At 34.5% G+C, this 143,155-nt stretch overlaps 5 protein-coding genes and 1 long non-coding RNA gene across 6 annotated transcripts; 1 reads left to right on the top strand and 5 right to left on the bottom strand.

The window, feature by feature from the left end:
- Positions 1 to 60,990: 60,990 nt before the first annotated feature.
- On the bottom strand, positions 60,991 to 62,467 carry LOC120256911. The gene is made up of 3 exons (XM_039264578.1): positions 62,394 to 62,467; positions 61,793 to 62,240; positions 60,991 to 61,383 (listed from the first exon to the last, which is right to left on the bottom strand). The coding sequence occupies exons 1-3, from the start codon at positions 62,465 to 62,467 to the stop codon at positions 60,991 to 60,993; spliced, it is 915 nt and encodes a 304-aa protein (XP_039120512.1).
- A 2,048-nt stretch (positions 62,468 to 64,515) lies between these two features.
- Positions 64,516 to 66,241, bottom strand: LOC120256907 (cytochrome P450 94B3-like). The gene has a single exon (XM_039264574.1). The coding sequence runs from the start codon at positions 66,175 to 66,177 to the stop codon at positions 64,645 to 64,647; it is 1,533 nt and encodes a 510-aa protein (XP_039120508.1). The 5' UTR covers positions 66,178 to 66,241; the 3' UTR covers positions 64,516 to 64,644.
- Positions 66,242 to 76,347: 10,106 nt separating this feature from the next.
- Positions 76,348 to 76,974, bottom strand: LOC120256910. The gene has a single exon (XM_039264577.1). It carries the CDS (start codon positions 76,972 to 76,974, stop codon positions 76,348 to 76,350), a length of 627 nt encoding a protein of 208 aa, XP_039120511.1.
- Positions 76,975 to 81,399: 4,425 nt separating this feature from the next.
- On the bottom strand, positions 81,400 to 83,096 carry LOC120256906. The gene is made up of 3 exons (XR_005535458.1): positions 82,966 to 83,096; positions 82,462 to 82,523; positions 81,400 to 81,487 (listed from the first exon to the last, which is right to left on the bottom strand). It is a non-coding gene; the product is annotated as an uncharacterized LOC120256906 (long non-coding RNA).
- Positions 83,097 to 84,988: 1,892 nt separating this feature from the next.
- Positions 84,989 to 121,499, top strand: LOC120256909. Its single transcript, XM_039264576.1, has 6 exons — positions 84,989 to 85,232; positions 102,372 to 102,887; positions 102,969 to 103,036; positions 103,079 to 103,789; positions 103,886 to 103,974; positions 121,409 to 121,499. The coding sequence occupies exons 1-6, from the start codon at positions 84,989 to 84,991 to the stop codon at positions 121,497 to 121,499; spliced, it is 1,719 nt and encodes a 572-aa protein (XP_039120510.1).
- A 242-nt stretch (positions 121,500 to 121,741) lies between these two features.
- Positions 121,742 to 123,083, bottom strand: LOC120256908. Its single transcript, XM_039264575.1, has 2 exons — positions 122,570 to 123,083; positions 121,742 to 122,469 (listed from the first exon to the last, which is right to left on the bottom strand). The coding sequence occupies exons 1-2, from the start codon at positions 123,081 to 123,083 to the stop codon at positions 121,742 to 121,744; spliced, it is 1,242 nt and encodes a 413-aa protein (XP_039120509.1).
- Positions 123,084 to 143,155: the final 20,072 nt, after the last annotated feature.

Raw genomic sequence — 143,155 nt, 5'->3', positions numbered from 1 at the left:
ACACAAAGAACACGATGAGATAATTTTGGCCGGTCGACCAAAAACTCCCCATCTTTTTATCTTTTATATTGATAATAATAAGCTGAATTCAAACTACATTTCTTCTCCACCAAGAAACTAAACAAATTTAAACTAAGAAGCTTATCTAAACATAATTCTAAATGCAAATGCAATTTTTTTGAAATACTAAGGGTTATAATCGCAAACATAAATGCATAAATGCAATAATATCTAAATATAAAAATATAAATAACATAGGGTCATATATACACTAACAAGATTAATTCTATCATTCACTCCCTTAATCTTGTTGATTTTTTTCTTCAGATCTCTGAACCCAATCTTACAGGCGCATCTCCAAGAATTTGACACTCCCTAGCGACTTGGTCGACATGTCGTGAGGTGGCCATCCGAATTCACATACTTTACTGCTATCTTGCTACTCTCGATACATTCCCGAATGAAATGGTATCGTGTGTCAATGTGCTTGCTCCTATCATGATGGACAGGATTCTTGCAAAGGGAAATTGCAGATTTGTTGTCCACCTTAAGAACCACTAAGCTCAACTTTTGCTTCATCAAATAAGCTAATAAACGATTTAGCCATATACCTTGACATGCAGCTGTTGTTGCAGCAATACACTCCGCCTCGCAAGATGATAGTGCCACTACTTTCTGCTTCTGTGACATCCAAGTGATTAGATTTGGACCAAGAAAGTAGACAACTCCAGTAGTACTCTTGCGATCATCAACATCGCCAGCTAAGTCACTATCACTATACCCAACTAGCTGCGGTTTCTCATCCTTTATCTTTCTATAGTGGCATCCAAAATTCAATGTACCACTCACATACCTGAGTATATGCTTTACAGTAGCCATATGTTGAGTGGTAGGACCTTCCATGAATCGACTTACAATCCTGACCGCATATGCTATGTCTGACCTTGTATTAACAAGATACCTCAAACTTCCAACAATGCTCCTATATAGAGTAGCATCAACTGGTGGATTTGTACTCAGTTTGCTCAGCTTCAACCTGGATTCCATGGGAGTTTGGGTCGGGTTACACCCACTCATGCCACACTTTTCTAGTATCTTGGCTGCATAGGCTGATTGACACAGTGTTATTCCTTGAGATGTTTGCTGAACTTCTATCCCCAAATAGTAACTCAATAGATGTAGGTCACTCATATTGAATAATTTCTTCATCTGTGTCTTGAATTTTGTGATGTCAGCAGTACTGGAACCTGTAATGATCAAGTCATCGACATACACTCTAACCAACAAACTTGACTCACTTAGGCTTCTTTTGTACACGGCATGCTCAAGTGGACATCTTTCAAACCCAAGTGACAAAAGACTCTTATCAAGCTTGGAATTCCATGCCCTAGGCGCCTGTCGAAGTCCATAAAGTGCCTTCCTTAATTTTAACACCTTATACTCATGGTTCCTCTTAACAAAACCAGGCGGTTGTAACACGTATACTTCCTCGCTAAGCTCCCCATTGAGGAATGCCGATTTAACATCCATGTGATGCACCTCCCAACAATCTTGAGCAGCCATGGCAATGAGCAATCTCACTGTCTCAAGCCTCGCAACAAGTGCAAAAACTTCATCAAAGTCCACTCCTTGTTTTTGCACATACCCCTTTGCTACAAGACGAGCTTTATGTTTCACTATTGCACCTTGTGAATCCTTCTTCACTTTGTACACCCACATCAATCCAATGGGTTTGTGCCCACTTGGCAAGTTTACTAGCTCCCATGTGTCATTATCTTCAATAGCTTTCAACTCCTCTTGCATTGCATATCTCCAACTTTCTTCTTTCTGGGCTTCTTCAAAGCTCATTGGATCTTCCTCACCTAGCAAGCATAGTCCAACATATTCTGGCGCCACCTCGGATGTGGCATCATACACCTCCTGGAGAGACCGAAAACAACTTGGCCCCTCCACAGAAGATGATGAAAGGGCACTCGATGAGATCGTTGTGGCCGAGGTGGATGTTGCGCCCATTGTGGGTGACACTGGAATATCCAGTCCATGGCTCTCATCTTCTCCTACAACATGGTCAGTTTCATGCATTACTGTAAATGTGTTACCTTGATTAGACAAAGTGGTGTCATGCCCAAGACATGACTCCCAATCCCATTGCTTCTCCTCATTGAAAAACACATCTCGGCTGATGTACAACTTTCTTGTCTTAGGATCATAAACTCGATAGGCCTTGGACCCATGTTCATAGCCAAGAAATACCATGGGAGTACTTTGATCTTCTAACTTCTTGAGGTGTGTGTTCACTTTGCTTTTTAACGTGTGCCACACAACCAAAAGGTGCGTAGACGTTGCACCTTTGGTTTCTCTCGATACCAAGCTTTCATATGGTGTCTTCCCGACTACACTCGTGTTGGGGGCACGATTAAGAAGGTACACGCTGTCGCCATCTGCTTCTCCCGAATGTTCCGGCACATTCTTGCTCTTCAGCAAACTCCTTGCCATTGCCATAATGGTTTGGTTTCTCCGCTCAACAACACCATTTTGCTGTGGAGAATATGGTGCAGTGAGAAACCGTTTTACCCCAAAGTCTTTGCAATATTGACTGAACTCCTTGGACATAAACTCTCCTCCTCTATCAGTTCACAAGGCCTTCATCTTGTGACCTACCTCCATCTCAGCACTCACTTTGATTTTCTTAAAAGCACTCAAAGCTTCATCTTTAGTCTTGAGTATCACTATCCACATGTATCTGCTAAAATCATCAACAACAAATAAAAAAAATTTATTACCTCCAGGGGTTGTCGGTGTAATTGGTCCACACAAATCACCATGAACAAGTTGCAGTGGTTTCTCTGCACGATAATTTGAGTCATGAGGGAATGGAGTATGCCGTTGTTTACCCACCATGCAACCATCACAAAGTTGGTCTACATGTTCCAGAACTGGCAGACCTTCCACCATCTTCTTGTGTGCCAGACTTCTCAATGCTTGGAAGTTTAGGTGCCCATATCGTGCATGCCAGACCCATGCATCTTCTTTGTAGCTTGCCAACATGCACATCGGCTGGGCTAGGTTGAGGTTAAGTATGTACAACCTATTTCTTGACCTCCTTACTTTTGCCAGTAACTTTCTTTGCATGTCATAAATACACATGTATCCATTTTCCATGATTGTTTTGCAGCCATGCTCATCCAGTTGTCCCAAGCTCACAATGTTACTATTAAGCCTTGGAATGTAGTACACATTAGTCAATACCCTATGCTCACCATTTTGGCATTTGAATAGAACTGATCCACGGCCACATATGTCAACAATCGTTCCATCTCCAAACTTCACTGTGCCTTTCACAGTTCCATCAAGCTCGTTAAATTTATCTATACACCCGATCATGTGATTGCTCGCCCCAGTGTCCAAATACCATACATCACTCTCATACTTCTCATCACTCCCCAAAGTTAGCTTCATCTTTTGTTCATTAAGCTTTACCTCTTCAGTTATCTCTTTAACAGATTGCAAGAGCTCACATGCCTCGACCTTAAGCAATGCTGGTTCATCATCTTCTTGCTCATCTGCAATAAGGGCCCTCTCATCTTCTTAGAATGACATTCATAGGCAAAGTGTCCAAAATAGTTACAATTGTAACACTTCACCTTTGACATGACAAACTTCTTCTCTTGATGATTGTTGTCAGTCCAGTGGCCTCCATCATTACGCCCACGTCCACGACCATGGCCATAGCCACGGCCACGCCAGTTGCTTCCTCCTCGTCCTTTCAACGAGTTCGACGTACCTTCACCTTCTTCTCTTGCCTTCCATTCGGCCTTTGTCAATAGGATGTGTTCTTCTTTCTCATCCTTGTAACCCCACAATCGCTCTTCATGAACTTTGAGTGACCCGATGACCTCCTCCACGGTCATTGTTTGGAGATTACCGAACTGCTCAATTGTCGATGCAATCTGAAAAACTTGGAAGGGACAGCACGAAGGAGCTTCTTGACGATGTAAGCCTCCTCCACCTTGTCTCCCAATGCACGAATTTTGTTGACTATTGTGGTCAACTTTGTGGCAAAGTCATCAACCATCTCTGCTTCACGCATGCGTAGACCTTCAAACTCGCTTCTCAGAGTCTGGATCTTTGCCTCCTTGACGCGCTCGGCGCCCATGTACATTGTCTTCAACATCTCCCATGCCTCCTTGGCCATCTCCTTCTCAGGCAATAGAAGGAGTGTCTCCTCGCTAATACCCTGATAGATGGCAGCAAGAGCCATCTGATCCTTCTGCGTCTCTATCTCTTCCTTCGGATCAATAGGCTCAATAGCATCCCACACGCCTTGCGCACGCATGTACACCTTCATCTTGAGTGCCCACGCCGAGTAATTGCTCTTCGTGAGCAACGGATACTGGAGTGTCACCGTCCCGTCTCTTGTTGGAGCCTTGAATGATGTCGTACCGACGGTTGTTTCACTCTTTGATGATGAACCTGACATGATCTTTGGTGTCTACTCCGAACCTTGCTCTGGTACCAAATGTTAGGAAAATCAGAGAAAAAACCACACAAAGAACACGATGAGATAATTTTGACGCGGTCAACCAAAACTCCCCATCTTTTATCTTTTATATTGATAATAATAACTGAATTCAAACTACATTTCTTCTCCACCAAGAAACTAAACAAATTTAAACTAAGAAGCTTATCTAAACATAATTCTAAATGCAAATGCAATTTTTGAAATACTAAGGGTTATAACTACAAACATAAATGCATAAATGCAATAATATCTAAATATAAAATATAAATAACATAGGGTCATATATGCACTAACAAGATTAATTCTATCAAAATGGATTCATGGACCTCGAAAGCAATCAAAATTCAACCCTTGCTGAGGAGGTTCCAAAACCAATTGAATGAAAAAGAAAAGGATCAGGAGGCTCTCGAGTCTCCGATGAAGGTTATGAATGGAAGGGTTTGATCGAATCTAAAGCCGGGGGATTTTACCTATATTCGTTGTTGGGTACGTTCTCATTAGATTTCTGAGCAAAAAGCTTAATCGTTTGTCTTCTTATCTCTTGCTGTGAAGTTTCCATCTTTGATGTTTTTTCCAACTGTAGGCTTGTCATTGATGGATTATATTTGTGGATGCTGATGATTATTTTTCTTAACCCAAAAAAAAAGTACGAATTTACCAAGTTGAAATTATTAGGGTTTTGTGACATTGGGACCATTTCGATCTTAAAAAGTTGTTCTTTTGATAAAGGTTTTGTTTTACTGGACTGATTCTCTATATTATCCCCATTTTTGTGTGGGTTTTTTCATGATTTTTGTTGCTAGTTCTTTTCTCAGTCATTAAATAAAAAAAGCTCCCTCCAATTTTTTTTTACATTGTCCACTTTAAGTAATTTATATAAATAAAAAAAAATCTATAATTTATAAAGAATTATATTAAATTTTCAAAATTTTTTTTTTTAAAACTCTATTAAAAATTCTTAAGTTTTCTTTTTTACTTTAATTATAATTTAATTATTATGTCTCCATTTGTCGTTTTTCAATTTAAAATTTTCCCAAATAAAATTTTAATATAAAAAATACCTGAAGGAGTATATATTTAGTACTCAAATTACTTAAAATATCTAAACAAGAGCAATCGCCCGGGTGCAGACATTTGTATCATACCGAGGAGATTCTGACATGGGATGTATCTCATCGACGACGTCCCCAATGCGGAGGACCTTAAACACCTTATCTTCAACGTCCTCTAAATTGACAACTTTACACACATCAATAGTCAATAGACCCCCACCAATGCTCGTTTGTCGCCGAGCCCATTAAACTCCGAATAACTTATGTTGATTTGGCGTGAAGCTTAAGGCCAAGCAATAAGTAATAGTTTAAGTAAACCAGAATAAGTTAGATCATGAGTTCCTGATCATTACTGAGAATGATAGGATTACTTGTTGTAGATCTTCATATTGTTGATCCCTGTAATTCTAATCACTTGTTGCTATTTTGCTATGTACATCTCTATATGAATTTCAAATAGAAATACTTTTCTAACATTGTTGTAAGTTTGATTGGATTGATCATTTCAAACGCCAACAGTCAAAATGAGATCCCACTGGATCACATCCTGCAGCTTAGATAAACTACCAAAATCCAAGCTCTAAACCTTCAATTTATTCCACAACAACACTCAGATAAACATTACTTGTTAAGCAAACAGCTAATAGACTAGAAAACATTATACAATGGAAGGAAACAAAAGAAGGGAATTCAATCCTGATAAACTTGAAAACATTTGACATGCTAAAATACAGAGAACAAATTCAAATTGGAGGTCAATGTATACATTCTACAATCATCCAAATTGTGGTATTATTAAATTCATTGGTTAGAAATAGGCCTGAAGCAACTCAAGTCATAATTTAGCTAGGGTTGAGCAAACAGCTGTGATGTGAGATTGTTTCTGTTTTTTTTATTCTTCATATTCTGCATTGATTAGCTTGTGCTAATTTCATAGCTTTTACCTCAATCCGGTTATTACCTTCAAGTCAATAGATTATTTGATCAAAGGCAGGTAAATTTAGTTTTAAGGACATGCAACAATCTTTCTTCTTTTCCTTTTGACAACATTTAGATGAAATTCAAACCAAAAACTTAAACTTTGGACAAGGTGTTGCTTATACTGCACTACCTATTGTTGACCCAAATGACTGATATATAATAGGCAAAATCAAGTAGCCAAGCGGGTAGGTGGTGAACTAAAGGAGGAAAACGATGTGTAAGGAAGGATATCCCCTAACCATTATGTCAACTTTTGCCCACAAATTGTAAGACAAAGTTATGCCATGGGCTGTGGTCTAATGCACTTCCATTTGTCTAATAGAAAAGAAAAAAAACCAATTTTATTACAATTAGCAAGAGAATTAAAATGAAACTTAGACTAAGAAGATGCTGACAAGAGTAAGAGGTGCTTGTCAGTGTCCAATCATTTTGAGGCTGATGACTGATGTTAATAATCTAACTAATTTAGAAATTGATGCTAGCTAGACCATCAAGTGTTATTTATGAATAGTTACCCAAAAAAGATAAGATTGACCTTCCGAGCTTTCAAACAAAAGTCAACAAAATAATAACATTGATAATAATAAATCCTAGATTAGTAAAGCACAATAACAAGAAAAATTATAAATAAAAGTTATAATTATTTATGGCTTAAAAAAAATAATATGGCCTAAGAGATTAATTGAAATCATCTCATGTTGCATTTTAATTTCAATGAATGATGTTATATGCACTGAAATATCTAATGGAAAAACCTGAAAACAAACAGAATTACAGTAAAAGTCTTAAAAAAATATATATAAAAATGACATTAATATTATTAGTAAATGCTAGAAGCTTGTGGATCTAATGAAAAAAATGGCAGATTACAATGTTAATACTGAAAAACAAAGAGAAATTAGCATCTCTAACTCTTTGTGGACTATATATGCCGCTAGCTCTTCCTGCAAATCAAATAGCAAGGAAGCACATCATCGCAACAGTCACATCAAAGAGAGCACTTGAGAAACAATTAATTTCAATCTAGCTAATGATCCATAGAACGATGATCAACATCCCCAGATGAGATGACAATGATATAAAGCTAGCTAGAATTACAGTAAAAATCACAAGAAATCATATTAGTAGAGCTCACGTGAATTGATATAGCAATCGATTCAACAAGCTCAAATTACTATAAAATATTTCAAGAAATCATAAGAAAAAATCAACAAAGCTCGAATTGATAATGATCTAAAGCAAGAAATGGCATGAAAATTAGCAAAACATCTATGGGAATTAAGATCACCTATAACCCATAGAAAGAGAGAGAGAGAGAGAGAGAGAGAGAGAGAGAGAGAAAAGATGGAGACATGGGGCGGGTAGTGAAGGTGAGTATAAATAGGGTGGATGAAGAGCTAGCACAACCACCGCGAAGGAAACTGCTTAGACAACGCTGTTATGCAAAATAACAAAACCAACTCGGTTATCAGCAGAGGCGATTGTTGGCACGGCGGTTAGAACTCACCGGCGGTGCGGTGCAGTGATCGTCAGTGTGGCGGTGTGGGGAGGCGAAGATCATGCGAGAGAGAGAGAGAATGTGTGTGTGTGTGAATGAGTGAATGGAGAGTGTGTGTGTGTGTGTGAATGAGTTTTAATTTGAGGGGGTGTGGTTTAAAAACCAGTGTAATTTATTTTAAAAAAATTATAACACATTATGGAGATGGTTTTTAATAACCACCTCTATAAAAGTGTTTCTAAAAATTAGAATTGGTGTAGTGGGCTATATTGGCTTACACACAATTAAATACAAATGCACAGTAAACACAGAAAACAAGATTGTACATAAAAGTACAAATATAAATTATATATAATATAAAAGTATTAAAAGTTATTATTCTATATATAATTGGTCCAGCGATGACAAAATTTCATTATAACAAAAAAAAAAGTACATTGAATAAATAGATAAAAAAAAACTACATCTCATTTATAAAAACTCTTGTGTAGGTTGTTTGTTTTTGCGAGGAGCCAAGATCCAAAAAATAAAAAATAAAAACTATAACTACACCTTAAATCTTCCAAAAACCTACATCCATCTATCTAACAACCTACCCAAAAAGCTAGTAAGCCGGACACTATACTTCAAAATATAATCTCTTTGATCTATCTATATACATCCTCTAAATACTACTGTAAATACAAAATATTCCTAACCCTCCAAATTATATATACAATTACAAATAAAGTTGTTCTTCTAATTCTTAATAGCAATGATTATCCACCGGCCTTCCTTTGAAACCAACTAATCTCTCTTCTATAATTCAAAGGCTCTCTATGCAAATGGATAGCATCCAACCGTTTCTTACACAATTCCATAGGAAAATTGAAGCTGAAAACAAATGATCACACTTGCATAGGATAAAAACATCAAGGGTAATCACATTCCATTTAAACATTGTATCTCTAGTTAGTGATCGATTATGAAATGGTAGCTTGAAAATAGAAGAAAGAAGAATGTCTAGAAATATGACCATGCTACCATACCAGATTAGCCAAACAAAATATTTTGCTTTTATTGCAACAAAGATCCCCAGGTGGTAGAAATACTAAATTTCTCCACTCATCCTAAGTTTCCAATGAATACTATCACCACTACTCTCATCTAGCACAAAATTGTTGGCGACATAATCCCACACCCTTCTCTAACCAAATCCCAAATATGTCTACTAAGGACAACTTAATCCCAAACTTGAATTGGGTTTACTCCCAAGTCTCCCCTAAATTTTCTTGGGCATATAGTTTCCCAATTGACTAATCCATCTCTGCATTTATCATGTGAACCATACCAGAGAAAAACTCTACATATTCTCTCAACTTTAGCAACTATAGCTTTTAGTGAGTAGGAAAAAAGATCTCCAATAAGTGTGCATGCTAAGGGGTATAGTATTGATAAGCTACAATTTCCGCTCATATGATAAAGTCTTTGTTGTCCAATACATGGTTCTAACCAAGTTAATGTTAATAAGATCTTACACTACAAGAAAATTACTGTTTAGAAACAAGTATTTTCCGTTTCTAATCAGTTGCTAAAGTGAATTAGCAACGGATTAGAAATGGAACTTATCTGTTCGAATACCCTTGTTTCTAATTTAAATAGAAACGGGAAAATATTTCGTTTCTAAATTTGGAAACGGATTGGAAACGGAAAGTATTATGTTTCTAATTTTTGAAAAATTAAAACGGAATAAGATGTGTTGCAAATCCATTTTTAAGTTACAAAAATAGAAATGGATTCCAAACGCAATATTTTCTGTTTTATTTTTTTCCCCTATTAGAAACAATTGCTTTTTTTGTTCCTGATCCGTTTCTAAAGTTTTTTTAAAATTAAAAACAATATTCAAACAAATAAATCCGTTTCTAATCATTTTCTAACATTTAAGTCAATAAAATAAAATAAAAATTATATCCCTAATTTTTTTGAAAAACCTGCTACATAAATTTTTAACCTAGAACACCAACAAATAAGATAAATTCATCAATTCATACAAAAAAAAATGTTTAAGTATATATGTTCAACACAAAATAATAAGTATACGACAAATTCAACTATAAGTCAACATCATGATCATTAGTAAATGGTTGTGAGTCTTGTGTGGTAAACTGCGACTACTGAAGAATCCTCCTCTCAAAACTCATCATCATGTCCTTCATTTGACGCATCATCTTCGCACGATATTGGTCCCTCTCCTCTTTCAATTCATGCAAACTTTGTTGAAGCTCCTTGTTATTATCTTATACTTGGCCAAGCGTCTGTTGAAGCACCTTGTTATTATCTTGTACTTGGTCAAGTGTCTGTTGAAGCCTCTCCTCACGATCTTGGACTTGACTAAGAATTTGACGCAAATATCTAACCTCAGCATATAGTGCCTTAGATGATGAACATGTGGACAAACTCGAAGATGAATGTGGATAAAAGATACACGCCTGGGACCCTATTCCATAAACCCGACTTTTCTCCAACCACTGATCTTAGCAATGCGGCTATTAATATCATGTGGATGAGAATCTACAATACTCCTTAGGCCCAAATATTACATTTCTTTCAAGATCTCATCACCAGATGGAATAGTAGGAGCTATCTTTGTTACTGTTCTATTTTTTCGAAAAGCTGTTTTGTTTCTTCTGAATGGATGATTGTGAGGTAAGAACTTATGATGATTATCAAACCAAGATTGTTTATCACCTTTTGTTAGAGTGAATGCATCTGAATCTTGTTTGCAACATGGACAAGCAGTCCTACCAGAAGTGCTCCACCCGGACAACATTGAATATGCTGGAAAATCACTTATGGTCTACATAAGAGCAGCATGCATTTGAAAATTATTTTTCTTTGATGTATCATATGTCTCAACACCAACTTCCCACAAATGCTTTAATTCTGCAATTAGGGGCTGCAAATACACATCCAACATATCCTTCGGATTTCTAGGACCATGAACTATTATAGTCAAAAACATATACTCCTCTTTCATGCATATAGAAGGGGGTAAATTGTACGGAGTGAGTATTACTGGCCAAGAAGAATATTATTGACCTGACTGCCCAAAAGGTTGAAATCCATCAGTACACAATCCTAATCTTACATTTCGACTCTCTGATGCAAATGAAGGATGGGTACTATTGAAATGCTTCCACGCAGTGCTATCAGAACAATGACGCATAACCCGTTCTTCCAACTCATGTTCTACATGCCATCTCATTTCCTTTGCTGTCACATTTGATGCATACAATCTTTGTAGCCTTGCAGTTAAAGGAAAGTAGTACATCTTCTTGTATGGGATATTTTTTTTACTTTTGGATGAACCAACTCTTCGTTGCTTATATCTAGGAAACTGACAAAGGTTGCAACTCATTAATTCACTATCTTCTCCCCAGTATATCATGCACCCATTAAAACAATAATGAAACTTCTCAACTGGTAGACCTTATCCTTGAACTAACTTCTTTGTGCTGTAGAAGTTATCTGGCATCACATTATTAGTTGGTAATAATTCTTTCAAAAACTGGCGAAAGTCATCAAAGCATCTCTCTGTCAAATGATGTTCTGCTTTCATGTTTAACATTCTTGCAACAACCTATAATTATGAATGATTTTCACAACCTAGCCACGCCTCCTGATTAGAAGCTCTTAGCATTTCAAACAATTTTTGATCCGCTGCATTTGGAGGTTCCTCTGTATTAGTATGAGAGAAATCAGGACCTACAACGTCCATGACCATTTGTTGGCATAGATTTTGCGAAAGTGGTTCAACGCCCAAAACTGATTCATTTCCCACATCTTGTCCACGAGTACTACTATCAGACATAGAAGGTTCTCCATGGAGAACCCACAAATAGTAGTACGGTACAAATCCATACTTCATAAGATGATATCTAATGGTGTCTTCCATGTGAAAAGCTCGATTTTGGCACTTGCGATGATTACATGGGCACTTAATTTTGATACCATCCATACACTCTGGATGCATTTTTCCAAAATCGATGAACTCATTTATTCCTCGCAAGAAATTGGGGGTTCAAAAGTCCATCCTTAAGCCTAGCATACATCCAACTCCTATTTGCAGCCATGTTACTAATAGTTCTGTGTTATAAAATGTAAAATCAGTCAACACACTCATTATATCATTAGCCCTTAACATTAACTAAAAACCAAACAAAAAATGAGAATAAAATGGTCATATAAAAGCTAAGTTGTTAGCTAATATCAACTAAAAATGTACAGTTGACCCATTAGAATAACTATTTCAAACATCAATAATTGGTACATTTATATAGATCACTTGTGCAATAGTTTGCTAACAAGATCCTTTTAAGAAATACATCATGCAATTTAGCAATGAAGAAAGCCAAAAACAAATAAAAGGCATTACTATGTTTGCATCAAAGCTATATGATCTAGGAAATTAAAAGATATTATGCCTTTTATTTGTTTGCATCCAATCCCCATGTCACATATTTTTAGTTAACTTCTTCTAGAAAAGTTATTCAAACAAATAAAGGGAAAAAAACTTAATAAAAGAGTGCTAATTAAACAACAACTTAGCATATTATTAGGTTTTTAGATGCTTTTTAAAAGAGGCATCCAATTGATTAATTAAGGCCAAATGATGGTTCAATAATGGAATTGTGATATTTCATAACTAAAAACAAAAGAGATGCTTCGTTGAGGAATTCCATGTTATTCAATATGATTTTCACAGGAAAAAAGTGATACCTTCTCTTTGAGGATTGGTATTGCAATAACCTCATCAAATCGCACGAAATGCAAATAAAACTGCAGCAACAAGTGAAATGGTTAGACTTTTATGTACAGCGAAAACAAGGCAGAATAGATTGAAAGCAATTGATAGAGAATTATGGCACAGCAGAAAAGGGTGGGTGGTAACAAAAAAGAGCATAATCACCAAAATAAATAAATAAATAAACTCTCCAGATAATAAGTAACTGTAACTGAGAATAGAATTATCATACTTTGCTGTTCAACATGAGAATGGGATATCATGAGCTCAAATTTATTTCAATAATTATTTATTTTGTAAAAAAAATATAGGAAAACTCTAAAAGTCCTTAACACTAGTTTTATCATTTAATGCTTTTTAAGTTGACTTTTTCTTGGGGCTGGTAAACAAATAAATGTACTTAATTTTTTGGTGATATAAATGTGATTGGCGTTCTATTTAGTAATTTTCATATAATTAATTTTTTTTTGTCAAAACATAGGGTTGTTTTGCACACACACCCCTAAAAATTTATTATCACATGCATAAAACTCTCCTAATTATGTTTGAATACACACCAGACTGAAAATTTAGTGACCAAATAGAATTAACAAATAAAAAAGAACATGAGAGAATCAAAGAATTATTTGTACTGGTTCCGTAAGTATTTCATATCTAAGATTCTTAAATGGCTTGAATTGAGTTTTTTGTTTTTTGAAATTATAAACCTAAACATCTTAAAACAAAACCTTTCCATGGCAAGCATTTAATAACCTAAATGATCACAAGCCTAGACCGATATGACTAGGAGAATTCAGTAAAGCAACTTTAATTACAGAGCTAGTTGAAATTATTTCATCTCTTCTTGTCAACCTTTGTAGCTTCTCCAGCCTTCCTCTGTGCCAAAAAAATGATCCAATTATTATAAGTTTTTAATGGGCTAGGAAATGCCAAATAGAATATTATATACACTAGAAACAAAATGCATATTGGTTACTCATGAAACATTACCTACAAGACAACTACTTCTTCAAAGATGAAAGCTAATCCAAAGATTTATTGTGTGATGTGAAACAACAAACATATGATAAAAAAAAACTATGCACTTAGTAAGGAACTCTTAAGAGAATAAAGTTGAATTGAAATTCTGATTGGCCTTCTTACCTCTGTAAAATTTTCTTACCCCTATTCTTCCATTCTTTCATTTGTTTGCTAACTTTCTTAAGCCTGGTAGCAAGTCCATTCTGCCAAAATAAAAGAACATTCAAATAGCTCAGGTTAAATATTTGCGCAAGATAAAAATATAGAAATCACCATAGGATTAGTATCATCGTGACAATGTCAGTGAATCGATTCATCGAGTCTAAACATCAAAGGTTAAATCATAAATGATGGAAAAAAAAATTATATTTGAAGCAACATGACAAATAAGATAGGACTTGACTACTTTATCTAACTATTGATATGGTTAAAAAGCAAATATCAAAACTACATGAACTAAAAAAACTTTACAGGTTGCCATTAACATATAGCAATAGACATGATTATTCAATATAACACTGATAGGTTAACCACAATGGCACAAATTTTGAATATTGTCATTTCCTTATTATTTAGTGGAAAATCAAGAGAAAGAAGTAGCAGAAAACTACAAGTAAAAACTCATCCCAGATAACAAGGATCAAATTAAAATAATACAAATGTTCATGGAATGCTCATTATTTGTGGCCACCTGCGAAACTAATTAATAATTTTGTAACAAGAAATATAATAACGCTCTTTTAGAGATGAAAACACTATTTGGCCTCTCGAAATAGAATAACTACTATTTTGCTATTAAAACATTGGTGTAAAATTTATTTGGCATAAAAAAGTAAAAATACTACAGTTATTCTTTAGTGATTGTTGTCAAGGTTTACTAGTACGCCACTAGAACTGCCAATGTTCTCCATTAACTTCATATAAAAATGAAGTACACGGATATAGGAAAAAAAATTATTAACAACTAATTGCAATGGCTACTTTAGATTACTCTTTCACAATGTGAGCCATGAGAGACTGGAAATTTCTTCTCATAAATACAAAAATATAGATTTTTTTCCCCATTACCAAAGCACAACAGTTCCAAATATAGCCAAAAGTAATGGATACCAAGCTATTATCTCAGTGTCATCCAATAATAAAAATCAGAATATGATTTGTTTCCACTCAACTATAGCACCTAGTTGGGCCTTAAGGCTAAGGGTAGAGTGGGACATGACTTACATTAGTAATGCCTATACTATTAAATTCACCAGACTGGAACCATATGAGGGAAGTTTGAAAAAAAAAATGAAAAGAAAAATGAAAACATATATAACCCAGAAGAAACTTCTAGGCAGAACAATTAGAGTGGCGAAACACAACATGCCTACTCACAGGTTATAATGGGACCATTATCACGTTTCTAATGTGAAAACCTTATTTCTAATCTATTGGCGAAAGCAAGTTACAAGATCCATTTAGAAGATAATATTCAACTGTATCACATCAATCACTGTAATATCCAATGTTCAAATAACATCAAGCATTTCTTCAGGCTAACATATTTTCTTCTGCGTGACTTGTCATGCCAAAGTTTTAATATCAAGGCGTATTTGTGATGCATTTGTTTTACCAAATGCTTAATCTTGAGTTTATAAATTAGACTTCAACCTGGATTCTAGTCTTTCTTTAAAGTAGTCAAGACTCTGAAAACTCGGATGATTGAAATATCTAACATATTTCTAGGAATGGTCTTACATCCCTGTTGGTGGATCACTACCAAACACAGAACTAAAGAACCTTGCATTTGGCGCTACAGCAAGCATGGTGCATCTAGCAACAGGTATGTCTACTCCATGTTTTAATCCATATCCTTCTGACTTACTGGCAACCATGATTGATCAGTGTCTGATAACAGGTTATTCAATTGTGCGATCCTTATCTGAAGCACTTGCTTATGCTTCCGCAATAGCAAATATATAAACTAGGAGGCTCTATTCCGAACAAAATAGTCTGATTAGAAGTACAATTAACCCTTCAACACTAGGTATGAAGCTCCAATAAATCTAGTGTTTATACGGTTTTCTTTGCCAGTATATTTCAAACAAAATCTCCTAGCCTTATGTATGAACTTGATGCCAAATAATGAATAAATAACAGAATCTTGCCATATTGAAGCTACTGAACACACTTTTATTTCATTCATACAATTTAAATCTTGTCATATTCAGTATCTAGGAATGCCATATAGAAATTCAATATACTTTCAATACATGGCTTGCACATACATTGTTATGATTTCATACTAATATACTTTGTTTGAAATTAGCCTGGAAAACTCTTTGGCCACAAGAACGGAAACGTCAGAGAGCATTCTTTCTTTTTGGTTTAGCATTGATCACATAATTGGACATAGAAGGCATCAGAATATTCTTTCAAAACTTTTTCCGCTTACCGAGTTGGTGAGTTAACATTAAAGTCAATTAGTCATTGTGTATTCATATTTATGGATGTATGAATCTTTATTTTTTTATTTTTCCAAAAGGCATACAAGCTTTCCTAGTATCTACACAGCTCATTAACTTCTAAACTAATTACTGTAAGATATATATCATATTCTTCAGATATATTGTAGTAGAATAGCAGAGAAATCATACTCAAATCAAACAAGGAGAAGCAAAAAAAGAAAAACAACAAAAACTTCAACACTGTCTCACGAGTATTACATAAAAATGTGACTGAAAAGTCCTAATACTGAAAAAGCTTAAACCCTAGGTCTAATTGCACTCAAAATTCAAGGGTTGGCCTGACAATTCAAGTCACACCAATGAATGATAACTAAGAACAAGTCCTTCCATAATAACCTTATCATTTCCATTTTTGATTTGCAAAAGAAAGCAAGATCTAAGCTAAAAAAAAATTAGCAACCAATGAATGGCTGGTGGACTGGATCTAAACTTTATTTTAATTGATTTTCTACAAACCTCATTTGTTTGTTCCAAAACCTAGAAACGAAATCAACCCCAAAATTCCAAATCAGCTCCTACAGCTTCCGCCAACCACCACACCTGCAAACAAGTGCATCAAAACCCAAACCCTAGGATCCCAATACACATACCAAAGAAAAAAGGGGACAAACAAGAGAAATACATACTGAAATGGAGCGAATTTCAGGAGGCTGGCTCTGGAGCGGTCCCAAACCCTAGAGAAAAACCTAGGTCGTTCTAAGATGGGTGAAGAAGGAGGAAATGTGAGATGGGTTAAGGAGGAGGAAAAGGTGAGATGGGTTAAGGAGACTGTGAATTTCTTTTTTATTTTAAGGGGAATGATCTCATGCTTTTTTTTATTATTAATTTTTTATATTTTTGTTTTTTTTAAGGTAAATCAAATCATGAAATTAACTAAAAATAAATAATAACAATATATTCATTTAAATTGCCAATTATCTAATGGTTATCATAATATTCATATATTTATTTTAATTTAATGATTATAAAAAAATAAATCTTTCATATAATAATTTTTAATATTTAATAATATTTAAATAAAATATTAATTTTTTAGTCCGTTTCTAGTCTTTTTCTATTACAAACGAATTAGGAACGGGTATTTACTAATATTTAATAATAAAATATTAAATTTTAAATCCGTTTCTAGTCCCTTTCTATTAGAAACGGATTAGAAACGGATATTTTCTAATATTTAATAGTATTTAAATAAATATTAATATTTAGAACCGCTTTCTAGTCCCTTTCTGTTAGAAACGGATATTTTCAAATATATAATAATATTTAAATAAATTATTAATTTTTAATTCCGTTTCTAGTCCCTTTTCTATTTGAAACGGATTAGAAATGGATATTTTTTAATATTTAATAATATTTAAATAAAATATTAATTGTTAAGTTCGTTTCTAGTCCCTTTCTATTAGAAACGGATTAGAAACGGATATTTTCTAATATTTAATAATATTTAAATAAAATATTAATTTTTTAAATCCGTTTCTAGTCCCTTTCTATTTGAAACGGATTAGAAACGGATATTTTGTAATATATAATAATATTTAAATAAAATATTAATTTTTAAATCCATTTCTAGTTCCTTTCTATTTGAAACGGATTAGTAACGGATTTTTTTTAATATTTAAATAAATGATATTTTAAATGGGTCGTTTGTAAGCCTTTGTTATTTAGATTATATTTGAAACGATTGCTTTTCCGTTGCTAATCAGTTGCAAGTAGAAACGAAATAAATTCCGTTTATAATATTCCGTTTTTAAACAATAACTTTCTTGTAGTGTTAGAAATGATTTTGGATAGTTTTTGTTAGTGCAAAAGCACTTTAATTTGCATGATTTGACACCAAGTTAAGGTGATGTGGCAACCATTGTGACATGGGAAGCATGGTGACGTGGCAAGGAGTCTTGATTGGAGGTAAATATCTTGGGAGAATTGGTGGAGCTATTTTCAGTAGGTGCTACTACTTTCAGACAAGATCATATCAAGACCATAATTAGAAAGATTTGATTAGAGACTAAATATGGATGGAGCTTAATTGAAGAAATACCTATCAATGGCATGATTGAAGGCTATTGAAGGTATGATTTGAAGAACCTTAATAAGTCTGATTGAAGATTATTAAATGTATGTTTAGGGACATGCCTATTGTTGGTATGATTGGTATGATTAATTGAAGACCTATTCTTGGGAAAATTTGAGAGGCAAACTTGGGTGAATTAAAGATCAAGTTTGGATAGTTTCATGAAAGCACAAAATCGTGCGCCCCTTGCGAGGGGACTATGTGGAAATGAACTGAGGAGGTAGGCTAGTTGCCGATAGTCGGGATCTGGAGATCTGGTTGCATCGACTCAGACTAAACATGAACGAAAGGTTGATCGGTTTTGAGGTCGCTAACAACGGAACCAAAACTCAGTGAAGTTAGCAGTCAGGGCCATGTTGCAAGTTCAGTTACAACAAGAGTTGCAATAGCTAATTTTGGAAGGTTTTAAAGTTAGTAGCCGCAGAGATTCTAAAAGGGGTATGGGCTATATTTGGGACCTTGAGGCATCTATATAAGCTACCTTTGCTATGAGATTGTGGTGCTGCAACTGGAGCTAGAGAGAGTGTGTGCACTAGACAATCTAGAGAGGATAGTTATCTTTATTTGTGAGGATGAGTGACAAAGTGTTTGTACTCATGTATTTTCACCTCTTTTAGTCGATTGTTTATTTCCGGGCTTGGCCCCCCAAATGTAGGCGAGTTGATATCGAATTGGGTTACCAATTTCGTGTGTCTCCTTTTTGCTTTGGTTTGTATGAGATTTCTATGAGTATTTGAGTGTTCTCTAAATGCACATACCACACCAACGGAACTAACAATTTTAGTAGAGATCAAAGGAAGCCCCAAGTGCTTAATAGGCCTAAAAAGTTTTAGTAAAAACTATATGAAATCATATGTCTAAGCTTAGCTTTTAGTTGCTATTTTAGTAGATGAGGATGAGATAGACTTAAAAAGTTTTTAGCAATATAGAAGAGAAGAATTCATTTAGTCGACCCAACTAGTTGGGACTATAGCTTGTTATTTTTTTGTAAGATTTTGATAATTGATAGATTTTATTGATGTAAAAAAAAAATGAGCTTTCAAAAATCCTTAATATTCTCTAATTTTATAATTTTATTATTTAAATTTTTTTATAAATTTATGTTCTATTAATTCAATGAGTTCTCCTATCATATACTCAAATCAGTTTTTTTTTTTTTTCAAAATACATGATTGTTTGGCGTTCTAATATTACAATATCTGATAATCTTTTGAGACATGTAATCCAGTGATTCTCATAATCACATTTCTGTAAATATCCATACTACAAACTAATTAAAAACCTAAAATTAAAGAGCATCAACTCTGATCTTTACAATATGAATATATTGGTTCATAGAGATTTGGCTATATATATTCCTAATTACGCCAGGGTATTGATTTATCATAATATGCTCTCATTTGAAGATTATATATTCTAATCATTTTCCTTATTAACAAGGTATAAATCATAAGTTAACTATTAATTATCTTAAATGATAGAGGTACAATAACTCAGATCTTTCTAATCATACAAAGGGTAAATGGTGTTTAATTGAAACGTTGAGGTAACCTTTGGTTAGAAGGATAAATCCTTGGTAACAAGGATAAAACCCCAAAAAATTTGATTAACCCACAGCCAAACGTGCCTTCCATTGATAAAATGAATAGTTTGTTTTAATACTACATATATATATATATATATAAAAATCATCTAACATAGCCTTTTGATTAGGTCAGGTTTAATTGACCATGGGATAATATTATTTTGCATATGCACCCTTTTTTGTCTTATTAATGAAGCTTATAAACAATTAAATAAAACCGGTTACTTCAAGAATTACGCAATCAAATAAACAAACAAAGCAAGACAAGCTATAGAGACTCAAATAAATAGATAGAGCAACTAGAAGAAATAAGAAAGTCATTCTAGGATCCCAAACTAGGACTCAAAGATGTAAACAAGATGTGTGCTATGATGATGAGTTCCATATCGGTGAGTTCATTATGGTTTTAAGTATTACATGTGCCATATTAGTAGTCTTCATGATGCCTAGCAAAAAGTTTAATATTTTATTAACAAGTGCCCAAAAAAACAGCTTTCGTTTGATCAAGCTACTATATATTGGAGATGCAAAATCTTTTCTTGCTCAAGGATCGATGAGAAATAGTAAGAATTTGACAAATTAAAAAAAAATAACCATAAATAAATTGGATCCCTTTGTCTAATCCCTCTTCGATGAAAACCAACTAGTTATTTTGCCCTTTAATCAAAAGAAAAAATTTGGTAAAAAGATATAAGCATTAACGGGGAATCTGAATGGAAAAATTTATTATACTCAAAACAACAAAAATTACATTTCTTTCAAAAATCCTATGTTTTTTTCTATATTTATTTTAATTAATATCTTAACGGAGCTGTTGGAACTTGGAATTCGATCACCTCAACCAATAATATCTTTGGTAACCATGATTATAATGATAAATTTTTAAGCATAAATTACATATGCACAACTTTATTACATGCAAATGTGTTATACTAACAATTAAAAGCTTACATATATTTGATCTTTTGAATTATTTATTAACATATATGTTATCATAAAATATATGCAAATTTATAAAAATAATATTTTATATTTTATATAAAAATTCTACCCTATGTAGTAGTGTAATTTGATTTATTAATATTAAAAATTAATACTATTTTTTATCTCTATATTTTACCTCAATGTTTTCCTTTTTGACATTATACTTTAAAAATATTTAATACAGTTCTTATAATTTTTTTATTTTTATTTTTATATTCATTGAGTTGCTTTCAAAATATTCAATATGGAAATAATTGTCGTATCATTCAATCTAAATTTTTTTTTTTTGCTGTAAAACAACTTATTAGATGCTCTTATGGAGAAATTTGATCAACTTGCTAGGTTGCATCCCCCTTCACTCTCATAGTCCATAGGTCCTAGTGATCCATATGCTGGTTGATGAGTGTATAATGTTCATGTATTTCATATCCTTTTGTACATTCATTTCGGTATGTATTAGAATCATATTGTGGAATCCGATGTTAAATATAGTGTGTTTCACACTCTCAAGCTTATGCATCATTTCAAGACTAGAGAGAGCTAAAAGAAGCATTTCAGACATTAAACGATAAAGTTGGAGTTCTCTCAGCATCATTTGAACAAAGACATGGAAAACCGGGTGGCTTACAGGTAGGTCATAGATTCCAGAGAACCTTGCGGGCATGGTTATTCCGGTAAGGGGGGATTTAGAGGCAAATCAGAGAACCTTACCAGGCTTACACCCGTAAGGACCATCTAGAGGAGTTTACAATCGTTGCATACGCCCATAAGGGCAGTTGCAAAAAACAGAGCAGTGAATCTTACGATCTTGCGCTTATAGTCTTAAGCTGGACTGTAACACAAATAGAAGACCTTATGGACATGACTTATGGTCGTAAGTGTTCCCATAAGGCTTGTGACCATCTTCTCCCACTCCCTTACGACCACGTCCTTACGCCCATAAGTAGCCCGTAAGAAATCGGTTATAAATAGGCATGCTGAGGATTTTTAGGGCATCCAATTCTTTTCTTTTGGGGTGATTCTTAAGGGTAAAGTTAGGGAAGATAAGAGACAAATCTCCAGTATTTAAGGGGAAATTTCAAGGGGAATTCAGATCTACATTTAAGGGGATTGAAGATCATAACTGTCAAGCTCACCTTTGAGGCGTGCGTGGAAGCTACTCTAGGGTTTTCTCAACGATCCTTCATCAACACAATTTGTAGATGTTTGGGCATAGTTGAACTCTAAAGTTTTTTTCTTTGACATTAGTTGTTGGATCTTTTATGCTTTAATTGCATACTTAATTGCAATCATTTCTATTTGAATCTAATTGTGTGTTGAATGCATGGTTGCTAACGAGGCAAACCCTAGCTATCATGTTTGATATGCTACGTGACGAGTAGAAGTACCCAACTAGCATAGACATGCCATGATTAGATGGAATTGTGAGTAAACCTGGGTATACTTTGGATACTCCATCTCCCTCAGTTCTCCCAAGTGAGTTATTGGCAATCTCTGTGCTCTTTTACAATCATGTTGAGTGGATTTTAGGAGAAATCGCATTCCTGCTCTGTATTCGGATTAGGGTAATCTTTCTCTTTCTTATCTATTTAAGAGATTGTCATTAGCTCACAATAAAATTTCATAGAGTGTCAATGCAATTGTGTGGATGTCTGTATCAGCTCTACACCTATTCAGTTACTCTTCGCCTGATAAATCGAGGTTTAAGGCATGTTTAGATGCATAGTAAATTTTTTCATAGGAATTACATAGGATTCGAAAATGATTTCTGTGGAATTTACTAGAGAAAAAATTCCTATGGAATGGTGTTTAGATGTGCACATGAATTTTTCCATAGGAATTTAGGTTTGAAAAGGAATTTAATTTGTGATAAGAAAAAAACCAATAAATAAAAAACTTCCATTTGCAAAGAAACACCCAAAAAGTGGAGAAATTAACTTTTCTTAACACTAGTCAACCCAAGCTCTTCATCCTTCAGCTCTAAAGCTCAGTTCACTTAGAGTATCCATAGGCGCTCTCATCCTCGTAGTGTTTCTCCCCTTTCTCCTCTACCTCCTACTCAAACACATCCACTCCTTCCTATGGCACCCTTTTCATCTCCACCTCCACTTCCAAGCCCAATGTGTCATGCCCTGACCTGTGGGCCCACGGGATGCGCCAACCGCCGCGATGATCTCGAGGAGAGACACTCCACCACTCAACCCTCAGGGCGCCATAAGGCTAACCAACAACCTAAAAACAACAATATTTACACTGATACACAGTGGAAGGAACAACAATAACAACCATAATAATAAACAAAATTAGAGGGGTTCAGCACAGGGAAGCAACAACAACAACAACAACAACATACAGCTGATACACCAAGGGTTTAATAGTTGCATACTACAAGCCAACAACAAGGTTTTCTACATACTAGTGGATCTCAAGTCTCAACAACATATGCATGAACAAAATGAACATACATGAACTAAAAGGAAACGCAACAGAGAAAACAATAGCAAATGCTCAGCACACTGTCACACCGTCGCATCTACTACCTGCAAATGGCTGGGAAGAGGAAAAGGGGGGTGAGCAACTAATGTTACTCAGTGAGAGGCGGTTAGCACAAATCTGAAAGAAATATACCACAATAATAACAGAAGCCTCCAAATATGATACTTTACAAATAAAATAACTAGTTTAGCGCATGAATACATATAATAGCAAACTTTAATACAAAAATAACAAGAAAGATAGAATAAGAAGTCATTCTACCTCAATTAGGGTTTTAGAAAATCAAAGTGTAAAAATACTGAATATAGGATTCCAATTTATGGAAAAGCCAATCATGAAGCAAAGCTTCCATAATAAACATGTAAATCAAAATAGTCCTCAACCCAGAATAAAGCCACACCCAATACTCATCCAGCATAAAGTGGTCTAAAAACCTCCCTAAGCCTTCACCGCGGCCGTAGCTAGGTTTAGAGCCATCAAAGTACTCATGCCCTTGACATTGATCCATCGGTTCACCGCATGGTGACAACGGCTACCCGATGAATATCCAGTCAGCACTCTACACTCCCACCTGAACTGGATCTCATAGTAATCAGCCGGTCTACCACGCCACCTCAAAAGACTGGCCGTGGAGACGGCCTACTTCAGTAGGTATCACCATACAAACTCAACAATAAGCACAACTCCACACGGAGTACAATAGCCAACACAATAATTAAGAACAACAATACCTCAGCCATTTCCATAAGAAAATGATAAAAGCACAAGAAAAACTCAAGCTTTTAACACAAATCAATTTACATAATCCAACACAAGAAACTACACGGAAATTCTTTCATTTCAACACAAATTGTATAAAAGAAGCACCAAGAAATAAATTCCTTCCAGGGTTAAAACTTCTCAAAAGCAATCATTAAGCATGATAGATTATATAAACATATAAATATGGGTAATCTTATAATAGAGTCATGCTTAATAGTCCCACTCACAAGATTGACGATTCCTCTTCCTCTCAAGCTAATCCTTGGCTAACTCTTTTCCTCGAGCTAACATCTCACCTCCTTGCCAATTACAACAAACAACATCAAAGATTAGTACAAAAATCCAAGCAAATAAACCCTAGGTTTCTTCAACCAAACAACCTTAAATCGATCCTAGGGTTGGCTCAAAACTAGGTCTAAAGGTTACCAATGGATTCCTAAGGGTTAGAGCTTCACTCTAATCCAAAGAAATCAAAGAAACAATAAAAGCTTACCGGTGATACAGTAAACTCGGGATTACTACAGTAACCAAGAAATTGTTACAGTGAAATCAGTCCTTAAACAATGGTTTTCTCCCGATTTACAACACCTAAACAAGAAATTTCTTTACAAACATTCATACACATGAATAACAAAGACCTTGCCTTTGATTTGAGCCTAAAATCAACCCAAACCGAGAGGTATTTCTAGTTTTTTAAAGGTTTTCAAAAACAATGAAATACAAGAAAAATACCAAAGAAAAACTTGGATTGAAGCTCCTACTGAGCTCATGAGGATGAGAGGAAGAGAGTGGATGCTTTGATTTGCTAGAAAAGCTCGCCGGAGAATTTTTTTGTCTAAATTGAGGAGCTCGGCCGAATGAGAAGGAAATGAGAAGAAGAAAGAAAGAAAGAAGAAGAAGAAGAATGAAGGTTATAGAAAATTATAGATGCTACAGTACCCGGGCTGGCACAATAACAAGCTGCTACAGCTACATACCGCTATAGTAAAAAGCTACTACAGTAAATGTCTTCTATAGCTACAGTTTACTGGTTCTAACACAACGCGTCCGGGCCCTCCTCGCCACCCTCTTTCCGGCAATGCAAGCAACATCGATGCTCTTATCGCCACTGCATAGTCCTCTCCTTCCCATCCTTTCACCATGACATCGTCTCCCGGGTTGCACCACACTATCACCCTTGGTCGACGGCGTACGACAATATCTTATTAGGACCACATAGGAGATCTTGAATAATGTTAGAGTGAATGGTCTTGTATGTGATCCCATGCCATGAAACAACGAGGTGGCTGATGTTACTAGCACAACCATGGAAAAGCCCAATGCTTTCGGTGTGAATAACATTGAAAGGTTTATCAGAGGAGTTTTGGGTTTGGAACTACTGCCAAGCCAGAGCTTGGTTTAGGTGGCCACCTGGTGATGATCGAGTGAAGTGGAATCTCATGGTAGTGATGTTCGGGTAGTTTGGGTTGGTGATGGAGTTGGATGAGCCGTGGTGGTGGTGGTGGTGGTGGTGAAGATGTGAACTTGATGCCCTCTACGTGTAAGAGTGAGATGGAGGGTGAGGGCATGGCGCTCGAGCCCTCCAGTAAGATTCTGTTGTGGTCATTGCTTGAAGAAGTGAAGTTCTTCGGGTCGCAGCCGAAGCTGGCCGATTGCAATGCCCACATGAAAAACAAAGGAAAAACATATTTTGGTTTCCACCACTTTGTTCTCATGGAATCATATGATTCCATAGTAATTTTAACCTATAAAAAGATTGTCCAAACACCAATTCCTATAATTTCCTATGTAATACTAAATTCCATAGGAATGACTACCATTCCTATGGAAATTTAGTAGTACCCAAACAGGGCCTTAGTATGATTCTGGAAACCTTTCGATTCAAATTGGATTGCATATCTAAGCAACCATTGTCCTGCACTTTATAACCCTAGAGGGATGCTATGCCCGGACACCGCTTTCTTCCTTAACTTCTATCCTATTATTTCCCTTATTTCCTTATTTTACTTGCTTTTGATCACACATACAACAGTCGATCATTTAGACTATTTTTTGGGTTTAGAGTTATTAGTAGTATTCACTTTCTTCCCCGTAGACCGACACTCTGCACTTACGCACACTTTATTACATGATTGACATGTACACTTGCATCCCTATCACTGGCTTAAGCCTAACCCAAAAAAACACAGGATTTGAGCTTAGAAAAATGGCCCAAAGAACTGGGTTGGGCTCAAATACTTAGGCCCGATTAAATTTTGGGCTGGGTTTGGGTTACACAAGTTTTTGCCCAACTTGACCTAGCACAGTCCAAATAAATAACACACACATATATATGTTATAATATAAATAAGCTAAAAGATGCCCGAAGGAGTACGTAGTTTTTTAGCTTTGCATTTGCATTAAATACATATGTATATATGTATAAGATGTGGATTTGTGCCTTCTTTTTTTTGTTGGTTTGTCTTTTTTTTTCATTTTTCCCACCTGCCAGTTAAGCAAATTACTGAAGCAGTATCTAGCCATCTCTATCATCATCAAGCTCATCTTGTTTCTCCTCCTACTTCTACTAGCCGAGCTTATTTAATTTTTTTTTTTTAGGTTCATTTGTTGTATTTCTCCTCCTAGTGAAGGTAACATAATTACTTCTAGTACAGCTTTATAATTTCTATTTATACAATTGATTTTCTTTTTACTAAACTATTGAAAATTTTATTTTATTTCAATTGATTTTATTTTATTTTTATTTTGAATTTTTTCATTAAATAGCTATGGAAAGTCAATTGAGCACACCAATAACTTTGGAAGAAGATAATGATGAGTTGGAATCAAAGTGCACTAAATATGATATGTGGGAGCATTTTGACAAGTTACCACCTATTGAAGTAAATTCACAGAGAGCTCAATGAAAATATTCTAAGAAGACATATTCTTGCAAAAGCACATGAGGAACATCTCATTTGAGGAGGCACTTGGCTAAATGTCCGAAAAGTGTTTGTCACGATATTAGACAATGCACAATTTCTCATCAAACAACGCCAAGTGGTATGTCACTGTCAAATTATAAAATTAATCTTGAGATTATTCGTAGAGAAATTGTTGTAATAATTGTTGTTGATGAACGACGTTTCATGATGATTGAGAATATTGAATATAGGCATGTTATGGTAGCTGTATGTCTTGAATTTAAAATAATGGGTAGAAAATAATCAAAAAAGATATTATGTTGCTATATAAGCAGGAAAGATAGAACTTGAAAGACATTTTGGTAGTCCCTCTATTAGGATTTGCTTAACATCTGACATATTGAATTCTATTATTGAGGTTTACGTCACTGCTCATTTTTCTAATCACGAATGATTGTTGCATAAGAGGGTTATCCATTTTAAACTCATTCCATCTCCTTATGATAGCATTTCTATTGAAGATGAGATTAATTCTTGTGCTGCTCTTTGGAACATTCAACATAAATTATTTAGTATCACTTTGGATAATTTGAGCACAAATGATTATGTTGTTTCATTGCTCAAGAGTCGGCCTAACCAGTAGGGTTTTCTTCCTTGTGATGGTGAATTTTTTCATGTTCATATTGTGCTCACATATTAAATTTTTTGTGCAGTCAGCATTTGATCTTATTATGTTGACTATTGGTAAATTGCGCCTTGGTTTTGAAAAATATGAAGCAATCTACTCATAGAAGAAAGAAATTTTATGACATTGAAAAGAAGTTAAATTTGGATATTAGAAAGAAATTGTGTCTTGATTGTCCAACCAGATGGAACTCTGTCTATGGCATATTTGTTGTGGCACTTCGTTACAAGGCAACCTTCTTATATTTGGGTGAAAAGGATAGTAATTTTATGTATTGTTTGATTGATCAATAATAGAATGATGTTGTTTCTGAAGTCTTTTCATAAGGTGACTTGTGCATTTTTTGGTGTCAAATATCCAAATTATAATTTATATTTCAAGGGTGTGTTGCAAATTCCTCGTAAATAGCTAAATGTGATTAATGAACTGGAATTCTTTTTGACACCTATGGTTAAAAAATTACAGAAGAAGTTTGACAAATATTGGTCTAAGTATAGCTTGATTTTATCTTATAATGTGATTTTGGATCCTCGCTATAAAGTCAAAATTTGTTGAATTTTGTTGTACTAAGGTGTATGGAATGGAAGTAGGAAAATATATTTCATGTTTAATACTCTTTATAAGTGCTTTGAAGTTTATAAAAAGAATCGAGCAACTTCTTCCAAATATATTATAAGCACCAAAAACAATGTGATTATGAATGATGATGGCATTCATAATGATGATTATGATGAAATGCAAGAGTTAGACATATTTGAAGGTTGTGTTAGTAGAACTCAAATGCAAAAGTCAAAGTTAGATCTTTATTTGGAAGAAATATGTTTGGATTGAAATGTGGAGTTCGGTGTTTTGGATTTTTAGAAGTCTTGTTCAATGAGATTTCCATACCTCTTATGCATGGCATGTGATATTTTAACTATTACAATATCCACTGTTGCCTCAAAAGGCATATTTAGCATAGGTCATCTAGTAATTAGTCTTTATCAAGCTTTATTAAGCTCAAAGACTATACAAGCTATAATGTGTCTTCAAGGTTAGTTGTGAGCATCCTTTAAACCAAGTAAGTTCATTATGTTTTAAAAATTTATGTTAATATTTTTTAACTAATTACTTTTAAATATTGATCTATAGTTTCAATTATTAATTTAAAGGAAAATCCGATATGGTGGTTGATGTTGAACAAGATGATTCTTCTTCAAGCATAGATCCTGCGAATGATTTTCTACCATAGGTACTTTTTAGGTACATTCCTAAATTTTTAGGCTAGTTTTTAATATTTTTATATTAACATTTTGCGTGATAATATTTTGTATAGGTTATTGGCTTCCTTAAACTATTATGATGAGATTCAAGAATCATTTCTCTTTGTGATTTAACGTAATATTTGTTTCTTAGGAATATTGTACTTTTTTTTAAAGAAACTTAAGCATTCATTTAACTAACTTCAGCAAGGAGTACATGCATGAGAAAATGAGGGGGAGTGGAAAACCACTCCACTAAATCTGTGGTGCCATCTACTGCCTTTGCTAATGCATGAGTAGAGATATTAGCAGACCTTCTTACAAACTGGATGTTGATGTTTTTAAATGAAGAGAGGAGGGCTTTGCAGTCGGTCGAGATGATAGCAAGAATGAAGCCTGGTGGAAAAGCATTATTGGACATCCTCTTGACTAAGTTCAACGAGTCTGATTCCGTCACAAGATCATCAAAACCATGGCTTGAGTAACCATTGGAGAGTTGCTCTACAGGCCAAGGCTTCTGCTAGGTTTGAGACTGGAACGAATGGGAGAGATCCATGAGTTGTTGCTATGAAACAACCAGTCTCATCGCTGATAATAGCACCAAATGAGGCATGGGAGTCTCTTCCATCAATCACTGCATCGATACTGTATTTTAGATGACCATTCTGTGGTTTGGACCAGCTACGTACTTCAAGAACTAGAGTAGATGGAAGGGAGGAAGAAGGGTTATGAATGTGTTGCCACTGATCTAGAAACATTGTCGAATTACGGATGAGAGAAGAAGGTGAAGTATAATATTTATTTGTAAGGTACTTATTTGAACTATTTTTACTACTTATGTTGTATTTATTTAATTGTTTAACAAAATATTAAGAGTTGTACTAGTGGTTTTATTTATTTATTTGTATTATTTTTGTTAAAAGTAACATTTTGTTTATTTTTGGGTTGGATAGCTTGGGCTTGTGCTTAATGAAATTTAGATGGGTTCGGCTTGGGCTAAAATAATTTGGCCCTAATGTGGCCTAGCCCAACCCAACCCAAATATGTGGACAACTGTTTTAAATCTAGGCCTCACCAAACACAGCCCAGCCTAGCCCATGTCTAGCCCTATCTCACACTGGATTCCACATCATTATGAAATGTATTTAATTAAATAAAAGCATATGAAACACATTACATTTTAAAAAGTACATGATAAAAAAAGGACAATAATGGAAAATGATACATCAGATTAAATAAAACAATAAATAAATAAATATTATGATAAAAATATGACTTACACCATATTAAACTTTTGAATTCATGAAAACAAAAAAATAAATAAGTTAATAACTGTGATAAGATATGATTTTAATCCTTTAAAACATTAAAAAATACAAACATTTTTATGTGTGGACCTGGCTATATATTTGCTGATAGGCAAGGATAAGACATTATTATTATTATTATTATTATTTTTATTTTCTTTTTTAGGTAAGGATAAGACATTATGCCACAAGTTAAAATGTTGTTAAATTCTACTCACATCCACTAACTTGCTTTTCTTAAATAACATAATGATTATAATCTATAAAAAAATTTTAAAACAATTCTAAAATCAAATAAATAATAATTGATTAAAATATGAGAATTATTAAAACAATAGTGATAATTAAAGGCTTGTTTGATTACTGATAACTATTTTCTTTCTTTGAAAAAAACAATTTTAAAAACTTCTTTGAGTATGTGTTTTCCCTAAATTATTTTAAAAATAAAAAATAAAAGGTGTTTTTAAAAATAAAAATTCAAAAATAACCTTTTACATGTTTTCTAATTTTTTTTGTTTTTAAAAGCAAAGAAAAAGTGGAGCACAAATATTAAAATTTTGAATTTTTAAAATTTTTAAATCTATAAAAATATGAACAATTAAAGATAAATAAATAACTCCAATTCCAATTCGGTCTAGGATTTTCTTTTTATGTCTCTTTAATGTAGGTTTTCTACATCTCACCTATTACGGTCTTTTACGAATTATTGTATGATTTTAACCATGGAGATGTTTTCTAAAACATTGAGATGTTGCACTATTCATAATTACATACGAAAGTGGAGGTCGACGTGACATGTTGTTTAGAGAATGGGAGAATATAAATGTTGAAGAAGCAGATGATCTAAATAAGCACACAAATTCAAAAGTGAAGGGCTTTAGGAGTTCAAGTTATGATGTGGACAACTTCTGAATGTTTGTGGACTACACATTATTATGTAAGGATTTAATAAACATATGCATTAAGTCATGTATACGTACATGGATCACATTAATAGTTGTGTTTATATATTACTATCTTTAATTTAAAGGATCTAATTGTAGTGATCTAAATAAACTTTGGATAGGGTCCTAATTGTCTAAATTAGATGTGCGGATTTACATAATAATATGTACAATTTATGGGGGCAAAAATCATCAAGTCTATTATGGGCAGACTTGTAATTAGCCCCATAAATTTTTTTATAAATAGGGTGTGGTCCCTAACTAAGCATGCTAACAATCAAGATTCAGAATTAGGGTTTTCTCTAAATTAGAATTCCCATCTCTTTTTCTGGGTACGATCAGTTAGAAAATCCACAAGACCCAATCATCTGCATCAATGGATTAATGTACAAATACATTTCCACTAATTTTTCTTGTTTCCCAAGTAATTTCAACAAAAAGATCCAAGTCTTTATAGGGATTATTCCCATCAACTTTCATTAGTCAAGACCTAAGACTATTGAATGAAAGTGCAGCTGAAAATGATATATTCACTAAATTTTCTAAGTTTGTTGTGTTATGGGAAACCATCGGATCAATTTCATCAATTGTATTCCCCGAAGGTATATTCACTAAATTTTGTTGTCTACTTTATCTCATTTTTTATGCAGTCCGAACATGTTGCCCATTCGACCTATTTTGTCCATAAAGCTGAACCAACTTCTCATAATTTCTAACACTCTTATTCATCCATTCAACACCTTCTGGTTTGTTCTATACATTAAGAATGGGCAAGAATGGACAACTAATAATATGAACATTAACTTGCATTACTAGTAGTAGTAGTAGTAGTAATAATAATAATAATAATAATAATAATAATAATAACTAAACTCAATTAGGTGTTTCCGTACTTCAGGTTCAGTATGCCACATTTCTTTTATTGGATTCCAAGAAAATCCACTCATCCCATTATTGATAATCTTAGCATGTGATAAATGCCCCTTTCATGTTTTTTTCATGTGGTTTTGAACCTTTTCCTTGTCTATTGGCTTATCCGAAAAATTTGACTTTCAACTCATTGATGATGTTTTCTAATGCGTGCATAGTAAAAATTCTCCAAATTCTATTGTCTATTGTTTGTTCATACAAGTATGCATCAATTAAAGCATCATCCATGCTAAAGTTCCATACACACATGGCATTTCCATCATGAAAATTTTTACTTTTCCTTTTCTTTGGCATACTTTAAACTACAACCACAACAAAAAAAAAATTAGATTAGCAATGACAATGATCACAAAAAAATAAAGCACAATCTGTTGCTAAAAAAGTAATTAAGCCACATTTCAAATTAAAGATACAACAAGATGAACATCAAAACCCTTGATGATATATTGAATGAAAAAGTATCCATTGGATGGTACATTAAAAAAAGAAAACATACAATAAGACGGTCATCCAAATACTTTGACTATTTAAATTACTCAGTATAATTACACATTTCGGTTGCTATGGAATCTCTAACAATCTCCCCTTCGATAGTATCTTCATTATTTTTGTGACTAATATGATGTTCATCTTGTGCTTCGTCTACAATTACATTAGTATTATATCATTAGGATCCACACGCATTAAATAATTGTGTAAGCTACAACATGCAGAAATAATTTTCTTTTGTGTTTCCAAACCTATAATGAGACTCCGTAGAGTTCCCAATTATAGGGAAACTCTTTTTAAAACCATGAAACGTTCGTTCAATAGCATTCGGAAAAGATGCATGTCCAAGATTAAATAATTCATGTGCATTTTCATGCTGAATTTCTTCAATACTCCTTCAAGTGATATCTCTACCCCATTATATGGTGAAATAAGTCCACGTCTCAACATGAAGCCGGTATCAAATAGATAATATTTCCCTAAGGATAAATTAAACTTTGTTATAACACCATATATATGTAGTGTTTTATGTAATATTATATCATGTTCACAAGTACCTTATGGAATTTTAAAAGGGCACGTTCTAGATAAGGCATTCTTTATAATTCTCAAATAAGATGCCCTACCTTCCCACCAAAGTAACATATAAGTGAATTTCAAATCAATTGTGCAAGCAGCCAACACATTTTATGTTGGGTATTCTTTTCATGATATTTGAGAGCTTCTGCACTAGAAACCTTTACACGAATATTTGTTCCATCTATAGCACTAACACAACCTTGTGACATAATTTATATTTTCATTCTCAATATATACACATATGTGCTAAAACTATAATTCAATAGATATTTGGTTACCTTGAAGTATGGATAAAATTTATTGTTGTTGAATATTTCTAAAGGAATTTGTAAGCCATTGGGTTATTTTAGGAATTTATCCTCTAGTTCTACTATAACTTGTAGTACATTGCAAAAATGATGAAAAATCATCTCACAAGAACACTAGAAAAAAAGGATAATTCACAATGTGAAACATTATGACCTAATAGGTATAGCATTCTTGCATCTTGTTCCTTAATGGTAACTTGCGATGTTGATCTAAGACCTTCTTCTCTAACTAGCATATAACACAATTTTTGAAAAGCTATCAGACTCTTTTATGTATCATATTATGATATAAATCACTTGAAACGAAATATGCCATTAATCCACCTCATGCTCGGTCTGTTTCAAGCCTTATTTCACATGGGATTTGGTCTCTAGTAAGTTCATTTCAACGTCTCGCATACCAACAAGTTAAGGTAACAACAACTTGAGCTGGTACTAAATGATGTCGATGTTGCAATTTTATAGAATGGTTGTCCAACATAATAAGGGAAATTAAATTTTAGCCGACATATTTTTTTGTCATCCATCTAAATACAACGAATTCATTGATCAAAATTCAAATGAAACATAGATAAAGAAAAGATAACACTAATAGCATGGAATCAATAATACAAGGCAAGGCATCACAGAATATCAATGTATTTTTAAATCATCAATTAAATTAATCAACCATATATATATATATATATATATATATACATACATATTAAAGATAATACTAATGACATGTGAAATAGGTCAATAATTCTAATGTTGTGATCAAATATGTGGGTCAAAACAGTAAATTTTCATATGATTACAACTAACTAATATTTTAAAGCTTCATTGCCCCACTCCAAATATTAGCATCAATATTTAAATAATATCTGACAAAAGTCTCATAAGTTCCTGCAGCATTAGGTCAAGAAAGATGGATTAATATAACTTATCTGAACTTATGGAAACATGACATGTGTATCTGATAGAGACGCAAGTGTACATGTCGATCATCTAATAAAGTATGCTAAGAAGAAAAGTTGAATCCACAAGGACTAGATACTACTAGAACTAGCTCTAACCTCATTATCTAGCTAACAACCAACTGATCAAGAGTACAAGCTTAATTAACGATCAAGGATGGAAATAACTAAGGTCAAGAGTAATAAGAAGCAAAAGACAATAGAAGAAGACGGTGTCCTGACATGATTTCACTTGGGAATTAAAAATTAAGGTAATAGCATTTAAAATAGATTAAATCCTATAGTTTTTGGACCGACGGGTTTAAAAAATATACCAAGTGTTCTCTAGAGTTGGCTCAATACCTAATCCTATGCTATGGTAAGATTGAATCTTTTCTAGTCCTACTTTCACATAATTGCAAAGAGATCAAGGAAACCCCTAATTAGAGGCTGGAGCTCTCACTACACATCCCTAGTAGGGAGAATCACAAGTGGCCTATCTCTGACGCGCACTCTTGTTCTCTTCATATATGGGTGATCTCACAAGATAAATCTCTCGATCTTAATAAAGCAATCAAAATGAAATAGGCACTCTCATTACACTAAATCAACAATATAGAGATATAGATTAACCCAACAACCTGAAAGATATCTATATTAAAACCAATAATAAAATGTATAAATCCCGAGCTACATCAATCCGGACACCAAAGGAAGTTAGCTTTCCATAGGGTCAATGTTGAAATCTAAGCTAAAGAAATTAAGCCCTAGAACACTAAACATGGAAGAAGAAACCCTGTCTCAATATTTTCAATGTAGGAATAGATGTGAGCCGATATCGTCGCCTTGGATTGTCACTCCAACTACTCCTTCAATCTTCCTCTTATTTCCTTGATTCACCTCCAGACCATAGCCGACGGCCCAAAAGTCGCTTTCCCAAAACCACGATGCTAGATAACTTTTCAACTTTCTTTTTATACCCCCAGGAATCGAGTAAGTACAAGGATAAGTACATAGCCATGTACTTTACCTATGTAGATCTCCAAATGAATTAAAACCCCGATCCCTGGGATACATGCCTTGGTGTACACAGCTATGTATCTCTTCATCTGGGCATGTATATCTCTGGATGATCTTCTCTTCAGCTCTTAAGATGCACGGGTGTGTGCTTCGCTTCAACCCCTGTTCTTCTCTAGACCATGCTCTTTGGCTTCTTAGATATACATAGACGTGCACATCATATACACAGCCTTGTTCTTCTCGGCAAGACTTTGAGCTGGGGAGTGCACTGTCATGTATGATACCATGTGCATAGTCTATGTATTTTTCTAGATACTCAGCTTGCCGATACTCGAAGGATACACATGCAGGTACACGGGTGTGTACCTTGCCCTTGTATTTCTCTATTTATTATTATCGGACCTGTTTTGCTCTTGATATCATTCCTTTTGGCTTCCATTGCGCTTCTTTTGTCCTGAAAGTATAAATGAAACAAACTAAGTATCAAATCATCCATAAAAACACTCTTGAGGACCACTTTAGTGCAAAAGATAATCAATATATATATATATAATATAGCACTTATCAGTATCCAACAAGTTTTTAACAATAATTAGGATGGTGCATTCAATAAGAATTATTAATGCTTGGATGTAGATAGAATTGTGTTGTAAATCTATACAAATAGTTGATCCCATGATCATAGTTCTATAATTGATTGAATTATATATCCCCACATTTCATATCACCACTAGGAAACCAGCACAATTAAATTATGATTATGATAAAATCAAAACCATCATTCTTTTAATCAAAACCATTAGAAACAAATAATACATAGCTGGCATCCATTGTGATAAAATGCAAAAACTATTATTTTCTTAATCAAGGTTGATGTTTGTTGTGCGAAACAAACTATAAATTCCACATGTTTCAGATGGACATTACATAGTTGGTATCCAATTGGTTTATCATTAATTTTATAAAAAAAAAGTCACAATATATCTTCTACTCATTTCGAAGCACACCACCATCATTTTACCACAAGATTTCCATGCATTTGAGGGTACCACATGCACATATACACATGGGTGAGTAGAGCAAGAGTAATACTTGAGATGTTTAAGTGTGAAGTAATTGGCAAGCAAGCGTCCGGTGTTTCGACATGAGGAAACCGGCACGTGTTTGGCCTGAGGAAACCGGTAAGAAGATAAATGTTTATTGTAATGAAGTTAAGAAGATAAATCGATAATCTCCACAATACCTACACCATTTGGCTATGGAAAAATCAGTTTTGCTGAGCCATCGGCTATGGGGAAACAAGCTTCATCTTGTGTTCGGCCTAAGAAATAGTGTGGTATTTGGTGATAGGAAGAAAGGGGGTGGCATTCGATGTTGTGATAACTTGGAGGAACCAAAAACTAGAAGTAATAGAATTTTTTTAAAGTAACAAGGATATTTTGGTCAAGAAAGTTTTATAAAAACCCAAAACCTCCCCAATCCTCCAGTTTAGAGGGTTGAGAAATGAGGGTTAAATAGAGGTTTTGAAACCTCCATCTAACCCTCCAAACCCTTACCTCCAACTTTAGTCCCTCCCCCAAGCATGGTTATCCTTAAATCTTTCTTTACCTTACCCTAAAAAACCCTATGCCAAGCAGTCCTTTAGTTTCTTTACATAACAACTAGTTTTTCCTTTCTAAGAATTCCAACTTTTTTCTAGCTTCAATCCTATGGGATATGTGAGTTCTTTGCAAAATAAAATAGTTAGATCGGACCTAGAGGGTTATTGGCATTCAAGATTAGACTACTAGTGAACAAGATAGGGGTGAAGTAGAGGGTACACATACTTCAGTTTAATGTTAGACAAGAGCCAAGTACTTACTTATACTTGAATGTAATTGTATGCTTAATGGTTTGAGTAATTGTTTTGTACGTATGGTTAATCATACTTGTTTGTAAATCTATGTTTGACTGTGTGAATTATATATTTATGTGTGATTGAGTTTTATTGGTTTGAGTGATTTCTTATGGATATATTTTATGAAAATATTGAGTATGATGCTATTGTTTTGGATTGATGGCATACTAAAATTTACATTGCAATATGAAAATAATATAATATTTTTGTTTGAAATATAAATGTGAGTGAAAGAAAATAATGGGAATATGTGCTAGAAAGAAATTGGATTGATATTGAGATATGGGTTATGAAAAAATTTAAAAGGATAAATGACTATTGCTTGAGTAGATTAGATATGTCCTTTGGCCAAAGATTGATATTGTGATGTTGTAATCATTATAGCACCTCTCCATATAGGCAACAATAGGGTGTTAAAATATTGTGTCCATATATGTGACGACAGTAGTACATCGTGAAATTGGTATGTGTGTCCATATAGGCGACGATAGCGCATGCCCTAAGTAATAAATGACCATTAGGCCATGGGACATAAATAGCTAGGTTAAGCAAGGCCAAAATAAATAAAATGGAATAATAAGCTATGGTAGAGAATAAATAATAATTTGAGAATTTTAAATTGGTAGGATTGATTTTGTGTATTATTTGATTCTTTTTATTTCTTAATGCGATAATTGGATTGACATGTTGAATTTCATGATATTGATTTACGTTTATATTTCTTATTATGAAAATTTTATTGATTTAATTAATTGAATGTTATTAATTATATTTCATTATATGATTACCTACATAATTGCATAAGTATAGTACTTACTGAGCAGACGACTGACCCCTTGCCGCCTATTTTTTTAGGAGTAGACGATTAAAGTTTCTTTTGGATAATACTAGCAGTTTGCTCTATTGTTTACGTCTGACAACACATGTAGACTCATTACATATTTAATTATGATAATTTTGTTTCATTGAATTAAAAATTTGCATTAGGATGAATGTTAGAATTCATAAAACATGGAAATTTTTATAGTTGGAGCTAGATTATATTTATTATGGTGAATAATTATTAATATGTTGTGCACTGGGTTTTTGTGAGATATTATTATAGCTTATTTATTTATTTTATCAATAAATGATATTTGAGAAAAAGGGTTTTACATTTAGGCCCTATTTGGATGCATAGTAAATTTTTATGTAGGAATTTTATTCCATAGAATTCACAAATGATTCCTATGGAATTTACTACAGAAAAATTCCTACGGAATCAGTGTTTGGAAGTGTACAGGAATTTTTCCATAGGAATTTTCAATTTTGAAAATGAAACTAGCTGTTAGAGTTTTTTAAAAAAACTAGCCGTTGGAGGTTTTTAAAAAAAACTAGCCGTTGGAGTTTTTTTAAACTAACTGTTAACAATTTCTCTCTATTTAAAGCCAACACTCTTATGCCATTTGTAAACTTATCTCTCTTCAACTTAAATTTTTACATCTCAAAGTTTTTTGTTTCAATATGGATTTGGATCAATGGGGAAAGATTAATGAAGATGACGATGAATTCATGTTCACTATTTTACCAAGTTTATTTTCTTTAAGTTCAGAAACTAGGGCTTGTCATACATCAATATTAACAGGCGATGCATATGTACAAGAAATTCTTCAAAGTCATGAGGTACATTTTAAGCGTGAATTTCATATGGAGCCTCATATATTTCAAGTCTTGCTAATTATTTAAGAGAACGATCACTTCTTCAAAGCTTGAAAAGGGTTACAATCGAGGAACAACTAGCAATGTTTATATACACTCTTGTGCACAGCGCTAGTAATCGTGACGTGCAAGAACATTTTCAACATTCAGCAGAAACGGTTAGCCGTTATTTTAAAAAAGTGCTTGAAGCTATTACTACTCTTGTGACTACATATATAGAATTGCCACCAACAACTACATCACCAGTTATCCAGAATAATAGACATTTTTCCATATTTCAAGGTTAGAAATCTTTATAATGTCTTTTTTTATTTATTATTTATTTTTATATATTCTCTTAACAAATATTATGGGTTTTTTTATTTTAGGATTGTATTGGTGCTATTGATGGAACACATGTTCCAATCACTATTTCTTTGGCCTTGCAAGATCCTTATAGAAATAGAAAACAAACATTATCGCAGAATGTCATGGTCGCATGTGATTTTAACCTACGTTTTGTATATGTTCAAGCTGGTTGGGAAGGTTCTACTTCTGATGCCAGAGTACTTCAGCATTCAATCGACCAAGGCTTCAATATTAACAGGCGATGCATATGTACAAGAAATACTTCAAGGTCATGAGGTACATTTTAAGCGTGAATTTCATATGGAGCCTCATATATTTCAAGTCTTGCTAATTATTTAAGAGAAAGATCACTTCTTCAAAGCTTGAAAAGGGTTACAATCGAGGAACAACTAGCAATGTTTATATACACTCTTGCGCACAGCGCTAGTAATCGTGACGTGCAAGAACATTTTCAACATTCAGCAGAAACGGTTAGCCGTTATTTTAAAAAAGTGCTTGAAGCTATTACTACTCTTGTGACTACATATATAGAATTGCCACCAACAACTACATCACCAGTTATCCAGAATAATAGACATTTTTTTCCATATTTCAAGGTTAGAAATCTTTATAATGTCTTTTTATTTATTATTTATTTTTTTATATATTCTCTTAACAAATATTATGGGTTTTTTTATTTTAGGATTGTATTGGTGCTATTGATGGAACACATGTTCCAATCACTATTTCTTTGGCCTTGCAAGATCCTTATAGAAATAGAAAACAAACATTATCGCAGAATGTCATGGTCGCATGTGATTTTAACCTACGTTTTGTATATGTTCAAGTCTGGTTGGGAAGGTTCTACTTCGATGCCGAGTACTTTCAGACATTCAATCGACTCAAGGCTTCCATGTCCCTCTCCCAATAAATATTACCTAGTGGATGTAGGATATGCAAATACTCTAAGTTTTATTGCTCCATACCGGGGTATGCGTTATCACTTACAAGAGCAAGGACGGGGAGAATGTAGACCAAGTAATTACAAAGAATTCTTTAATTTACGACATGCTTCATTGAGAAATCATGTTGAACGCATTATTGGTGTCTTGAAAATGAGATTTTCTATACTTAAAGTTGCAACCTTTCATCCAATAGATTCCCAAACTGATATAGTAGTTGCCACATGTGTCTTGCATAATTTTATACGTATACACAATGGCACGGATGAAATCGAAGAAATCAGCAATGGAGCTGACGAATTTACCGTCCCAAATGGAGATGATACATATCAAAATGATGTCACCGTACTGAACTCTGATCGTATTGCAGGTGCTCGCAAAAGAGATGAAATAGCAATGCAAATGTAGAATGATTACTTTAACTATCGTAGAAATGTAATTTAATTCATGTGAAAGTTTATCGATGTTGTTTTATTTTGAGGCTACAACTATCAATATATAACTTTATCAATGTTGCCTTATTTATAAAACCCTCTTTCTTGTTATTAACCAATAGAATATCCACAAATAATTTAAAAACTGTCAGTAAATAAACAAGTATATCTCAAACAAATCAATACATCTCATAAACATAATGTCTTACATAAAAGATTCAAGTACTTTAAACATAACGTCTTACATAAAACATAACGTCTCACATGTAACTAAACATAAAAAACATAGAACATAACATTGTTTTTAATTAATCATTTGCCGAAGCCACAACACTTTCCAATCTTCATTGATGAGACTCAAGAAAATTTCACGATTATCCTTATCTTTAAACAATGTCATAATTTTAACAAAATCTTCATTTGGAAAGTAATCACACAACACATTAAATGGCGCCATGCATTCTCCTATGGTGTACTTCTCCTCTACCCGGTTCATTTTCATAGCATCAATATATCTATCTGTCTCAGCTCGACGCATATCTATATAATGTTCTAAGAATGACTCTTGAACATTTTTTCACTTTCGGTTATTTTTCCTTCTTTGCACTTCATCTCCTAATCTTTGCCGGCTTGCACTACATGAGTTTTGGGGTTGTGAAATATTTGGTTGACTGCATGGAGGCTCCACTTGTGTAAAATCACGATTCTCTGTCTCTATTTTTGGTGTAGACAATGATTAGATGGGATCATTTAGAGCCAGAATGCTTGGAGATGGAGTGTCTATTGGCACATTTGCATAATAATCTACATCATGAGAGCGTCTTTTTTCTGCATATCTCCCTGTGTAATAAATGTACAAATTATTAGAAAATATATGAACAAATATTTAAAGCAAACATTAGTAAACAACACTTTTTTACCTTCATAAACCTCCTGCAGAACCGTGAAATATGGAAAGGGTTTTTTATGCCATCTTCTAGCTTCTTTATTTCTCTGCATATTTTGATGAAAATGATTAAGATAAATGATTGCATAAAGTTTGTAAATTATGTGATAGGAAGATATACCTCAAGTAGTGGTGCCCAAACTTCTTCTGTGGTTTCGACCATATTTTTTTCATAATCCCATCCAAAGCCACTCAATTCGGTAAACCCCTTCAAAAGCTTGTAAATTTTTTTCATCTCTTGCTCTAATGCTTTAACTTGCACAGCAGTGCAGTTTAAATTAGGGAATTTCGTTATCATGTCACGCAATATTCTATTCCATGCCTCTTTAGTCCATCCATTTTGTGAGCGGTATGCGGGAACATTATAATCACCTAATAATTTCATTAGATGAGCCCTATGACTTTCATTCCATTTGGCCCTTGTTTCGGTCTTCTCTTGGTTTGCCATCTATACAAAGCAATACAAATGATAAGAATTTGATTACCAAAATAATTCATAGGATAGGTAATTTAATAATATACGTAAACATATTTATTAGAATATAATAATAAACTAAATTTATAAGTCATAGGTTAGGAATTTTCCGAGATTAAGAATCCAAGAGGAAAACTATGCTTTGCAGGATAATACACAAGTAGCAATGTATTATAATCAATTAAATACCAAATAAATAACAAGTAGAAAGCAATATCCTTACATACAAGAATAAATGCTCTAAGAACTAAAATTACTTTATATAAAGGTCCAATTCACCAAATAAATGCTCCAAGTGGCTGCAAAACAAAAACAAAAACAAAAGTTGAGTCTGCAAAGGAAAAGCAAACATTTGATTATATATTTAAGAGAAGGGAAGAATAATCATCAAAAGTTAGATATTAATGAAGTTGCAAATTGCTCATAAATTTTTAAGAAAGCATGGCTAGAGTCATAGTCAAATTCTGGGAAATAGCATAACAATAGCATAGAAATAACCATAATCATTTAAATATCCTCCATATGACATTTGGCATTAAAAAAAAATCCATCAGAAAACTGAAAAAGCATGGGCGGCTACATACCATGAAATCATAAAATGCTCAAACTTTCAAATATTTCTGTGATATTTGAGAAATTAAAAAAGATTCTTTAGGCTAAAATACCTAACAAAAATCAAGCAGGAATAAATTCCAAAAAATTCACAGTCGAGGGCTTAGAACTTGCCCCAAAGCCAGACAAAGCATGGCAGGAAGCAATGAAACCACGAAAACTGAAGACCTTAATATTTCCGACAACAACAACAGAGATTACTTATAAGTCAGTCATTTATCAAAAGTGATACCTTGTTTTTCAGTTTTTAATATTCTTTAGTGAGACCACAACACACTCATCTCTATCAACCATTGTTTCATACAAGCATTAGTATTATACATCCAAATTCTGAGGACATGCAAGGACTCCCTCTTCATGCATCATACAAAAATACAACCCTCTTAAAACCCTACGCCAGCTATGGAATTATTCACCCTACTTGCATTTCGTGGTATATCTTCTCTTATCCACATTGATTAAAAAAAAACTCACATTCATGAAGTACCATAAACATACTAAGAGCATTTCAAATTTAATTTCTATCAGACTATTTCCAACATTATTTGTGCAAATGGAGAATACATTTCCAATCACACTTGATAATTAAAAACATAACCAAAAGCAGTCTACCTCAATATGCAAAACAACAAAACATATCAAATGTTTCTGAAAAATCTAGAATCTCTTTCTGAAACCAAACTTCATATCATCTTGAAAAAGAAAAAAAAAACTAATTAATAGTAAAAAAAACTACACAATTCTTAGATCCAGATCTCCATGAAGCAGATCTTCATGCTAATGCTAACTCATACATATGAATTCAAGTTCACTCATGAAATTCTCCAATTAACATTGAGGGAATTTGGAGATCTAAACATAGATATTCCAAAAACATAGAAGTGCCCATGAATTGCGAGAACTAAACAAAAGTTCTGATTTTTACCTCACAAAACCACTTCATAAACAAAATTTTAAAAAAAAAAGTCTAAAAAGTGGGACAAAACCTACTGATCCAAACCTCTTAACACCATAAAAACATAGAATTTCCCAAAAATACTCAAAATAAAGCAAAGAAACAACAATACACTACCTCAACCTTCACAACAGAAATGGAAACAGAAAGATATGACACAGAACAGAGGCATGGTGACTAGACCGGAGGCGTGGTCACCGTAATGGAGGCATCATCACCGGAATGGAGGCGTCGTCACCGGAACGAAGGTGTGCCGACCAGCCCAAATGCCCTACCTTCTTCTTTCTCCAATAGTTGGCGCAAGGTCGCATCCCCCAACCAAGCCCGAAAAACAAAGGAACACCAAAATATTTTGGTCTCACCACTTTAAAAAATTACTATGGAATCCTTTGTTTACATAGTAATTTCACCCTATGAAAACAATGTCCAAACACCCATTACTACGAATTCCTATGTAATACTAAATTACATAGGAATGAACACTATTCCTATAGAATTTAGGGCTATCCAAACAGGCCCTTAACGTAGATAGATCCTTCAACATGAATCTATATCAAGAAAAAGGGGAATAGTTGGGTCTCCAAACCCAAGAGTCACCTGTTTTAGCATTCTTGATGTCACTTTAGGACTTATGCAGTTATTGTATTGCTTTTAGTAATTATTCTTTCTATTTTGCTAATTGATTTTATTTCTCATATTTTAGGTAGTTGAGCAATAGATTGGTTCTTATTGATCTATCAAGTAGCAAAAAAAGGCAAAGGAAGATCCAAGAATTTTGCATAGTTACCTTATTGCAAACATTATCAAATTCTAGTAGTGCTATAGGTCTAAATTATGAATACATGTAAATAAATTTTTAACAATACAATACTAAAATAACAAAATGATATTCTGTTGTAACTGTCCTCGGTGAGTTTTCATATCATTAAAATAATGCATAATTACCTTATTGTAAACAATATCAAATATATTATTTTCAATTTATGTTATTGATAAGCGCTAGAAATTTCATATTTTCTATATCATTTACACTATATTCGCCCTGGAATTTGACATGTTTAGCAACTAACTAGAACAAAATACCATTCTTTTGTTCACCATGGTCTTTATTTCTATTTTAGGGAAAAAGAAACGAATTCTGGGATGTTTTGAAGCAAAATATGCGAAGTTACTGAATCAGAGCTTCACCACGGCTTACAACGATTGTGGTGACATCTCACCACGGCCGTTGTCTACACTCACCGGTGTCGTTATCAAGCCGTGGCAGCATGGAACTACTAGAAGCAACACATAAGCCTCAACGACCTCACAACAGCCATTGTGAAAACCCATCACTCCTGTGATCTCGCCACACAACGCCCAAAGAGCTGTGCCAGGATGCGACTTAGAGCCCAAGTAATAACTTACTCATCATGGGCATCACCATGCCCGTTGTGAGGCCGTGGTAGACTCAATTCTATAAATACCCTAGTTTCCTCTTAATTCTGGGAGATTCTTTTCTTGAATAAGGTAGGGCGGCCTGAATTCTGGAGATCTGAGTGGTTGGAGATGACTTTCAAGCATATATCAGCAGATCCTGATGAGTTTATCAAGGGTAATTCAATGATCATCATTAGAGGAGGGCGCACGAAGAGATTCGCGCCATCTTGTCAATCTTGGGATCCTCCCAATCTCAAACTTAGGAGATCCATTAGAGGGATTTAGTCTAGGATTTCTTTCTGATATATTTTCCTATGGACGATTGCTATTAATTGCTTTATATTCTTTTACATCCATTAGAGGACCCCAATTTGAGGGGAGTTGTATGTCTAAATATTCTACTTATTGCTTATGAACCTTGATTAATATATTCAATAAATCTTTCTAGGTTTTGTGAATCATTGCATGCTTACTTAGTGATACTTTGTTCATGTGGATGAGGAAGATATGTCCCAAGTTAGAAGTCCTATGCCATGTTAGATCTATGCATACTATAAGAGGTTAGGTTTTACTACATCTCTTGATTAGGGTTTGATTAAATTTTTGAGTTAGGATTTGATTGGCCCTTCTAGTTGAGTTCTTGAACTTAAGACAGACATAGGAGGCTTGGGGTGGAAGAGATTCCATCTTAGGTTCTTGGTGTTTAGACCTGGTTGCCAAGAGATTGGGACAAGTAGGCCCTTGAATTCCCCTGATCCAATACTAGATTGAATCGTCACACCTTAACGCTATTTCACAAGTAATCATTAAGGGAATCTTTATATGATCTCCCACACTTCTTCCAATTGCACTTAACGATCCTTTATTGTATTGTTCAATAAATTGTAGAAATAAACCTAAAACCAATGTAAATGTTTAGCCTATTGATTAAATGAAAAGGAAGTAATAGGAGCATCTCGCCATTTTTGGGGAAATACGACCCTCGTGCTCACCCACGAGGTATTACTTGACGACCCATACACTAGCGGTATTCACAGATTTACTTTGATATTATTTGCATATTCAACTCATAGACATCACATGTCCGTCAGTTATCAAACAATTATTCAACTACTAATTTCTAATTTTATTTCGCAAATCTCTTTTTATTAATTTCACTACAGAAAAACTTGCTCCATAGCTGCTGAAGCTATAGGTAAAATTAATGCCAACTTCAATAGCAAATATACTAGTGGATAAATGCCATATTTCGTGGTCTCTACCATCCTATGTGAAAACTCCCTATTTTATTCACACTATCAAACCTTTTATCCCTATGTATATTCACAATATACTTTCCAAGTTAATTTTTGGAGCTATAAGGCTCAACAACAGAGAACTCACATGGATAAAATTCAACCATGTTTAGTGATTTTCCTTATCAACTACACTAATTGAGTTTCTTGGACTCAAGGAAGCAGTATAAAGAACAATTATGTATTTACCTCACTAAAACGATTATTTAGCTCTTGGAGTTGCATATCAATCATCGAATAAAATAGATTAATTTGGTAATGGTGTAAATTGTTAACATATGATGTTTTATAATGCTTTCCTTTAACATATGAATCTTGAATGTATTGCAATTGAATTTTGGTCATGTTGCAAAATGAAGAAATATCGTTCATTAAATCTCCATGTCCATCATTTCTCACTCTTGTAAGTTTTTTCTAAGAGGTTTTAGTGAATGATATAGAATTTACAATATTTTTGGTCCTTTTCTATAAAGTGAAATTCAATTTATTCACAATTCCCAAGATGGCCACCATCAAATGTATGAATAATCAAATGACTCCAATAGTTCCAAGAGATGATGTGCATCTACAATATTGATCCTATTAAGTGGCATCCTTTTCAATATCTTCAAGTACAACCATCATTGAAGAAAATGTAGCCATTATATCAAAGAGTGAAGTATAATGAGATTTCCAATTAATATCACCAGGCCTTGTAATGCTCGTTTCTCGGTTCAAGCATTGACTAGTTTGTAGCAATACAAATAATCAATGAGTTACATTACTTTGTTTATTTGTTACTTAATAAGCATGTCTTGACATCTACAAGAAGATCAAATCACATTTAAAAAAAGCAATTAAATGAAAGAAATCATTAATAAGAAAATGATCCTTTGCAATAAATGCAAGAGCAATTTTAATTGATGAAAAAAATGAATACAATAGACAGATTAGCCGTTGAACTTCATCTTGCATGATACTAGCACACTCATAATTTTACCCTAAAATTCTCGAGAAACTTTATTGATGCTCTGAAAGCATAGAACTAAAAGCATTTTAAGTAATGTAGCTAAAATATTAGAAACATGAGTAAGGCTGATAAATCTCTCCACAACAAATCGTCTTCTATGAACATAATGCTAAGTCAAAGACATCTACAAATTTTTAAAAAAGTTGGGTCAGAAGAACTCCACCTCATTTCAATGCACATCTACCTCTAAATGAAGAAGAGTATCTGCTTATATGCCTCTTTAGCTTTCCAACTATCCAAGTGTCAATTGGGATACATGAGTTGAAAGCAAGTGAATGATTAACATGAGGTTTAGTTGCCCTTGAGATAAAGGTCCCTTTGAGAAGGGGGTCATAGAAGGGTGATCTCTCTTCACTACTCAAGTGGTGATGGGCATGTTGTAAAGGGTTTTGCGCTACATCGGACCATTCTGCCATAGAAGCTAAATCTATTGTGAATGAGCCTCATCACCAGTCCTAGATCAATATTAAGGTATGCGCTTGGTGGTTTGTGTTTTGGTTTCAATTTTTTTCTTGATTCTTTAATATCCTTGTTCCCTAGCAAGTTGTTATCTTTATGGCCAGTGCTACTTCATGATTGAGAGAATGGATTAATTTGTTAGGGCACCATTAGAAAGAACTGAGGCCAGGCTGATGGAGGAAAAGGCCAATGTCACCAACCTTGAAGACACAACTAAAACTCTAGAAAAGTAGATCAAGGTGGAGAAAGATTAGGTGTAGTACGCCTTGACAGACCAGAAGTGCTTCCAAGAGCTGATGATAGACTAGTAGGCATACACTTGCTCCTTTGAGTAGTAAATAAATGGAGCTAAGCTACGGGCTATTGAAGAGGTAATAGATGTTGTTGTGGCCAACTTTTAGTAGTCCGATAAATTCAAGAATAAAATAGAAACCTCTATATCCAAGGAGCTGGAGGTATTCAAAGGGTCTGAGTTTTGGAAAGAGATGGCGGCCTTTAATATCAAAATCTTCTTCCCAGTGTAAACTTTGTCTATGAGCATAACCTTTTTAATATTTTTCCTTGATATTGTCTTTATAATGGGTTTTGATGTTCTACCTTTTATGTTTCCCCTCCTTACATCAATTGTCCCTAGGCTTAATGACTCATTTCTTATAACATTCTTTAGGATGAAGATAAGTAGCCTTTGGCTTTGGTGGGAGTCATCTTTAGATGAGGTGACTATGCAAGCTCTAGAGACTCATCTCCTTAGAATCTAACTACATTAGAGATGAGGTGCCCCTTAGCTCTATAAACTCATTACTAAAGGCTTAAGTAAGCACCTTAATCTAATCCTCACTACTACATAACTGCACTTATGCAGCGGTTATAGAACCACTACAATAGTATATCTATTGCAATGGTTTTGCAATGATCTTCATATTATTGTAGCAAAGTTTCCAAGTATTACACTTGACTCAATCCGTTGCAAAATCCGCTGCATATTAAGATAAATATGCAGCAGTTCATACAATCACTGCAAAATGTTAAAAAGGGCAAAAATTCATAACCGTTGCATATGCATTGTATTGCAGAGGTGCGTAATAAATGCTACATACTTATCAAGATATGCAACAGTTTACATAACTACTACATATATTAAAATAAAGTAATGCCTCTGAAATGTTGCATATTCATTGTAATGCAGCGGTTCTCAATAAACGTTACATATATGTCATGATATGCAATTATCTTTTAAAACCGCTGCATATGTGAAAATAATGCAGTGGTTCATAACTGTTTCATAATATTTATACCTTCAAATGACAAAATCAACAAATCTAATAAATAAGAAAAAATTATCATTCATTTAAAATAAATGATATATTAATAAATAAATTAGAAAGAGTATTTTTACTTATGCGCATATACTCTTGAAAGTAAATTTGTTTTTTTGTGTATAGTGCACGTCTCCTCAATCAACAATTAATTAATAAAAAAATCAAAAAATAAAAAAAGTAAAATAATACACATCTCTCCTCCTCGGTCCATCTTGCTCAAGATCCATATTTTTTTTATGTATTTTATCATGAAATAATGAATTTAATTTTTAATTCCTGGTCAACCTAGTTGTTGGGTAAAGGTGTTGGTATATATACACGCACACACTAGAAGGAAAATATTTATAAAATTTACATGTGATTTCAAATTTTATAACCACATCAAAAAAATATCTCATGTTATCAGATGATATTAAAAAAACATAAATAAATAAATACCTTTAATAATAAAAAATAATAAAATATCATAATTTTAAAAATTATAATTTTATCACAAAACACTGTTTATTTTAACAAACAATGCCTTAAATATGGTCTTTTTATGGAAATATGAGCAACAAGAAATGAGTATGCAATAGTAGATTGGGGTTGAGCAACAAGATCTAGACTATATAGATTATGAAATACCAACAAGAAATAAATCAAAATTCAACCATGCAAATCGGGGTAGCTCCACCGACAGTGGCAAGAGTAGCAAATAAGGATGAAATTACAAGCACATAAGGTTCAATTACTATATTCAATATATAATTATATTTTATGAATATATAATGTAGTTATAGTAATTTTACATATAATGTAAGTCCTTCTGCAAGGAAAAAGAGAGGTCAAACAACAATGACAATAGTTCATGCACGGTCTAAGGAAAACCAAAAGCCAATATTATTAAATAAATTAAATCAGTCAATAGGACCACATGATAAGACTTTGACTAAGTTAGAAGTTTCTTAGGAACATTGGCTCGAAATTCAACACTTGCACCTCTTCAGCCACTAATTAGTGCAAAATGCCTACAAAAGAATTATTATGGGAATATGTTTAGGTTTATAAGATTCTTACTTGTTTGTTATTTGATTATTTCTTTTCATATTAAACACTAGCATATTGTTTTATAATTTGATTAAACGTAATTCTTCGTGCGAAAAAAATACATAGTTTCTCAAGAAGGTAAAAGGTGGGTTCTGGATAATAGACCCACTTTTGCTCAAGTAAGAGTTTCAACAATTTAAAAGCCAAGGATTTGGATAAAACAAGCTTTAATAACCCTAACAAGTAAAATTCGTCATCAAAACAATATTCCAAAGATATACTAGAAAGTACATCTCAAAGGTTCATGTGCATCTAAGCAAGACTCTGCGTGCCACCTAAAGTGGATAATAAATCTGGATCTTCACACCACCTCTACTGGGTGGCCATAAAGACAACCCACTACAGCAGGGAAGGGCTCCACCTGGTTACCATCAAAACTTGTGGAAGCTCATTGATACAAAATATGCATATCACATCTAAATTCCAGATCCAGGACAACATCCATATACTGGGAAAGAAAACTATTTTCACAAGTGTCAATGGCAAAAGCACATTAATATGCAAACACGGTTTCATAAATCATTTCAATCTCAAAATATAAATATGGTCATTGAAATTTTTGAATGTTGAGAATTTTATAAATACATGAATAACATGGAAAATCTTTCCAAATCGATCAAAGCCATAGTTAAATAAGAATAAACCATGAATAATTTTCATTCATACGATTAAGATATTTAAATAATATATTCTAATAGAATTACGCAATCATGTAAACCACTCACAACTTAGGCAAGTAAACCACTGTTGCACTACTTCTCCGCCACCTCCTTGCCTCGAGCGGAGCTCTCACCACCTAACCAAACACAACCGCCCCCACATACACAAAACCTACAAGAATTATGCAAAGGAAAACACAAATGAAGCCCTAAGCCTAGGAATACAATGCAACCCTAAACAGGCCCTAGGATTGGCTTACAATTGGTTTCCAAGGTTCTCAAAGAGTTATTGAGAGTTCTTGGCTTCAATCCAAAACAAGAAAGCGAGGAAACAAGCAATCCTTACTAGAGCTACAATGACCACAAACTCTAGTAAGCAAATGTTTTTAATGCTAAAGTTGATCTTGGAAGAACAACAATACAAATCAGATTCTAGGGTTCTAACAACACCAATTAGATGGAACAACATGAATCAAACCCATTTCAACTTCACAACTCCAACCCTAACTCCAACACCCAACTAAGTACAAGTAAAATAAACAGGAGAAAGAAACAAACCTCTAAACTCAAGGAGATGGAGAAATTTAAAGCTTTAATCTAGCAATAACAAGGCCAGCCATGATTCCTTTTTGCTCCCATGTAGCTCAAGGAAAAAGAGGAAGAGAGTAAAAGAGAAAGAGAAAAAGAAAAAAAGAGCAGAAAACTCGATAAGAAAGAACTCAAAAAAGCTTAAAAACAAGCAAGGGTGTGTCGTACGGCATCCCTGGGGGCGCACGGTGCCTGCATGGGGCAGCCAGGGCACTTCCTGCAGGCGCTCGTCGCCCATAGGCGTGTGTCTAGTGGTGCCTTACGCCTGACATGCGAGCGCAAGCAACCCGCTGGCATGCGCCTGGGTGCACCCTACGCCATGATGAGAGCGCAAAGGGCCGGTCGAGCTGTTCGGCAACCCCGACGCCTACCCAAGGGGCATGGGCATGTGACCTGGCTTTTGATCCAAGACAAGAAAGTGAGTGCGCAAGTGCACGCTCAACTGCGTGAGTCAAAATAACTCAAACACCTCCAATGAACTCTATCAAAACTACCGAAGCAAGAGCAAACAAGGTCGAATGAGACTTCGAGTCGACACACACGAAAAAGCCAAAACACTATAACTATCAGAGATGATTGGAGGGCATATAAGTGTAAGGTGAAAAGCAAAGATTATTATAAGAACAAAACTGATAAGCTTAGAATATTGAATCGCCCACAACATATCGGAGAAGATAAATTTAAAGAAGTGTCGAACCATTGGAATTTAACTAAAGCAAAGGTATAACAATTTTTAGTTTTTAGTCACTTTTATAATTTCAAAATTACTTTCTCCAAGCTATACTAAATACTATTGGAATTATGTAGAGAATCACTAAAATAAATGCAAATAATCAAAAGGAGACAGATTAATATGCACATGGTAAGTAAAAAGAGTTATACTATGATAATAAAACAAATGGTAAGAGTATGTATGTTTGATTTTAGTATTTTAAATTGATATTCTAAAAATGTTTTTGGTTAAATTGATTATAATTATTATGATTAATATTGTTTTGTTACCTTGACTATACCTATTACGATTAGTATGATCAATGAATTTAATTTTGTGGTCTTTTGAAAATATTTCTAATTGTATTTTGTCAATTTTGTTGGTATGATAATTGCTATGTGTGGTGCTACATTTGATTCTTTTTAGATCATATACAATTCCTTGCTAATGAAAATTATGTTTTGTTTTTTAGAATTAAACAATCAAAATGCAAATGAAAACAATGAAATGTCAACTAATTCTTCTCTTTTTATTGAAACTCGAAAAAAGACAACTAAACAAGATCTACAAGGAGTATTTTGATGATACTAGAAACAAGATTGCAAGGGTTTTATTTTATTTATGTGCCTTTAGAATATGATTTTTGGCACTTGATATTTTATCTTACATATGATTGATATAGCATCAAAAATAAATTTTTAATAGATTTCTTATTCTATTATAGTCTTGAATGCAAAGCTATCTAGTCACAACAAAATAGTGAAAACCAATCTATTAATGCATTTTCTATAGTGATGAGAGGGGCACGACCAGGTGGTGCTATGTTGTATGGAGAAGTGTTGCACCAACATATTTGAATGGTAAAGGAGTTAGTGATGAATCTTCTGTAAAAGTTACTCAAAGTTTTTATTGAAGGAATGAAGGAGAAAATGAGAGAAGAAATGAGAAAAGAAATGGAAGAACAACTAGCCCCTTACAAATCATCTACGCAGGAACAATTTCTTTTTGTGATGTCACAGCTCCAAGGCTTGGTTCCAAGAATGAATATCAACCAAGTTCCTGAATTTAATTTAAATTTTGGTTCTCCAAGAGATGCTAATAGTGCACCAACTAAAGCAATACGTGCACGTAATATATTCTCTATTAGTAGCCATGAACCTTAGGTATTTTTTTATAATAATTTTCATTTTAGTTTGATGTCATTATATCGGAATATAGTTTATAGTATCTTTTTATTTTAACAAATTTTATTTATGTTAAGTAATATAAATTGTATATATCATACCAATTTTCTTCTTATTATTTTTACTAACTAATTTCTTATAATTATAGGGACAATGATGTTATACTTTCAGTTGGTTTCATCCCAAAACATTGAAGATGACTTGCTTCATATTAACTTCAAATTTTTTTTGTATTAACTAGTTTTCTCCTTGAATTTTTACATTAATGAATATTTTTGCAAAATTTACCTCCATTTTACTCTAAATGTTTATTACATTTTAGGATGATGTTTGCTAATGTTATAATTTTTATTGAATTGAATTATTATAAATATTATTTGTAAAATAGTACAGGATTACAAAACCACTACAATAGATTTTATTAACTATTGTATATTCTAAACCATTGCAATAGATATTATAAACAACAATAGATTCGATGAAACCATTGCAATAGTTTTTACACAACCGATCACATAGCTATTATACAACTGTTGCAATATATTACCAAATTGTTACACTATATATTATCAAACCGCTGTAAAATATATTATAAAAGTGCTACAATAGATATTACAAAACCGATGCACTAGCTAATGACATTGCAATAGATATAACAAAACCAATGCAATAGGTTTTGGAAAACCGCTGCGCTAAGTATTATGAAACTACTGCATATATTATATAAAATAGCCATTATAAAATAAACCACTATAGGATATTAAGAAACTACTACAAAATTAAAAACCACTACAAAAGCTAATGCCAATTGGAATTGTTTAGGTAACGGTGTAAAACCACTGCAATAGCATGCATAGAACTATTGTAATAATCTATTGCAGTGGAAGCAAATGCAGCGGCTGCCAAACCACTACAATAGATCCTATGTAGCGGTTGTAAGGCCTTTTTGCAATGGTTTATAATTGCTACAAATAATCATTTATGTAGTAGTGCCTACTCTTATCTTTCTAAAAGCAAAGCAACAATACGTTTTCTATGGGAGGGGGTAGTGTGTGATTCTCCTCATGCTCCCGGATGATATGGTGACCTGAGATGTTCTCCTTTAACTAAGAAGCATAGTGGCTATAGAGATTTATTCTTAATTAAAGGAAAAATTAAGATCATGATTTTTTCTATCCTTACCTAGATGCAAGTCCTTTTACTGCTTTCTAATATAGCTTTAATTGATTGTGGAAATTTATTTCCACGTAAGCACATATGTGTGTGTGTGTGTGTGTGTGTGTCCTTTATTTAGATTTGCACTTTTTTTATAGGTTGATATTTTAGGGATGTAATTATTAATTCCTAGAAAGTTTACGTATCTCTAATAAATCGCTTATAATTTCCCAATTCCCTAACAGTCCCTCCTTTTAAACTAAATTTTTTTAGCCCTAATGACAGTGATGAAGAAGAAGATGCTGTTATGGGGCATAGGAAATTACCATTCTGCCCTTATTCTTATCTCTTATTCAAATCATCACAGGAATTTACAGAAAAGCCCTCCACTCCTCGGGAATTGCTCATGGAGAAATCAGACGGTTAGCATGTTGAAGCATTGGGATTTACGAATGGAAAGCTCACCTCATTCAATCCGCACCACTTCATGTTCTTCTTGTTGCGCTGAAACCGGTGGAGAGTACCTTTCCTGCAATCGTCTTCCTTGTGAAAGTCTGCCTTTTTAGTTGTTCGTGGAATAATTTTCTAATTCAAAGTTTTCTAGATCTAGGTATAACGGTTGGCATCCTTTCTCTGAAGAAGTCCGTCAAAAGGTGAGATTGCATGCTTAGATGGTGATTCTCTATTGCTTGAATTGTTTCTTATTCTTGAATGTTTGGAAGCTCTAGTCTTTGCAGGGTTGTTTATTTCCGGTGAAATATTAGGCAGTTTCTATGTAAATTCATTTTTGTCTACTGTGTATTTGATAAAGTTTGTTATTGTTGTTTCTCATTCTATGTATTGTTTGTTTGTTTGTGTATATAATATGGTTTTGATTGTTTCACCGATGACTGAGTATGTACTCTTTTTTATAACAATAACAGATGGCCACCACGCTAGTTAATGCAAGGTGTTACCTGGCCCCAGTTGTGGAAGCGCTGACAGAGTTGAAGAAGGAGATGAACATGCACCATTGGGAGATCCTCCACGGAACCCGTGATGCAAGAGAGAGAGGTGCTTGACGTGCTACTTGTAGGTCTATGATGATAGCACCCAACGGTTTAGGATAGGGGAAACCATGCTACTATTCAAGGCAAAAGACGTCGCACTCGTTTTAGGTGTCTGCTGTGATAAAGACATTGTATCTTTCAAGCACAAGAGAGACCAATATGTGTTTGAATAAACATTCTTAAATAAAATGCATACCCGACACCGTGATGCGACCAAGGCAAACTTATTCAATCTTGTTCGCAGCAAAGACGGTGAGGAGGAGACATTCGTAAAGTTCCTCATCATCTACTTCATGACAACCATGGTCTTCCCAAATACATCACTAAATATACCAACATTTACAGTGAGGTACGCTAACAATCTGGCCTTGCTTGGCCATTACACTTGGGTAAATGCCATTCACAAATAGCTGATGGCCAATGTACCATTAACGGCCACCCGGCAGTGTGAAGAAACAATGCCTTGGACGGCCACCCCATATAATGTGTTACGGGGAAAACAGATTCATCAAGGCGGCGTCTATCGACCCTTTACTAAAATCACTTAAAGGAAAACATGTAAGTTTTCTTTTATTTAACCTTCTTGTGTATTATGAAGCATTAATGTGTATTATACATCTTTCGTGTGTATTATTTTCTAGTTCCTGTGTAATATTGTGCGTTCCTGTATATCTTATACATTTCATGTGTAGAAATAATGTTTCATATGTATGGTTTAGATTAGCTGCGTAGGTTATCCTAACGTCCTACAAATTTATTTATGTTTAGTTTGCAGTTCTTCAGACTTGCCCCAAGCAATGATGAAGAGAATGTACTCCTTGGCTGTGTCAAGCATGAGACCCAAAAACAATCTTCTGGGAGGTCATCCGAAGGGGCCAAACACTAAAAAAGGCCGCGTGAGAGTCCACCACCTACCAGGCCAATTAAAAAAATTCTTCTAAGAAAAGATGCTATCAAACCATCTGATGAGTGCATTTCATATCATATTTATTTACCCTTAATTCATTATTTTACTCGTCCTTTAGCATAATTTTGTGTATATTCGGTGCTATTCTGGGTATAGTTGCTCCTTGTGCAGGATTTTGGGGTTTGAAACAATTTGGAGTAAAATCGGGAATGAAATGAACGGAGAATGAAGATTTTTTACTAAGTGCTCAAGTTGAACACGGGCAGAGCATGATCGTGCTCTGTCCCATTGATTATCTTTGCCTGAAGGATCTCCTAGTGAAAATTCAAACAGGGGGTGCTTTTAGGCTGAACACGATCGGAGCACGAGCGTGCTTCTCCCCCTGATTATCTCAGGCTTGAGGTATTTTTTGCTCAACAGTAGAAGCACGCTTTGCTTGCTCCTCGCACTGTCGTGCTCAAGTGAAACACGGGCGTAGCACGACCGTGCTCTCTCCCACTAGAAAATCCAGGAGAGCACTTCGCCGATTTACTTAAAACCCTAACAGAGTAAACATGGTCTAAGCACGACAGTGCTTAGCCCTTGTCGAGCTTGAAATCACCCCTTTTTAACTCCAGATTCTAAGGTTTCATTCTCATCTTTTTTCAGGGATTCTTCTCTCCACCGGGAAGACTTGGAGGAGAGCGAAGATCATGCTTCACCACACCTTCTAAGGGGATCAAGGATGAGTTGGAGGCACAAGAGAAATGTGGTTAGCATATCAGAGCTCGACTACAAAGATCATCTTGAGAAAGAGGGAGTCATGTCTTCTTCCTTTAGCTCTTTCTCTTTCTCTTCCTTGTTGTACCCGTCCATGAGGGACTAACCGTCCATTGTGCCCCGGAACGTGACCTATGATGCTTTGTATGCTTTGACTACTTGATTTTAATGTCTACAGAGTTCTTTTAGATTCATGTGTTTAATCTTGTGTTGCATAACTTGATATGTTGGATTTACACAGTTGCTTTGGTAAAACTCGGTGTATGGATTACTATAGTTGTGATTGCTTATGTAATTGCAAAACTTGATGTGTTTGAAATGCACAGTTATCTTGGCAAAACTTGGTGTACTTGAGAACCATAAATGCAACATTGCTTGTGAGCACACACTTGAACTTTAGAATGTACCTGGTAGGCTTTAGGAATCATCCCAGGCATTGCTTTCTTGTTGTTGAAAACCTCGTTCCTAATCCATCTTTTATCTCCACCTATTTTTTTTCCTTTGTTTTTTTGTTTTTATTCTTAAAACCAACACAATTCTTGCTCAACTAGACATCAAGAGAAGAGTGAGTACTTTAAGTCCAGTCCCTTTTGTTTGATAGCCCTACCCCTCACAGGTACCACTGTATTACTTGTGTGCGACCAGTACACTTGCGGAGAGTGCATCAAATTTTTGGCGCCATTGTCAGGGACTGGCAACTTTTAGAAAAATTTGGATTATGGTGATTTAGTTTGTTAATATTGTTCATATTTATGAATACTTGTTTTCTTTTCATTCTATTTATTATTTCAGCTTTATTTTCAGTTTCAGTAATTCTACTTTCTTAAGTTTATACTGACTTATTTTTAACTTGTCATCATGAAGGAACTCTTGGGTACATTGAGAAGTCACCCTTGTGCACTCAATTACCACAATGAGGATACTAGCTATCCTAATGATATGCGAGGTTTGGCGGAGCTTATTTCAAAACTTCCGTGAGCAAACATCTCAATGGAGTCAGCTCATGAGCATGGAGATGGATACTTCCTGTGATGACCAAGAACTAGAGTTGAGTGTGAGCCAGGTATTGTCCTTTTTAGGGGATCTCACCAAGGATACACAATGAGGAGGAATTATAGATTGTGAGTTTATTGAGGATGGACTGGCCCACATTGCCATACTTGAAGAGGATATTTCATCTGGAGCCATCGATATAGAAACTGAGGATATGATTGACACAGTTACATAATTAATATCTTCCAACCCTCCAATATTGGAGCTCAAAGAGCTGCCTACACATTTGGAGTATGCATTTTTGGATGGAAATCCTCAAATGCCAATCATTATTTCATTATCGCTTGATGCAGATCAAAAGGAGAAATTGGTAGAGATGCTATTGATACATAAAAAGGACATAGCATGGAGCATTTCCGACATCAAGGGGATTAATCCATCTTTATGCAAGCATAAAATTCTAATGGAAGATAACATTCGACCCAAGGTTCAACCACAACGAAGATTGAACCCCCAACATGATCGAGGTGGTAAAGAAGGAGGTGAAGAAACTTTTGGATGCTAGAATAATTTACCCAATTTCTGACAGCCCTTGGGTTAGCCCAGTCCAGGTTGTACCGAAGAAAGGGGGGATGACAGTGATTACAAATGAGCAAAATGAATTGATCCCCACTCGTACAGTAACCGGATGGCGCGTGTGCATAGATTACAAGAAATTGAATGATGCTACTTGCAAGGACCATTTCCCTCTGCCATTCATTGATCAAATGCTGGAATGTCTGTCCGGGCACAAGTATTATTGTTTCCTCGATGGAATATCTGGATATCTTCAGATCCCTGTCACCCCGAAGATCAAGAAAATACCACTTTCACATGCCCGTATGGGACTTTCGCTTACAGGAGAATGCCTTTCAGCCAATATAATGGCCTAGTAACTTTTCAAAGGTGTATGATGTCAATCTTCGATGAATTTATTGAAGATTTTATGGAAGTGTTCATGGATGACTTCTCAATTTTTGGGGATTCATTTGACGAGTGCTCGAAAAATCTAAAACGAGTTCTTTCGAGGTGCGAAGATATGAATTTAGTTCAAAACTGGGAGAAGTGTCATTTCATGGTAACTGAAGGGATTGTTCTAGGCCACAAAATCTCCAGTGATGGGATTGAAATTGACAAGGCCAAGCTAGACATAATTGAGAAACTTCCTTCATCCACTTCTATAATAGATGTTTGAAGTTTCCGAGGGTATGTCGGTTTCTACAGAAGATTTATTCAAGAAATCTCAAAAATTTCTAAGCCCATGACAATGTTACTAGAAAAAGGACACACCCTTTGAATTCGATCAGGATTGTCTCAAGGCTTTCCAGACATTAAAGGAGAAGTTAGTCCAAGCACCGATTGTGAAAGCCCCCGAGTGGGATCGCCTTTTTGAACTCATGTGCGATGGAAGAGATTGGGCAATTGGGGCAATGACATAATAAACAATCCCACCTAATCTATTATGCAAATAAAACTTTAACTCCGGCTCAAGGGAATTACACCACCATAGAAAAAGAGTTATGACTTTAGATCTTACTTGGTTCTATCTAAAGTTATAGTGTACACTGATCACATAGCAATCAGGTACCTATTCTCAAAGACTGATGCAAAGCCACGACTGATCAGATGGGTCCTTCTCCTACAAGAGTTCAATCTTGAAATTCGGGACAAGAAGAAATAAAAAATCTTGTGGCAGATCACTTGTTTCATCTGGTACACACTGAAGAAAACAGTAGTAGACCCCAACATTATTAATCTTTTTCCCCTCCGCTAGGTTGAAGGACGCGGCCGGGCAAAAGGATGCCGCCACGGAGGACATACCAACCAGGGACATAGAGGATGTCAAGGAAGAGGATGCCACCAAGGAGGATGTATCAACAAGGGATGTAGAGGATACCGCCAAGGAGGCCGTACTAACCAAGGATGTAGAGGATCCTCAGGAAAAGGATGTCGCCCAAGAGGATGTACCAACGAGGGATGTAGAGGATGCCGGGGAAGAGGATGCCGCCAATGAGAATGCCGCTAAGGAGGATGCTGACATTGCGTTGTTTATTTAGAAGAAAGACAACATTTCAATGTGATTTACTTAAAAATTGTATGTGAACAAGCAACACCAAACACTGAACACCAAACTCGAAAATATTACGAACTTTCTTTGTTGCAAATTCTATATAAAAAAATATGAATAAACAGGAACTGCAAAATCATAAACATACATTACCGATAATACACAATAATATCACATAATACACAGCTCCCTCAAGTTATACATAAAAAAGATCAAATAATAAACATGAAACACTTATAATACACAAAAACCAACTGTGTCAAATAAACACCAACCAACTCGTCTTGACTATGCATTTAATGTTTAGTCCACTATTATTACATTACATAATCTTCGATTATGGGCAGGTTGGTGGCACCGACTGCAATTCAAATCATGGACATCGAAAGCTTGTGACTCTATTCTTTGATACTGGTGGACGCATTCGGAGTTCACGGTGGTCGTCAGATGGCTTGTCATTCCCATGGATTGGGTATATTAGTTTGATATACGCATGACGATAACAATCGGCTGTGAAATAATCATCTATGTAACAGTGCACACCAGTGTCTATTTGCATAATCGCTGCACATGCATACTTGCAAGGAAGCCCATGCACATCCCATCTTCTGCATGAGCCCTTTTGTACCTGCAGGATGACAGCACTGTTGTGTTCGCCAATGACTTCATACGTGTCAAGGTCCGATCGGCCCACTCTTAGAAAGCGGCTATCTTCGACAATTTGTTCAACCTTCTTGCGAATCTTAGGCAAAGGTATGTATCCCACCTGTTTGATACATCACGTAGCTCTGACTACATATTCATAAGTTTAAATCTGTTGATGAACATAAGATATTCACAATAAGTAAAAATAATACACACAAAATGGAAACAATAAACTTAAATATGATTTAGAAAATGCGAATGTCGCATAATACACAACAAAGAAACAGATTATATAGAAATAAGAATAAGTACACATCAATGTGTCATAATACACAGGTAGTGAAGCTAATACACAGGAAAGTCTATTTTTGTGCAAACCTGATTGCTTCAACCATGCTCGTAATAGGTAGATGGCGGACTTTTTTAATATAGGTGTTGAAAGACTATGCGATATTAGAGTACATCTCGCACCATCCCACACCCTTAAACAAAAAAATTGACCAATGGTCAACGTCGGACTTGTGTAGTACCGAATCATGCTCAACGGCCGATAGTGACGTAAATTCACTAACTGCATCATCAAACTTTTTCGTGATGTAAGCGTATGCAATTTTCACAACTACTGCCCAACACTGATCTTTAAGTGCTTTCCCGAGTCTAGCATTGGTTTTCATGAAGTTACCCTCCAAATATCGCAAACAATTCCCATTCGGCGATAAGGGGAACACTCTGGCAATGGCGTTGACAAGACCCTTGCGCCGGTCGGAGATGAATGTGATAATTTTGTCATAGTCCTGTTGACCATAAAACATATCCCCAAGATTAGCGAGAAACCAAGTCCAATTTTTGTCAGTTTCGTTATCAACAATAACGAATGCTACATGGAAAAGACCTTCATAGCCATCTTTGCCTGTTGCTCCCAACAAAACCCCATCGTACTTTCCCAGGAAGTGAGTTCCATCAAGAAAAAGTAATAGCCTGCAGAATTGCTTGAACCCCAATAGATAGGCTAGAAAAGAGAAGAAAACTGCTTTTAAACCGCTCAACGTGATTCTTAATTGCAACTATACTACTGGGATTCGTCTCCACCACTTTATCTGCATACCATAGAAGCAAATCATAGCTACTTACCTCACTACCATGGATGGCAACCCTGGCAACCTCCTTCCCCATCCAAGCACGTTTATATGGAAAACGAACACCATGTTCCCGCAATATGTAATTCTATATATCGACTGCTCTATACAGTGCCCGCTCCTTCAATTTTTGAATGCACGGTCACAGACCCACTTTTAACTAGCTTTCGGATGCGTTGTCATACCAATTCCCCCACCACAATTGTGTATTGCTTGAATTGTCTTCACCCAAAATGTGTCTATGTTCCCTTCCATTGATGCGTGCACACACCACGGGCAATCTGAAATAGCACACCTGACCGTTACCAGTATTTATTGTTTTTTACGAAGATAAAGTCAAAGTTTTGTTTTATGGCGTTGCTATGCAGGGCATCCTTAAACTGGTCTGCATTCTGAAAATGTTGGCCCAATTTTAATGTTGATTCATCTAATGATTGAGAACATCCTGTAATAATGAGCACTCCCATGGGAGGATGGCGAGACAGAAAAGTCCCAACCTCAGCCTTCATGCTTTATGAGAAGGATTCCCTGTGTGATAATGCATGACACAAACAGAAGAACAAGTTACAAACAACGTACAGTACACAGGAAAGTTTGAAGTCTGCAGGTAAACAAGTTATACTACACATAAAACTTTGATAATAGACAAGAACCTAAAATAATACACATGAACGTATAATAATACACATGAACCTAAAATAATACACAATAACGAAATGTAATACACATAAACACAAAAATAACAAGTCCAGCATTGTTGGTGAATTACAGAGGCAATAAGGAGGTCGCGTTTCCATCTGCTGACCAGTTCACTTCCTCGACAATGATGTCCACTATAGGCTTCTTGAAGGTATGATATATATGGCATATTCGCTGAAAGTCAGTGTCTGTCTCAATTGGACAGACTGTGTCGTCTGGGTCAGGTGTCACGAACTTTACTCTTACCTAAGCCGCGTCGAGTGCCCAACGCTTACATATCTCACCCATGATGGTCTCCCATGAACTCAGCATAGTAAACTCAAGCAGTCATCTTTTACCTTTGAAACGTGCCACGACACATAATGTATCCATTTATGATGAGCACCTGCATGACATTTGGGGACCCGATAAGATTCTCGAATAAGACAGAGACTTTAAGCACCGTTGAGGGCCCACGAAAGTTGAAATCTAGAATAATATGGAGGGGAAACAAAAGAGAACAAAAAGATTTGGTGAGAGTTTCATCTAAATAGAAGAGTAAAAGGAGAAAAACAATCCTTCCATTGAAACTCCTGTAAGGAGAAGAAGACGAAGTTGAAGAAGATGAACAAGATGAAGAAATGATGGGGAAAAAGCAAAAAGCTCTAAGCAAAAAAGCTTCTTCGGATTTGGCCATACACATCCCATAAAGCTGATGTGATTTGGCAGGAAAACCCCCAATTTTTTCTCCCTTGTGTCACAAGGCTATTTGTGGAAATTTCATATAAAAAAATATGGTGAAAGTAACGGCAAGGAATAAAAAGTAAATCATAAGAAGAGGAACTAAATGGTATGTTGAAAAGTCAGAATAGCTGTAGTGAAAGTTGGAAACTTTTTAGGAACTTATAAATAATTTTTCCTAAGTAAATCACTGATAACTGGAGTGCATAGCGTAGATTATGTCCAACAAAATATTTTTCAATATATCAATTTCCATATATATACAATGATCAATAAGCTACATATATAAAATAATTTTAATCTCATCCATTTTTATTTCCTTTCCGAACACCACTATAATTAAGTACAATATGATTATATATAATTAACAACATAAATAATCAAAAAATTTACTTACTAACCATTTTAATTAACTAATTAAGCTAGTTAGCAAACTCGACCATCTTGTCCAATTGATTAGCAGGAGATTTCTTTTAGACTTCTGTAAAAATTGAATTTTTTAGTAAGGTGTCTAATTAGGCGCACATTCATTGACTTATTCAAATATAATTATACTTACAATAATTATTTTTCTAAAAATTATACACAAACTAACTATTATATTTATGATTTATATATATATATATATATATATTGTTGTCTTTGGTAATTAAAAGTCAAAAGAAATAAATGAAAAAGACAATTTCGGCACACTCCCATCCATATTTACTCTTTTCCATTATTCAAACAGGGTAGAGAAGTACAATAGGAGTACTTACAATTAACAACATTGATCATCATAATAATTAACCGCACATAATTAGCAACGTAATTAACCTAATTAAAAATTAAAGCTCCACCACCCTCTCCTCCACCATCATGTTAAGTCCTCCGGCCATATGAGAGGTCAGAAGAGGCACCAAGACTGGAGGCTGGTCATCGACTCGCCGGAGCTTAAACCGACGGAGCACGGTGGCCGCCACATACTTCATCTGAACAAAAGCCATTTCCTTTCCAAGACAAACTCTAGGCCCAGCTTGAAACACCGAAAACTTATATGGTGACACTGGCACCACCTCCTTCCTGTTATCTCCGGCCATCCACCTCCAAGGCCTAAACTCCTCCCAATCCTTTCCCCACAACCTCTCCATCCTTCCCATTCCATAAGGAAAATATGTAACCCTATCGCCTTTCCTCACCGGAGTTCCATCCGGCAACTTGTCGTCTCTTGCAGCATGTTTTGAGTCCCACACCACCGGAGGATATAATCTCATGCTCTCACAAAGACTAGCTTCCAAGAACTTCATCTCCTTCAATTCTTGATACCCAATCTGCTCTCCTTTTCCATGCATGGTCACTTCTTTTACTATTTCTTGTTCCACATTAGGGTTACAAGATAATAACCAAAAGAACCAAGTTAAAGCTGAAGAAGTTGTGTCCTTCCCTGCCATGATGAAGCTAATAACCATATCTCTGATCACCTCATTGCTATGCCCTCCTTGTATCAATCTTGATAAGAGATCATTCTGGTCTATTTTCATCATCTCCATTTGTTTATCATGAATCTTCTTCTTCCTCTCCTTGATAATTTCCATTATTGAGCCATGTATAAGCTCCACTGCCACCTTGAGATGCTTCTCTGATCCAACTCCCAGGGCTCTCTTCAACTTCCACACCGCAGAGACCGGAGCCATTCCCCTCCTTGCACTTATCTCTGCGGCGATATCGAAAGCTGAAGCGAGCTCTGCTGAGGGCATTTCTTCATTGAGCAAGCAGGGATCTGTGCCGAGGGAAATCTTGCAGATGTTGTCGAATGTTAATCGACTGAGTAAGTCTTGCATGTCAAACACCTTCTTCTTCTTATTCGACGATGATAATATCGGTATTAGTCGGTCATGTACCTCTGTGTTTAGTGCTTTTACAATGAATTCTCGGAGGGATTTGGTTGTGAATTCATGGCTTGCTAGCTTTCTCCTGGCATGCCACACTTCGCCATCGACATTGAAGATACCACAACCTAAGAGATCTCCGAGGATGTCGGTGAAGGGCTTACCCTTAGGGTAATTGTTGAAGTTTGTCTTCAGTATGTACTCGACATTCTGCGGGTTTGCTGTGACGATAGTCCGGCGAGCCCCTAATCTCTCCACAACGATCGTATTGATTGGAGAATTCGCCAAGAGCTCAGTATACCAACTGAGTAGCCGGCAACGATTCTTGTAGAAAGAGATCAAGCTTCCAATGAGTGGATACTTTTTAGGGCCATAGCATGAAGAAACTTGCTCAATTCCTTTGAAAGTAATGTAAATGAAGATGAAGCCAAAGAATAAAAGAGTTCTAGCAATGGATGATGAAGCAAGGAAGGAGAAGAGAAAGGGCGACATGTTTATGATGTTGTTTGATTTTCTTGATATAATGAAAGGGCTTATATGGTTATTTGAGTTTTGATGGTTGTGTTGAGGTCTGAAGAGGTTTATATAGAGGTGGCATATATAATTAATAATATGTCACATGTGTTGTTAAGCGTCAAACAATTGGCACAGATTTGACAAAGGAAAAAGAAGGCATCCAAGAGTCTCTCGCTCAGTATTTTGTCTCATTTGTTTCAGTCGGCAATGCTGGTGGGGGCGCCACTACTTTTTCAAATTTACACCATCGATATTTATGATAAAAGTTCTTTTATACCATCTACTGATTTTTGCATATATAAATATATATATATATATATATTATACGCACACCCCTAAAAACCTTATCGATGAATACTCCTTAAAAATAATATTTATCCTTATACTCATAAAGCACTAATATTTATACATATGCTCCTTTCTATTATTAGAAGTTGAGACCCATATTCAAATCTCTCTCTTTTATATATATATATATATATGGCGACAAGTGTCTTTAACATAAGAAGTGTGAAAGAAACAAACATATACAAAAATATACCAATATATAACAGAGACTTAACAATCACCTAAAAATTCATCATATGGAGCAGACTACCGAAGTAATAATTAAAAACAAGTCACTTACACCAATATGATATATTAGAAATATGACCCTATTATGGTAAATACCCTCTGTTATGCAAGTTTAGAATAGTGGAGAATACGATTTCAACCCTAGGAGGCTCATACTAGCTTTCATTGTATAGTGAACAAATAATATACAAGTTTTCCCTATCATTTTATAGTTGTTTTTGTGTGAATGGGGTGTGCAAAGTGTATGGTTAAGCAAATAACTGCTCTAATTTATTTTTAAAAAAATTTTAATTAAAAATTATAAAATTAGATAAATTAATCATTCTAAACTTCTATTATGATAGTGCTGGTCGAGCAGACTAGAATTGAGTTTATGGTAGATTTATTATTTTACTGCAGTGATTTCTGGCCATGTACCACTAAATTTAGTGAAAATTAAAATAACATGCAAAATCAATTACAATGTGTAAAAGTTTTTAGAAAACAAGTGGTTTTCTGGATTATTATCTCTTTTGTCTTGGTTGAGATAATTATACACTGAGTTTTATATTTTATTTTATTTTATTTTATTTTATTTTATTTTATTTTTGATAAAGACTACAAGCACCATCAAAAAAATTTTAATATGAAGATACACCAATTACGATAGCTTAACAATATTTTAAGAATTTACCATGTGGGGCAGATTAATATGTGAAATAATGACGATCTACCGCATGCACCCAAAATGATATAATCATAAATTTTAACCCCACAATGGTAAATCTCTTTACCATGCAATTCTGAAGGGTTGAGATTACAACTCCTTTCACTATGGTAAAATCAAGTCATGAATACATAATGTATACTTTGAGCCAACCATTTTTTGATTTACTCGCACGGAACCATTTGCATAAGATGTTCGTATTATAGTGAGAGAATAAGTTTGAATCTCAGCTCATACAGTTATCGTATTCTTTCAGTTTTGTTCAGTTTTTTTATTTTTGATGCCCATTTTTTACTCTAGGCATAATCCAACGCACACTAAGTAAACTGGATGAAAAGTAAAATTAGGGTTTGGCAATGAGTTGAAAATAGGGAGGAGGGGGTTGACAAACATCTTGATGATATTAAATAATATTAATTATATATTATTGCCTCTCAAGAAGGAGCAACGCATGAGAGAATGAAGAGACTAGGAAGGTTACTAATTCTTGTTTGTTTTGATTTTTGTTTTTTTCTTTAATGTATATGTCGGCACGCTATGTATTGTCCACATCATATCATTTGTTAGTGACTCACTAGCAAAAGAGAAAATATAGTTTGAGTTTTCCTTCTTTGATAATAATAATAATAATAATAATATGATTGTGATTATTATTATTATTATTATTATTATTATTATTATTATTATTAGTGCTTTTTAGAGTGAAAATAGTTTTAATGAGTATAATTGACTTTCATACTCATTTTCTTGTTATTTTAGAATCTCATAATGTATAATTGTATGATAAGGATCTTAAGCAAATTAAATAGATAACTAACGTAAGTGTGAAATTATATATATGGATCCAAAATTAATATGAGAACCTTTTATTTTCAGATTAGTTATATCTTATAAAGTATTAAGCAACACTTAATTTGAGGTTTATTTAGAGTATTATCTCTTCAAAAAAAATATTTATTTGTGAAATGTTAACCATCATGTCAACGAATCTAGTGCCAAAAAATCAAGAGATTTTTGACTAGATATTTTATTTTAGAAATAATTGTGATGTTAGAAAACCATATATTAAAAAATTATTTAATAATTTTGACCCCTCGGAAACTTTGGGCATTTTATTTCTTTGTGAGTTTTTCTTTTCTTTTTTTGTTTGTAAGTGTAATAATGTATGGCATGAAATGATGAAGATTTCATAAATTGTAAGCACAATAATACTAAATAATGAAGAATTATTTGTTTTCCTAATTATGCATACATATGGTACATCATTAAATTAAACAATAAACATAGGATCTTGCCTATAAATTTAGCATTCATTTTAAGATACAAATAAAAAATTATAGCCATTATCAAGATTTAATTACAAATTAAAAAAAAAATCAACAAATTTGAATGTGTTTGTTCATTATTAATTTATTAAACTATAAAAGTGTAATTAAGTGAAATAGTCGGCATGCCTGTGTGCAATATAATAGCCACAAGACAAAAAGAAATAAGGGCAAATTTCAACAAGACCATGTGAATCACATGTTCAAATATATATATATATATATATATATATATATGTTGTCAAAGCAAGCTTGGTCGTTGTCCATTACTCAAATCGTCTGGATAAACCTGGACTTTAGATAAGTTTGTACTTGTTGGAGATATTTATAAATTGTTGGAGATATTTATAAATTTTTTACAATCCCTTGATATTTTGTTAAAGTTTATTATGAATTAATGAAAAAAAAGTAAGATTTAAAAAAAATTGTCACTAGCCAACCACCGTCTAATGCAGTATAGTGTTTGGATGTCAAAGATTGAAGTAGGAGTGAGGGGGGATTGGATGTAACCTCTTGGTTGGGTATACATCAATAGGAGTGAGGAGAATTATGGAGGGAGTGAAACTCACCCATTCACTCACCACACAATTGGAGGGATTATGAGGGGATTGGGCAACTTCAATATGAAAATGACTAATATGCCCTATATATATATATTATATTTAGTTAAATATTTATTTTTATAATTAATTAATTACATTTTTCAATATTTTCAAAAATATAATTAAAACTCATTATTATATATACAATAGTATTTGTTTTGCATAAAAGGCATAAGTGTCATTTTATCATATTTACTTTCTTTATTTTTCCCATTCCTAATAAATTACATTCTCTAAACCTTATCAACCAAACACATTCTTTATTCTCACTCCTACTCCATCCCCCTCATGTCACTCCTATCCCATTCTTCCCTAAATCCACTCCTGATAACCAAGCGCCTAATAAACTTTTAAAATATCATACACTAATGTTCACTTAATCTTTTATGTGAGAAATCCTATTTTCATCTTTTTATAATTTTATCTTTTATATAAAAAGTTTAATTTTCCATCCCTCTAAAATTGTAAGATATGAGAAATTTATTTTTATGGGGTTATAATCCATGATATATCACATTGATCGCATGTGACAGTCCGTCATTGACCATGTATTAGGTGACCCCACATAATAAATCTTTTAAGGGGATCGTTAAACTTTAAGCCATCGAAACTTATATTTGTCTTTTTGACAACTTTTTGTGGGGCAGTGTCGGTTGTCTTTAGAAAAAATTCTTATTGACAAAAAAATTAGTAAAATTGACTTTTTAAAAAAAAAAAAAATCTTGGTAGATTTTTAATTATTAGGGACTAGAGTTTGAAAAATAAAGTTATATAAAAGTGTCTGTGTGTTTTTTAATCCTAGATCTCGCTGACATCAATAGTAATGGAGTGACAATAAAACAAAATATGAAAGTTTCATGGATCCTAACCGTAAGAAGGATTTTAGGCCACTGGTGGTTATTCATTTTTTTTTCTTTCTATAAATTGATATCTTCTATATATATTTTTTTAAAGAGATAGAGATAATAACAATATTTTTAAAAAAATCAAGAATTTTACCATCCGCACATGTTTGGTGTGAAGTAAACAAAAGATGAATAAGAAATGAAATACAACAATTCATTTGTCCTTTTTCTCATTATTTTTTATTATTTTATTTTATTTTATTTTAATAATTTAGACAAATCACACCATGTACACACACCCTATACTGTATAGTAAAAGAGAATCGAACCCTCAATCTACTCACATGAAAAACAATGAAAACTATCATCTAGAAGTGTTTTCTCTATTTTGTCACAACTTTTATAATCATGTCTATTTAATTGGTCAAATTTTTTATCTTATTTTTACTTCAAAGTTGTTATTAAAATTTTTTTTTTTCACTTAATCCAATCACCATCCTTCAAAAATAAATACTAACTTTTTATTAGGTTGGCTTCGTTCAATTTTGGTATAATGTTAACCTTAATCAAACTAATCCGATTAAATAATTTCTGATCCCAAATAAATTAGATTTGTTATTAAACCCAACAAAAATAATTTGGTTTGGTTCAAGTCTTTAACAGTTTGATAGGAGGTAGATTTGTTATAATAAAAAAAACTCCACTGTTACCAATAAAAAGTTTGATGAAAGTTAGCCAGCACTTTATATATATTTTCAGATTAATTATAAAAACTTAAATACTTTTAAACAAAGTTCAAAAATCTGCTAAAAATTATAAATTTTAAATCATTAAATAGAATAAATATGATTAATTATTTCTTAAATTGTTAAATAGTTATTTTTTTATTTTATTTTATTACATGCTTTGATTTGGTTCAATTTTATTAAGCTTTTCAATAACCTAATCTAAAAGAGCCGAACTTCATTTGGGTTAAAAGAAAGCCCAACTCAAAGGAAAATGGCTTAGAGTAAAAAAAAAAATCATATAGAACTGTAAAAAAATTTTTTGGTTCGATTCATTTTGTTTTATGTGGTTTGTTAAACAGCCTTAAATTAAAAGCAAATTTCATTATTGTTTTTAATTATTATTATTATCATCATCATCGTCATCATCATTTTTCCCAATAGAGCACACCATAACAATCCTAATTGTGCACGCCATAAACAATTTCTAAAAGTAGATTGATGATTGAGAATCCATGTCAAACAAGAAAGATCAAAATCCTTGATATATCATATCATTGTGTACCAAGAAAATGAAAAAGACAAAAATTGACATGAGGGAAGGACCAAATCTTCTTTATTTTCCACAAATTTTGGTGGCTGTTTATTTGGTTCACGAGGGAACTAACAAGACAATGATCACTCATGACACACGATCAAATCACCATTTACATTCCATCTTATAGATATGAGCACAAGTCCAATCCACTTTTGAGGACATGCTCTCTTGTATTGATTGGAAAAGTTAATTTCACAATTCAAATGTGCTTATTTCTTTCTTTTTCTTTTATTTTTCTCTAATGTGTGGATTTTCATAATTTTAGAGTTTATAATGATTTTTGAGTTTTGGTTAAAATATCAAATCAAAGATAATTGATAATGACATTGATTTATTTTCTCATTATAATAATGATTCTTGAGTTTGAGTTGAATAACGAAGATGATTGACAATGGCAATGATATAGTTCACATAATATACAAATATTATTCAAATAGTGTGAGTGTGAGTGGCATATGTTTATACACACCTTTTGAATAGGGTAGCTCAATATCTGTGAGGTTTGTACACTTGTTTATAATAATAATAATAATAATAATAATAATAATAATAATATAATTATCTAACATATCATGCAATAATAAATAATAACACAATATTTGCCCTCTTTTGGCTTATTAACAATAGTACGTAGTTGGTAAATATAATTACTTACTTTTAGATTGAAAATGAATTGCTTGATAGCACCAAATAAAAAAAAAATCTTATATTTTTTTTCAAAAATATTCTCTTTTCATATATAAATATTGCAAAAATCCTAATTTAGTTGGTCCTCACACACTGTCTTTTTTTGTGGTCACCAGTCAATCAATTTTTTTAAAGGTTTTTTCGTAACCACAAACATATTCCCCAAAAATTAGATGAGCCGCAATTGTTAGTTCATGTTCATTTTTAACTTTTCAACACAATATACTTTGGTGCTAAGAAAACCCAATATAGAAAACCCTATATTCTAAATAATAATAATAATAATAATAATAATAATAATAAGATTGGCTTATGCCATTAGAAAATTGCATATGAAAGACTTTTTATTTTGGGATAAGCATGGAAATATATATATATATATATATATATATATATATATATATATATATACATATGAAAATAAGCATTGAAAAACTGTTAATATTAGATTTTTTAAATTAATATTTTTACTTTTATATACTAGAATTTCTAATTAGTAATCTATGTTTCTTTTCGTATGGATGTGCCTAGTCATATTTCAAGAAAAAATTATTTGTGTATTTAAAAATTTAATTTGTAAAAGTATTATAGTGACTCCCAAAAACGGAGAGCTTGAGAATTTAACTTTCCCTTACAATTATTTTTTGAAATAAATCCCTTACAATTATCGTTGAGTGTGACTTGTTCATAATTTTTCTTTTAAAAAAAATAATGGCATTTTTTTTAGTGTAATTAGTTTCATAGAAGTGAAACTAGAAAAAAAAAATTTTTTTTTTATGTATTTAACATATTTATTTTATCAAAGTGGCTTATATATGTTAGTACAAAATCATCTGGGAAAAACGATAAGTCAAATGACAACATAAAAAGAAAAACAAACAAAAGTAAAAAAACTAACAAATTGACATGAATCACCCAATTTGTATGTTAGAGAGGAAAAGTCAAAAAAATACTTGTGAGGTTTGTACATTGTTGATAATAATAATAATAATAATAATAATAATAATAATAATAAGTGAAAATTACTAAAAAAAACCCCATAAATTTGCAATATTACCAAAAACACCCCGTTAATTTAGAAATCCCTAAAAACACATTCCTTTTTAAACTCAATGTTTTTCAAACCCCCAACCCATGTAACGGTGGTTAACGGAGTTATTTTTAAATTTTATGAACGAAATTGCCTTTGCATGGGAAGTCGTGGCACTGCAACCATTTCGGCGGTTTGAGAGGAAGTGGGGGATTTTTCTTAAGGTAACCCCAAGAGACGACTTTACTGGAGTCGTATACTTGTTTTTTCTTAACTCAGCTTTTCCCTTAGCAAAGTTGTCTCTAACGGCACATCCTCTGTAATTTCAGCTTTTTCCTTTCCACCGGTGTCTCGAAGGAGAAGTCCCGCGCAAGTATTTGGCATTTCATTAGTTTGCAATCTAAGGTATTAATTATAGTTTTATGTTAACTATTCTGTTACAAAGAAAGATTTTTCGGTTTTGTTTTGTGGTTCCGTTTTCATTGAAAGATATTGAAGTCTGCAAGGGGATTTCTCAGTTGGGGTTTTGTTAGTCTGTAGGGAGATTTCTCGGCTAGGGTTTTGTTTTGTTTTACATTTTCGTCTGTGTACACGATCGAAATAGTTTTTCGATTGTTATGATTTGTGTAATGTTTATAATGTATGTTTCCTCTTTCATTTGATATGGTTGCAGTTTTCCAAATGAGGTTTACGTTTAATAAATGAGAGGTTACCATTTAAATTTTGTTGTCTCTGTTTAAGTATTGTTGTCTTTGTTTAAAAAAATAGGTCTCTATTTAATAAGTGATATCTCTGTTTAAATATTGAGAGGTTACCGTTTAAAACATTATATTTCCGCTTAAAATTTTGTGAATACTGCTGAATGTGTTTTTATTGTCGCAGACTTGTGATTATGGCGGTTAACCTAGTTAATGGGGTCATCGCGCCCGAACTCCGCTCCCCAGGGCCCGGTGCATGTCGGCAAACGGCCACACACCCACCAAGCTGAGGCCCAGTAGGCATGTAAGGCCTCAAAACCTATTCTCAACAAATCACAAAAAATCTAACAGAGAGCAAAGACTAGAAACAAGAATGGAGTTCAGCACTAAAAGAAATAACTAAGTGTCTTTCTGCAGATGCTACAAATTTAATCAAATAAAAAAACTATGCCCACAACAAACGGGACTTATTACATGCTAAGAAGATTGGCGGTGGCCCAACGATCCTCGCTTAAGCTATCCAGTCAGCGACCTCTACCCCCGATCCGAAAGAAAAAAATAACAACCAAAATTTATGAGCTTGATGATCCAAAGAAGCACCCACTAAAAAGTATAGGGATCACTTATCAAAAAAATCATAATTTAATAATTTGCAAAAACCAACCATAAGTTTAATTCACTTAACATAGATGTCAAAAATTAAGCATATAGGTCCCCCAGACAACTATTGCCCAAAACAAATCACAAAATTCATATATTTACCCTCAGTGACCCGAGACAAAACAAAAGTCATATTTTTACCCTCGGTGACCTGAGCCAAAAATTAACAAAGGCCGATATTCCGCACCGACGGCGGTGGGAAACTATAGTTTCTAGAACAAAAATACGTGTCGACACTGGCGATGTTTAACCCCAGATGATGAGGGGTTATTGCAAAAGTTAGTTGGGGACTAATTTCTATATCAAAGTACCTTGTTCACAAAACGATGAACTAACAAAATTCAAGACAAGCAAAGTACAAGAATATAGTAACATGATCCCATTTTTGTCATATCAAAATACACCAGTTAATGGAATACAAATATGAACAAATAATAAAAATAATAATATTCTTTAATAAAAAAATTTAAATAATACCCTAAATTCAAAATAAATAAATATATATATAATCTGAACTTTAAACACATGAATTCAAAAATTTAAATAATTATCCGAAATTCAGAAATTTTGAACAGTCATAAATCATATGAAATTTCAAAAGTACAAAGAATCAGGATTTAAAAGAATTATTTGAAAATTCGGAATTTAACTAAACCAACACGTGGGAATTCTAAAGAATCTCATTAATTTGAATATTAAATAATTTAAAATAATTCAGAAATTAGTATTAATTATATAAATATAATTTGAATAATATACGTAAATCTAATTATCCAAAAATAAATAAATAAAAAAATACATATTTTCACAAATTTAACAACTTTCAAAAAAGTCTATATACATAGTATAATTTATATGTGGGATACTTACCTGATATTCGCTAAACCCACAAAAAAATCCAAGTTGACTCCCACTTAACTCTCCACAAAAGAACCTATAGACATAAAAATCAATTCAATAACCCTAACTTTACAAATTAACTAGGAGTCTTGGATTCCGAGTATAACACTTAATCTTATAAAGGATCAGAAAATAAATATCATTGGATACTATAAGACCTCAATCAAAAACACTCGCACATCCCTAACCCAAACGATGACAGATGCATCAAGAAGAAAAATTAAAACGCTAAAGAATTACTAATTAACCTTTGAAGGATAATATATATATTCACACAATGGCATCCATAAATAATCGGGGATAAAACATGGAGAAGTAAAAGCTTGCCTCGAATTCACCGAACCACTAGCGTAACTATAAAGAGAGAAACTTAAAAAGAACATGAAGAACCTACAAGCGGAGAACATCTAACATACAACACCAAACAAACACCCAACACTCGCTAAACAAGACCACCACAAGGATGTAAATCGGATGATCGCCTAACCTTGTATTTGAAGTCGCTTAGATCCTCGTTTGACAATCGGGACTAGGAGAACCTCTCGATTCTGCCACCACAACGCTAAAGAGACGATAGGGAGAAGATGCTGAGTTATCCCTTTTATTGAGATTTAAAATCGCGCAGGTGGGAGGTTGCCTAAAATATGGGTAGAAGGTTATGAAAGGATAAGATAAAACTTTTAAATGAAACTAATTAAATTAAATAAATAAAAAAACAAAAAGATAATTTTAAAGAGAGTGGGGTCCACAAACTCCTCCCTCCTTAGAAGGAGTTTAGTCCTCTAAACTCGTACCTAAGGTATCAAAAAAAGATACGGATATCTCCCTTTTATCTCAGACTCCAACTCCCAAGTTGCTTCACGCTCTGAATGATTGCTCCATTGAACCTTGACATAAGAAATGACCCGGCTTCTCAATGTTTGCTCCTTAAAATCCACAATCTTTATAGGTTGCTCCTCATACGTCAAATCATTGCTAAGCTCAAAGTCAGAAAATTGTATCACATGGTCAGGATTCGGAATGAACTTCTTCAGCATAGAAACATGGAACACATCATGTACCCGAGACAGTGAAGGTGGTAATGCAAGTCGATATGCCACCTCACCAATGCGTTCCAAAATCTCAAACGGACCGATAAACCGAGGGCTGAGCTTCCCTCTCACACCAAAACGAATAACTCCTTTAGTGGGAGCTACTCTTAAGAACACATGATCACCCACCTGGAACTCCAAGCTTCTTCTCCTATTATCTGCATAACTTTTCTGCCTGCTCTGAGCTGCTCGCAGACGATCTCTGATAAGACGAACTTTCTCCACTGTCAACTGCACAATCTCTGGCCCTAACAATTTACGTTCTCCCACATCATCCCAACAAATAGGTGACCTACATCTCCTGCCATACAGTGCCTCATAAGGAGCCATTTGAATACTTGATCGATAATCATTATTATAAGAAAAACTCTATCAATGGCAAATGTCGATCCCAAGAAGGCCCAAAAATCAAGCATACAAGCCCCGAAGCATATCCTCCAAAAATCGAATTGTTCTCTCGATCGCCCATCGGTTTACGGATGAAAAAGCTGTCTTTCGACGTCAATTTGGTTCCCTAAGGCCTTATGTAGACTCCTCCGTAGTGTGCCACGAACCGCGTATCCCGATCAGACACAATAGTAACAGGAACACCATAAAGTCTCACCACCTGATCAATGTACAACTCACTAACTTCTCTAAAGTCATGCCGATCCCATGCCGAAGAAGTGGCGGACTTGGTCACCTGTCCACCACCACCCACACTCGTCAAGCCTTTTTACCTGGTTCGAGGAAACCCGAACACAAAATCCATAGCAATGTTCTCCCACTTCCACTCGGGGAATGGGAAGAGGGTGTAGAAGTCACTGCGCCTCGATGCTCTCACCTTGACCTGCCGACGAGTCAAGCAGCGTCTCCTGAATGCGACATCTCTCTTCATGTTGTTCCACCAAAAGATATCCTTCAAATCCTTGTACATTTTGGTGCTTCCAGGATGCACTGAGTAGCTGGTATAATGAGCTTCCTCCATGATTTCCTTTTTCAATTCTGAATTATTTGGAACACAAATCCGATCACCGAATCTTACTGAGCCATCTTCATGAATTCTAAACTGAACTTGGGTGCCCCTTTCCACTTCTTGCCGAATCTTCTGCAGATAACCATCCACTTCTTGTGCTGCTTTAATCCTCTCAGATAGAGTAGGTCTCACCACTAAACCTGCCAAATACACGCCGGTGTCCTTTAACACCACTTGTAGGTCCATTCGTCTCAAATCCTCCAAGATAGGCTTCTGGGAGGTGATTAATGTAGCAACGCTACTGAAAGATTTCCTACTAAGGGCATCAGCTACCACATTTGCCTTTCCAGGATGATAGCTGATGGTCAAATCATAGTCTTTCAATAACTCCAACCATCTCCTCTGTCTCATATTCAGCTCCTTCTGTGTGAAAATGTATTTAAGGCTCTTGTGATCTGTAAACACCTCACAAGTCTCCCCATACAAGTAATGCCTCCATATCTTCAGGGCAAAAATCACCGCAGCTAACTCCAGATCATGAGTGGGATAGTTCACCTCAAATGGTTTCAACTGTCTAGAAGCATAAGCCACCACATGACCATTCTGCATCAATACACACCCAAGACCAGTTTTACAAGCATCACTATAAATGGTAAACCCTTCACCAGGAGATGGAAGTGTGAGAATAGGTGCAGACACCAACCGGTGTTTCAACTCTTGGAAACTTTGTTCACACTGATCTGACCACTGAAAACTTGCTCCTTTCCTGGTGAGTTTGGTCAATGGTGCCGCCAACACTGAAAACCCTTCCACAAACCGTCTATAATAACCGGCTAGCCCCAGGAAACTGCGAATCTCTGCCACATTCGTAGGTCTCTTCCACTCAACAACAGCTTCTATCTTCTTGGGATCAACAGAAATCCCATCCTTAGTTATCACATGACCAAGGAAAGCTACCCTGTCCAACCAGAACTCACACTTAGAGAATTTCGCAAACAGTTTCTTCTCTCTCAAGATGCCTAGCACAATCCTCAAGTGCTCTTCATGCTCTTCCCACTCTTCGAATATACCAGAATATCATCAATAAAAACCACTACGAACCTATCCAAGAAAGGTTTAAATGTTCTATTCATCAAATCCATAAACAGCAGTGGGCATTCGTCGACCCGAAAGGCATTACAAGAAACTCATAATGCCCATAACGAGTCCGAAAATCGCAGACTTTTGACACATCCCCGCCTTGATCTTCAGCTGGTGATATCCTGACCTGAGATCAATTTTTGAAAACACCTGAGAACCCTGCAATTGATCAAAAAGGTCATCGATCCGAGGCAATGGATATCGATTCTTTACTGTCACCTTGTTCAACTCTCGGTAGTCGATGCATAATCGCATACTGCCATCCTTCTTCTTCACGAACAAAACTGGAGCGCCCCACGGAGAAACACTGGGGCGAATAAAACCTTTCTCAAGTAGTTCCTCAAGTTGCTTCTTTAACTCCTTAAGTTCTGCAGGTGCCATCCTGTAAGGAGCCTTAGATATGTGGCTCGCTCCCGGAATCAAATCAATACCAAAATCCACTTCTCTGTCTGGTGGCAAGCCAGGAAGATCCTCAGGAAAAACATCAGAAAACTCTCTGACCACCTGAATATCCTCTAACACTGGCCCTTCTGATTCAACTTCCACCAATGTTGCAAGAAACCCCGAGCACCCACCCAAGAGTAATTTCCGAGCTTGTAAAGCGGAAATCACACGAGGCGGTGACACAGACTCATTTCCCTGAAAGGTGAACTCAGCTTCACCAGGGATTTTAAACACTACCCTTTTTGCATAACAATCAACGACAGCATGAAATCTAGACAGAAAATCCATTCCCAAAATGATATCATAGTCAGTCATACCCATAACATGAAGACGAGCTAGCAACTCATGACCGGCAACAATAATGGGACAGTTCTCACATGCTCTACTAAGAACAATATCAACTCCCACTGGGGTAGCAACACACAAATCATACTCAAAAGTAGTAACAGGCAAAACATGCTTCCGAATAAAAGCAGACGAGATAAACGAATGTGTAGCTCCAGAATCAAATAAGACACAGGCATATGTGGAATAAACTGATAATATACCTGACACCACTGCATTTGAGGCATGAGCATCCTCCTGAGTCAATGCATAAACTCGTCCTTGTGTCTTCGGCCTTCCAACTTTATGCTGAGTTGAGGATGAGGGTTGCTCACTGACCATCTCCTTTCCTGCACGCTGACCCACAGAACCCTGAGGTTTAGGTGTTGGTTCATGCCTAGAATTTTGAACTGTAGAGGATCTTTGTGCTCCAGAAGACTGCATCTGTGGACACTCAGCAATATGGTGCTCCAGACTGCCACACCTGTAACATGCCCCTGTAACCCGCCTGCAATCCTTAGAGTCATGCGCACCACCACAAGTAGAGCATTTCTTCTGGCCAGAACGAGAAGAAGCAGGTGGCAATCCTCGAGATCTCTGAGCTGGCGGCTCACCCATTGTTTGAGACTTATTCTGACCCACATCAGACTTGGATCTTCCTTCATTCCCAGTATTACGGTCTCCCTTGTTGTCAAAACTTCTATCTCTCTTCTTACAAATCTTACGCTTTGATCCTCGGTGTCACCCCCAAAGCGAGTGTCCAATGACTTAGCGCCCTACCACCTCTGCATAGTCGGTCGGTGTAAAGCGGCTAAACCCCTCCGAATATGTGCTCAGAAACCTCCCTCAAAGCGTCGAGCCCTGCTTTGATCATCATCAACCAACTTCGAAGCATACCTAGAAAGCCTGTCGAATTCCATCTCATACTCATCAACAGACATACTTCCCTGCGTCAAGTTAATGAATTTTCTCTCAAACTGCACCATCTTGTCTCTGGTGAAGTATTTACAGAAAAGGGCTTTCCTCAGCTGCTCCCAAGATTCAAACTCCTTTCCCTGACGAATGCGAAGTTCTCCTCGTACTGGTGGTTTTGCCGGTCCCTTGAGCATGTACACTCCAACCTAAGCTTTTTCTTCTTCATTACACTTCATCACCGCAAAAGCTTTCTCCATTTCTTCTACCCAAACCTCCACATCATCGAGGTTGGTAGTGCCCTCAAACGGTAACGGACCAGATCTTTTGAATTCCATAATAGTCTTCTCCTTAAGCTCCTTGGAAGTAGGCGGAGCAGGAGGAGGCGGCGGTGGTGGGGGTGGTGCTGCTTGTTGCTGTCTCTGGTCACGCACCATGCCTACCACCTCTCGAACCAACTCCATCATAGCTTCATCTCTATCCACCCTTCCGCCCCCTACTTCGAGTGGGGGACATCCGCAGTCGATGCCCGCCCAAACAACTCTCCAACACTCCCATCGGCAGACTCTCACGGGGTGCCATTCATGAGGCAAACCCAATCAAAATTAGACAAAACTCTAAAAAGTTTAACTAGCTCTTGAGAATGTAAAGCTAACACATAAGTCATCCTAGCGATCTAAATCGGAAGGTCTATCGAAATACTAGGATCAAGATTAACCGAGAACGCCTCGATACCACTAAATTTGTCACGCCCGAACCCCGGCTCCCTGTGCCCATGCAGATCGACAAACGGCCACACACCCACCAAGCCGAGGCCCAGAGGCATGTAAGGCCTCAAAACCCGTTTCTCAACAAATCACAAAAAAATCTAACGAGAGCAAAGACTAGAAACAAGAATGGAGTTCAAAGACTAAAAAGAAATAACTAAGTGTCTTTGCACGTTGCTTTACAAATTTAATCAAATAAAAAAACTATGCCCACAACAAACGGGACTTATTACATGCTAAGAAGATTGACGGTGCCCCAACGATCCTGCTAAGCTATCCGTCACTGACCTCTACTCCTGATCTGAAAGAAAAATAACAACAAAATTTATGAGCTTGACAGCCCAGTAAGCACCCACTAAAAGTATAGGGATCACTTATCAAAAATCATAATTTAATAATTTGCAAAAACCAACCATAAGTTTAATTCACTTAACATAGATGTCAAAAATTAAGCATATAGGTCCCCCAAACAACTATTGCCCAAAACAAATCACAAAATTCATATATTTACCCTCGGTGACCCGAGACAAAACAAAAGTCATATTTTTACCCTCGGTGACCCGAGCCAAAAATTAACAAAGGCCGATATTCTGCACCGACGGCAAGCAGTGGGAAACTATAGTTTCTAGAACAAAATACGTGTCGACACGGTCAGTGTTTAACCCCCAGTGACAGGGTTATTGCAAAGTTAGTTGGGGACTAATTTCTATATCAAAGTACCTTGTTCACAAAACGATGAACTAACAAAATTCAAGACAAGCAAAGTACAAGAATACAGTAACATGATCCCATTTTTGTCATATCAAAATACACCAGTTAATGGAATACAAATATGAACAAATAATAAAAATAATAATATTCTTTAATAAAAAAATTTAAATAATACCCTAAATTCAAAATAAATAAATATATATATAATCTGAACTTTAAACACATGAATTCAAAAATTTAAATAATTATCCGAAATTCAGAAATTTTGAACAGTCATAAATCATATGAAATTTCAAAAGTACAAAGAATCAGGATTTAAAAGAATTATTTGAAAATTCGGAATTTAACTAAACCAACACGTGGAATTCTAAAGAATCTCATTAATTTGAATATTAAATAATTTAAAATAATTCGAAATTAGTATTAATTATATAAATATAATTTGAATAATATACGTAAATCTAATTATCCAAAAATAAATAAATAAAAAATACATATTTTCACAAATTTAACAAGTTTCAAAAAGTCTATATACATAGTATAATTTATATGTGGGATACTTACCTGATATTCGCTAAACCCACAAAAATCCAAGTTGACTCCCACTTAACTCTCCACAAAAGAACCTATAGACATAAAATCAATTCAATAACCCTAACTTTACAAATTAACTAGGAGTCTTGGATTCCGAGTATAACACTTAATCTTATAAAGGATCAGAAAATAAATATCATTGGATACTATAAGACCTCAATCAAAACACTGCACATCCTAACCCAAACAGTACAGTGCATCAAGAAGAAAATTAAACTGCTAAAGAATTACTAATTAACCTTTGAAGGATAATATATATATTCACACAATGGCATCCATAAATAACCAGGATAAAACATGGAGAAGTAAAGCTTGCCTGAATTCACTGAACCACTAGCAGAACTATAAAGAGAGAAACTTAAAAGAACATGAAGAACCTACAAGCAGAGAACATCTAACATACAACACCAAACAAACACCCAACACTGCCAAACAAGACCACCACAAGGTACAGAAATCAGATGACTGCCTAACCTTGTATTTGGAAGTCGCTTAGATCCTCGTTTGACAATCGGGACTAGGAGAACCTCTCGATTCTGCCACCACAACGCTAAAGAGACGATAGGGAGAAGACTGCGAAGTTATCCCTTTTTATTGAGATTTAAAAAAAAAATCGCGCAGGTGGGAGGTTGCCTAAAATATGGGTAGAAGGTTATGAAAGGATAAGATAAAACTTTTAAATGAAACTAATTAAATTAAATAAATAAAAAAACAAAAAGATAATTTTAAAGAGAGTGGGGTCCACATGGGCGATGCTACTTGACGCCGGTAGTGGAGACCTTGGTTGAATTGAAAGTTCACATGACCCCTCGACACTGGGAGATCATCGGAAGGACACCGTTTGCAACATTTACTGAGCTGGAAGCTGTGTTCAAAGAGAAGGCCCTTCTTGATTCTCTATTGCAAAGGTACGCTGGCCGCACCAATAAATTCAGGATCGGGGAAAGCCTGCTGAGTTTCAGGCCTGAAGATGTTGTCCTCGTTCTTGGTCTGCGTTGCAATGGAGACGCAGTCGTGTTTCAGAAAAAGAAAACAAGCTCAGTTTTCGAAGAGAGGTATTTAACAAAAACCTACGAGAGACACTATCAAGAGCACTCTTGAGCAACTTGTTGGACAGAGGGGAGAAGAAGAAAATTTTGCCAAACTCCTGATGGTGTACCTCATGGGTACAATCCTCTTCCCAAATACCTCATGCTCGGTTCCGAACTGGATTGTTGATTATGTCGATGATCTACCTGGCATGGGGCGATACGCATGAGCGCAGGCGACACACAAGTGGCTTATGGAGGACATTTCACAAGCGACCGCTCGAGTGCAAGCTAGATGTGCGGGGAAGAAGACCAATATAGGGTATATTAAGGGTTGCTCGGTCGCGCTGAACATCTGGTTTTACGAGCTGACCGGGATCGGAAAGAAAGTTCGTTTCAGCAAGACCCCAAGGATGTTGTGCTACGGTGAAAATAGTTACCGGAAGCAAGCGACGATAGAAACTAGTTTGTCATCTCTTGAAGGAAAAGAGGTAATAAATCGTCAACAATGTGTTTAACAGCAGCAGTTAATGTTTACATATAGTATTTAGCATTTAACAATGTTTATTTTCCATTTAAAAGTATTCTTGGAAGTTTAAACATTTTGTTATCAGTTTAAAAATATACGATAAAGTTCAAATATATAAGTTAAATGTTTAAATATATTTGTTATTGTTTAAACTGAATGATTTCTCTGAGATTGTTTGGTTCACATATGTTAGTTTCCTGAGCTGGTCTCGGCGAATGCTGGTGAAGTTATATTTATTCGGGGCAACCGCCGGGTGGATGCTATTGCTCTGGAACCACTTGCTCGAAGGCAAGATGAGAGGTCAACATCTTCCGTGCACGCTCGACGTCGTTTTCTTACTTCGAGCCCAACGTGCGCACGCATTCCTCGATGCCGGAGAAGCCCTCCCCTACCCAGCTTGATTGTAACACCCCCCCCCGACGACGACGACAACGACAGTCCCCTAGATCGCCTCAGCCCTGACCGTGGCAGCCCCCTATGGCACTAGGCGACAATGTCACTGCAAGTCTTCTACAGGCGTGCGCAAATATTGATGACCGAGTTCCCTCGGCTTATCGCTCGGGTTGAGGCATTAGAAAGACGCTCACAATCGACTGCACCGTCTCTCCAAACAAATAAAGAACCCGGGATGGACGATGTGTCGGAATTTGACGACGATGACTTCATCGGGATGGTCATTCTAAGACGGCCACATTCAAAAAGACTTACAAAAAAGAGAAAAACAATAATGGCTCTATCTCCACCACCAACTAACGATGAAACAACAGCAGCACCATCCGCGGCTGATGTAGTTATTGAGTCAGTCGCCGTTGATGACATGGCCGTCACGGTGGAGAAGATCGTAGATGATGTTGCCATTGTCGCGGTTGATAAGATCGTTGACTCTGTTGTCAATGAAATCCCCATCACAGTAGAACCGACGGCCGACAGTGCGGCATCGATGGTGGACACTATCCCCGTCACGGTGGAACCAGCTACAAGTGTGTCTCCCGTTGATGTTATTGCCATGGGCGCAGCTGAGAAGATCATTGACTCTGTTGTCAACGAAATCATGGCGACGGTGGAACCAGCGGCCGACAGTGCCGTATCGAAGACAGATACAATCCCACAACAACAAGAAGCATGTAAGGATATGTCTCCGGCTGATGCTGTCATCGTGCCCGCATCGAAAGATGATGCTGCTGGTGCTGAACACCGACAACCGTCAACAACAGTGCCGCATGATGATCCCAAAACAGCTGATGATGAGGGGCAAGGGAACGCCACCGAACAAGCAATGAGAGATATAATCCTTGCTAACCAACAATATGAAAATGTTCCGAAAGACTTTGTTTCGAAGAAGAAAAAATACGTTGGATAATTGCGCCTCAACAAATTCGAGCAGGAGTTGATAAGGATCTTCCTCAATTGTTCTATAGACAAGTAAGTTTGAAGTTTTTATGTTATTGTTTAAATTTGTATGTTAACATTTAATTTATATACTTACCGTTTAAATATGTATAATATCGTTTAAATATTTGCTATATAGTTTAAATATTTACAATGTCGTTTAATAATATTAGTTACCGTTTAAACGCAGGGTTGTCGTGTGGATGAATGATTTTCTCAGCACCACACGGGCCAGACTATTCACGCTGCTTGAGGGGAAGGAGATGGTCTCAGATGATGTGATGAACGCTTTCGTATGCATAATACAAAAGTCACTGAGTAGAGTACCATATCCTTATAAGAAGCGCGCCTTCAACACAGGACCACTGGCTCTGTTTATGTTAAAGTAGGATGACTCGTTAGACATGACTTTCGCTATGATCTGATCCTTGACAATAATAAATAAGAATACATGCATTATTCTTCAAGCGAAAGTGTGGAGTACGACAAAGACGCATTAGAAATGTTAAGTTCTTTGCTAATAGAGTTTGACTAATAGTGTTTGGTAAATAATCGGTGTTCTGAGCTCAAATTGTATACCTCGGCAGCATAATCTATTCGACACGTGTATCGATATGGAGTTCACCGAGACGGTGACCACAAAGTACCCACTAGTCCACGACATGGAAACCCCATGACAAAAAAGAGGAAGTGTCGACTACGCCGTTTATGTCATGAGGTTTATCGCGCAATTACTCAATGATGAAAAGCTATGGCTACCGCAAACGGACGTCCCTTATCTGAAATTAAAGTATATTGCCCGCATACTTAAGGAAGGGAGGGCAGCCGGCATCACTGAGAAAGGGGGTCTTCGACTGCGGGGAAATAGAATTGCCATGATCTTGTTTGTTTTCAAATGTAATTCGATGATGTCGTTATAAATTTAAATTCAATTCAATGTTTTCGAAGAACATGGCAAATTATTTTTCAATGTAAATTTACTAGTCTGTATACTTATGTAATTGACTTTCTTTGTTTAACTTTCAATTTTATTGTTTAAATATCAGTGTTTAAGTTTAAAATAAAGTAGTCTCTGTTTAAGTAAACACTATCTCTATTTAAATATATGTGTTACCTATTAAAATAAGAGTTTCTCTGTTTAAATATCAAAAGTTGGGACACAATTAAGTTTGTTTTTTTTTTAAAATTGTTTATTTACTATGCCTAGTCGGTGACAGTTTCATTGCAAGATCTGCGATTATGACCGGAGCTGTGGCATCGGCTACAATGTAACTCGCGGACCTTAAACACTTGCGACTCGATCCTCTTTCATCTAGGACGCCCAGGTTGCTTTCTCGTCACAGGTGGTCGCAGACGGACTTCACGATTTCCGTCCTTAGGCTTGTCATCGTTGGGTATGGGGAATATAGCTTCCTTATATGCAAGTTTGTAATTGTCGACGGTGAAGTAGCCGCTAATAAATCGATGAACGTTGGTGTCTGTCTGCATTATTACAGTGCAAGCGTGTTTGCACGGGATACCATAAACTTGCCATCTGCGAAATGAGCATGTTTATTCACAGTATCATCGAATTCTTTAGCTGTGGATGCCCACACAATACAAAAGTATATAAACCAGCACTCCTCCTTCAATGCCTTCCCAAGTATGACGTTGGCTTTCATAAAATTGGCCTCCAAGTGTCGAAGATAGTATGCATATGGGGAAGAAGGGAAGACTCTGGCAATAGCGTTCACAAGGCCCTTGGACCTGTCCGACACGAATGTAATTATCTCATGATAATCTCCTTCCTCGTATAAAGCATCACCTAACTTGGCTATGAACCAAGTCTAATTGGCATCAGTCTCGTTGTCGACAATACTGAAGGCGACGTGGAAAAAACCATTGTTTCCATCTTTGCCTGTGACACCCAGTAGAGTACCACGATACTTTCCAAGAAGGTGGGTACCACGAGAAACAGCAGCGGCCTGCAAGCCCTCTTGAATCCCACAATACACGCTTTGAAAGAAAAGAATGCACGTTTAAAATGCTCACCGTCTCTTTCCACAATCGTAATGCTTTCAGGGTTTGTCTCAACCACCTTATCAACGTAGCTGGAGATGTCGCTGCCGTCGAGGACCACCCGGACATGCTCTTTTCCCAACCAAGCCTGCTTTTATGGAATATGGATACCATGTTCCCGCAACATGTCCTTCTAAATTTCGATGGCTTTGTACAAGAGCTGGTCCTTGAGCTTCTGAATCACTTGTGCGCTTCCCCATTTTATGGACGCTTTCGGATGTGAGGCCGATCCTTTTTTTGATTCTGAAAGTATTTTAATTATATTCTTTTGATGCATGAAGATGCCATTGACAACCAACGACAGCGAATTCCACAGTCACTCGGTGTTTTTCGTTCTTTATGAATTTGAAGTCAAAATTCTGTTTGATTGTAAAATTTCGAAGTGTGTCTCTGAAATGGTCAATGCCTTCAAAACGTTGTCCGATATCCAACGACAATACTTCAGAATGATCCGACGAGGAAGGAAGGCATCTCACACCGTCGGGGTCGGCATGGGGTTGACCGAGAGCGCTCGTAGAATCCGAATTCATGCCAACACTTCAGTTTAAAAGAAAAAGATGAATATTTTAAGCAGAGATATAATGTGTTTAAATGATAACTTCAAAATTTAAACGTTAATTCAAATATTTAAATACTGACAAATAAATTAAACGAAGTAGATAAAGTTTAAATGTAAACGCAATATATTTACACAGAGACTGTCAAAGTTAAACGCTAATGAACTTATACAACTAGATAAACATAAAAGAGAAGAATCATACAACGAGAAAAACTCGTTTTTAGTAGGATTTGACAGTGTGACATCGTCTGTCTCGATAACAAGATCGATGACAGAGCATTTGAAGATAGTGTGCATGTGACACATCCGCTGGAAGTCAACATCGTTTTCTATTGGACAAACCATTTTATATCCATTCGGTGTGATAAACTTCACCCTAACACAGGAAACATCGAGACCCCATCGCTCACATATCTCAGTAAACACCAACTCCCAAGAAGTCAGCGCCGTGAACATTAGCACTCTTCCCTCCCCGTTGTATCTAGCAATATCACAAAAACTCTCCATAATATAACGACAGAACTTGAATCGAACAAACCAAATGAGGAAAAGAAGAAGAAGAAAAAGAAGAAGAAGATGTAAAGAGCCTTCTAAACTTTGTTTCATAAAAAGCATGCAGAAAGACAAACAAAAAAAGTGCACAATTGTATGCATAAAGGTTAGACATGATGTGATTGGGCGGTATTTTTCCCTTCATCGCAAGAGAAAAAAAAAGGAATTTCATAACATGGACCCACTTGAAGTGACCGACAAAGGGATAATCCCGAGAGACAATCATTACTGGCGCCGATTATATTTTTCTCTTTCCGCCTCTTCGGGTTTTTTTTTCGGCTGGGCATCCTTGTCTCGAAGTTCTTCTTCACTTTCCAAAATTGTCTTGAAGAAGTATTCTGCATTTCATCAGTTTGCAGTGTGTTTATGGTTTTTTTTTCAAAATGGTGGAACGATATGCGGCCGCTTGACTGCAAGCGACACACAAGTCGTTGATAGAGGGCGTCCCACAAGCGATCGCTCGACTGCAGGCAAATGTGCCGAGAAGAATGCAAGCGACGATAGAAGCCATATTGTCATCGCTTGAAGGAAAAGAGACAATAAATTATGAGCCTCTATTTAAACTTCAAGCTTTTATGTTTAAAACATGTGATTTAGTGTTTAAACTATCGGTTCACTATTTAAATATTTTGTCTATCGTTTAAAAACATATGTAAATCATTTAAATATTTTGATTTAATTGTTTAAAAATATATGTTATTGCTTAAATTTGAATACGCCCTCGACACCTAATGACACCCCTTCCCCGACGGCAACATCCCCTTTATTCATGACACTGATACCGTGTAAATAACATTGTATCTCATTTAATTATAACTGATGTTGTTTAAATATCATTTTCATTGTTTGATTTATAAGTTTACCTGTTCAAACAAAATTGTCTTACTGTTTAAATATTATTGTTTTTGGTTTAAACACCGTTGTCATTGTGTAAATAATAAGCGTTTTTGTTTAACTTTTTGTTTATTTACAATACCATTTTTGTTTCTCAAAATGTTTAAGTACAACGTTAAGAGAGAATGTCTCTGTTTAAATATCAAAAGTACTCAAATAAGTTTGTTTCATTTAAAATATTTAAACATTTACAATGCCTACTCGGAAGTCGGACACTTGCGACTCGATCCTCTTTCGTCTATTAAAACCGACAAACATGAAGATTTCGGCTTTCTTCAACAAGTATCTCTACCTTCGAATGTATGTCTGGGCATGAGTAGGTCTTCCATTTGTTTGCTTGCTCACGGTGGTCGCATAACATGCGCATCACCTTGAACATGCACAACATTGAACACGAATAATTAAACAAGGTTAAACAAAGAAAATGATATTTAAATAGAAGAAATTATATTTAAACTATAATATTAGAAGTTAAACGAAGAGTGAGACAGATTAAACGTAGAAAATGATGTTTGGACAGTAAAGAAAAAGCTTTTAAATGATAAGAATAATTCTCAAGTGATCAACATCAACTTCGTCTTAAAGGATAACTCATGGTTATCCTCCTCTGGAGAATCCTCTGCAATTAAGCAATAAGTGAAAACTTTCTTTTCTTGCTCAAGTTGAAATGCCCGCTTAATTGCTTGCTCGTCATCCTCCGCTGGATAATCCTCCCCTATTCAGGCAATTACACGGGCATTCCGACTTGGACAAGAAAAGATAGTTTAACTTGTTGCGTGATTGCGGCTGATTGATTCTCCAGAAGAGGATGATCATGAGACATCCTTTATGGTGTGAAGTGAATATCTTGGATACATGAAGAAGAAACTCATCCAAAAAGAAGCACCGAAGGAGGAGGACGAGGATAAGGAGGAGGGGGTGTTCAAGGGAAGGGGTCTTCTTTCTCATTTATGGTGTGAAGTCCACAAGCCGATTGACGCTTCAGATCTGAGAAAAAAAAAGGGAAACACACTGGCTTGACTGATAACGAGGAAGGGGTCTTCCGATATTTATGTTAAATTTTAGAAAATTTAATGGCGTCATTAATTCTTGTGCACGGGATACCATAAACGCATCATCTGCCACCTGCCAACACTTCCGTTTAAACGAAAAAGATTAATATTTTAAGCAGATACGCAAAGTGTTTAAATGATAAAGTAAAAAGTTAAACGTTAACACAAATATTTAAACATAGACAAAAGAAATTAAACGGAGGAAACAATGTTTAAATTTAAACATATACTTGGACAGTTAAATAATAATTAACTTATACAACCAGATAAACATAAAAGAGAAGAACTTTACAACGAAAAGAACTCATTTTTAGTAGGATTCGACAATGGCACATCGTCTGTCTCGACAATAAGATCGAGTACAGCGCATTTGAAGATGAAGTACACGTGACATATCCGCTGGAAGTCAACCTCGTTTTCTATTGGACAAACCGTTTTATAACCATCGGGTGTGATAAACTTCACCCCTGACAAGGGAAACATCAAGACCCATCGCTCACATGTCTCAGTTAACACCGACCCCCAAGAAGCAACGCCGTGAACATTAGCACTCGAATCGAAGAAATTCTCACATTATCAGGAAACCGGCAGAATTCAAATCGAACAAACCAAATGAGGAGAAGAAGAAGAAGAAGAAAAGAAGAAGATGTGATGAGCCTTCTAAACTTTGTTTGACAAAAAGCAAACAAAAAGGCAAAAAAAAATATATACAAAATTGTATGTATAAAGGTCGGACATGATGTGATTGGGTGGTTTTTTTCCCCCGCCATTTTCAAGGGCAAAAATGAAATTTCATAACATGGACCCATTTGAAGTGAACGGTAGGGGTAAAAGGGAACTTAAATAATAACGGATGGGTTGTCCGGGGTTTGTCAAAGTTGGAGGGGCTGTTTAGGAATATTTTAAATTCACGAGGAGTAAATAGTAATTTAATAATAATAATAATAACAATAATAATAATAATATAACTATCTAACATATCATGCAATAATAAATCGGGAAAAAAATTATTAATTAGTCCTTGTAATTTTTCAAATATCGCATGTAGTCCCTATGATATTTTAATTTCCCATGCAGTTTTATTTTTTTCAGTTTACTTATTTTTTAGTTACTGTGTCAATTTATTTTATTTAAAAATCCAATTTTGCTTGGCTTATGAAATATATTTTCAGTTTATTAAGTGTATATTTTATTTAACATTGTGTGTTTCCGTGTAACTATATAAATTTTCATTTAAAATATAACATTTTTGTTTAATATTTGTTTTTGATATTTAATATCTTAATTTCTTATTTACTATTTTGTGTTTTCTTTTAAAATCGATGAGAGGTATTTTTGACAAAAATACTGAAAAATAAACTTTTAAATGGTGTCAGAAAAAAAAAGGATTTTTGGGAGATATAAAATAGTTTAGGGATTTTTTTGATCAAATAAAAAAGTTGGGGGATGATATGAACAATTTTTCTAATAAATAATAACACAATATTTGCCCTCTTTTGGCTTATTAACAATACTACGCAGTTGGTAAATTTAATTACTTACTTTTAGAACTAAAAATTTTGAAAATGAAATTCTTGATAGCATCAAATACAAAAAAGAAAATCATATGTTTTTTTTTTCAAAAATTTTATCTTTTCATATATAAATATTGCAAAAATCCTAATTTAGTTGGTCCTCAAACATATTCTCTAAAAAGTAGATGAGCCGCAATTGTTAGCTCATGTTCATTTTTAACTTTTCAACACAATATACTTTGGTGCCAAGAAAACCATTTATTCTAAATAATAATAATAATAATAATAATAATAATAATAATAATAATAATAATAAGATTGGCTTATGCCATTAGAAGTTGCATATGAAAGACTTTTTATTTTTGGGATAAGCAAGAAAAAAAATTTTCTCATTACGTATGAAAATAAGCATTGAAAAAAGTTAAAAACTGTAAATATTAGATTTTTTTAAAATAAATATTTTTATTTTTATATACTAGAATTTCTACTTAGTAATCTATATGTTTCTGTTTTGTATGGATGTACCTAGTCATATTTCAAAAAAAAATTATATATTTATTTAAAAATTTAATTTGTAAAAGTACCATAGTGTCTCCCAAAGGGAGAGGTTGAGAATTTAACTTTCCCTTACAATTATCGTTGACTGTGACTTGTTCACAATTATCCTTAAAAATAAACAATGACATTTTTCTTAGTGTAATAAGTTTCATAGAAGTGAAGCTGAAAAAAAAAATTATTTTTTATGTATTTTAACGTACTTATCTTATCAAAGTGGCTTGTATATGTTAGTTCAAAACCATCTGGTCAAAGCGATAAGTCAAATTATAACATAAAAAGAAAAACAAACAAAAGTAGAAAATAACAAATTCACACCATTCACCCAATTTGTATGCTAGTGAGGAAAAGATAAAATCTTTACAAATGTTTACAAACACTCTTTCATCATCATAATCCTAAATACACTAAGGGGCAAAAAAAAGATAACCTTACTATTTTCTCTTCAAATGATTTTTCTTCTTTTTCACCCCTCATTTGTTATGTTTTTTGTGTTTTTAGAGTTTCTAATAATTTTTTTGTTTTACTTAAATATCAAATTAAAGATAATTGATAATGACAATGATATAGTTCGAATAATATACATATATTATTCGAATAGGGTGATGGTGCTCTCTTGTATTGGTTCCAAAAGTTAAATTTCACAATTCAAATGTGCTTATTTCCTTTCCTTTCCCTGGAATTCATATTTTTAGAGTTTATAATGATTTTTGAGTTTGAGTTAAGCATCAAAATCAAAGATAATTGATAATGACAATGATATATTTTCATAGCTAATCATAATGATTGAGAGAAGGGATTAATATGCAATGTGGTCCGCTTGCTGACTTTGACTAAGTCGCAGCTTCAGTTGTAACGCGACCTGCAGAAGCCTCCAATCTTTCTGACTGCATCCAAGTTTGAGTTGATGTAATCGAAACCTCATGATCTTGACTTACCAGCAACTTGCTTGCCTCCTCAAGTCCTTATCAGCAGTACCTTCGCAATGGTCACACCCACATTGCGAGTATCTATCATACCAAAGATAGTCTTCAAAGAATTTTCAAATGATCATCAAATCTTTTAGTAAACTTGATTTCCAAGTCATCCAAGTTTAGTTTTCATGATCTTTCTAAACTTGATATTCCTTTATCCAAGTTTGATGTTCAATTTTTAGGTTTTCAAACTTGATCTTTATTCATCCAAGTTTAGTTTTCATGATCTTTCTAAACTTGATATTCCTTTATCCAAGTTTGATGTTCAATTTTTAGGTTTTCAAACTTGATCTTTATTCATCCAAGTTTGGTCTTCATAATCTTCTTTATTAGTAACCTTGATCTTCTAATCATCCAAGCTTAAACTTCAATTTTCTCCTTAATAGTTGTGTCTTCAAATAGTTTTGCCCATAAATAGCTTCAATGAGATATTGGCCTCCAAGTAGTTGATCTTTCAAGCTTAATTCACTTGCCAAATATGGATGTGTCCACATATGGCCATTGCTAGCACTTCAAGAGAGATCATCCAAGTTGATTTGTCTTGTTAAAAGTAATGCCTCCAAAGATAGCTCTTGCCTTCAGGATGATACTTCTCCATTGCCATGTCATCTTGCCTTGTCATTAATTCCATATCACTATGGTTTCCATGTCATCGCCATTACATGACACGTATTAACTATTAATTTTATTATTACATTAGTTATTAAAATATTTATTAAATTTATTATTACATTTTATAATTTTTGCACTTAACAAAGGTATCCATAGACATTTGATAATACTTTATTTTTGTTAATTGGTTACATATAACTCACAAGTTATGTATGTGAAAAAGTCTAAAAACAAGGGATTTGGTTTTGTGACTAATTTGGTTATAAAACCAAATCTAGATTTCTAAAACTCCATTAACTTAAGTTACATGTAACTCTAAACCTTCTAAATAAACACTATCTAAACTTTTTTCTACAATCACAACTCAAAATAGTTGAAAGTGGAAAGAAGACTAAATTTAAAAAATATATATATAATAAATAATTTCTTAATAAAATAAAAGGACAAAAAATGGACACTAGAATAGGACATTTGTATAAAACGGAAAGAGTATATCGTAGTGTAGTTATTCTCTTTGTTGTACATGGCAATTATTATTATTATTATTATTATTATTATTATTATTATTATTATTATTATTATTATATTTTGATTAATTTCTTCAAAGTATCATGTTATACAAGAGTTCATCTTCCCTGATTCTGGAACCAGAAAATACACAAGTTCCAGCCTATTATATTCTGACTCTTTTCCCATATGATGTTATTATATTTTTTTATTGTGATTGGGGACACATGTCAGGTTTTAATAAGTTGAAACCAGGATATTTCCTGGTTTCAGAACCAGGAGAGATGATTTCTATTATACATGGTAATGTCAGTGATTAACCTTCATTTTTCTCAGGAGCTACCTACTGTATGAGATAATTAAAGTATATATATATATATATATATATGTAGAATCCATATACCTCATATTTTACTGTTTTATATTTGAAATTTGAATTATACCTCAAAATAAGTCAATATTTTATTCTTTTCACTAATACTGACTCTTTTGAGTTTGATTTGATGTAAATAATTAAACTTTAATTTGAAAAAAATTAAAAGACCTAGATATATTATAAAATTAAATAAGGACTATAAATAGAAGGAATTTTATTGAGCCATTTAAGTATGAGTATATTACCATCGGCTTTGTCCTCTACCATAAATTTACATGTACAATAATATTTAATTAAAATTACATCATGTAAATTATAAATAACAAACTATTATAGCTAATAACAACGACAATCCATTAGTGCCAACGAACTACGTTAGTCATCTAATAAATAGTAAGTTTTAATATTAACCAAATATGTCAAAAATTCAAAGTGTTTTAGTCCAAATATTAAGTCGTTACATTAAAAAATTAAACAGTTAAAAATAATAAAAAGTTATCATCTAAAATGGTAAATTGTTATAGTCAAAAATAAATTCTAACTGTACAATAATAAATTGCTTTGGTAACCTATGCAATAACTTCTTGTGATATATGCTATATTACGTATCATGTCAAGTTAATCATATTTGTAAGTAAAATTGAAAACCTAAAGAGATTGAGTTAAGAGTATCACAATGGTTAAGGGAGAGAAAAAAAAATTGTACTATTCAGTTAAATGACACTACAACAAAAAACGCAATTTGCGACATATTTTTGTGACACAAAAGATAAAAAATGTGTCACAGATCATAATTTGCAACATAATTTGCGATACAATAAAATGTGTCGTGTTTCAGATGTCACAAATATTTACAACATTTTTGAAGACTGTGTCGCAAATTTTGTGACACAAAATAAAAACGTTGCAAATTTAATCGCAATTTATGAATCTTCTGAAACAATATTTGCTATTCAATTTGCAACGATATGCGACAATTTATTGCGACACAATTTCTGTGTCGCAATAAATGTTGAAACTATTTTTATACTTTTTGCAACATTCATTGTGACTTATTTTGATTGTCGCAAAACTTTACGCGTCACAAATTGTGTTGCAAATCTTGAGTCTTTTTGCAACAAATTTTGTGACCCGTTTTGTTTGTCGCAAAACTTTTTTGCAACATTTTTTGTGACTTATTTTGATTGTCGTAAAACTTTACGCGTCACAAATTGTGTTGCAAATATTGAGTCTTTTTGCAACAAATTTTGTGACCCATTTTGTTTGTCGCAAATTATGTTGCAAATGTGTGATGTTTTGCAACAAAATTTGAGACACATAACGATTATTACAAATTATGTCACAAATTGTGTTGCATCTTGGTGAGATATTCTGCGACACAATTTTATTGTCGCAAATTATGTCGTAAATTAATTATTCATAATCATGATTATTTATAATAATTTTTTAACTCTTTTAACAAACCTGTTTTAACCTTTTTAATTTTTTAAAAATTAAATTTTATATAGAGTCTCAACCGAAAAATACAATAAAATACAAATAAAGTAAATTATATAATTGAAATTTGAAAAGGATGCATATGCAAAAATGTGGTGATTTTTTTTTAATGTTCAAGTATTTCTCTACTTGGTTATAATTCATGCAAAACACTTTCTTTTTAACCTTTTTAAAAGGAACATGGCACTAAAAATCACATTGGAAAAAATAATTAATAATAAGAAATAATTAATGATATAAAAATTGATAATAAGTTCAACCCAACGATTCAAATTTTGCGACACAGTTTGCGACGCCAACAAATCGTTGCAAATAATGTGTCACATTTTGTGTCGTAAACCAATTGCATGTTAGGTGCCAACATTTGAGACAAAGTTTGTGACACCAATAGATCGTTGCAAATAATGTGTTGCAATTTGTGTCGCAAACCATTACATGGTAGGTGCAAAATAGTTTTGCCACAAAATTGGCGACATTCTTGGATGGTCGTTTTTTTGCGGCGCAATTTGGTTAAATCTACAACGTTTTTGTTTTTTTGTCACAAATGGTTGACAATTTGTGTCGCAAATATATGTGTCACAAATAACATTTTTTCTTGTAGTGTAATAAATTGTAATTGAAAATTGTTAAACTTTAATAAAAATATTAAACTATTATACAAAAATATTAAGCTGTGTGCATCGTATACTATAATGTTAGAAGGAAAAATAAACTATTTACAAGATATAGTGAGTATCATTCTACTTAAGGGAGAAAGAAAAATGCACTGCTTAGTTGAACAATAAAGTGTAAATAGAAATTAATAAACTGTACAAATAAATATTAATCTGTTATATAAAAGTAACAAACCATGTATAAGATATATTACACTATTCAAAGGAAAATGTAAACTCATTACATAATATGTTGATTATAATCCTAGATAAGGGAGGTTAAAAAAAAAACTTTGTTTAAACAATAAACTGTAAGTTGAAATTGGTTATGTTGAAACAAGGTAACAATAACCTTTGAAATGGTATTCTCTTTGATTTCGTCTCATTGTCATAGCTTCATACTTAATTTAACTAAATTCATACTTAAAAAAAAAAACAATTTACAACAAATTTTTGCAACAAAATTAATCCGTTGTGAATTTGTGGTCAATATTGATGCGGAAAAATAATTTGTTGCACAAATATTGGGAGTAATTTGAAACGGTCTGCAATTGATTTTGCAACATAATTGCAACGCATTTGTGATGGCACAAAGTCCCATTGCAAAAAAAATGGAGGGAAGTGCATGGCAGATATTTTGCAACAGATTTGCAATGGATTGACAATGGACAGTTGTTGTAAAGGTTTTTATAAAGACATTATAATTTTGAAACAGAAATTTGCAGCGGATTAGTTCCGTTGCCAATTTGTTACAAATTTGTCATAGTTTTCCGATGGAATAGTGGGAGTAATTTGAAATGAATTTGCAATAAATTTTGAAACATAATTGTAATGGATTTGCAACGGAACAAATTTTGATTGCAAAAAAAAAAAGAGGAAAATGTTGTAAGTGAGAGATATTTTATAACTGATTTTCAATGAACTAGCAACAGACAATTGTTGCAAAAGATTTTACAAATACATTACAATTTTGCAATGGAAATTGTCAATGAATTTGTTCAGTTGCCAAGTTGCAATATATTTGTCACAGCTTTACGATAGAATAAAAAATTTGCAAAAAATAATAAGAGTAATTTGAAGCAGATTTGCAACTGATTTGTAATAGAATTGTAATGGATTTATGACGCCACAAATTTCAGTTGTAAAAAATGGAGAAAAGTGCTCAGTAAATATTTTGCAATGGACTAGCAATGGAGAGTCATTTCAAAGGTTTTTACAAAGACATTAAAATTTTGTGACGGATTAGTTGCTTTGCAAATTTGCAACAAAATTATCATAGATTTATGATGAATTTTGCCACCTAAAAAAGTTGTGTCATAGAAATGGATGGAATAACTTTTTTTTATATAAATAGCATGCATTATTTAGTTAGTTTCATGTTGAAAAAATATGTCTAAAAGAAGTGTCGTCTAGCTTTTATTTTGCCACAGGTCCCCCAAGCTCTTTTAGTTACTTTTATTTTTGTTCTAAATGATAGTATGTATTAAATTTTTAAAATTTCTTTGCATAGCTTCTGATCGTCTAGCCCTCGGCCTCTATCATCTAATTGACTATCTGAAGATATATTTAGTAATTGATTATCCATCGGTGATTATTATAGAATATTAATATCCTGTCATGTACATATATATATATATATATATATATATATATATAATATAACAATTGAGAATTTCTTTCACAAACAAACTACATATATACAAAATCTTAATACCTTCAAAGCACTATACATACATAACAAATTTTCTTTAAAAGTATTAAAAAAATAATAATCTCAGATATTTTTATTAATTAAAAATATAAATATATTTTTAAAATAATTTTTTTTGAATATAAACAAATCATTTTAAGAAAATAAATGTTAGTGCAACCGCACTATTTAAATTGGCTTGATTTGACACCAACGCAAGTGACGTGGCAACCAAGGTGACAAAGCATAATTGATGATGTGGCAAGCATAGTGACATGGCAAGGAGACTTGGAGTGCAAGACAAACATCTTGAAGATCTTGGTGGAGCTATTTTTAGTATGTCTACAACATGGGACCAAATATCTTGAAGATCATGGTGAAGCTATCTTAAAGATCTTGGTGGAGTTATTTTTGGCAATGCATTACAACTTGAAGACAAGATCATATCAAGACCATATTTAGGTGATTTGATTGAAGACTAAATATGGTGGAGCTTAATTAAAGAAAGATCTATTCATGGTGTGAATGAAGATATGATTTGAAGAATCCTTGATGAGAATCATTGAAGTCTATTAACGGCAAGATTTGAGGACCAAACTTGGGTGAATTGAAGATCAAGTTTGGAGAATCTTTGAAAACCAAATTTAGGTGAATTGAAGACTAAGTTTGGCAAGTTTTGTGAAGACGCACAAGGACGTGCGCCCTTGCGAGAGGCTGCGTGATGAGGAACCGAGGAGGTAGGCTAGTTACCGGCGATCGGGATCGGGAGATTTGGCTGCATCGACTCGAACTAAGCATGACTGGAAGGTTGATGGGTCTTGAGGTCGTCCACAATGTAATCAGAACTCAGTCAAGTCAGCAGTCAGGGCCATGTTGCAATTCATGTTACAACAGGAGTTACAACAGCTAATTTCGACAGGTTTTTAAATTAGCAGCCCCGGAGATTCTAAAAGAGGTATGTGCTATATTTGGGACGTTGAGGCGTCTATATAAGCCACCTTGCTCGTAGATTGTAGGTGTGACTCTTGAGTGACTCTTTGAGGAGAGTGTGTGAGCACCAGACAATCTAGAGAGGGTAGTGATCTTTATTGTTGAGAGTGTGAGTGACAAGTGTTTGTACTCATCTATTTTTACCTCTTTTAGTGGATTGTTTATCTCCGGGCTTGGCCCCCCAGACGTAGGTGAGTAGACGCCGAACTGGGTTACCAACGTTGTGTGTCTCCTTGTGTTTGTTTGTGTGCTTTTTCTTTATTGGTTTGTGTGAGACTTCTATGAGTGCTTAAGTGTTACTTAAAACCTACAAACCACACTGGAGGAACTAACAAGTGGTATCAGAGCCTTGGTCACCGTTTTCACTTTGGTTTCAAAGTTGGCGAGGTCCTAACAAGTTCCATTGATGGCCTAAAAAGAAGGAGCTTCCGTCACACGACCACCGTTGCTAAATGGATCCAACTATCCATATTGGAAGGCATGCATGAAGGCGTTTATCAAGTCCATTGATGAGAGTGCATGGATTGCTGTAGAAGAAGATTGGTCTCCTCCTAGTCTAGTTGATGAAGATGAGAACGTGATCATGAAGAAGAAAAAGTCATTGGAGTGTTGAAGACATGCGCAAAGCTAATGCTAATGGAAAAAGCTCTCAATGCAATTTTTTTGGAGGTGTTGATGAGAACCAGTTCAAGTATATTGCAACATGCGAGAGTGCCAAGAAAGTTTGGGAGATTCTTCAAACCATTCATGAAGGGACCAACTTGGTAAGAGAATCTAAACTCCAAATGCTAACAACTATGTTCGAGAATCTCAGGATGAGAGAAGAAGAGAGCGATAGCCATGTTCAATGCAGAAATTGATGGACATAGCAAATCAGGCCTACCACTTTCGGCAAGGAGTATTCGGGATAAGAAGCTAGTCCGGAAGACACTTAGATCTCTCCCAAGAAGATTTGATGCAAAAAAATCTCAACAATAGAAGAAGCAAGAGACATCTCAACTATGAAAGCGGACGAGTGATGGGGTCTTTTGCAAGCATATGAGATGAACCTCAATCCCGAAAGAAGAGTAGAAGATATAGCCTTAAAAAGTTGAAGCAACAAAGCAAAAAGAACCACAACAAGCCATTGAAACAGACAATGAAGATGAAGATGATAATGATGTTGTTCTCCTAACAAGAAAGCTACGTGAGATGGTCAGAAAATACAAGACATAAGGCAAGAAATTTCAAAGAAAAGATGATCTAAATAAAGAAAAGGAAGAAGCTGAAGATCATCACAAAAAGGAAGAAATTGAAGATCGTCTCATGAAGATCAAGTGTAGAGAATGTGGAGGCTTTGGGCACTATCAAGCCGATTGTGCTAATACTCTCGTAAAGAAAGGAAAAATCACTCGAATGCTAGATGGAGTGATGACTCAGATGGTAGCACTAAAGAAGACGATGAAGGAAGTCTGAGCAACCATCATGCGTCCTTTCCTGCTATGATGAATGGATCCACGCCTGTTGAAGAATATGTTGCAACATCAGCTACAACATCCACTAAAATTGACAGTGAGTACAATGAGGTAACAGAAAATGATCTTCTCACAAGCTATAAACTCATAATGAACAGATATAATGATATGATGTTGCAAAAACCAACACTTGGAGGAAGAGTTGAGTATATATAAAAGAAAAAGTTGTTCAATCTCTGAGAAGACCTTAGACTCCATGAACAAAGAGTGCTCGCCAAGCTTGACGAGATTCTATCGATTGGAAGAACTAGTAAAAGCCCGACATGGTATTGGGTATATTGGAGAAAAGCTCAAGTGTCAGAGACGGAAGATTCGGGAGTTGTGTTTGTCAAGTCAAGCGCCCAACAAAAGCGTTAAAAGAAAAACAAGTCAAAAGCAAGGGAAGAACCAAAAAGTGAAGTGCCTACATGCTTTCATTGTGGAGAAACTGGCCACATAAGACCCAAGTGCAACAAATTGAAAGAAGACTTGAAAAAGTGGAAGAATAATTGGACATGAAGAAGCAATCATTAAAAAGAAAAAGTCGAGAGGAAGACTATTGTAATCAAGAAATTGTGGATTCGAAAAGGTGAAGTACCAAGAGAAGAAGAAAAGTCCTCCAATTCGGGGTTTGAAGATGGTGATAAATTAGGCAGTACAACATTATGGTACAACAATCAATATGTTGACCGAGTTCCTATGAAATCAACAAGCAAAACACTCCAAGGAGTGAAAATCTCTTGATGTCTCTCACAGTTTAAAAACAAAAAAACAAAAAACAAAAAAAAAGGGAAATAAAAAGGAGGGAAAATAAAAAAAATATTCAAAAAAAGGGAGAGGGATTATTTTTTTGAAAAGAGATTTTTTTGAAAAGGTGCCTTGGAAGTTATAACTAATTAATGGGGGCATAAAAACCCTAATATCCCAATTTGTTTCCAAAAATTGTTTTTGAAATCAGAAGTAAGCAAAGGAGAAGGCGAAGACAGAGAAGAAAAGATGAGGACAAAGAGGATGGCCCGCCGTGCTCCACCGACCCCACAAGAAATTGCTGCCCGAATTGCGGAAGTAAGGATGAGAGGGACTGATTCTGGAGGAAGCCCACCAAGGAGAGAAGAATCAGAAGATTTGGGGAAAGCGATTGTCCCTTATGTTTCTTCTCAGGATGCTGAAGTAAGAGAAGCGGGAACATCGTCTCAAGATTTGCCTTCAGGTGTCAAAGACAGAGATGATCTCTTGAGATGGGTTCGTGAGTCTTTTCCAGGTGCTTATGTTCAGAGAGCAGAGGAAGATGAACAGGAGGACTCCACTACTGTTCTAGTAGGAGAAGGTTCAGAAGAGCAACAGGCTAGGGATGAAGATGCTGCAGAAAAAGAACCAGACCGAGCACAAGCAGAAGAAATTGTTGGAGAAAGAAGTACAGATGCTCCCACTAGTGCTAAAGAAGAGGTTGCTACTATTCTAAGTGAAGTTCTGGGTAATCTACACTGACATGCTGAAGCACCTACAGATACTAACCATATCACTGCACAAGTTACAACAACTCCTGCAACATCAGAAAGTTCACATAGTTCTGATGAGATCCCACTCAAAGACCGTGTTGCCCAGATTGCTAAAGGGAAGAAAGTAGTGTCTGAAAAGAAGGCCTAGTTAAGAAAGAAAATCCAGAAAAAGGAGAAGGTTAGCAAGTCCAAAAGAAAGTCTTTCTCTGATCCCGAAGTAGAAGCTTCCCCTAGGCACAAGAGAAAGTGTACTGAAGTAGCAAAACAGGGGGAGAAACCATCAGCAAGCTCTAAGAAAGAAAAGAAGAAGAAAGCAACCCAACAGGCAAAAGATAGTGATGAAGACAGATTTCATGGCAAAGCATCCAAGAAGAAGTTTGAATCTGTTGAAGGGAGAGGAGTTGTGGTTGAAAGGATGATTGATGAAGGAGCTTTTGAGAAGTATGGATTAACTGAGCTGCTGCAACAAAGAAGTTTATACAAGTCTGCAACATTTCCAGAAAGCTATAGTTTACCTCTAGTGCATGAATTTTACAATAATTTGCTGCCCTCTGACAAAGGGATCACTAGAGTCTATGTTCGAGGTAAGTGGATCCCTTTTACTCCCACTTGTCTGAATAAATTCTTGGAGTTTAAACCAGAGGTGAAGGGAAACTATGAAGAAGGGCTTGAGTTGAATGAAGAAGTTCTGAAAGAGATCACTGGAGGAAGGACAGAGTCATGGGGAGAAGAGACAAGACTCCCAGCATCCACCCTTACGCCCAAGTACAATGTTTTGTTTAGACTTGGTATTCGAGATTGGTTACCGACCCGCACAATTCCGAGCATAGTGAAGGAGCTTGCTCTATTGTTGTTTGCTATTGGGAACTGGGAAGAAGTTTAATCCGGGAAGGCTAATCTTCCGAATATTGTTAAAGAAGCTGTATGCTCAAACTCTTCAACATCACTTGGATATCCCTGCACTTGCTCGCAGATTTGTTCAACATGTAGTACAACTCAGGAATGGAGAAGTAGTCACAACAGTAAAGAAGTTGAAAATTTCTCAGAAGCTATTCAGCCCAGGTAAGAAAATTGATTTACTTGTAGGAAGGGTGTCTCCACCACCAATGCCTGAAGATGAAGAAGAGGCAAATCTATTGGTAGAAGAAGAATATGAGAAGATGTTGAAAGAGCAACTAGAAGATGTGGAGAGGAGACAACGAGCATTATCTGCAGAATTGTTCATCATTGCCAAACAAAAGCAGAAGATTATATCTCGCTTGGAAATTCTTGAGAAGAAGAAGAAGAGAGAAGATGATGGCCACGACTTAGGGGGAGATGAAGACCAGGAAACCTGAAGATAGGGGGAGTTGCTGAAGATGGTATAACAAAGCTTGCAACAGTTCATGAAGACTTCGGCATCAATTATGTCACAAAGGGGGAGAAGTGTGCTTGCACCAGACTGACTAGTTATTTGTTTTTCATTTCTTGGGCATTTGAACATTTAGTCTTATTGTGTTGAACATTGTTATGTTTGTCAGTTCATTATGGTTAATCGTATTTTGTCTCACTAGTTTTAGTTTGTAATATTTTCTCAAGTATTTTGTAAGAAACTAGATGATATCTTGTATCAGTCCTAGTTTCTGTTCTCCAGTTGATGTTGTACCTGGAAGTTGTAACAACGTCAGTTTAGTCTGTGTCCAGTCGGGTGTTATAGCAGAATGTTGTATGCAGAGTCGGTCTGGATCGCGAAGCAGTTGTGTCAAATTATGCCAAAGGGGGAGATTGTTAGTGCAACCGCACTATTTAAATTGGCTTGATTTGACACCAACGCAAGTGATGTGGCAACCAAGGTGACAAAGCATAATTGATGATGTGGCAAGCTTGGTGACATGGCAAGGAGACTTGGAGTGCAAGGCAAACATATTGAAGATCTTGGTGGAGCTATTTTTAGTATGTCTACAACATGGGGTCAAATATCTTGAAGATCATGGTGAAGCTATCTTAAAGATCTTGGTGGAGTTATTTTTGGCAATGCATTACAACTTGAAGACAAGATCATATCAAGACCATATTTAGGTGATTTGATTGAAGACTAAATATGGTGGAGCTTAATTAAAGAAAGATCTATTCATGGTGTGAATGAAGATATTATTTGAAGAATCCTTGATGAGAATCATTGAAGTCTATTAACGGCAAGATTTGAGGACCAAACTTGGGTGAATTGAAGATCAAGTTTGGAGAATCTTTGAAAACCAAATTTAGGTGAATTGAAGACTAAGTTTGGCAAGTTTCGTGAAGACGCACAAGGACGTGTGCCCCTTGCCAGGAGACTGCGTGATGAGGAACTGAGGAGGTAGGCTAGTTACCGACAGTCGGGATCGGGAGATTTGGCTGCATCGACTCGAACTAAGCATGACTGGGAGGTTGATGGGTCTTGAGGTCGTCCATAGCGTAACCGAACTCGGTCAAGTCGTGATCGAGGGCCCATGTTGCAATTCATGTTACAACGAGGGAGTTGCAGTGACTAATTCAGCGAGTTTTTAAAATTAGTAGCCATGGAGATTCTAAAAAGAGATATGTGCTATATTTGGGACGTTGAGGCGTCTATATAAGCCACCTTGCTCGTAGATTGTAGGTGTGACTCTTGAGTGACTCTTTGAGGAGAGTGTGTGAGCACCAGACAATCTAGAGAGGGTAGTGATCTTTATTGTTGAGAGTGTGAGTGGCAAGTGTTTGTACTCATCTATTTTTACCTCTTTTAGTGGATTGTTTATCTCTGGGCTTCGCCCCCCAGACGTAGGCGAGTGGACGCCGAACTGGGTTACCAACGTTGTGTGTCTCCTTGTGTTTGTTTGTGTGCTTTTTCTTTATTGGTTTGTGTGAGACTTCTATGAGTGCTTAAGTGTTACTTAATACCTACAAACCACACCGGAGGAACTAACAATAAATATATAATCTATTTAGTTATCTAGATGTTTAAAATTACTACATCCTTAACAAAAGCTTGGGTATATATGCTTTTATTTATTAATTCTTTATTATATGAGTTTTTAAGAATTTTATTTTTTAAAACATTTATGTTAATCATCATTTTTATCAATGAAATAAGCCAATGTTGAGCTAGGGTATATATGTTCTTTATTAAGCAAATCAAAATTTTTTTATTACCTTAAAGCCCAACTTTCCCATTCTTTATCTAAACTTCTCCATTGCTAATCAACCTCTCCATCACCGCTATTGCACCTCTCTCTCTCTCTCTCTCTCTCTCTCTCTCTCTATCTCTCTCTGTCTCTCTCTTGCCATTGTGCCTCCATCTCTGATCGTCAATCGAGCTCTCCATCTCCATCGTAGCTACAAATCCTTATCCCATTGTGCCTCTCTCTCTCTTGCGGCTCATCATCGTTCTCTCGTGTCACTTCAATCTCTCAAAAAGATGGTGAAGGTAGTCGGCCTTGTTTCCCTTCCTTCTTGCCCCAACCCCACCCCTTTTGCCATTTTCTAGAACTTGCACCAAAGCACTCTGTCACTATCTCTTCCTCTCTTCCTCTTGTAGCCTTGTCTTTCCTTGAGATGGGAGATGGATTGGAAGCCTTTGCCTCCTGCATTCACTGTTGATTGATTTGATAGTTTGATCAGAGTTCTTGTGTTCAATGGTTGGTCATCCTTGCATCTCTTCTAGAAGATTAGTGAAACAATTTATCATTTTTGTTGGAAATTTGAAGGTATTCTACATATGATTTACTTTTTCTTATTTCTTTGCAGATCTTGTGAATCTATTTTTGATGCTTTGCTTCATTTGATTTTCCTACTTAGAAAGTTATGTTTATTGGTTTGTTTAGAGCAACCGGATTTTGTAGATTTTTGTGTAGGAATTTCAATTGTTAAAGTGATTTCTTTTGCACTTTTTTGATGATATGATTATTTTGAACTCTCTTATACCTAAAATCATGATGCAGTTGCTTTACCCAAAAAAAATATTGGGTACTTAATATTTATTAAAAAAAATCATGTTCAAGCATGTTGATGGTTAGGCTCCTACGGCCTAAATTTTGAGAACATTTGGTTTAATTTAAAGAACTTAACTTAGGTATGAATCCTTTGTATGATGAGCCATGCCAAGTAGACTATTTTTTGGGTTTTCTTTGCATCTTATGATTGCACTAAAATCTCACATACTTGAATTTATAGATCTTACAGACAGAGATGCATCTTCTTATGATATGAACTTTTTCAACTCCCTGAGGTTGGGTCTAGCTTTTTTTATTTGCCTGTAGGTTTTGAGGCAAATACTTTTCATTCATGATCCTTAATTTCCCTCTCTCAATTTGAGTTATTCTTACAATTAAGCATTACTTTTTTTAGTATTTACATGGAATTGAAGGATAGAAAGATTTCTTTTTATGGTTTCATTTTTCTGAATAAGATGGGTGGAACATATCGTTATTACATATAATATGTTAAAGTTGATAGATTTTAACATTTAAAAAATAAACATAAGGTTTACTTGTGATAATCTTAATCACAATATTTAAGTAGGTAGATCACGTCGCGTCTTTAATTAAAACATTTTGACGAAGCTCATGACAATGTTGCACAAGTTAGAACATACGAGTGTGATTGCCTTTGTGCCCCTCCACTTTGTGTATTCAAAGGTTGGCACATACCCACATGTCTTTAAGCACAACTTGTGTCTTTACCTTTGTTCGATCTAAAGACTTCATCAACAATTAGGTCCATGATCTACTTTTACTCCTTCTCTTCTAAACTTGTCTCCACAACCCTAAATGCACAAATTAACACAAATACACACAAATAAGCTATAAAATCTGATAAAAATAATGCTCAATGTAAGAAAAGTATACTTTGTATTACTTATACACAAGCACTTATCAGAAAATGAGGATCACGAATGAAAAGTATTTGCATCAAAACCTACCGGCAAATCAGTAAAGCTAGACCCAACCTTAGGGAGTTGAAAAGGTTCATATCATAAGAAGCTGCATCTCTATTTAAAAGCTTTATAGATTGAAATACATGAAATTTCAAAGCAATCATAAGAAGCAAAGAAAACCCAAAAAAGTATTCTACTTGGGAAAACATGTTGGAACATGATATTTTTTTAATAGATATTAAGTACCCAATTATTTTTTGGTTAAAGCAACTGCATCATGATTTTAGGTATAGGAGAGTTCAAAATAATTCATATTATTTAAAAAGGTGAAAAAAGGGAAAATTACTATTTACCCCTACACTGTTTAAAACTTCCCAAACAACCGCTGTAAGTTTTGAATACCCCGGACAGCCCTTCCTTTATCATTTCACTTCTTTTTTACCCATTGTAGGTCATTTAGAATGGGTCCATGTTGTGAAATTCCATCATTGCCCTTAAAAATGATGGGAAAAAAACCGCCCAATCACATCAAGTCCAACATTTTTTACATTTCTCGAAAACAAACTTTGGAAGACTTTTCACCATGTCATGTCCCCTGCTTCCGTTTAAAAATTATACGATTTTTGTTTAAACAGAAATGTTTCCGTTTAAATTTATCAAGTTTCATTTTAAAAATGTCATGTCTCCGTTTATATTAATCCGGTTTTCGTTTAAGCGAAATGATTTTTAGTAGGTATTCGGATTCTACGAGCGTATCCGTTCCACCTCAAGGCCACCCTGATGGTTTAGTAGGCCTTTCCTTACTCGTTAGATCAATTTAAAGTTTTATCATTGCATGTCGGACAATGTTTTGTAGGCGCTAACCATTTAAAAAACTCACTTCACTATCACGAGTGTGGACACAATCGTAGATCTTGCAAAGAAACTGTCACCAACTAAGCATAGAGGACAACTTATATTCGACATATGTTTGCCACAAACTATCGCATATTATTGTGCATTTTGCTCGTTATTTACGAAAATCGTTTCCATAAATAAACGCAAATTGAAAATGAAACGATGATATTTAAATAGAAACATAGTTGTACAAGTTAATTATTGATTAAGTATCCTAGTTTCCGCTTAAAACTTATGTTTTTTTTTAGTTGTCCTTGTCATGTCCATGTTTCCCTTTAAAATTAAACAGCTTTTTGTTTAAACAGAAATGTTTCCATTTAAATTTACCAAGTTTTTGTTTAAAATGTTATGTCTCTATTTAAATTTATCTAGATTATGTTTAAACAGAAATGATTTTAGTAGATATTCGGATTCTACATACGCATCCGTTCCACCTCAGGGCCACCCTGATGGTTTAGTAGGCCTTCCTTACTAGTTAGATCAATTTAAAGTTTTTTCATTGCATGTCGGACAATGTTTTGTAGGCGCTAACCATTTAAAAACTCAATTCACTACCACCAATGCGGACACAATCGTAGATCTTGCAAAGAAACTGTCGCTAACTAAGCATAGAGGACAACTTATATTCGTTACATATGTTTGTCACAAACTATCGCATATTATTGTACATTTTGCTCGTTATTTATGAAAATCATTTCCATAAATAAACGTAAATTTAAAATGAAACGATGATATTTAAACAAAAACATAGTTGTACAAGTTAATTATTGATTAATTATCCAAGTTTCAGCTTAAAACTTATGTTTTTTTCTCAACTATCCTTGTAATATCCATGTTTCCCTTTTAAATTATACAGTTTTTTGTTTAAACAGAAATGTTTCCGTTTAAATTTGCCAAGTTTTTGTTAAAAATGTTATGTCTCTGTTTAAATTTATCCATTTTCTGTTTAAACATAAATGATTTTAGTAGGTATTCGGATTTTACGAGCGTATCCGTTCCACCTCAAGGCAACCCTGACGGTTTAGTAGGCCTTCCTTACTAGTTAGATCAATTTAAAGTTTTGTCATTGCATGTCGGACAACGTTTTGTAGGCGCTAAACATTTAAAAAGCGCACTTCACTACCACGAGTGCGGACACAATCGTAGATCTTGCAAATAAACTATCACCAACTAAGCATAGAGGACAACTTATATTCGTGACATATGTTTGCCACAAACTATCACATATTATTGTATATTTTGCTCGTTATTTATAAAAATCATTTCCATAAATAAATACAAATTTAAAATGAAACGATGATATTTAAATAAAAACATAGTTGTACAAGTTAATTATTGATTAATTATCCCATTTTCCGCTTAAAACTTATGTTTTTTCTCAGTTATCCTTGTCATGTCCATGTTTCCCTTTAAAATTAAACAGTTTTTTGTTTAAACAGAAATGTTTCTGTTTAAATTTATCAAGTTTCTGTTCAAAATATTATGTCTTTGTTTAAATTTATCCAGTTTATGTTTAAACAGAAATGATTTTAGTAGGTATTCGGATTCTATGAGTATATCCGTTCCACCTGTAGGCCACCCTGACGGTTTAGTAGACTTTCCTTACTCGTTAGATCAATTTGAAGTTTTGTCATTGCATGTCGGACAATGTTTTGTAGGCGCTAACTATTTAAAAAACTTAATTCACTACCACGAGTGCGGACACAATCGTAGATCTTGCAAAGAAACTGTCGCCAACTAAGCATAGAGGACAACTTATATTCGTTACATATGTTTGTCACAAACTATCGCATATTATTGTACATTTTGCTCGTTATTTATGAAAATCATTTCCATAAATAAACGCAAATTTAAAATGAAACGATGATATTTAAACAGAAACATAGTTGTACAAGTTAATTATTGATTAATTATCCCAGTTTCAGCTTAAAACTTATGTTTTTTTCTCAACTATCCTTGTAATGTCCATGTTTTCTTTTAAAACTATACAGTTTTTTGTTTAAACAGAAATATTTCCGTTTAAATTTATCGAATTTTTGTTTAAAATGTTATGTCTCTGTTTAAATTTATCCAGTTTATGTTTAAACAGAAATGATTTTAGTAGGTACTCAGATTCTACGAGCGTATCCGTTCCACCTTAAGGCCGCCCTGACGGTTTAGTAGGCTTTCCTTACTCGTTAGATCAATTTGAAGTTTTTACATTGCATGTCGGACAACGTTTTGTAGGTGCTAATTATTTAAAAAACTCACTTCACTACTACGAGTGCGGACATAATAGTAGATCTTGCAAAGAAATTGTCGCCAACTAAGTATAGAGGATAACTTATATTCGTTACATATGTTTGCCACAAACTATCGCATATTATTGTACATTTTGCTTGTTATTTATAAAAATCATTTCCATAAATAAACACAAATTTAAATTGAAACGATGATATTTAAATAGAAACATAGTTGTACAAGTTAATTATTGATTAATTATCCCAAATTTCGCTTAAAAATTATGTTTTTTCTCAGCTATCCTTGTCATGTCCATGTTTCCTTTTAAAATTATACAATTTTTTGTTTAAACAGAAATTTTTCCGTTTAAATTTATCAAGTTTCTGTTTAAAATGTTATGTCTCTGTTTAAATTTATCTAGTTTCTGTTAAAACAGAAATGATTTTAGTAGATATTCGAATTCTTCGACCGTATCCGTTCCACCTCGGGGCCGCCCTAATGGTTTAGTAGGCCTTCCTTCCTCGTTAGATCATTTTGAAGTTTTGTCATTGCATGTCGGACAGCGTTTTGTAGGCGGTAACCATTTAAAAATTTCACTTCATTACCACGAGTGCGGACACAATCGTAGATCTTGCAAATAAACTATCGCCAATTAAGCATAGAAAACAACTTATATTCGTTACATATGTTTACCACAAACTATCGCATATTATTGTACATTTTGCTCGTTATTTATGAAAATCATTTTCATAAATAAACGCAAATTTAAAATGAAACGATGATATTTAAACAGAAACATAGTTGTACAAGTTAATTATTGATTAATTATCCCAGTTTCCACTTAAAACTTATGTTTTTCTCAGCTATCCTTGTAATGTAAAATTATACAATTTTTTGTTTAAGCAGAAATGTTTCCATTTAAATTTATCAAGTTTCTGTTTAAAATGTTATGTCTCTGTATAAATTTATCCAGTTTCTGTTTAAACAGAAATGATTTTAGTAGGTATTCGGATTCTACGAGCGTATCCGTTCCACCTCAAGGCCACCCTGACGGTTTAGTAGGCTTTCCTTTACTCGTTAGATCAAATTTGAAGTTTTTATATTGCATGTCGGACAACGTTTTGTAGGCGCTAACCATTTAAAAATTTCACTTCACTAACACGAGTGCGGACACAATCGTAGATCTTACAAAGAATACTTTATAAATCAAATCAGAAAGAAACCCACAGAATATCAAAACAAAAGGAAACTGCACAACATCTTCAACGGCGTCCACCTCGCCTCAATACCTTGGAGCGCAAACTAATGAAATGCCAAAGAGTTAAGCGGGAGTTTTCCTTCGAGGCAGTGGTCCAATCCTATAGAAGATGTCCAAGCAACGACAACTTTGAAAAAGGAAAAGCTGAAGAGAGAAAAAGAAAACCAGTGTCAATAATGGTGTTCTCTGGGGATTAACCAAGAAAAAAACTGCTTCCTTTTGAAGAGGAAAAATTATTGCAGCAAAAGGCTTTAATGGTCAAACCATGTCTCACTTGGCACAACTTCCCATGCAAGGGATAACTTTGTCCAAAAAATTCAAAACTAACTCCATTAAATGCTTGGGGGGTTTCAAATTTATTTCATTCAAAAGGAGGGGTTTTTTATGGATAATCAAATTTAGAGGGACAATTTGTACATATTGCAAATTTACAGGGTGTTTTTGGCAATTTATTAAAAAAAATCACTTTAACTATTGAAATTCCTAAACAAAAATCCAAAAAATTTGATTGCCCTAAACAATGCAATGAACATAACTTTCTCGGTATGAAAATCAAAGGAAGCAAAGCATCTAAAATAGATCCACAAGATCTACAAAGAAATAAGAATAAGTGAATCATATGTAGAATACCTTCAATCTTTCAACTAAAATGGCAAATTGTTTTCACTGATCTTTTGGTAGAGATGCAAGGATAACCAACCACTTAGCACAAGAACCCTTGTCAAACTATCAAATCAATTAGGGATGTAAGTGGAGCGGGGCGGGGCGGGGAATGGGATCCCCGTCCCCATCCCCGCTTCCCACGGGGCAGGGATTCCCCGCCTCCAAATTTCCCGCGGGGGAGAAATTATCCCCACTCACTCCCCGCGGGGATCCCCACGTGGTCGGGGAATCCCCGTCCCCTGCCAATTTTTTTCATTACATAAAATTCTAATAATATTATATATCAAAAAATAAAACCAACTAAAAGAGCTTGAGGTACGAGGACTTGCATAATAGAGTTTGGATGACACTTCTTTCATGTACATTTTTTAGACATGAAACTAACTAAATAATACATGCTATTATTTAGAAGAAAAAAAGTTACTCTATCCATTTGTTGTAAAATCCATTGTGAATCTGTGACAATTCTATTGCCCATTTGCACTAGAACTAATCCATTGCAAAATCGTATGGTCTTTGTGAAAATTTTTGCAATGATTGTTCGTTGCTGGTCCACTACCAAATATCTCCCGCATACTTTTCCATTTTTTGCAACAAAAATTTATACTATCGCACATCAATTGCAATTCTGTTACAAAATATGTTGCAAGTCTATTTCAAATTACTCTCATTATTTTTGGCCAATTTCCTATTCCATCACAAAGTTGTAACAAATTTATTGCAAATTGGCAACAAAACAAGTTTGTTGCAAATTTCTGTTGCAAAGTTATAATGTGTTTGTAAAAACCTTTGTAATGGCTGTTTGTTGCCTATATGTTGCAAATCTGTTACAAAATAACTCACACTTGCGGCACTTCCCTCCATCTTTTTGCAATTTAAATTTTTGCTGTTGCAAATCCATTGTAAGTCTATTGCAATATTTGTTGCAAATCCATTTCAAAATACTCATACTATGCAAATTTCCTATTATGTCGCAAAGTTAGCAACAAGTCTATTGCAAATTAAAAATGGGACTAATCAATTGCAAATTTCCATTACAAAATTGTAATGTCTTTGTAGAAACATTCGCAATGACTGTCCATTGCTAGTCTGTTGGAAATCCATTGCAAAATATCTCCCATGTACTTCCCTCTTTGTTTTTGCAATGGAAATTTGTGTCGTTGCAAATCTATTGCAATTCTGTTACAAAATCGGTTGTGAATCCATTTCAAATTTCTCCCACTAGTTTTTGAGCAATTTTTTTTATTGTCTCAAAATCCATCGCAAGTTTCCTATTCCAACTCAAAGATGTGATAAATTTGTTGAAAATTGGTAACTAATTCATTCCGTTGCAAGTGTCTGTTGTGAAATTGAATTTTTTTTTTATATTATCAATCTTGTCCAATTATTTGGCCAAATAATAGAAGAACAATTAGTAGGAGCATCAGTCTTCCAAGAATTGACAATCCTGCTTTTAGGGGCGCACTATTATTATTTATACAATCCTTATAGTTGAGGATATTACGCATAATGAGTAGTGTACATACCTTACAAAGATTAAAAAGTACTTCTAGAAAATCGCTTCTTTCAAAATTTCCATAGCTTCATCTAATAGTTGAATATATATCTAGGTCGGTTGATTTATTTATTTTTATATAATTTACTTAAATATGTACAATAATACATTTTTGAACAAGTAGAATAGTAAATATCATATCCCAACTTTATCCACTATCATCATTCGAACAAGTGAAAAAATGATAAAAGTGTCAGCTCTATGTTTATTTTGTTGATTTAATAGGAAGTTAAAAATTCTACTTTCAAGTGACAAAAGGTTTTTGATTGAAGTGTAATATCCACTTCACCACCCCTGCAATAGAGTAGTGATATTTCATTCTCTTCTTACTTGAAAGTTTTAACCATTATTATTCAAAAAATAAAAATAACTAAATAAACAGAATTTCAATTATTTCGCTTCTTCCTAAGTAAACCAAATACCTTTTAGAGTCCCTACTAATCATATACATATGTAACATATGCATACGAGCAAATATAAACATTTGGGCTGGTAATTATAATTTTTAAGTTATATAGAGATATATTATATTGAGGTATATATGCATAAAAAAGATCCTTACAATTTAATTTTGAATAGAAATGAAAAATGCTGATAATCATGGATGAGCAATCTCCAAGGGTTTCTAGGAACCACATACATCCCCATCAATTAAAGCAATAATAGCATGGCATAAGAAAGTCTACTTCCGGAACTTGCTTGATTACTAAAGATGCCAAAAGCCCATCCCATCCCATCCCATCCATTTGTTGTGGCGGCAAACTTGTCATCTCATCCCAACATAGATCCATTATTATTATCATATGTGACAAAGTGAAACCCTACCAATAAATATATAAAATAAAATGCTTGTTCAATATAAATCCACATGCTTATTTCATAAAGTGAACTTTTTAAAGGGCTTATTTAAAAAGTAGTGGTTTTATTTGATTCTGATGCAGGAGAAAATGAAAGATAGTTTTGCACAACTACTTGCAATATTGTACATGTAATATGTTATAAATCTTTTTGTACATGGCTTAGTTTTAATTAACCAGCTGTGAGTATATATATATATATATATATATATATATATATAAACTAACCTTTTTCTTTATTGTATAAATCAACCATAGAAAATATAGAGTTGTGATATTAACCAACTCACATAAAATTATTCGAAATTTATGAACTATGAGAGAATCTCACGGCTAATCTTTCTTGTGAGATTTCCCTTTTTCATCATTTGTAATCTTGTAACTTAATAACAAATATTCTTATTCATAATTCAATGATCACTCCTTGTCAAAAATGCATGTGTTTTTTTTTTAAATAATAATTAGGGAATAAAATCAATTTTGTTTTCAATGATTTTGTTTTCTTATTATTTTCTCAACAACTAATATAGTTCATGTGTATTGAATCTTTATAGTTTTCCTTGAAAATCACTTTGGTTGAACTTGAAAATTATATATTATTCTGTTATTTTTTTTATAATATGAAATTTTGTAATTTTTCAAATAATTTAGAAGACATTGACATGATAAATTTTGATTAAATTTGTAGGTTATATTACTATTTACTTCACATTTTGTTATTTATTCCTTATTTGTCATATGCCTTCATCGGTAATGTATCTTTCATATAAATAAAAATAATTCTAATTTAATAAATTACTATTTTTTAAATAATAAACTTCACATTTTCGTATTTGTTTTTCATTTAATCTATATATATATATATCGGCAACTATTGATTATGAATATAAATTTTTCCGCCGCAATTTTATTCCGCTTAAAAAGTCAAAATTGTGATGTCTTTTTCAAAAGCGGAAAATTATAACGGCAAATTCAACATTTAAGTATGCATGTGTGTAGATTTTTGAATCTTTCATTTTTCATGAGAAGAGTGTGTGTGGCTTGGCTACATTAAAATTAGAGGCCAACTTGTTTCATTGTAATGGAGTTGATGGGGACTTAACAATTCCTTGACCTAGAAAACACGCCATCCAATCTCCACACAATTTCAAGGTTTTTCCAATAACCCATATTTATGAATATATTGCCATTTAACACCTATCTTACTAATATTTAGTTAAATATATTTTATTTTATCTTTATGAGCTACGTTGGGTACTTATAATAAGATAGAGAATATTTTTCTAATATTTTCGTGCTAGTTAAGGGAGACTAGAAGGCTCATTTGTAATTAAAAAAAAAAAGGAACAATATGATGGGTTTCTGTTAAAGGTTAGTATAGAATACAAAACAATTTTCTCTCTATCTAAAGGGGTTTAAATTGTAAGGTCATCTCCAACCCAAAATTTTATATTTGGCGCTTCAATACTCAAAAATACAGCTTCTACAGTGAAAGTTTTTCCAACCACCATCTCTATTTTTAACTATAAAATATAATATTCTAAAAATATTTTTCTTATTACACAATTTATATATTTATACTATCAACAAGTTTAATTATCTTTAAATCTTTTTCCACTTTTTAAACATTGAATTTAAATATTATACTATTTAAAAATATGATTTTTAATTTTTTTATAATTATTATAAATATTTATTAAATATAAAAATAAAAATCCAATTCGATGATAGATTTGAATTTTTATCACTTATCAAAAATATTCGTGCTTTGTATACCAAATGACAACAACGAAAATTCTGGATCTAATATGTTTAATGACATCTTTAGCAATATTAGTGGAAGTGACGATAACACGTCAGGCTATTAGACCCATTTACTTCAAACTTTATTTTAGGTGTTGTGGTTTTTTTTTTTCATTTTGATATCGATGATAGTGTATATTTTAAGATTATTTTCTATGTTTTTATTTTATCGCACATGTAATTTTCGTTAATTTAATGAATTTATATTTCGCAAATTATTTTCTTTAATTTAATTAAAATATAAAGTTATAAATATAAATTTTAAAGAAATAAAATTAAAATTAAAAAAATTTAAAAACAAAAAAATAAAAAAAACAGAAAAGAAAACCAAAAATGAAATTATAAATATAAATTTAATAAAAATGAAAACAGAAAAAACAAACAAAATAGAAAAACAAAAAATCTAAAAAGAATTAAAAACAAATAGTGCTGGTGCAGTGGCCCGTAAAATGTGACGCGCCATTGTAGGAAAATGTGGATTTGGCATGGGGTTTAGAGCTGGGTTGGAGCACACCATGCGCCAAATCCAATCAAAATGCTTCAAATTTGAAGCGTGATTGGAGATGCTCTAACCCATAGATGTTTTAATTTGTTTTATTTATTTTTTATTTTTATCTTTTTTATATATAATCTGTTTTATAATATGTTTTATTAAATATTAGATATATAATTGATTTTAATGATACCTAACTAGTTTTAATTTAAAAAAATGTATTTAGTTATTAAACAGTAGTTTATCTATTAAAAATAAAAATTATTATTATATTTTATATCTAATATGCAATCATATATATATATATATATATATATATAAGAAAAAGGGAATTTTGCCAATACCTTCTAAATTAGATCCAATTGTCAATTCCAACTCTAAAAGCTTTTATGCATCGCTATACCCCAATGGGTTAATTTAAATGCCCCTTTGTCACTATCATAATCGTAACAATGAGTAGAAGCTACTAAAATATCTACTGAAATGCTTCTTTGTCACTATCAAAAAAGTAACTGTATAAAAGTAACTCTACTGAAATATCTAAAAATATTCGTCCTCTACTCTTCTTCTGTTGGAGAATAATTCAAGATTGTTAGATGATATCTTTGTTTGTTATTTAGTTTAATAAATTGTGGAGTCTTATCAGTTTGTGTTAGCTTATATAACGAGTGATGTTTTGATATTTGTATAAGGCATTGAGATAATAAAATTTTTTATTCCTTTATTATTATTATTATTATTTATTTATTTTTCCTTAAAAATTCCAACATGGTATCCGAGCTTTATAGATCTAAGAGGACCTGTGGATGATCATGGATATGTGGATGATCAAGATAGTCAGTAGTAGCTCTGACCAGGGTGAAGAGAAGGATTGGAAGGGAAAACCTCAATGTTTCAAATGCAAAAGTTCGGGCATCTACAAAAAAAAATTGCAAAAGAATTTGCAAATTTAGTAGAAGTGGATGAAGAAAAAAACTATTTTTTGAATTAATTGCTGAGAAGTGCACCAAGAAGTTTTTGAAGATAATATGTTCTACTAATTGCAGGTTGGTGAGAAGTGCATCATACAGTGAAGAGAAGTGCTTCACGAATATTAGAAGTATGGAGAGAAGTGCTCTATGTTTGAAGTTATATAAAATTTTGATTTTGATTTTTATTTTAATGAGTTGCAACTTTGAATTAAAGGAGTGTGTTGGAGAATAATTCAAAGTTGTTAGATGATATCTTTATTTGTTATTTAGTTTAATAAATTGTGGAGTCTTATCAGTTTGTTTTAGCTTATATAACGAGTGATGTTTTGATATTTGTATAAGGCATTGAGATAATAAAATTATTTTATTCCTTTATTATTATTATTATTATTATTTTTTTTTTTAAAAAAAATTCCAACATCTTCCTCCATGATATATGGATTGGTCATTTCTCTTTTGATCCTTCTTCTTTCCTGATGTTTCAAACTCATTATGAATATATATATATATATATATTATATCATGTTTCATCCCCATTGTTGATATTAAACCAAGTTAAATCTATTTATTAACTATCATTTTATTTATGGCTCTATTGAATTGTTAGTATGTACCCGTTTATTATTTGTTATGTAAAGATAACTTTTATATATGTTTTTTTACAAAAATATATCATTATAGAAAAGTAGTTTTATGTTCATAAAGATTGAGATTGATGGGGAAAAAAACGTTAATCGTTGAAGTTCTTCAATTAATTCTTCTTGATAATTCTTAGTAATTAAAGTTGTCCACATTTGGTATCAAAGCCTCGGTGATGTAGAGGATAATGAGAGAAGTTCAGCATATAAAAATGTCTATTTATCATGTTTGATGGGAAGAATGATTTTGAACAATGGCAATCAAGATTATAAAAATTCTTCACAGTTGTGTGTATGTGGGATATTATAGAGAACGAGTTCATCGAAAAAATATTAGCGGAATTGATTAAGGAACAAAACATTTGATGCATGAATGATGTGGCTCTCTACTATATCTTTGAATTTGTTACATTATTAGTTTATTAAAAGATTATAAATACAGGAACCATAAAAGGAATTTGAGGTATATTACTTAAATAATATCAAGGTGTAAAGAGAGTGAAAAAAAGTACATTTGTAGATATTGGCATGCAACAATATCAAGGAACAGTATGAGCTTCTGAAGAAAGAGCAGTGTGAAACTATAGTATATTTTTTTTTCTGCATTTATAACAAAATGTCATTGGCATGCAATCTAATGGTAAAAATGTTTCAAAGACTCAATTTATGGAGAAAATTCTTCAGATATTGACTGATATGTTAAATTATATACTAATGCTTATTAGGAGTTAAAAGATCTTGGCTTGATGATCTTTAATTGTTTGTAAGATTTTGTAGAAGCACATGAGCAACATTTGAATGAGACAAATATTTGCTAGATCAGTTGAGCACCTGTTGAAAGTGAAAGTTGATTTAAAGTTTAGATAAGACATAGAACAGCTAAAGAGGTCAAAAGCATTGAAGTATAAAAGGCAAAAATCTCAAAAAATTTCAGGTTGCATCAACCACAAGGAGGAGGCTAAAACAATTTTAACTAGAAGGACGTCAAATATAACATCTAACGCCATTAGTGTAACAAGTGTGGACATTACTAGCATGAGGGAAAATCCTAGATTTAGTATCATAATTGTGAAAGGTATAGTCACTATAATTGTTAGTTCCACCGGTGTGGTTTGTGGGTTTTAGGGAACATTCAAACACTCATACAAGCATACACAAACCAAACAAGAAAGAGACACACGACGTTGGTAACCCAGTTTGGCGTCCACTCGCCTATGTCTGAGGGGCCAGGCCCGGAGATAAACAATCCACTAAATGAGGTGAAAATACATGAGTACAAACACTTGTCACTCAACGCTCACAAACAAAGATCATTACCCTCTCTAGATTGTCTTGTGCACCCACACTCTCTGGCTCCGGTCACACTTACAATCTACGAGCAAGATAGCTTATATAGACGCCTCAACGTCCCAAATATAGCACATACCTCTTTTGGAATCTCCGTGGCTACTAATTTAAAAACCTTCCGAAATTAGTTGTTGCAACTCCTGTTGTAACATAAGTTGAAACATGGCCCTGACTCCTGACTTGACTGAGTTCTGGTTACGTTGCAGACGACCTCAAGACCCATCAACCTCCTGGTCATGCTTAGTCTGAGTCGATGCAGCCAAATCTCCCGATCTAGACTGCCGGTAACTAGCCTACCTCCTCAGTTTCTCATCACGCAGTCCCCTCGCAAGGGGCGCAAGTTCTTGTGCGTCTTCCTGAAACTTGTCAAACTTAGTCTTCAATCTTCAAAGTTTGTTCTTCAAAGATTCTCCAAACTTGATCTTCAATTCACCCAAGTTTGGTCCTCAAATCTTCCCAATAATAGATCTTCAATCAATCAATTCAATCATCAAGGATTCTTCAAATCATATCTCCTTCATTCATACCATGAATAGATATTTCTTCAAATAAGCTCCACCATATTTAGTCTTCAATCATATCTCTCTAAGTATGGTCTTGATATGATCTTGTCTTCAAGTTAAACAAGTTAACAAGAATAATACCACCAAGATCTTCAATATATTTTCCTCCATGTTATAGACTTACTAAAAATAGCTCCACCATATTTAGGATGATTTACCTTGCACCCCAAGTTTCCTTGCCATGTCACCAAGATTTCCATTTCATCAATTATGCCTTGTCACCATGGTTGCCATGTCATCTTGTCTTGGTGTCAAATCATGCCAAATAAATAGTGTGGTTGCACTAACAATCTCCCCCTTTGGCATAATTTGACACAACTGCTTTTGTACCTAGATTGACTCCTGTTACAACATTCAGTTACAACACTGACTGGGACACAGACTACACTGACACTGATACAACTTCAACTGGAGAACAGAGACCAGGACTGGTACAAGATATCATCTAGTTGCTTACACAGTACTAAGAGAATATTACAGCACTGCAACTAGTGATTAAACATAAATGACTGACAAACATAAAATTGTTCAAAACAATAAGACCAAATGTTCAAATGTCCAAGAAACGAAAAACAAAATCTAGTCAGTCTGGTGCTAGCACACTTCTTCCCCTTTGTGACATAATTGATGCCGAAGTCTTCATAAGTTGTTGCAAGTCTTGTTACACCTTCTCCGGCAACTCCCCCTTTCTTCAGGTTTCCTGGTCTTCATCACCCCCTGAGTTGTTGGCATCAGCTTCTCTCTTCTTCTTCTCAAGAATTTCAAGGCGAGATAAGATTTTTTGCTTTTGTCGGGCAATGATGAATAGTTTTGCAGACAATGATCGTTGTCGTCTTTCCACATCTTCTAGTTGTTCCTTCAAAAGCTTTTCATACTCTTCTTTAACCAAAAGATTCACTTCTTCTGCATCTTCAGGCATTGGTGGTGGAGACACCCTTCCTACAGATAAATCAATTTTCTTACCTGGGCTGAACAGCTTCTGAGAAATCTTCAGCTTCTTCACTGCTGTGACTGCTTCTCCCTTCCTGAGTTGTACTCCATGTTGTAACAAATACTGCGACAGCATTGCAGGATACCCAAGTGATGTTGAGGAGCTTGTGTAGTTAGCTTCTTTCACAATATTTTGGAAGATCAGCCTTCCCAGATTAAACTTCTTGCCAGTTCCAATAGCAAACAATAACAGTGTGAGTTCCTTTACTATGCTAGAGTTGTGTGGGACTGGTAACCAATTCTGAATGCCAAGTCTAAACAGAATATTATAATTGGCTGTGAGGGTGGAGGCTGGAAGTCTTGACTCTACTCCCCATGACTCCGTTCTTCCTCCAGTAATCTCTTTTAGCACTTCCTCATTCAGCTCCAGCCCTTCTTCATAGTTACCCTTCATCTCTGGTTTAAACTCCAGGAATCTGTTCAGGCAAGCTGGAGTAAAAGGAATCCACTTACCTCGAACATGAAACTCTAGTGATGCCTTTGTCAGATGGCAGTAGATTACTGTAGAATTCCTAAACTAGAGACAAACTGTAACTTTCTGGAAATGTTGCAGACTTGTACAAACTCCTTTCTTGCAATAACTTAGTCAGCCCAGACTTCTCAAATGCCAACTCATCAATTATTCTTTCAACCACAATACCTTTCTCTTCACTAGATTCAAACTTCTTCTTGGATGCTTTATCAAGGAATCTGTCTTCATCACCGTCTTTTGCCTGTTGGGTTGCATTCTTCTTCTTTTCTTTCTTAGAACTTACTAATGGTTTCTCCCCCTGTTTTGTAGCTTCAGTACACTTCCTCTTGAACCTTGGAGAGACTTCTACTTCCGCATCTGAGAAAGACTTCCTCTTGGACTTGCTAACCTTCTCCTTCTTCTGGGTTTTTCTTCCTTGACGGGGCTTCTTTCTAGACACTATCTTCTTTCCCTTTAGCAATCTGGGTGACACGATCTTTGAGTGGGATCTCATCAGAACTATGTGAACTTTCTGATGTTGCAGGGGATGTTGTAACCTGTGCAGCAACATGTTCTGTATCTCCAGGTACATCGATATTCTGGTGAATATTTCCCAGAACCTCATTGAGTATAGCAACAGCCTCTTCTTCAGCACTCGTGGGAGTATTCTGTACTTCTTTCATTGGCATCTTCTTCTGATTGTGCTAGGTTTGCTTCTTCTTCTGCAGCATCTTCACCCCCAACTTGTTGATTTCTCGAACCTTCTACATCTGGAATAGTAGTGGAGTATTCATGTTCATCTTCTTCTATTCTCTGAACATAAGCTCCTGGGAATGACTCACGCACCCATCTTAGGAGATCATCTGTGTCCTTGACACCAGTGGGCTCATTCTGTGAAGATGTTCCTATTTCTGCTACTCTGCTAGATGAATCATCATCCTAAGGGAGACATAGGGGACGATAGCTTTCGATAGATCTTCTAATTCTTCTCCTCTTGATGGGCTTCCTCCTGAATCAGTCCCTCTCATCCTTACTTTCGCAATCCGGGCAGCAATTTCTTGTAGGGTCGGTGGAGCATGGCAGGCCATCCTCTTCATCCTCATCTTTTCACCGACTTTGACTTCTTCTTCTCTTTCTCCTGATTTCAAAAACAATCTTTGGAAAAAATTTGGGATATTAGGGTTTCTCTTTTTTAAAAAATAATCCCTCTCTTTTTTTTTTGAATATTTTTATTTTCCCTCCTCTTTATTTCCTTTTTTTTATGTTTTTGATTTTTTTTTGAATCTTTTAGAGACATCAAGAAACTTTCACTCGTTGGAGTGTTTTGCTTGTTGACTTAATAGGTCCTCGGTCAACATATTGCTTGTTGTACCATAATTTTGTACCTATCTGATTTATCACCATCTTCAGACCTGAACTGGAGGACTCTTCTTCTTTTCTTGGTACTTCACCTTTTCGAATCCACAATTTCTTGATTACAATAGTCTTCCCTCTGATTTTTCTTTTAATGATTGCCTGCTCATATCCAATTATTCTTCCACTTTTTAAGTCTTCTTTCAATTTGTTGCACTTGGGTCTTATGTAGCCAGTCCCTCCAAAATGAAAGCATGTAGGCACTTCACTTTTTGGTTCTTCCTTGCTTTGACTTGTTTTTCTTTAATGTTTTGTAGGACAGTTGACTTGACAAACACAACTCTTGAACCTTTTGTCTTGACATTTGAGCTTTTTCCAATATACCCAATACCATGTCGGGCTTTACTAGTTCTTCCAACTGATAGAATCTCGTCAAGCTTGGCGGTACCCTTGTTCATGGAGTCCAAGGTCTTCTAAGCATCGCACAGCTTTACTTTACATATACTCAACTCCTCCTCCAAGCATTGGTTTTGCAACATCATTTCATTGAATCTGTTCATCATGAGTTTATAACTTGTGAGAAGATCATTTTCTGTTACCTCATTGTACTCACTGTCAGTTTCAGTAGATGTTGTAGCTGATGTTGCAACATATTCTGCAATAGGTGTGGATCCATTCATCACAGCAGGAAAGGACGTATGATGGTTGCTCAAACTTCCTTCATCGTCTTCTTCAGTGCTACCATCTGAGTCATCACTCCATCTAGCATTCAGTGATTTTTCTTTCTTCCTGAGAGTATTAGCACAATCGGCTTGGTAGTGCCCAAAGCCTCCACATTCTCTACACTTGATCTTCATGAGATGATCTTCGATTTCTTCCTTTTTGTGATGATATTCAATTTCTTCCTTTCTTTATTTAGACCATCTTTTCTTTGAAATTTCTTGCTTTGTGTCTTGTATTTTCTGACCATCTCACGTAGCTTTCTTGTCAGGAGAACAACGTCATTGTCATCTTCATTTTCATTGTCTGTTTCAATAGCTTGCTGTGGTTCTTTTTGCTTTGAGGCTTCAGCCTTCAAGGCTATATCTTCTATTCTTCTCTTAGGATTAAAGATTCATCTCGTATGCTTGCAAGGACCCCATCAACTCATCTAGTTTCATAGTAGAGATGTTTCTTGCTTCTTCTATTGCTAAGATTTTTGCATAAAATCTTCTTGGAAGTGATCTAAGTGTCTTCCGGACAAGTTTCTTATCGGAGTACTCCTTGCCTATTTGGTAGACCTGATTTGCTATGTCCATTAATTTTGCATTGAACATGGTTATCGTCTCATCTTCTCCCATCCTGAGATTTTCGAAAATAGTGGTTAACATTTGAAGTTTGGATTCTCTTACCAAGTTGGTACCTTCACGTATGGTTTGAAGAATCTCCCAAGCTTTCTTGGCATTCTCGCATGTTGCAATATACTTGAACTGGTTCTCATCAACACATTCAAAAATTGCATTGGGAGCTTTTCCATTAGCATTAGCTTTGCGCATGTCTTCGACACTCCAACTGCTTTTCTTCTTCATGATCAGGTTCTCGTCTTCATCAACTAGAGTAAGAGGAGACCATCCTTCTTCTACGGCAATCCATGCACTCTCATCTATGGATTTGATAAACGGCTTCATGCGTGCCTTCCAATATGGATAGTTGGATCCATTTAGCAACGGTGGTCGTGTGACGGAAGCTCCTTCCTTTCCAGCCATCAATGAAACTCGTTAGGACCTCGCCAACTTTGAAACCAAAGCTATAACACGGCGATCAAGACTCTGATACCACTTGTTAGTTCCACCGGTGTGGTTTGTGGGTTTTAGGGAACATTCAAACACTCATACAAGCATACACAAACCAAACAAGAAAGAGACACACGACGTTGGTAACCCAGTTTGGCGTCCACTCGCCTATGTCTGAGGGGCCAAGCCCTGAGATAAACAATCCACTAAATGAGGTGAAAATACATGAGTACAAACACTTGTCACTCAACGCTCACAAACAAAGATCATTACCTTCTCTAGATTATCTTGTGCACCCACACTCTCTAGCTCCGGTCACACTTACAATCTACAAGCAAGATAGCTTATATAGACGCCTCAATGTCCCAAATATAGCACATACCTCTTTTGGAATCTCCACGGCTACTAATTTAAAAACCTTCCGAAATTAGTTGTTGCAACTCCTGTTGTAACATAAGTTGCAACATGGCCCTGACTCCTGACTTGACTGAGTTCTGGTTACGTTGCGGATGACCTCAAGACCCATCAACCTCCTGGTCATGCTTAGTCTGAGTCGATGCAGCCAAATCTCCCGATCTAGACTGCCGGTAACTAGCCTACCTCCTCAGTTCCTCATCACGCAGTCCCCTAGCAAGGGGCGCAAGTCCTTGTGCGTCTTCCTGAAACTTGCCAAACTTAGTCTTCAATCTTCCAAGTTTTGTCTTCAAAGATTCTCCAAACTTGATCTTCAATTCACCCAAGTTTGGTCCTCAAATCTTCCCAATAATAGATTTTCAATCAATCAATTCAATCATCAAGGATTCTTCAAATCATATCTCCTTCATTCATACCATGAATAGATATTTCTTCAAATAAGCTCCACCATATTTAGTCTTCAATCATATCTCTCTAAGTATGGTCTTGATATGATCTTGTCTTCAAGTTAAACAAATTACCAAGAATAATACCACCAAGATCTTCAAGATATTTTCCTCCATGTTATAGACTTACTAAAAATAGCTCCACCATATTTAGGATGATTTACCTTGCACCCCAAGTCTCCTTGCCATGTCACCAAGATTTCCATGTCATCAATTATGCCTTGTCACCATGGTTGCCACATCATCTTGCTTTGGTGTCAAATCATGCCAAATAAATAGTGAAGTTGCACTAACAATAATCATGAATGCCATTTTGGGAAATAAGTACAAAGTGTCCCATTGAAGTTGCAAATGGGAATAGACATTGTTGTTGGCCTGCCAATATATCTTTAGTAGGTGATGCAAATTAATGGTTACTTGATGTAGGGTATGGTAATCATTTGAAATGAATAAGTGTATGTTATGTGTAAATGAGTCTTTGCACATTACATCTAACTTAGAGATGGTACATGCATATTGCTTTGCCTAGAAACAAAAATGAAGTGCTATCAAATTGAAGGATATATAGGTCTTGTGACTATATTGTTGAGGCATTTTAATTATCCTTATACTTGACAAAATTTTAAGCCCTTACACTGGTACCATTTCATGGTATTCCCACAAGATGCCAAGATAGTGGTTTTTCCATCTTTGGAATTTGGTTCTGAAGATTTTGTAAATATCTAAACATTTTACAAAGTTCTTCCAGAAGTTTAATTTCAAGATTATAAAGTTTTGCACACTTATCAAAAATCACCACTAATGTATCAAGGGTCTTTGAGAGTAACTACTTCAGGGTATTCTCCACTATGGAAGTTTGCAACAAAATTATTAAAACCTTAAAATATTGATAGGGACATTTCGCTACCAACAAAACGCAAGTGAACATGCCAATCAAGTATTAAAGTATACTGATAAGCAAGATATCGATCCACAGGGAAAATGAAGATTACTAGTACTAATCCCAATAATAGAATTAGCCTAATAAAAAATGGTGTGATGGGAGAACAAACTAAAGAAGAAACAAGAGTCAAAAGTGTTGAAGAAAATACTACTAATGAAGCATAGGAAAGTGGTTTCATGCATAGATTCCTTCTAAATAGTAACTAATTTGGTACGGTGCTGATACATACAACCCTATGAGCACAATGTACTCCATGAACTTTAAAGAAGAATAGTCAAGTATTCAAAAAGTAAACAATTCTTCTCTCGAAGTAATTGCCCCTAATCCCATACAAAGTAGAAACAAGATCTCTCTCTGAAACTACTTCCTATGATTGCAAAGAGAATGGAATTACTTGTCAATTCATTCAGAAGGATTATGGGAGGAGAACTCTAGACTCCATAATACCCTATCTCAAGGCGTGCTCACAATCCCATTCAATCGCAACTTGCCTATGCTAGGTGGGTCTCTTAATTTGTCACACAAGCACATCAAACATGAATATAGGGCTTTGCCTCAATAATATTCAAGACAATAGATACAAGTAATTGAATTCAATAATAAAGGATTGCAATTGAAAATCAATGTAAAAGCATGAAAGATCCACAACCAAAGTCAATCAAATTGTAAACCTTAGAGTTCATCTATGCCCAGACACCTACAAATTACTTCTCCATCAGAGGGGAATAATCAAGAAATTCATAAGATACAACAAACATGATTGAAAACATAAAACCCCTTTTCTAGTCTTGCCCTTTGAGATTGTCGATGAACTTCCCCTTTCCCTTCCACAAACACCGTCAAGGTGCTTATAGACAGCTTTAACGGACTTTCTTAAAGGTGGGTAAGTCTCATTTCCTTGATGAATCACCTTAAGAAATATGGAGAAACTCTTCTCCTCTTTTCCTAAGCTTTTCCATCAAAAGATATCTTCAAAACCCTCTTCAGGATCTTTTATACCCAGCCCCTTATGGGCACCTTACGGATGTAAGAACGAGGCCGTAAGGAGCTAAAGATGATGGGTCGCGTGCCTTACAGGCAAATTGATGGCCGTAAGTCTCGCATGTAAGGCCTTTTGTCTCAGTGTTACGACCCAACTTACAGCAGTTAGCATTGCCCCGTAATCTTCTTTGGATGGCTCTTGCAACCCCCCTTATGGGTGTATGTACCCTCTGTATGCTCCTATAGACAACCCTTATGGTTCAGCTTAAAGACGTAAGTCCGGCCCGTTAGTCCCTCGATTGATCCTTATGCTCCTCCATAAGGGCATAAGCCTACAAGGTTCTCTAGCTTTCATTGTTAATTGCTAATATTTCATTTTATGTTATGTGATATCACTTTTCTATTTTAGTAAAAGTACCTAAAGTATATTTACAAAATAATTCTTTGCTCAAAATCTTTTTTTTCTATTATATTGCTTTTTAATATCCTTCTTATGCATATATTTCTAATATTAGATCATCTCTTTTTACATTTCTTTTTAAGTTGTTTTACAAGTTCTATATCTACCTTAGGGTCAAATTTAGCATTTTTCTTTAGAATTTTATTGCTACAAGGTTTCTATAAATCCTTTGTCATAATTTAAACATCCTAAAAAGCCTTAATACTATTTTTTATCTTATAACTCAATGGGAATAAGTTTATTTTTTAGAATATTTGATTTTGTAATTCAATTCCAGAAGAATCTATCTTTAACTCTAAGAATTCTATTTCATTTTGTTGAAGTTCTGTATTTTTCTTTGACTAGCCTAGTCTATTTTCTAGATAGTTTAAAGTGAATATTTTTAAATACATATCATGATGGGTAATATTGGAAAAAGCAATTAGAATATCATCGATGTAAGCAGAAATAAATTTTATACATTCCTTAAATACTTCATCCATCCTCCTTAGAAATGTTTGTGGAGCATCTTTGAGTCTAATAGGCATGACTAACCATTCAAAGTGTAATTATGGTGTACTAAATGCTGCCAATGGAAGAATTTCTTCTATTAATTTGATTTTCCAAAATATTGATTTATAATCAAATTTTGAATAAATTCTTCAACCTTCCCCTTAATTTATTAGGGTTTCTTTATGTGGTAAAAAGTAATCATCAAACTTGTTATATTGATTGAGTTGTTTGTAATTACCAATGTAATTCTTTTTTTTCCTTGCAATACCCTACGAAGCAAATAAAACCAAATAAACCATAAAATGGGTATTGATATGATGAAAATACATGCTCAGTGTATAGAATACATATATGAAAATAGGTATATTTAGACACTTAACGAAAAAAATACAACTAGAAGTTCATCTTAAGTTTCATCAATCCAAGGCACCAATAGAAGGTTTAGCAACTCATATTACATAAATCCATAACAAAATCGAAAGATCCAGACATGATTGAAAACATAAGGAAAACTCCCTTAATACTATCTTTTTATTGAATGGTGGACTGCCACCATTATGCTGTGAACTTTTGTCTTCAATCTTGCCTTAAAACACCACTATCACCATCTTGGATTACTTCTTGATCAGTTCCCTTTAATCCTCAATCGAAGACCTAGCCTCCAGGGCCGGCTCAAGGGTAAGGCCAATGAAGCAATTGCTTTAGGCCCCAATATTTTTCAAGGCCTCATATTTATATATTTTTTTTAATAATAATTTTAATTTCAATGTCTTATCTTTAATTTTTTTTGTAATAATAATTTTAAATTTAAGGCCTCATCTTTAGATTTTTTTAATAATAATTTTAATTTTAAGGCATCATCTTTAGATTTTTTAATAATAATTTTAAAAACTTAAAATTTTGAAGAACTCCCAATAATTATCGTAATAAAAAATATTTTAATTTAATATTTAACTAATATTATATTATCTTAGCTAACTTTTAAATTTAAAATAATACAGTAAAATATTAAATATTTTTGTTTTGATGCTTAATCAATCTCATATCTTCTCTAACTAACTTTTCAAAATTATATTTTGTTTCTATTAACTTTTCTCATGCATTTATTTCTTCAAAATTAATAAAATATTCATTTCTTTTAATTATAAATTAGCGTTTGTGTACTTTTTTATATTGTTACATTTTTAATTTTATGAGTTTTGCTCATAAATTTTAAATATATCTCCTATCTTGAGTTTAGTAACATGGAGAAAGAGAAACAAACAAGTATATTAAAATAAAAGCTAAATAAAATTTAATTTTTATAAATAAATTAGAGGGTTTATTCTAAAATTTTGATTTCGGCCTCTAGTTAACTTAAGCCCCCCCTGCTAGCCTCCATCTTAATCTTAGCTCAAAAGTTCATAAGGAAAGTCTAACTATAGGCTTTTATATTGCAGAAAAGAGAAAGCGCATGCTAGTGCGTGTTGTGTGCTTAGCCCGTGATCTTTGCCTTTGATACCCAGGACTAGAATCTCTCAATTTCAGAGTTCCAAAAATTAGCATAGCCAAAAAGTACGGGCATATTCTAGGTAGGGTGACTATGCTTTGGGTGTGCTCAACATCTCTATACTCAAACAATTTCTACGCCCAAAATATGCCTATGTTCTGGTTGTACTCTTCACTAGAATTGGCATTGTTGCTCAATTTGCTCTAACTTTTATCCTTTTGTTGCAAGTACCTAAATAAATGTTCATTCACCATAAAACCCCAATAGAGTACCAAAATAATAGAGGTTATGTGAAAAACAAGCTAAATACACAAATTTATAATATGTATATATGTATATTCATGTACTAATCAAATACCCCCACACTTGAGCTATTGCATGCACCCCAAGCTAGTACAAACTTTATTTATCTACAACCAAACACTCTTAACTCTCTTTATTGAATAGTAGCTTCATACGCACCTGAGATAGCCTTTTCTCTTGGTTGGTCATCAAATGCACATTTTTTATGCACAAAATCCAACTACTCGAGAGTGATTTTCACTCTTCAAAGGTGATAGCTCTTTCTACCATATTTTCTATTTACATTCTCTTGGTAAGGCATCCATTAGGGACCTGATTTTTGGTTTTATTTTGTTTAACCGCCATTTTTTTAACAAGAAAACAAGCTCACTCATGGTCAACCTAGCAAGGTCCACCATTAAGGGCGCGTTCATTTCACCGTAAGTGGGGGGAAGTGGGGGGAAGTGAACCCACTTCTCCCACTTCCAATGTTCATTTTCACTGAAGTGGGGGAAGTGGTCACTTCCCCCACTTCAGTACTTCCCCCATTTTGGGGGATGTTTGGTTTATAGAAGTGGGATGGAAGTGAGAAAGTAAGGAACTCCCACTTCTGTAGAAGTCCCACTTCTATATGGAAGTGTCACTTTCTGCTGTTTGGTTGCACACTAAAGTTCATGCACTTCTATCCCACTTTTCATGTTTGGTTTATAGAAGTGAAAGCTTGGAACTCTCACTTCAAGACTTCCATGTGTTTGGCTGGCATAGAAGTAGGTATAAAATCACCCATTTCTTATAATTGTGTAGTTACCAACCAATACCTAAAAATTTATTAAAAATAAATTTTTATGTAAATTTCTAAATTGTTTGAGATCCAATTATCCATCTACATATCAGGGAATTTTCTTGTTAAAGTTATGTATCATTGAACATTGAAGTGCAAACAAGATGATATAAACGTTCATCAAATTAGTGATATACATGTTTACCATTTTGTCATTAAAGATATCAAAAGATGGACAAGTGTTTTTTATTATTATTATTATTATTATTATTATTATTATTATTATTATTATTATTAGTATTATTATTATTATTATTTAAATAATGTTTTAGTTTTACATATTAAATCATTTTTCTTTTAGTCAATAATATTTATATATAATCATGTTTGAATCACATTGCTGTAAACTTTTATTTTATAATGTATGTAGCCTATATATATATATATATATAATCTCAGTTTAAAAAAACTTTTAATATTATAAGGAATGTGGCCTATATATATATATATATATATATAATCTCAGTTTAAAAAAACTTTGCACATACATGATAATCTCCATTTATATGACTGAAAAACTTCTAACAGTATTGATTTAAAAAAAATATATAAAAGCATCAGCAACATCAATTTTAATATACCAAATCATCACAACACAACATATAACTTAAAGTTTAATGAAATCTATTCAGACAATTACAAATGAAATATCTAAGCATCCTAACAATCATTATCATATCCAATAACATTATTTTTTTAAAAAAAAATCAACAATATGAACACAGAATCATCACAAACTTTTAGATCTAATAAGATTTGATGAGATATATTCAAACAAATGAAATATCCATATAATTAAAAAATAATCATAAAAACCCTCATAAAAATATGAAATATGTACATGATCTAAATTTTGTTTTAAAAAATTACGGATTTGAGTTAAAAATTAGTAAAAACAAAAACCATATCAATATCTCAACAATATACAAATTAAATATAAAAAAATGTAGATCAAATATTTTCTTATCAGAGAAACAGAAATTTTAAAAAAAATTCAAGGAATTAAAGGGGAAAAAATGAAAAATAACACTTTTGGCTATGGGTTTTTAGATTTGGGAAAAAAACTCACCTACGAAGAGAAGGTTGAGCTAACCGCACTCCACCGCGGATGAAAAAAATTCGATGAAAACACGATAAATAGGAAAGAAAAATTTTTTTAACTCTTGCAAGAGCTCAAATACTGAGAAAAAGAAGACTTTAATGGTGGTTTAAAAAGTAGATCTAACCTTTGAGAAACCATGAAAAAGATGGGAAGAAAAAAAGGCGAATCGAGGAGGCAGTGCGCGATTAGGGTTTTCGAGATGGAAGGGTTATCACAATGACGTATATTACGGAAGTGGGAGTTCGGTGTCATTTTAATAAATATTTAAAAATTTAAAAAAATATCACGGAAGTTGGACTTCGAGATTTTTTTCTCCAAGTCAAAACCCGGAAGTAACCTTTTTTAGAAGTGTGACTTCCCACTTCTAATCTCACTACCATGAACCAAACTCATGGAAGTGTTCAGAAGTAAGCCACTTCCATCACTTCTGGGCTCACTACCATGAACCAAACATGCCCTTTGTATTACAACCACTTCAGTGAAATTTCAACTGAAGTGGGGGAAGTGAGCCTCCTTTAAAAGACTCACTTCCACCACTTCCATAACTCCCAGTAACTGGGATCTTTCCCTCAAACTCTTGAGACCTTCGTCACCATCAAAGCCCTCAAGAACATCATCACAGTCGCCGTCGAAGGCATCAGTCTTTTGCAAAAACTGACGGATCACTTCTCACTGTCAAGTGCTGCTGCCACTACTACACAAAACTTCTTCTTGCCATTATTCCATTTTTATCTCCATTACCCTGTGGTACTTATCCCTCTTTCCTTATCCTTTGTTCCATTCTCATTCCTCTTTTAGGATTTGATTTGCTTTTGCTCTTTGTTTGATTGATTTGGATGGTGTATTCCTATTTGAGGTGATTGGAGTTATTGAATTTGGGGCTTTATCTTGATGTTTTAATTTCTGGTTTATGGAAAACTTTAGTTTTAGGGCTTGTTTGTTTATTTTTGGTTTATGTCTTTGAGGAATGGATCTAGAGTTTTTTCACATATCCATCTCTTTTTTGACAGATTTTAGACTATACCTTGTTTGTAAGACTGGATTGTACTTGTTGGCAAGACTTTAAGAGGGGATTTAAGGGCAACGATTTAGTGTTGAGTTCTAGTAGTAGTATAGCTTTGAAAGTTTGTTGGTGTCTTATTAATGTAACTCTTTACAGATTCATCTATTTTTTGACAAATTTCAGCCTATAAATCCTTGTTTGTAAGACTAGATACTTGCTGCAAAGACTTTAAGATAGGATTTAAGGACATTGATTTAGTGTTGAGTTTTAGTATTAGTATAGCTTTGAAAGTTTGTTGGTGTCTTATTAATATAACTCCTTGGATGGTTGTTTGTATTTGATGGGTTTTGTTGACAACATTTGAATAAGTATCTAATTCATGTCAAAAATCTTAATGAAGCTAATGAACCAATGGATTCTTTATCTGATTCATGAGATTATTCTTTCTCATGTTGTATTGTAGATCAAATTTCACATAACATTCCACTGTGAAGATATGCAATTCCTTCTTGTTTGTCTTTAAACAAGTTTTAAATTAATGGGCATCCATGTTTTAGAACTTCAAGTTAATTATTATTTTTGTTGGCAATTGCAATTATATTCCAAATTCTATGTTTTCTTGTTCAACAATAAACAACCAATTGAGTGACATGTTCATTGCTCTCCTTTTCTGTTGTGGTTTCCATGCCATGCTCATTCATTGACTCTTGTCTTCAGAAAGATCCCGAAACACGGGCAACAACAGATGATGTCATTCTACATTCTTTGTTCATATTGCTATGTTTGTTGTTATAATGAACTGATTTTTTAAATCTCGGGTTTATCCTCCCTATGGTTCCCTGTTGTCCATGTTGTGAGGATTATATTTTAGGATGGAACTCACTTTAAGTATAGTTTTACATAGTGTTCAGTTCTTTCACAAATTGTTGAAGGGGCTATTCTTATGTATATTGTTGTTGGACTTGTCTGCACATTGGATGGCACAAATTCCATGGTGCCAGTGGTCATGGCTTTTTCTAGGTTTAGCATCTTCAGGAGAGATCATGATTAAATAAAGCTTGTTGGTAGCATTCGCTATGCTGTGATAATAATATAGCAGAAGTGCTTACATTATTATTATGTTTACAAGCACTTCTGCTATAATATTCTATTTACATAATAATACCCATGCTAAGTTCTATGCATGCTTTACAAGCACTTCTGAAGCCCAGTGCCATGCAAGGTGTACATAATAAGAAGTGCTTGTAAAACAACTTAAAATATCTTATATCTCTTAAAGATTATGGTGTACATAATAAGAAGTGCTTGAATGCAAGTGAAGATAATTATATAGGAGTTCTTATGAAACATAACACTCTACATATAAAAAAGTAATATATATATATATATCATTTGGAGTTTACACCATACTAATTCCAGAGATTATAACATAAGCAATTGTGACACCAATAAGCATCACATACTGAGCCAATCCCGAGAGTTTAACTTTTACACCACCTAAAACAAAGAACTTGCATTATCAGGGATTGCTTAGGCAATGAGAAGAACTCAAATGAATACATATATATATATATAGAGTTTGAAAAGGAGCAAATATATATATATATATATATATAATTGTGCAATAGCCCATGCTAAGGACAATACCCCAGAACCAATTACGCTAGTGATTATATGTTAAGTGGTTGTCAACAATGTTCCTTAAAGTAAAATAATAATAATAATAATAATAATAATAATAATAATAATAATAATAATAATAATAATAATAATAATAATAATAGAGTGCATTTTAGATCATGTGAAAAATTTGAACCTGTCACTCAACTTAATTCAGTAACTGAGAACATGTCTCTATATTTTGTTTTCATTCTCCTTTTAATTACATGGTTTTTAATGACATGTATTCTAATTGATGGCTTTATTTTCAAAGTGTATGGATGCATAATGCTAAGGACAATATGTCACACCCACCCCTTCTACCGAGGTAAATGTGGCACCCATCAGTTAAAAATTTCTTTTTAGCTGAAACTGACTACCTCTCGGAAACCAAATCAGGACTTACAAATTACAATTTACAACTTTACACCAACTGCGAGGATTCAAATCTGAAATACAACAAATATAATAACTCAAATTTGTGGGTACAACCGCTCTGAGATCACGATACCAACAAATATAAAAGAAAAGTATGGGACCCATCTGGGTCTTGGACTTAACCCCGACTAGCTCTAAACTTGAGCGAGGCAATCTAGGGTCTTGCTCACTGCGATTCTGACACATTCGAGTTGGTCGGGTAGTGAGCTTAATAATTTCAAATACTCAAAATACGATTATATATAAAGTATATAAATACCAACTTTTTTCAAATAATTTTTCCAACTTTTCCAAAAATACCCGAATTCTAGCAAAAATACATTTTTAAAAGAACTTTTTGAAACATAAACTCATCATAAATCAATATCAAATCAATTTTCTAAGAAAATCCAAATTGTTGTGAGAGATCGCCCTCCTAAGAAGCGACAGTGGGCTTCGCCCCTCATCACAACCCAAAATAACAAGTAATATAAAAATCCATTCTCAATTCCACGACTGAAAACTCTCCCCCACTTAGCCGTCGCGACTAGGTTGGGAGCGCCATGGTCTTCATAACCTGACGTTGGCCCACCGGGTCCCGTGTGGTGACTCGGGATCCGATGTATCATCGATCGGGGCTCTACGCTCCCACCGATGCGGACAAATCAACTCTCGGGTCCACCACGCCACCTCTAAAGGGCGGCCCGTGGGGACCCACTATGCGATGAGTCGGGGCCTTAGCCCGCCATCGCATCCAAACCAACATGTAAATGTGCATAATACTAATCGTGATAAATCACATCACGTGGTCCTTATCCGGGGACAAGCATTCACATCACGAAAATAAACATCATTTCCACAAAGCCCGATGTCAAAAGTATAACAATGCATAAAACCCGGGTAAAATCCGGATCCATGATACCATTCCTATTCCGGGAATGAAAACCAATTCCACAAATATTGTTGGTAAAACATTTTTAAAATGCTCACATGATTTCACAAATCATTCCAAATCAAAGCATATATAACCATCAAAAATAAATACATGAATTGAATAATTAAATCACATATACATGTATTTTTCACTATTCATAAATCACGTATAATTATACGAGAAACCGATGTATCAATACGATTGTCGGGGAACATCAACGACAAGTAAATATACGTATACCTCAACATTATCGCTCAATTAAACATGATAAAAAGAAATACTTAAACAATTATTTTTCAAAAATACTAGCCATTAAATAATTATTTCAAAATAATAATAATTAATCAATTATTTAAAATAATAGCCACTACCAACTCACCCTAGTGTCCTTGGGGTTCCTTCCTAGACACAGAACTCCTCCCAAGACCTGAATAACACCTAACAAGAATAATATAATAAAAATAAATATCACATTTAAACCCAAAAATAAAATACAATAAACAATAATAGACTTCTATTGGGCCCACTCACTCCAATCGGTTAAAACCCGACCTTGCAGTATCCAACCGGCTTTCAATTGCACTTAAACCAACTCAATTTAGACTAAACACGCTAAACCAATCTGAAACCAATCTCAATTCCATTGAACTGAGCTCAATTGCACCTGAACCAAGCTTTTAATTGCACTGAACCAAAACTCAATCAAACTGAACCAACTTGAACCAACTCAATTCTTATTCAAAAATCCATTGAACCAACTTGGTTCAGCCCAAAACCCTTAGCCCAAATCAACTGAACCCAAACCTAAACCATCTCAACTCGAGTTTGATCGAGCCCAACTTAACCAAATCGATTCAACTCAACTAAATCAATTTCAACTTGGTTTGATCCAACCAAATCAATTTTGGTTAAACCCAACAAATCAATTCAACCATCTTCATTAACACCTTAATCATCATCATCAACTTAATTAATCAAACCAAACCCTAATCTCTGTGCTACAAGAATCGCTACGTAGCTTCCGAAGCCCTCATCTCCATTTCAAGTCGATTTTCAACTCGAATACGAGGTTTTACTCAAAAACAATTTCATACACTCATCATCTACAATAATTAAACACTGCTTTTTCAACCTCAAATAAATCATTTTTTTCTTCATCAAATCCACCAAATACATACACACATACATTCAAGTATACCAATAAAAATCATCACAATACTTTACCAAAACAATACTTCATCCTATTCTCCTCCATCGTACATAGCTCCATCACTCCCTTAACTCACGAGTTACTCAGTAGCGGAAAGAATGAGAAGGAGACGAAGAAGATGAACACTCTCAAGAGTCTAGATTTTTCTCCCAATGAAGTTTTCAACTCAAAAATTTTCATTTTTAGTCCCTCAAAACTTAACTCTACTTACAAGTCAGTCCTACAAAACTCACAAATGGTCCCTGAATTATGAAATAGTATTCTCAAAAGGTCCATGAAACTATCAAATGGTCCCTGAAGTATAACACAATATTTCAAAAAGGTCCCTACCGCCTTACCTTTCAGTCCTTTGGTTTCGAAAATATTTTATATCAATCCTTTTTTCTATTACTCTTTAACCCAAAAATCTTTTCAAAAACTTTTACACTTAAGTCCTTGTTCTCGTCACTTGGGGTTTCTCAACAAGATTACTCGTAGAAAAATTTCATGCAGTCGTAGTAATACTCCCGAATATATTTTTCCAATGATATGTAAAGGTTCGATGGTATTACTAATCCTTCCTCCTTAAGAAAATTTCGTCCTCGAAAATTTCCTTAGCATGTATAAATATGATATCACTTTGAAGTTCACTTGTTCCAAATCGTTTCTCTTGTTCCAAATGCTCAACGAGATTAATTAACATCTGTGTCGGGGATGTCCAAGTATCTCTGTGATGATCAGAGTGAACCTGATTCCTCTTATACTGTGTTATATACGGTGTACTACACTCTTCCGATGTGTTACTCGGCTTCCTCACTTCCAAAACTCATACTAATAAAATAATCTTGTATTTTTCCACAATCCATTGAAAAGCAACTCTTATTCCCAAGTAGAAATACATCATACCTGGAGATACAACAGTAGAATACAAACATCTCAAGCACACAAACGATAATAAAAAAGCAGTTATTCTACTATTCACAAGTCCTCATACGTCTACTGAACCTCATCCTTGTCTCACGGTTTGCATGGGTTCAACCTTTCCCTGCTCCATTGTCAACCAGCTGCACTATAGTTAAGGGACCCTAGCATGGGCATCACCATATGCAGCTACAAACTCCCGTGAACTCCATACCTCCTTCTCAATTTCGCATATGACTCTCGCTCAGGTGAAAAGCGTTCCATGTAGATATTCCTCACTCTGCAAGCAACTATAGAGCTAAAATCTCGGTATTCATGGTTTACCACACTAACGAGCTTGTGGGACATAAACATCGCGTCATTGCTTGTTCTTGGTTACTGTGTGCACGATAATGAACTAGAAGATCTCGAGGCAACAAGAGTAGAGCCTAGAGGGTACTTGAGCAAGAGATATGGGTTTCCATCTCTTCTTCCCTCATTCGTTCCTCCTCTCTCCTTCTCTCGTTCCTCCACTTCTCTTCACTTCTCTTCTTCCCTCTCTTTCTCGTCTTCCGGGAAATATCTCTCTACTCTTCTCTATTATACCTTGGAGGAGGTCCTCGTCTCAGTCGTCTCAAACGCCTTGGTTCCATTACTCAAAAATCCTTAAGACACTCAAAATTCCACTGATGAAAAACGCAGTCCGATCTTCTCCTCTATTTAAACACAACTAAACTACACTTAGAGGAGGTGGCCATAGATTCATCAAAGTCAGACAAATCAAAGCTCGAATCGATGGCACGTCATAACACACCTTTTAAGAATCAACGGAAAGGTGATAAAGAAGACCTGGTTACTCACGCTGCTAATCTCCATATTCTTAAGCTACACGTATGTCCAAAGTATCTTTCAAATCAAAGCTGCAAATCATCGTGTACCTCGATCAAAGAGAAATGCCAAAATACCCTTCTTTGGCAACTTTAAGTTAACTTATTTTGGATAAAAACCAATTCCAATAAATATCTCAACCCGTGATCGGGGATCGCGATTGTCTGTCATCGACTCTCGCCTCAAATATCAAAAACCCTACGATCGCCTCTCATTCAAATATGCAACTTAGGTTTTAACCCGATTGGAGATTCTTAATAATTCTCACTGGGCCCCTTAACTTTCATCTCAATCCCTACTAAACCTCTAAGTCTGACATGACTAAACTTAGGCTCGGATCCGACCCGTGATCTCTCTACGCAACCGAGGATACTCTCGACCTACAGTCTGACATGCAAAGATGTCACCCCTACCCCTTCTAGGGGTAAATGTGGCACCCATCGGGTTAAAAATTTCTTTTTAGCTGAAACTGCACACTCTCTCGAAAACCATCGGACTTTCACAATTACAATTTACAACTTTACACTTTGATCGGCAGGATTCAAATCTGATACAACAAAATATAATAACTCAAATTTGTGGGTACAACCGCTACAAGATCACGATACCAACAAATATAAAAGAAAAGTATGGGACCCCTAGGGTCTTGGACTTAACTCTCACTAGCTCTAAACTTGAGCAGGCAATCTAGGGTCTTGCTCCTGCCGATTCTGACATATTCAGTTTGGTCGGTGGTGAGCTTTATAATTTCAAATACTCAAATACATGATATATAAAAGTATATAAATACCAACTTTTTCAAATAATTTTTCCAACTTTTTCCAAAATACCGAATTCTAGCAAAATACATATTTTTGAGAACTTTTGAAACATAAACTCATCATAAATCAATATCAAATCAATTTTCTAAGAAAATCCAAATTGTTGTGAGATGCGCCCTCCAAGAGCGGCAGTGGGGCTTCACCTCATCCACAACCCAAAATAACAGTAATATAAAAATCCATTCCTCAATTCCACGACTGGAAAACTCTCCCCACTTGGCAGCAGTCATGACTAGGTTTGGGAGCGCCATAAATCTTCATAACCTTTGGCGTTGGCCCACCGGGTCCGATGTGGTGACTCGGGATCCGATGTATCATCCAATCGAGGCCTACGCTCCCACTGATCCGGACAAATCAGCACTCGGGTCACCACGCCACCTCTCAAAAATGGCCCGTGGGGACCCACTCATGATCAGATATCAGCCATGCAGCCCGTCACCATCCAAACCAACATCGTAAATGTAGCAAGTAATACAATCAGTAGTAAATCACATCCACATGGTCCTTATCCGGGACAAGCATTCACATCGACGAAAATAAACATCATTTCCCAAAGCCAATGTCAAAAGTATAACAATGCATAAAACCAGATGAAAATCCGGATCCATGATACCATTCCTATTCCGAATGAAAACCAATTCCACAAATATTGTTGGTAAAGAAACATTTTAAAATGCTCACATGATTTCTAGAAATCATTCCAAATCAAAAGCATATATAACCATCAAAAATAAATACATGAATTGAATAATTAAATCACATATACATGTATTTTTCACTATTCATAAATCACTTATAATTATACTGAGAAACCGATGTATCAATACGATTGTCGAGACATCAACAGAAGTAAATATCGTGATACCTCAACATTATCATGCCAGTCAAACATGATAAAAAGAAATACTTAAACAATTATTTTTCAAAATACTAGCCGTTAAATAATTATTTTCAAAATAATAATAATTAATCAATTATTTAAAAATAATAGCCACGTACTGGAAAACTCACTCGGTGTCCTTGGGTTTCGTCCTCAGACGCGAAACTCCTCCCAAGGCCGAATAACCACTTAACGAGAATAATATAATAAAAATAAATATCACATTTAAACCCAAAATAAAAATACAATAAACGACAATAGACTCTCTATGGGCCCACTCACTCCAATCGGTTAAAACCCGACCTTGCATTATCCAAAGCGCAGTCCAACTTGCACTTGAAACCAACTCAATTTAGCTCAAACAGTTAAACGATCGAACACAATCTCAGATTCCAGTCGAAAGTCTCAATTCGCTAAACCAAAACCAAGACCTTAATCAGACCGAACTCAAATCAATCAAAGCTGAACCACCAACCAACTCAATTCTTATTCAAAATCCATCGAACCAACTCTGGTTCAGCCCAAAACCCTATAGCCTAAATCAGCTCGAACTCCCAAAACCCAAACATATCTCAACGTTTGGTCGACGCCCCAACTTCATACGCAAATCAATTCAACTCAACCAGATCGATTTCGACTTGGTTTGATCCAACCAAAATCAATTTGGTTAAACCCAACAAATCAATTCAACCATCTTCATTAACACCTTAATCATCATCATCAACTTAATTAATCAAACCGAACCCTAATCTCGCTGCTACGATAATTCTACATGAATGTCCAGAACCTCATCTCCATTTCAAAGCGATTTTCGACCTCGAATCTGAGCGTTTTCTCAAAACAATTTCATACACTCGTCATCTACAATAATTAAACACGCCAACCAAATAAATCATTTTTCTTCATCAAATCCACCAAATACATACACACATACATTCAAGTATCTACCAATAAAAAATCATCAGCAATACTTACTAGCAATACTTCATCCTATTCTCCCTCCATCACACAAAGCTCCATCACTTCCGTCATTTCTTTTCTAACTCGCGCGCATCAGAGTTGTGGCGGAAAGAATGAGAAGGAGATGAAGAAGAGCGAGCGGCTCAAAGAGTCTAGATTTTTCTCCCACTGAAGTTTTTGCAGCCAAAATTTACATTTAGTCCTCCTCAAACTTAACTACTTACAAGCAGTCCCTGCAAAACTCACAAATGGTCCCTGGAATTGTGAAAATAGTATTCTTCAAAAGGTCCATGGAAACTATCAAATGACTGAAGTATAACACAATATTTCAAAAGGTCCCTACTGCCTTACCTTTCAGTCCTTGGTTTCGTAAAGTATTTTATATCAATCCTTTTTCTATTACTCTTTAGCTTCCAAAAATCTGGGTAAAACTTTTAC

Source organism: Dioscorea cayenensis, unplaced genomic scaffold (assembly GCF_009730915.1).
Source record: "Dioscorea cayenensis subsp. rotundata cultivar TDr96_F1 unplaced genomic scaffold, TDr96_F1_v2_PseudoChromosome.rev07_lg8_w22 25.fasta BLBR01001717.1, whole genome shotgun sequence".
Lineage (NCBI taxonomy): Eukaryota > Viridiplantae > Streptophyta > Magnoliopsida > Dioscoreales > Dioscoreaceae > Dioscorea > Dioscorea cayenensis.
The sequence above is the reverse complement of the archived record's forward strand: the minus strand, read 5'-3'. Positions and strand labels throughout refer to the sequence as shown.

Coding starts and splice junctions, on each gene's coding strand:
- LOC120256908 (XM_039264575.1), bottom strand. CDS start 123,083: ATGTACCTGGAGATACAGAACATGTTGCTGCACAGGTTACAACATCCC. Junction 122,470..122,569: donor AACATTTCCAGAAAGTTACA/GTTTGTCTCTAG, acceptor CTTTTACTCCAG/CTTGCCTGAACAGATTCCTG.
- LOC120256911 (XM_039264578.1), bottom strand. CDS start 62,467: ATGGTGTTCGTTTTCCATATAAACGTGCTTGGATGGGGAAGGAGGTTG. Junction 62,241..62,393: donor TTGCCATCCATGGTAGTGAG/GTAAGTAGCTAT, acceptor GCAATTCTGCAG/GCTATTACTTTTTCTTGATG. Junction 61,384..61,792: donor CGGCCGTTGAGCATGATTCG/GTACTACACAAG, acceptor TGTATCAAACAG/GTGGGATACATACCTTTGCC.
- LOC120256909 (XM_039264576.1), top strand. CDS start 84,989: ATGGTGGACACTATCCCCGTCACGGTGGAACCAGCTACAAGTGTGTCT. Junction 102,888..102,968: donor TATTCTAAGTGAAGTTCTGG/GTAATCTACACT, acceptor CTGCAACATCAG/AAAGTTCACATAGTTCTGAT. Junction 103,037..103,078: donor AGATTGCTAAAGGGAAGAAA/GTAGTGTCTGAA, acceptor AAGAAAATCCAG/AAAAAGGAGAAGGTTAGCAA.
- LOC120256910 (XM_039264577.1), bottom strand. CDS start 76,974: ATGGCTCCTTATGAGGCACTGTATGGCAGGAGATGTAGGTCACCTATT.
- LOC120256907 (XM_039264574.1), bottom strand. CDS start 66,177: ATGTCGCCCTTTCTCTTCTCCTTCCTTGCTTCATCATCCATTGCTAGA.